The sequence below is a fragment of the Rana temporaria genome, chromosome 12, assembly GCF_905171775.1.
Source record: "Rana temporaria chromosome 12, aRanTem1.1, whole genome shotgun sequence".
NCBI lineage: Eukaryota > Metazoa > Chordata > Amphibia > Anura > Ranidae > Rana > Rana temporaria.
The window spans coordinates 117,084,298-117,228,476 of record NC_053500.1 but is presented as its reverse complement, the minus strand read 5'-3'; the positions used below and the strand labels follow the sequence as shown (position 1 = coordinate 117,228,476).

Genomic DNA, 144,179 nt, shown 5'->3' with positions numbered 1-144,179 from the left:
GTTCAGCATTCATTGCTTGCGCTGGAGGCCTCAGAACTCTCAACTCCCAGTAGGTCACCACTTTATCCTTTGTGAAAGGTTGTTAAAGTTTGACACAGATGTCAACTTATGTGCTTCTAGCTTACAGGAGTTGGCCACATTCAGTTGGACTTGTTATGTATCGTTGATGACTTTTTACTAGTCATCAGGAGTGTGCCCTTTGGAAGACTTCTCAAACAAAACATGCAATGAATGCAGTTTTTCTAATGCTCCTAATGCGTTCTTTGAGATTTCAGTGTGTTGGGCAAGGAACATCAGAGATGCTTGAGCCCTTGAGGATAGGGATTTGTTAAAAGAGCTTGGCAGCAGTGGGATTTGAACCCACGCCTCCAAAGAGACTGGAGCCTAAATCCAGCGCCTTAGACCGCTCGGCCATGCTACACACAAAAAATCAATTGCTTACGATTAAAAGTCGGTGGGACACATTCTACATTCCATGGGTTAATGAGGCCGTGGCATATATAGCACACCTGGAATTCCCCCAGCTGGTCTGAAATGAGAGCCTGGGATGGATGAGCAAGACCCAGCCCCAGCAGATCCAGAGCACGTTGGCCGGTTAGCTCAGTTGGTTTGAGCGTGGTGCTAATAACGATAAGGTCGTGGGTTTGACCCCTGTACGCGCCATTGATGTGCTTGATCTTTATGTTTCTATGGTCTCTGCCAGGAGGAAAACTGTGTCTTTCTGCTGTCCCATGTTCTGCATTCATTGCTTGCGCTGGAGGTCTCAGAACTCTCAACAGGTCACCACTTTATCCTTTGTGAAAGGTTGTTAAAGTTTGACACAGATGTCGACTTATGTGCTTCTAGCTTATAGGAGTTGGCCACATTCAGTTGGACTTGTTTTGTACCGTTGATGACTTTTCACTAGTCACCAGGAGTGTGCCCTTTGGAAGATTTCTCAAACAAAACATGCAATTTTTCTAATGCTCCTAAAGCAGAGAGGTAAGTGTTCTCTGAGATTTCAGTGTGTTGGGCAAGGAACATCAGAGATGGCCTTAGACCGCTCGGCCATGCTACCTGTAAAAAAATATTCGCTATCGATTAAAAAGCGGTGGGAGACATAGGCTACATTCCATGTTCAGCATTCATTGCTTGCGCTGGAGGCCTCAGAACTCTCAACTCCCAGTAGGTCACCAATTTATCCTTTGTGAAAGGTTGTTAAAGTTTGACACAGATGTCAACTTATGTGCTTTTTAGCTTACAGGAAATTGGCCACATTCAGTTGGACTTGTTTTGTACCGTTGATGACTTTTCACTAGTCATCAGGAGTGTGCCCTTTGGATGACTTTTCAGCTGTTCTGAAATTAGAGCCTGGGATTGATGAGCAAGACACAGCCCAAGCGGGCTAATAGCACGTTGGCAGGTTAGCTCAGTTGGTTAGAGCGTGGTGCTAATAACGCCAAGGTCGCGGGTTAGACCCCCGTACGGGCCATCCATGCACTTGATCTTTCAGTTGAGATTGAGCGGTCGTGCGACATGGCTCCCACGAAAATACACCATATGGGGTACTTTTTTCCCCCCACAAATAGAGCTTTCTTTTTGTGGTATTTGATCACCTCTGCGTTGTTTTTTTTTTTGCGCTATAAACAAAAATAGAGCGACAATTTTGAAAATATCTATATTGGTTACCATTTGCTATAATAAATATCCCCAATAAATTTATAAAGAAACAAATTTTTTTCCTCAATTTTGGCCAATACGTGTTCTTCTACATATTTTTGGTAAAAAAAAACGCAATAAGCATTTATCAATTGGTTTGCACAACATTTTTAGCGTTTACAAAATAGGGGATAGTTTTATGGCATTTTTATTAATAATTTATTTTTACTACTAATGGTGGCGATCAGCGATTTTTTTCATGACTGCGACATTATGGCGGACACATCGGACACTTTTGACACATTTTTGGGACCATTGTCATTTTCACAGCAAAAAGTGCTATAAAAATGCACTGATTACTGTAAAATTGACACTGGCAGTGAAGGGGTCAACCAATGGGGGCGCTGTAGAGTTTAAGTGTATCCTGATGTGTGTTTCTTACTGTAGGGGGGGCGGGGCTGGACGTGTGACATCAGTGATCGTCGTTCCCTATATCAGGGAACAGACGATCACTGACACTGCACAGAGAAGTACCGGGAAGGTTTGTTTACACTCACCTCTCCCCGTTCTTCAGCTCCTGTGACCCGATCGCAGGACACCCGCGGTGATCGGGTCTACAGGTTTCGCGGCTGCGGTCACGGAGCTTCGGAAAATGTCGCAAGCGCGCCGGCGGCGGCATGATCGCGACCCACAGCTGGGCTCTTAAAGAGGACGTATATATACATCCATGTGCCCAGCCGTGCCAATCTGTCAACGTATATAGTCGTGTGGCGGTTCTTAAGTGGTTACGTATAAATAGTATACAAATTCAGTGAATAGTACTTTTCATTTCCATATGAATCACACCAAAACTGCTATGAATAAATGATAATCTTTGAAAAAGTTCAGAGGGATGCAGTGCGTCAGGTAGGAGTGGTTGCACTGGTGTCATTATGCTGGGCAGGCCCGTGTCAGCACCTTGGAATCTCCCTAGCCTAACCTAGCCTAATTCAGAAAATATAAATCAATTGAGTGATAAAACAAATGCAGTGCAAACAAAAACATGTGCAAATAAATTGATCCATAAACATACAAGAAAATTCCTTACATAGAAAAAAAAGCACAATGCATAAACAATCCATTAGTAAATGCTTAGTACAAACAGTCCATAAAGAAATGCATGTGTTGCCCAAATCCAGTAATTCTGTGTATATAAACACCACTCCACACCTGAGTGCGCACCCCACTCACAAGCTGCTTACTGACAGGTAAGACCTCAAAGATGGAGGCCTACTGTACTTTTTGGGGAAAATCCCACTGGGGTGGATGGCACAATCAAGGACCCGGGAACGGGGTTTCCACAATAACCAGGGTAGTCCACAGATGTAACTCAAGAAGGGATAGATGCAAAAGAGGGGCATGTAAAACAGATTTGCATCACTGCTGTAGCTTTATCCAATGAGTTTCGTCCATTAGGACGCCATCCAGGGGTAAAACTCTCCTATGTTTTGATAGCGTAAGTTGTATTGATATTTGTTAGTTATGTGTGTGTGTGGATATAGAGTAAGTGCAGCTATCACTATTCAGTTATTTTGATTACTGTTTTTCTGACACTTAGCGCAACCATTTGTATTTTTTGTAATTTTAATTGGTATGTTTGAAAATCTTTACAGAAATGCTGCTCCATTAACCACTTAACCCCCGGACCATATTGCTGGTCAAAGACCAGAGCACTTTTTGCGGTTCGGCACTGCGTCGCTTTAACTAACAATTGCGCGGTCGTGCGACGTGTCTCCCAAACAAAATTAGCGTCCTTTTTTCCCCACAAATAGAGCTTTCTTTTGGTGGTATTTGATCACCTCTGCGGTTTTTAGTTTTTGCGCTATAAACAAAAATAAAGCGTAAATTTTGAAAAAAAAAATATTTTTTACTTTTTGCTATAATAAATATCCCCCAAAAATATATATAAAAAAAACATTTTTTTTCCTCAGTTTAGGCCGATACATATTCTTCTACATATTTTTCGTAAAAAAAAATTGCAATAAGCGTTTATTGATTGGCTTGCGCAAAAGTTATAGCGTTTACAAAATAGGGGGTATTTTTATGGCATTTTTATTAATATTTTTTTTTACTAGTAATGGCGGCGATCAGCAATTTTTTTTCAGTACTGCGACATTATGGCGGACACTTCGGACCCTAGTGGCCTGCGCGAGAGCCGACTTATAGCTACAGGCTCTCGCGCAGGGGAGCCGACCTGCCGCCGTTAAACGATGGCGGCTGGTCGGCAAGCTGTTAATTGTATGGTGGTTATCACTTAGCAAAGCAGTCTTATGCCGCATACACACCATCACTTTATGTGATGAAAAAAAACGACACTTTCTGTGAAGTAAAAAATGACGTTTTTGAAACTTCAATTTTCAAAGACGAAGTTGCCTACACACCATCGTTTTTCTCACAATGTTCTTGCAAAGTGAGGTTACGTTCCACCACGTTTTACCATTGAAGCTTGCTTCATAAGTAGCTTCTGGGCATGCGTGGATGAAAAAACGTCTTAGAAAACGACGTTTTTTGCTACACACGGTCAATTTCTGTGAAGTAAAAAGTGCACTTTTGAAAAACGACACATAAAATTGAAGCATGCTTCAATTTTTTTTGGTAGTTTTTTACAAGACATAAAACGACGTTTTCCCCCACACACAGTCAATTAAAGTGACGTTTTTAAAAACGTCATTTTTTTTCATCACATAAAGTGATGGTGTGTACGCGGCATTAGTGTGATTCACATGGAAATGTATAGGACTATTCACTGGACTTTTTACACTATTAATTGAGAAGACATTAATTCATAATATATGTTTGCTATAATTATATTGATTGATGTATTTTTTTAACTAATGATACATGTTGGAATAAAGTATATTTTATGGAATTATGGATACCTTTTTAAGTCCCACCTTGTATGTTGCAATGTTTCCAACACTTTAATATTTGGGGATAGGGTGTGAATGTGAGTCCCACTTCCTGAGCAAAAAATAAATGATGGTGTACTATTTTTAAAGCAATGACCTTGAATGCAATAATGTGAACCACAGTGATTAAAAAACATTGAATTTATAAGATGCACCCAAATGTATCTGGTTTGAATGCTCAATTGATCAAATATTATATAGCGTATAAAAATATTTTGTATTTTATTTCTGGCCAGCAGATAGCGCTCTCTACTGCTTTTCTCATGTCTTCATCTGTTTATTTACATCCTGCTGTAAAAAACAGATACCTAGCTCATGCAGAAATGTACAATAATCATAGCTCCCAACTGTTCCTGATTTCGGGGAACTGTTCCCCACTTTCTCAGTAAATGATGGTGTATTTTTTTAATGCAATAGCACTAAATGCAATTGTGTGAACCACAGTGTTAAAAAAACATTACATTTACTATGCATGTGTAGCGCCTGGTTACTTTTCAGAACCGGTGCTAGTGTAAATTTAGAGGGGGTCAGAGAGTAAAGTGACTCGGACCAGGTTAATCTGTTCAAATTTGGAGCCTTTGTCTCAGCTTCGGCTGTGCTGTGGGCTCATGTTGTCTTTTCTGGAGTGCTGATGACACCCCAGGCCGACAGGTGGGCAGCAGTGGAGTCAAGGATTTGGATGCTTCCCCCGCAGCAGCCTATCAGGAGGGGTTTTCCTCGCTGTGCATGCTGGGGAGGGGTATTTATGAGGCAGATACCATTTTATTGGGTCTTCTTCCTGTTTGGTGCCCACCTCTAGGGTAACCATACCACGGCACCCCGGCAAAATGGCCTTCCGGGCCCGGGGTGTCGAGCTACGCAGTGTTCCTGGTTTTCTGGGACCACGTTGGCCCGGAGTAACTGAGGCTGGGGCCCAGTGATCGACTGGGTCCCTAATTTGATGAGGTCCTGAGCTGTCCGTTCCTGTGTGAGGAAGCTGTTCGGTGGAGAGTCTGCCTAAGCAGTACCAAGAGAGGCTGGTGTTCCAAGAGGGGCCTTACCATCCACCGTGGACCAGGGAAACCGGGTGCTGAGAGGCTGGACGTTGGTCGCCTATCAGCCGGTAACCAAACCAAAACTACCTGAAGGAGATCCGGGTGTCGAATCTGTTGAGGAGGATTCTGGACCACTATTATCTCCACTGTGTTCAACCATTGGGAGGGTCTGTGGCAGAGACTTACCGTATTTATCGGCGTATACCGCGCACTATTTTGCCCTGAAAATCAGGGCAAAATCGTGGGTGCGCGGTATACGCCAATACCCGCTTTCCCGCCACGAGTTTGAATACTGCGCCGGCATATACCGAGCGCAGTACACTCGTGTATCTTCGGGCAGTCTCGGCGCATCTCGCGCTGACGTCCTGAGCGTACAGGACGTCAGCACGAGAGTTGCCGAGCCTGCCCGACGATACACGAGTGTACTGCGCTCGGTATATGTCGGCGCAGTATTCAAACTCGGCGCGGGAAACGAGTGGGGAGGACGCGAGGACGCCGCAGAAGGACGCCGGACCCGACGAAGAGGACACCCGAAGCCGCAGACGGACGCCGGACCCGACGAAGAGGACACCCGAAGCCGCAGAAGGACGCCGGACCCAACGAAGAGGACACCCGAAGACGCAGACGGACGCCGGACCCGACGAGGCCGCCGATGGACGCCGCGCAAGACACCAAAACTGTAAGTACAAAAAAAAACTTTTTTTCCACAGGATTCGGGGCAACTTTAGGGGTGCGCGGTATACGCGGGAGCGCGTTATACCGCGATAAATACGGTAACCGCATGTTCGATTGACATTCTGGCTGCCAGGCTTGTGAGAGAGGCCTGTCCAGGTGCGCTACATCCACTCCAGCTAGAGTGGTGAGACAGAAGTTGTCGTTGGAAGCAGGGCCGTTTCCCATTTACAGACACCTGGATCTGCCATTCTTCATTTCTACTATCTCTTCACTCTTCACCAAGTTCTACTGTTTTTACCCGGCTGGGTAATAAAAGCACCAGAAAAAACACCTGCTGTGTGGACATTCCATTTAATACACTCTCATCAAGTACCCTAGACGGCAGAGATACAGAGGTAACATGCAGGGGCGTCGTTAGGGCGGGGCTTGGTGGGCTGGAGCCCCGAATGGTACCCCGAAAAGCCCCGAGTCTCGGCCATTTATTTTAACATTATTAGCCCCGAATCGGCGGGTCCCATTAAAAACTGTCAAGTGCAGTCAAGCTCACTGTCCTGTGCCGTGCGAGTGCGACGCATCCATCGACATCACGGTCCCGCCCGACGCCCGCGATCCCAGGATTGGCCAGTGAGATGTCCATCATAGGCGCGCTGTGCTGTTATGATGGACATCACAGTGGACAAATCCGAAGCCGGGACGTGATGACGTGTCACGCATGGCTGGGGGAGACAAAGCGCGCTAAGCTTGACTTCCCTGACGGCACAGCTAACAGTCTGTGTGACCGAGGAGAAGGTGTGGAGAACGGCTAAGCCAGTCGACGGCTAAAGCAGCCAGCCAGCGTGAGTGACTCCAGGGGAGAGCCGGCCCGGGAGGACACCCCACCCGCCCCGGACAACTTAGGAGTCGGACCACGTCTCGGCCATGCGCCGCAGGGCGGTCAGTCATTTTCAGCTGCTAGTCCAACTCCAAGTAAGCCCTAATTACCATCTCTGCGACGAATAGATGTATTTAATGTTCTTAATATGTTTTTTTTTTTTTATGGTTGTCAGTTATACTCCCCAAACAGAATTTAATTTCTAAATCCCAGGTTAAAGCGGGGGTTCACCCAAAAATCCATTTTCTGTCACTAGATCCAGCATACTGCTGACATCTGCAGTATGCTGGATTTTTTTTTTGTACATATCATTTTAGAGGTCTTTCTTCTCCGGCTCCGAGCGGCGTATCCTTCCGGGTATAGGCGTTCCTAAATCAAGCGCAGTTGTTTGACGGGCTTGGATAGCGCGTCACGCTTCCGAAAATAGCCGACGTGACTCTCGGCAATTTACGGCGCCTGCGCAGTCAGCTCTACACAGCAGGTGCCGTAAGCAGCCGAGAGTCACGTCGGCTTTTTCCGGATGGCGTGACACGCTATCCAAGCCCATCAATCAACTGCGCTTGATTTAGGAACGCCTACTCCCCGCAGGATTCCCCGCTCAGAGCCGGAGAAGAAAGACCGCTAAAACGATATGTACAAAAAAAAAAATCCAGCATACTGCAGATGTCAGCAGTATGCTGGATCTAGTGACAGAAAGTTGATTTTTGGGTGAACCTCTGCTTTAAGTCTTGAAGGAATTATGCTGAAGTGTGAGACAAGGGCAGGCCTTGAGGCAGTCAAGTAGAGGTTTGATTTAGGCTCTTGGCCCCCCTCCCCTGGTGGGGTGGAATGAACCCTTTGGCTTGAGGTTACTGTGGGCCCGGGGACAGGACAGGTCAGTGTATGTGGGTCAGGACAGGTCAGTGTATGTGGGTCAGGACAGGTCAGTGTATGTGGGTCAGGACAGGTCAGTGTATGTGGGACAGGACAGGTCAGTGTATGTGGGACAGGACAGGTCAGTGTATGTGGGACAGGTCAGGTCAGTGTATGTGGGACAGGTCAGGTCAGTGTATGTGGGACAGGTCAGTGTATGTGGGACAGGTCAGTGTATGTGGGACAGGTCAGTGTATGTGGGACAGGTCAGTGTATGTGGGACAGGTCAGTGTATGTGGGACAGGTCAGTGTATGTGGGACAGGTCAGGTCAGTGTATGTGGGTCAGGACAGGTCAGTGTATGTGGGTCAGGACAGGTCAGTGTATGTGGGTCAGGACAGGTCAGTGTATGTGGGTCAGGACAGGTCAGTGTATGTGGGTCAGGACAGGTCAGTGTATGTGGGTCAGGACAGGTCAGTGTATGTGGGACAGGACAGGTCAGTGTATGTGGGACAGGACAGGTCAGTGTATGTGGGACAGGTCAGTGTATGTGGGACAGGTCAGGTCAGTGTATGTGGGACAGGTCAGTGTATGTGGGACAGGTCAGTGTATGTGGGACAGGTCAGTGTATGTGGGACAGGTCAGTGTATGTGGGACAGGTCAGTGTATGTGGGACAGGTCAGTGTATGTGGGTCAGGACAGGTCAGTGTATGTGGGACAGGACAGGTCAGTGTATGTGGGACAGGACAGGTCAGTGTATGTGGGACAGGTCAGTGTATGTGGGACAGGTCAGTGTATGTGGGACAGGACAGGTCAGTGTATGTGGGACAGGACAGGTCAGTGTATGTGGGACAGGTCAGTGTATGTGGGACAGGTCAGTGTATGTGGGACAGGACAGGTCAGTGTATGTGGGACAGGACAGGTCAGTGTATGTGGGACAGGTCAGTGTATGTGGGACAGGACAGGTCAGTGTATGTGGGACAGGTCAGTGTATGTGGGACAGGTCAGTGTATGTGGGACAGGTCAGTGTATGTGGGACAGGTCAGTGTATGTGGGACAGGTCAGTGTATATGGGACAGGTCAGTGTATGTGGGACAGGTCAGTGTATGTGGGACAGGACAGGTCAGTGTATGTGGGACAGGACAGGTCAGTGTATGTGGGACAGGTCAGTGTATGTGGGACAGGTCAGGTCAGTGTATGTGGGTCAGGACAGGTCAGTGTATGTGGGTCAGGACAGGTCAGTGTTAGTGTTAGTGTTAGTGTTGGTCAGGACAGGTCAGTGTTAGTGTTAGTGTTGGTCAGGACAGGTCAGTGTATGTGGGTCAGGACAGGTCAGTGTATGTGGGTCAGGACAGGTCAGTGTATGTGGGTCAGGACAGGTCAGTGTATGTGGGTCAGGACAGGTCAGTGTATGTGGGTCAGGACAGGTCAGTGTATGTGGGACAGGACAGGTCAGTGTTAGTGTTAGTGTTAGTGTTGGTCAGGACAGGTCAGTGTTAGTGTTAGTGTTAGTGTTGGTCAGGACAGGTCAGTGTTAGTGTTAGTGTTGGTCAGGACAGGTCAGTGTTAGTGTTAGTGTTGGTCAGGACAGGTCAGTGTTAGTGTTAGTGTTGGTCAGGACAGGTCAGTGTTAGTGTTAGTGTTGGTCAGGACAGGTCAGTGTTAGTGTTGGTCAGGACAGGTCAGTGTATGTTGGTCAGGACAGGTCAGTGTTAGTGTTGGTCAGGACAGGTCAGTGTTAGTGTTGGTCAGGACAGGTCAGTGTTAGTGTTGGTCAGGACAGGTCAGTGTTAGTGTTGGTCAGGACAGGTCAGTGTATGTTGGTCAGGACAGGTCAGTGTTAGTGTTGGTCAGGACAGGTCAGTGTTAGTGTTGGTCAGGACAGGTCAGTGTATGTTGGTCAGGACAGGTCAGTGTATGTTGGTCAGGACAGGTCAGTGTATGTTGGTCAGGACAGGTCAGTGTATGTTGGTCAGGACAGGTCAGTGTATGTTGGTCAGGACAGTGGTGTATGTAGGTCATGTGTCAGAACCAACCCTGAAAGACATGCTAGTGTGCCTTAGAGCTTCCGTACATGCTGATCTCATGGAGTGTGTAACTGACATACATACACACGTCAGTGTGTGTACTGACACACACGCGCGCGCGTAGGTCAGGTGAGTCGCACCGCGCGCCCCCCCCCCCCCCGGGTTCCAGCTTCGGGCTGAAGCCCCCGGTCTTTTTGCTACCTAGCAACGCCCCTGGTAACATGCCACCCAAAACAAACCAGCAGCTCCTTCAGGGGTAGTGCTACACATGCATTTGTGATGCATTTATAAAACGCACCCAAAAGCATCTGGTTTGAACACTCCCTTGGTCAAATATTATATAGTGTATAAAAATATTTAGTATTTTATTTCTGGCCAGCAGGTAGCGCTCTCTACTGCTTGTCTCATGTCTTCATCTGTATATTTACATCCTGTAAAACCTGGAGACCTAGCTCCAGCTGACATGTACACGACATACACTATATTACCAAAAGTATTGTGACGCCGCCTTTACATGAACTTTATTGGCATCCCAGTCTTAGTCCGTAGGGTTCAATATTGAGTTGGCCCACCCTTTGCAGCTATAACAACTTCAACTCTTCTGGGAAGGCTGTCCACAAGGTTTAGGAGTGTGTCTATGGGAATGTTTGACCATTCTTCCAGAAGCGCGATTTTTGAGATCAAATACTGATGTTGGATGAGAAGGCCTGGCTCGCAGTCTCCACTCTAATTCATCCCAAAGGTGTTCTATCGGGTTGATGCCAGGACTCTGTGCAGGCCAGTCAAGTTCTTCCACCACAAACTTGCTCATTCATGTCTATATGGACCTTGCTTTGTGCACTTGTGTGCAGTCATGGTGGAACAGAAAGGGGCCATCACCAAACTGTCCCCACAAAGTTGGAAAACTGAAATTGTCCAAAATGTCTTGCTATGCTGTCCCCTTAAGAGTTCCCTTCACTGGGACAAAGGGGTCAAGTTCTCCTTCAAACCCAGACACATCCATCGGATTGCCAGACAGAGACGCGCAATTCGTCATTCCAGAGAACACAACTCCATTGCTCCAGTGGCGGCGTGCTTTACACCACTGCATCCCACGCTTTGCATTGCACTTGGTAGTGTAAGGCTTGGCTACAGCTGTTCGGCCATGGAAACTTATTTGTTTGCTATATTATATTGATTGATGTATTTTTTTAACTAATGTCACATGTTGGAATAAAGTATCTTTTATGGAATTATTGGCGCCTTTAAAGTCCCACCTTGTATGTTGCCAATGCTTCCAACCATTTAATATTTAGGGATGTGGTGCTGAATGTGAGTCCCACTTTATGAGCAAAAAATAAATGATGGTGTACTATTTTTAAAGCAATCATAGGCCCCAGCCAGCATAGCTGGGCCTACTCCATGGAGATGTGACCTCGGGCCAACGTGGTCCCGCGGTCAGGGCTGGACTGGGACAAAAATTTGGCCCTGGACTTCATCCAGAATGGCCCATTTTGACATGTCTCTCCTATGGCGGCCGGACCACTCCTGCACCCCCCCCCCCCCCCCTGGCCACCCAAGCCCCCTCTCCCCCTTCACTAGCCACTAGCCGTTCTACTTTATTAGAGTAGAACGGTTGGTACTGGTACTCTTATAGGCAGTACCAGTGGGGAAGCTAGACATTATTTCACCCGGGGCAAAGAATCAGTTCGGTGCTCCCCCTTATGGGACAAGTTTAGGCAGAAGTGAGAAACTCCCAGGCCATAGTTGTCGAGTCAGCTGTCTGTCCCCTCCCCCATGTTCCTCTGTCGTCGTCCCTGCTCCTCTGGTCCTCCCCCGTGATTCTCTGTTCCCCCCAGGTGAGCTCTGCTGGGAGGTAGAGACAGAGGAGCGGAGGGGGGTGGCAGTCTGCTGACACTGAAGCAGGCCCACTGAGCCATCGGACCACCGGGAAACTCCCTGTAGTCCCAATGACCGGTCCATCCCTGCCCGAGGTCGAGATCACACACACGTGCCTCGCGCCAGGAGGGCCACGAGGTGAAGGACCCTGAAAAACTGTGTCTGCCCCTTAAGTATCCCTTCCAGGCATGCACAGAGGGGCACCACTCCCACTGGGCTGCTGCCGAGAATGGTCACTTAACTCACTATGGTTCACTTGTGTTCCAACATGGGCCTGAGGTGGTAACGCCACCTACAGGCAACAGGGGAAAATACTATCAAGCACAACCATAGACAGAACATAAGCTAATTTTAATGGAATTCAACAAAGTCTGAGCCCACTATTAGCTCAGACACCCTCTAAATTTAGAATAGCGCCCCAGTCATTGGGAGCAGGGCGCTACACAGGCATTCCCATAAGATGTGTAATAATGTGCTGGTCACCCCACAGTTCCTCCCACATTTGGGAGAAAGGCTCTGTTTTTGAAGCTATTTGTATTTGGAAACATTGGGGAACTGTCGGTAAAGCAGACCTTTCCATGGAGGAGGGTCAACAACATAAATACCCTGCACAGAAAATGGCCAAAAAAAATCAAACAGCTCCACTTCGGTTTGGGTACTTTTATGAAAATATTTGGGAATATTTTGTTGGGGCTCCTTCATACAATGTAATGATTGAGATTTACTGCTCTTTACATAATAGGAAACATCCTTGGAAACCGTGAAAGTATGTTAATTAAAAAAAAGATACAATTGCTGTAACTTAGCAGTTGACAGTTCAGCCCTCTTGACCTTTTTTTTCCTGCTGTGTACCATTTGCGCAAAACAATAGACATGTACGTTATTGCTGTAATAAAAGTTTTGTTTAAGGATGTCAGCGAATCCAACGGCAAACATCATATAGAGAAGAAAAGTACATGTTGGCTTTTTAGAAAAGGCAAAACTGGATGACGTATTGCACACACTGGGGTAGATTCAGATACAATGGAGTATCTTTCTGCGGGGCGTAATGTATCTCAGATACGTTACGCCACCGTAAATTAGGGCGCAAGTTCCGTATTCAGAAAGAACTTGCGCTATGTTACGGCGGTGTAACGTATGTGGTCCGGCGTAAGCCTGCCTAATTCAAATGTGGATGATGTGGGCGTGTTTTACTTAAATGTAGTGTGACCCCACGTATTTGACATTTTTTACGAACGGCGCATGCGCCGTTCGCGAAAGAATCCCAGTGCGCATGCTCGAAATGAACCCGCAAAAAGCCAAGTAAATTACGCACAGCCCCATTCACGGACGACTTACGCAAACGACGTAAAAAAAATTAAATTCGATGCGGGAACGACGTCCATACTTAACATAGGATACGCCTCATATAGCAGGGGTAACTATACGCCGGAAAAAGCCTAACGTAAACGACGTAAAAAAATGCACCGGGCAAACGTATGTTTCTGAATCGGCGTATCCACCTAATTTGCATATTCGACGCGTAAATATACAGAAGCGCCACCTAGCGGCCAGCCTAAAATTGCAAATAAGATACAACGGCGTAAGAGACTTACGCTGGTCGGATCTTAGTCAAATCTATGCGTAACTGATTCTATGAATCAGGCGCATAGATACGACGCCACACACTCAGAGATACGACGGCGTATCTGGAGATATACCGTCGCATCTCCTACATGAATCTACCCCACTCTGAGCAAGCTTTCCTTATATATTGGTCCTGCTTGACCAATGCTGAGCTTATGATGGGGTAGGGAACCTCATGAAAGAAATGAACATCAATTGTCCTATAGAATTTTATCTGGGCTAGAAGTTGCGGGTAGAATTTCGGGCAACCTGACGTAAAAGCTTTGCTCTTACCTTACCAGACCACCTCATTCTTGCATGAATATTGGATTCGTTAGAAGCCCAAAGTTGTCACAGGACAGTAAAACTTTTGAAGGGACCATGGAAGTCCTCTTTTTTTTTTTAAATGTGAGATCCAAAAAGTTGAATTGTCCTGGGATAATTATAGATTTATTATAAATCTGATCTTCATGCAAGGTGTGCTGGTGAGAATCACTTCATGGAATTTTGGGGAAGACCCAACCATCTTGTTGTAGCACCTCCCCCTGAAGGAGCTGCTGGCTTAGATTTTGGGTTTTGCACGTTACCTCTAAGTTTGTTGTCCAGGAAATGAAGTCTGTAGAAATTGCAGGGTCCACACAGGGCTCATGAACCAAATAACCCAAAACTCTAAAGTAAGCCCAATTTTTTTTTGTATAGTGTTAGGTAGATTCAGGTACAATGGCTTATAGTTACGGCGGCGTAGCCTAGCCTGTTTAGGCTACACCGTCGTAGATTAGCTAGGCTAGTAGTGATTTTCACTCTACTTACCTGCTAATATACGGCGGCGTAGCCTAAAACGAGCGGGTGTATCGGCGCCTAATTCAAATTGGTTGGAGGGGGGCGTGTTGTATGATAATGAGGCTTGACCTCACGTTTTTTGACGTTCTTTGCCACTGCGCATGCGCCGGGCGCCTACATTTCCCAGTGCGCATTGCGGCTAAGTAGGCCGTACAGGCCTATTGATTTTAACGTGGACGTAAACGACGTAACTCCCGATTCGCGGACGACTTACGCAAACGACGTAAAAAATTCGAACCTCGCGGCGGGAACGGCGGCCATACTTTAACATTGTTGTTCCACCTCATAGGTGGAATAACTTTAGGCCGGCCGCAATGGAAGCGCCACCTAGCGGCCATCCAAAAAATCTAAGATAGGACGGCGCAAGCGTATGTTTAAGCGTATCTCTGTTTGAGCATACGCTTAAACATACTGCGGCGTAGATTCGGAGTTAGGTTGGCTTATCTACTGATAAGCCGGCCTAACTCTTTCTGAATCTACCTATGTGAGTTGTAACATATGATGTTATGCTGAGTAAATAGATAACTAATATGTCACACTTTAAAATTGCATCTGCCCGTTGAATGGTGACAAATTACGGTGCTTAAAATTCTACATAGGTAATTCTTTAACAATTTGCCGACCTGCTCATGTACATTTACTACGGCAGATCGGCTCTCCTGCGTGTACCTGCACATCGGACTGTGCAAGGAGGATAGCGGGTGCGGGTGCCAGCCTCGATGTTCGCCGGCAACCCGCAATCGCTGTGTACTGAGGCAGAATGAGGAACTGCCTATGTAAACAAGGCGATTCCCCGTTCTGCCTAATAACATGTCAGAGATCTTCTGTTCCCTGGTAGCCTATCCCCCCTACAGTTAGAACACACCCAGGAAACACACTAAACCCCTTGATCGCCCCCCAGTGTTAACCCCTTCCCTGCCAGTGTCATTTTTACATTGATCAGTGCATTCTTATAGCACTGATCAATGTAATAACGTCACTGGGACCCACAAAGCATCATTTGGGGTCAGTTTTGTCGCAGTCCCACTAGAAATCGCAGATTTCCGCCATTACCAGTTAAAACAATAAAAATAAATAAAAGTCCCTAAATCTATCCCGTAAATTGTAGACGCGATAATTTTTGCGCAAACGAATCAAGCCTATTGCCATTTTTTTTCCCATTTTTTTTTTACCAAAAACACGTAGAAGAATATATTGATGAATAAATTCGTTTTTTTATATATTTTTTGGGATATGTATTATAGCAGAAAGAAAAGCAAAAATCTAAATTGTAGCTCTCCGGTGGCCTGCACCACAATCATTTTTTTTAAAGAACAGTGTAAAAAGAAAAAAGAAAAAGTAAAATATAAAAATAAAAATAAATTTAAAGTGCCCCGTCCCACCGAGCTCGCCTGCAGAAGCGAACGCATATGTGAGTAGATCCTGCATATGAAAACGCATGTGAGGTATCGCTGCGATCATTAGAGCGAGAGCAATAATTCTAGCCCTAGACCTCCCCTGTAACTCAAAACATGCAACCTGTAGACATTTTTAAACGTCGCCTATGGAGATTTTTAAGGGTAAAAGTTTGTCTCCATTCCACGAGCAGGCGCAATTTTGAAGCGTGACATGTTTGATATCAATTTACTCGGCGTAACATCATCTTTCACAGTATAAAAAACAATTGGGCTAACTTTACTGTTGTCTTATTTAAAAAAAAAAATTAAAAATTCCCCAAAAATTGCGCTTGTAAAACTGCTGCAAAAATACGGTGTGACAGAAAGTATTGCAATGACCGCCATTTTATTCTCTAGGATGTTTGAAAAAATATATATATAATGTTTGGGGGTTCTATGTAATTTCCTAGCAAAAAAAAATATTTTAACTTGTAAACGAGTCTGAAAAATAGGCCCTTAAAGCGGGGGTTCACCCTTAGAGGGCACTTTTTCCCCTTAGATTCCTGCTCGTTTTCTCTAGGGGAATCGGCTATTTGTTTTAAAATATGTGCAGTACTTACCCGTTTACGAGATGCATCCTCTCCGTCGCTTCCGGGTATGGGCTGCGGGAATGGGCGTTCCTTCTTGATTGACAGTCTTCCGAGAGGCTTCCGACGGTCGCATCCATCGCGTCACGATTTTCCGAAAGAAGCCGAACGTCGGTGCGCAGGCTACTAGTGACGCGATGGGTGCGACCGTCGGAAGCCTCTCGGAAGAATGTCAATCAAGAAGGAACGCCCGCTCCCGAAGACCCATACCCGGAAGCGACGGAAGAAGATGCAGCTCGAAAACGGGTAAGTACTGCTCATATTTTAATACAAATAGCCGATTCCCCTAGACCGAACGAGCAGGAATCTAAGGGGAGAAAAAAAAAATTTAACAAATGGGTGAACTCCCGCTTTAAGTAGTTAAGGAGGCAAATCCTCACGGGGCTGAAGTGGTTAAACGAGGTCCGGTGCTAGAATTATTGATCTTGCGCTGAATTTTGTGACAATACCTCACATGTGTGGTGCGATCACCATTTACATATGAATGTGAGAGTAACGTATGCGTTTGCATTTGCGCGTAAGCATGGTGGATGAACTCTATTGCTATCACAAGGGATGAACAACATGCTTTGTGACAACATAGCCTGTGACAGGTCCTCTTTATGAAGAGATCTGGGGCCTCTAGCTTCCCATGTAACCGATCAGACACAGAACGGTCTGATCGGCTGCTTTCCTGTCTTCTGGCGGTTTCTGTGGTTACAAACAGAGAGAGGAGGGATGTCAGTTCCTCTCTCTCTGCTCAGGGCAGCCATCACTTCCGGCCGAATCGCTCCCAGACACCACAATGGGACTGGAGAGCCTGGGAGAGGGCGTGGTGGGAGGGGAGTGGGACCCCCTTTTGCCACCCACACAAGTGATCGAGAGGCTAATTAGCCACTAGGATTACTTCTGCAATAATGAGGAAACGCTGGCTGAAAATATACATACTGGTATGATGTCTGTAGGCGCAGTTATCATTCCAGCATGCCCACTGAAACCAGAAGATGTCCATGGACATCCTCCGGGCAGGAAGTGGTTAACCACTTGGACTCCGGTAAGTTTTAACCTCTTCATGACCAGGGCATTTTTTGCTATTAAGCACTGTGCTAATTTGACTGTTGATTGCGCGGTCATTTTAACACCTAGCCGACCAGCCGCCATCATTATACGGCAGCAGGTTGTCTCTCCTGTACATTAGTCACATTAAGACCTATAGGGGGCACGCGCCTGTGGCGTGACGCCGGACCGGATGTTTGTGGCTGACGGCCGCGATATTCGCTGGCAACCCACGATCGCTTCAGGGAAAGACAGAACGGGGATCTGTCAATGTAAACAGACAGATTCCCGTTCTGTCAGGGAAGTAGAGAGATCTGCTGTTCCTAGTGATCATCAGGAACAGCGATCTCGCTCTACTCCCAGTCAGTACACTGCCCCCACAGTTAGAAACATCTCCCTAGGACACACAGTTAACCCCTTGATCACCCCCTAGTGTTAACCCCTTCCCTGCCACTGGCATTTATACAGTAATCGGTAGCTATTTTTAGCTCTGATCGCTGTATAAATGTCAATGGTCCCAAAAAAGTGTCTGATCTGTCCGCTGCAATGTTGCTGTCGCAACTAAAAATTGCTGATCATCACCATTACTAGGGGAAAAGAAAATATAATAAAAATGCCATGAATATATCCCCAATTTTGTAGACGCTATAACTTTTGCGCAAACCAATCAATATACACTTAAGGCTTGTACACACGATCGGATATCTGATGGAATCTAATCCGATGGATTTTTCCATCGGATATCCGATGAAGCTGACTTTCATCAATCTTGCCTACACACCATCAGTCAAAAATCCGACCGTGCCAAAACACGGTGACGTAAAACACTACGACGTGCTGAGAAAAATTATGTTCAATGCTTCCGAGCATGCGATGACTTGATTCTGAGAATGCGTGGATTTTTGACCGATGGACTTCCACACGGACGATCAGTTTTTTATCCATAGGAAAAATTTAAAACATGTTCTATTTTTTTTTCACCGATGGAAAACAAACGATGGGGCCCACACACGATCGATTTGTCCGATGAAAACAGTCCATCGGTCTGTTTTCATCGGACAAACCGATCATGTGTACAGGGCTTTATTGTGATTTTTTTTTACCAAAAATATGTAGAAGAATACATATTGGCCTAAAAACTGATGAAGAAATTATAATTTTTTTGTTTTTTGGATATTTATTATAGCAAAAAGTAAAAAACTAAAAACCGCAGAGATGATCAAATGCCACTAAAAGAAAGCTCTATTTGTGGGAAAAAAAGGAAATCTATTTTGTTTGGGTACAACTGCGCAATTGTTAGCTAAAGCGATGCAATACGGTATCACAAAAAATAATCTGGTCAGGAAGTGGGTAAATACTTTCGGGGCTGAAGTGGTTAAATATTTTAATTTTTATCAAAATTGTTCACACAAATAGAGTTTTCTTTTGGTGGTATTTGATCACCACTGGATTTTTTTTTTTTTTTTTTGCGATATAAATAAGAAAAGGTAAAAAAAAACGGATAACCATGAAGAACTGTTATGCCTGGATGCCATTGCATCCCCCCTGTTTCCTGTCATCCTTGGCATCCCCCGCCCCGGCTACAGGCACATAATTCTCTTATCAACTGGGCCACAGCGGAAGTCGAGTTCCTATCTCCCTACTGCTTTCAACACTGCTTACAGGAGTTCTCATGTGTTCCACCATCCTTGCTGTGCTTAGACTCTGAAACGTGCCAATCCGTACCAGTTGTGTATCACAACTTCTTAGATGTGTTCAGCAAAAAGGGGGCAGAGACGCTTCCTCCCCACCGGTCCTATGACTGCCTGATTGAACATCTCCCTGGGGTCGAAGTCCCTTTTGGAAGGATTTTCCCTCTTTCAGAATTGGAGCTTATCACTTTAAAAGACTACATTGACGACAATTGCGGGTATCTTCTTTGTGGAAAAGAAGGATCATTCTCTTCAGCCTTGTATAGACTATTGTGAACTCAATAAAGTTACTGTCAAATAATCGTTACCCTCTTTCCTTGGTGCCCGAACTGTTCCAGAGGCTGGGAGCTGCAACCATATTCATAAAGTTGAATCTCAGAGGAGCTTACAATCTGGTTCATATCAAGGAGGGTGATGACTGGAAGAGGGCCTTTCTCACCCAATTTGGGCATTTTGAATATCCTGTGATGCCTTTTGGTCTGTGCAATGCCCCTGCCACATTCCAGCAATTCATTAATGACATTTTCCCAAACTACCTAGACCTGTCTGTCATAGTGTATGTGGACGATATCCTAATCTTCCCTTGATAATCACCGCAGACATGTCAGGAATGTGCTGGGCAGACTACGACAACAGAGAAGTGCGAGTTCGAACGGCAAAGCATTCAATTTCTGGGATTGATTATATCTACTGAGGGTGTTAAAATGTATCCCCAAAAAGTCACTGCCATTCTGGACTGGCCACCCCCGGTGGACAAGAAAGGCATTCAACGCTTTGTCTGGGTCACATCTGAAGATCATCAGGGGATTTTCAGCCATCATCTCTCCCATTAGGCAACTGACCAGTGGCGGTGCGTCCATAGAGGGCACAGGAGCGCCACCCCCTCTCGCTCCTGCACCACCACTGAAAACAATACATAGATTCATGCATTGCACAGCATTGTCTCTGCTGCCGCCCACTATTCATATGGCCAGCCCCCTGGCGAGCGCCGGCCATCTGAATAATGGCAGGTGGTTGGCTGTGGAAGTGTCTATCAGAGCCAGCGGCTCTGATAGGCTGTCCGATTACAGCCTGAGGGCTGTAATCGGCTTCCAAATAGTTAAGACTGACACGCATCCCAGCCAATTAGGTTCACCGGATTTGGTTACTGGTAACCTGATTGGCTGAAGCGACATCGAGGGCGGGAGAAGACATCGAGGGATTGTGGAAGAGGATGGCTGACCGAGAAAGGTAAGTGCCGGGCAAGGGGGGGGGGCAATCTGGCGGTATTTTGGGGCAATCTGGCATCATTTAAGGGACACAGTGGTGACAATGGCATGGCACAGTGGCTGCGTTTGGCATGGCACAGTGGCTACAATTGATGGACACAGTGGCGAAAATGGCATGGCACAGTGACTGCGCTTGGCATGGCACAGTTGCGAAAATTGATGGGCACAGTGGCCACAATTGATGGCACAGTGGCTGAGTTTGGCATAAATAGTAAAACCAAGGTATAGGGTCTGTTGAAACCACTATCTGTCCCGGAGAGACCCTGGAAGCAGGGCTGTCTTAATGAGAGGGCACACCTGGGCACTGCCAAGGGGCCTCAGCTGCATGGGGGGCCCCTGTTTTTTCCCCAAAGCAACTGGTCCTTGAGCCCACGCTGCCCCAATATTGGGGGCCCCATGATGGCACTGGGAGTGATAGATACACAGGGGAGGCAGTCTGCCTCCTACCTACTTGTCTGGAAGAATATTTAAATTGATTTAATTGTGGAACTTCCTCCATCAGAAGGTTTTACCACCATCTTTGTGGCGGTAGACTGGTTATCTAAGATGGCCCACTTTCTACCAATGAGAGGTACACCATCTGCCCTAGAAACAGCACAATTTTTTGTGAAGGAAATTATAAGACTCCATTAAACCTTGTGTCAGATCGAGGGGTACCCCAAGGTTCTGGAGGGCGTTATGTGAAACCCTAGGAATTGAGCTTTCCTTCTTTTCTGCATATCATCCCCAAACGAACAGGCAAATGGAGACTCTCGAGCGATATTTCTCCTCATTTTTGCAAGATGACTGGGCTTCATTATTCCTTTAGCGGAATTTTCTTATAACAACTCTACTCACTCTGCCACAAAACAATCCCCGTTCTTTGCTAACTACGGATTTAACCCATTATTTCTGTCCAGTACTTTCCCAGAATGTTCAGTACCAGCTGTTTTTGAAACTATGAACGTCTTTGATACCAACAACAAGCTGTTACAAATAACAATTGCTAAGACACAAGAATATAACAAAAAGGTCTTTGATAAAAGTAGACGAGGAGAGCTAATTCTGGAACCTGGTGATCAGGTCCTAAATTCACATGGCCCTTCCCGGTAAAGAGGAAGATCAATTAAGTGGCTTACGAACTCGAACTGCTGGACCCTTTTAGGGTAAGTCCTGCCTTCCATGTAGCTTTGCTAAAGCCTGGGATCCCTAAACCATTTCCTGGATGGAATACGGGAACCAGTATTAGTCAATGGGGCAGAAGAATTCGAAGTCGAAGAAATTCTGGACTGCATGAAGAGGAGAAATCAAGTTCAGTATCTAATAAAATGGAAAGGGTATGGTCCGGAGGAGAATTCATTGGAGCCTGAGGATAATGTTCATGTTGAAAGGCTTGTCCAGGCATTCAAGAGAACACAACTTATAAAATTGGCCCGATTGGGCATCTGGAGTCTGCCCATTAGGAGGGGGCAATGTCAGGAAGGGCACGCCAATAAGCAAGATGGCAGCCATAGAAGATCCCCTGTACTTCATGTCCCACTGAGAAGGGCTGCGCGGGCACGGTTGTCTGCACCGATGCACACGCACATGCGTGCTAATGCAGAACGGAATGCCAAATGTGTGCAGGTGGATAAGTGCGCGCACCCTGTAAAACTTCTTGGCACTAAACAAACTATTTAAATTGACTCATTCCCCAGGATCAGTGCTGTCTGGTCTACAGCGTTCCCTGTGATTCATGCTATCCGTTTGCCTGTACTTGTTCCAGTTGACCTACCCGGCTTGTCCCTGACTATTCCTGTTATCTGCCTGCACCCGACCCCGGCTTGTCTTTGACTACGCTCCTGCCTGCCCCTTCTGCTACCTTGCTGTCAGCCTGTTGCTGAACCTGCCTGCACCTGACTCTGTTCCTGTATCCATGTCTGTTCTGGACTTGTTTACCAGTGTCTCCAGCCAGCCTGCCTGCACCTGTCTGAACTCGTCCATGCTGATATTGTTCCTACTAACTGCTGTATCCACGCTCCAGCCGGTGGCTTCCAAGTATCAGCCTACTCCAGTCACTGTTCCTGGTTATCCTGCTGTGTCTGTGTTACACCCTGGCTCTACCATCAGTTCCGGTCCAGCTCCACTGTTAGCAACTCTGCCAGGGACTCGTGTGACTCTGCACTCCCGCGCCTCCTGTCTTGAGTCAGAGGTGTAAGAGAGCCCACATAAGTGCCTGACCTCACAAATGCACTTCTGGAAGAATGGTCAAACATTCCAATAGACACACTCCTAAACCTTGTGGACAGCCTTCCCAGAAGAGTTGAAGCTGTTATAGCTGCAAAGGGTGGGCCAACTCAATATTGAACCCTACGGACTATGATTGGAATACCCATGGGGGCGATCATCGCAGCGATCTGTGGTACGGTGTGTCAGTCTGACCGATCTCCATAAAGAGCCTCGGACGGATCAGTCGTGTCTAATCACGACTGATCACAATGTAAACAGGAAGAGCCGTTGATCATCTTTTCCTCACTCGTGTCTGACAGACGCGAGTAGAGGAGAGCCGATCAGCAGCTCTCCTGACAAAGGGGGTCTGTGCTGATTGTCTATGAGCGCAGCCCCCCCCCCCGCGGATGCCCATACTGGACCACCAGGGAAGCCGCCAGAACAAGCAGAGAAGGGGGCAACATGTGGATGGCCAGGTATGTACCCCATGGCCATCCACATATGAAAAAAATATGCACAATAGATGCCAATCAGTGGCCACAAATGGGCACTGACTGGCAACATTATGGTCCAAAAAAAACAAGTGATGCCCAGCAATGCCACCCATCAGTGTCATCAGTGCCACCCATCAGTGCCTATCCATGCCCATCAGTGCCCACCTATCAGTGACTGTCAGTGCCCATCAGTGCCACCCATAAGTACCCATCAGTGCCGCCTATAAGTGCCCATCAGTGCCACATACCAGTGCTCATCAATGCCACCTTATCAATGCCACCTCATTGGTGCCCATTGGTGACGCCTTATCAGTGCCCATAAATGCAGCCATATCAGTGCCCATAATTGAAGAAGAAAATGTACTTATCTACAAAAAAATTAACAGAAACAAAGAAAAAAATAAATCTGCCTTTTTTTATTTGTTGTGCAAAAAATTTTAATCGCAGAGGTGATCAAATACCACCAAAAGAAAGCTCTATTTGTGGGAACAAATTTTTTTTGGGGTACATCGTTCCATGACCGCGCAATTGTCATTCAAATTGCGACAGCGCTGAAAGCTGAAAATTGGCTTGGGCAGGAAGGTGCGTAAGTGCCTGGTATTGAAGTGGTTAAAGTTCACGTGCATGTAAAGGTAGGCATCCCAATACTTTTGACAATAAATATATATATATATATGTGTGTGTGTGTGTGTGATTCTGCGAAGCGTGGCCACTTGTAGCAGTAAAACTGCTATAGGGCGGTCAGCAAGCGGTGATCTCGATATTTTGGGCCAGATTCAGAGACATGAGCGGATCTTTGTGCGGGCGTAGCGGATCTTATTTACGCTACGCCACCGCAACTTAGAGAGGCAAGTGCAGTATTCACAAAGCACTTGCGTCCTAAGTTACGGCGGCGTAGCGTAAATTGGCCGGCGTAAGCCCGCCTAATTCAAATGTGGAAGTGGTGGGCGTGTTTTATGGTAATTACTCGTGACCCCACGTAAATGACGCTTCTTACGAACGGCGCATGCGCCATCCGTGGACGTCTCCCAGCGCGCATGCTAAAAATTACGCCGCAAATACTCATTGGTTTCGACGTGAACGTAACTTATGCCCAGCCCCATTCACGGACGACTTACGCAAATGACGTAAAACGTGAAAAAAATTACGCTGTTCCGACGTCCATACCTAACATTGGCTACGCCTCATAGAGCAGGGGTAACTTTACGCCAGAAAAAGCCTTACGTAAACGACGTAAAAAAATGCGCACGTACGTTTCTGATTCGGCGTATCTAGGTCATTTGCATATTGGACGTGGAAAATCTACGGAAGCGCCCCTAGCAGCCAGCGTAAAATTGCACACAATTTTACGCCGGCGTATGCAAGTAACGTCGGCGGAGGAAGCCTATTTTTTCAACGTATCTGGCTGTGATAATCGGCCTTAAGATACGACGGAGCGGATTTGAAATTACGGCGGCGTATCTAGAGATACGCCGCCGTAAGTTGTTTCTGAATCTGGGCCTTTTTGTTTTACTTTTGGATAGTGCGAAAAAGGACTTTAGCCCCTGTGAGGATTTTCTCTGACAGTCTCACTGGGGATGTTTCTCTTCATTCCTCATTCAGGAAACACAACAAGAGAAAGGAAATCACTTCATAATAATGGAAAATTCCTGTCTTAGGCAGTTGTCACTGCAACAGGTGTACTAGAATATATATCTACTAGAACACCCCCTGTTATGGTGACAACCATAAAATGATGACGCCGGGTGTCATTTAACCTGGAAAAGGAGCTACACTGATCCCAGAGCAGTGTGCGGGTGACAGTGACGAGGAGAAGATGAGTATTGCAGGGAAAGTTGCTTTATTTTTATTTTTTTAAACTTGCTTGACAAAATAGTACACATTCACTTAAAATACTGGACTTACCTTATTAGCAAAATTATCACTACCAAACCTTAACATACCGCCGCAGAACAGCACCCAACCAGGGAATGGTCTTTTTATTTTTTATTTATTTATTGGTATGCGTCAATAAAATTAAACACAACATGACAAGACAATATGAATGGGTACAAAATAGGCCATGAAGAACAATCATCAGCCACACAAAATAAGAAAACCATAGAAGAGCGTACAGAAGATTGCACTGCAATACAAATTGGTCACCAGCAACATAAAGAATATTTCCCAATAAAAACTAGGGAATGGTCTTTTATTACTAATACTAGTGCATGGAGGAAAGGGTGTCTTTTATTATGCCCACTGAAGCTGGGGCATTTTATACTCTACAGACCACTAATCCTGTGGCACTTTATACTCTACAGATCACCAATGCTGGGGCACTTTAAACTGCTACAGATCACCAATGCTGGGGCATTTTATACTCTACAGATCACCAATGCTGGGGCACTTTATACTCTACAGAGTACAGACCACTAATCCTGTGGCACTTTATACTGCTACAGATCACCAATGCTGGGGCACTTTATACTCTACAGATCACCAATGCTGGAGAATTTTATACTCTACAGATATCCAATGCTGGGGCATTTTATACTCTACAGGCCACCAATGCTGGGACACTTTATACTCTACAGACCACTAATCCTGGGGCACTTTATACTGCTACAGATCACCAATGCTGGGGCATTTTATACTCTACAGATCACCAATGCTGGGGCATTTTATACTGCTACAGATCACCAATGCTGGGGCATTTTATACTACTACAGATCACCAATGCTGGGGCATTTTATACTCTACAAGCCACCAATGCTGGGGCACTTTATACTCTACAGGCCACCAATGCTGGGAAATGTTATACTCTACAGGCCACAATTGCTGAGGCACTTTATACTCTACAGGCCACCAATGCTGAGGCACTTTATACTCTACAGACCACCGATGCTGGGAAACTTTATACTCTACAGGACAGCAATGCTGGGAGACTTTATACAGTCGCATTTTACCCTTCGACCGCTAGCGGGGGTTAAAAGCCCCCCCACGTTAAAATGTAAAAACACCCCACTGTGCCCCCTGCATCTTTCAATATCTCTTGTCACTACTGTGTACCCCCTCTCCACAACTGCACCTCTGGACCCCTTTACATTACACAACCCCCCCACAGCTCTGGACCCCTTTACATTACACAGCACCCCACAGCTCTGGACCCCTTTACATTACACAGCACCCCACAGCTCTGGATCCCTTTACATTACACAGCACCCTGGACCCCTTTACATTACACAGCACCCTGGGCCCCTTTACATTACACAGCACCCTGGACCCCTTTACATTACACAGCACCCTGGACCCCTTTACATTACACAGCACCCTGCATCACTGGACCCCTTTACATTACACAGCACCCTGCATCACTGGACCCCTTTACATTACACAGCACCCTGCATCACTGGCTCCCTTTACATTACATAGCACCCTGCATCACTGGCCCCCTTTACATTACACAGCACCCCTTTCTCTTGACTGAAACACTACACTATATTGACAGTATATTTATTTCAGGTCTAAAAGAGGAATATTTCGGAATGAGGGACAAATGGATTTGATTCCAGAAGAGGGACAGGCACTCTAAATAAGGGACAACTAGAAATTATGCCGTAGGCTACAACTCTGTGTTGTGTTTGCTCTGCATTTCCAGACTTGCTAAAAAAACATCAGAAAATAGTCTAGTGTTACCTGTGGCAACAGATGTTGGAAAAAACAAAGCACAAGCCTGGCAAACAATATCAAGCATCGCTCCCCTCTCTCTGTCCTCTGGCGCTCGTATCGTATGTCACGGAGCTGGGTCTGTGTGCAAGGTCCCGCCCCCCTAGTTCAGCTCGTGTGATAGGCAGAACACTAGAAGACTATCAGACGAGCCGAACTAGGAGGGCGAGACCTTGCACACAGACCCAGCTCCATGACATACGATACGAGCACCGGAGGACAGAAGGAGGGGAGCACTGCAGTCGCCGCTTAAAGCGGCCCCAGGGCCAGTTCAGGCCTGCTTCTGGCTCTCCCTGGCAATTCCAGGGGGGGCAAACGACCCCCCTTGCCCTATGGAGCAGACGCCCATGTCTACAGACCACCTATGTTGGGGCATTTTATACTCCTACACATGCTGCACTTAAACCTTATTATAATGATTATAAAAAAAAATGTGAAACACAGGACCAAAAGTTGAAAAAAAGTTCATATAGATGATGTTATCAGTCTGCAACCATATGCTAAATCCAGGTGATTCTGATTAGAATACCCATGTGCCTCAGCTCCACTTAAAACACAGCAGGTATGGCCATCATTAGATAATGATTTTTTTTTTTTGTTTTGACAGACAGATGTGGGTTTTATAGAGGGGCAGATAGATGTGGGTCCCCCATAGAAGGACCGACATATGTGGGTCCCATAGAAGGACAGACAAGTGTGGGTCCCCCATAGAAGGACAGACAGATGTGGGTCCCATAGAAGGACAGACAGATGTGGGTCCCATAGAAGGACAGATGTGGGTCCCCCATAGAAGGACAGATGTGGGTCCCATAGAAGGACAGACAGATGTGGGTCCCATAGAAGGACAGACAGATGTGGGTCCCCCATAGAAGAACAGACAGATGTGGGTCCCATAGAAGGACAGACAGATGTGGGTCCCATAGAAGGACAGATGTGGGTCCCATAGAAGGACAGACAGATGTGGGTCCCATAGAAGGACAGATGTGGGTCCCCCATAGAAGGACAGATGTGGGTCCCCCATAGAAGGACAGACAGATGTGGGTCCCATAGAAGGACAGATGTGGGTCCCATAGAAGGACAGACAGATGTGGGTCCCATAGAAGGACAGATGTGGGTCCCATAGAAGGACAGATGTGGGTCCCATAGAAGGACAGACAGATGTGGGTCCCATAGAAGGACAGACAGATGTGGGTCCCCCATAGAAGGACAGACAGATGTGGGTCCCCCATAGAAGGACAGACAGATGTGGGTCCCCCATAGAAGGACAGACAGATGTGGGTCCCCCATAGAAGGACAGACAGATGTGGGTCCCATAGAAGGACAGATGTGGGTCCCATAGAAGGACAGACAGATGTGGGTCCCATAGAAGGACAGAGAAATGTGGGTCCCCCATAGAAGGACAGACAGATGTGGGTCCCATAGAAGAACAGACAGATGTGGGTCCCATAGAAGGACAGACAGATGTGGGTCCCCCATAGAAGGACAGACAGATGTGGGTCCCCCATAGAAGGACAGATGTGGGTCCCATAGAAGGACAGACAGATGTGGGTCCCATAGAAGGACAGATGTGGGTCCCCCATAGAAGGACAGACAGATGTGGGTCCCCCATAGAAGGACAGACAGATGTGGGTCCCCCATAGAATGACAGACAGGTGGGTCCCATAGAAGGACAGACAGGTGGGTCCCATAGAAGGACAGACAGGTGGGTCCCATAGAAGGACAGACAGATGTGGGTCCCATAGAAGGACAGACAGGTGGGTCCCATAGAAGGACAGACAGATGTGGGTCCCCCATAGAAGGACAGACAGGTGTGGGTCCCATAGAAGGACAGACAGGTGGGTCCCATAGAAGGACAGACAGGTGGGTCCCATAGAAGGACAGACAGATGTGGGTCCCCCATAGAAGGACAGACAGATGTGGGTCCCATAGAAGGACAGACAGATGTGGGTCCCCCATAGAAAGACAGACAGGTGGGTCCCATAGAAGGACAGATGTGGGTCCCATAGAAGGACAGATGTGGGTCCCATAGAAGGACAGTCAGGTGGGTCCCATAGAAGGACAGACAGGTGGGTCCCATAGAAGAACACGTGGGCTGTGTGAAGTTCCCGGTTCCTCTCTCTTCTATGACAGATGTGGGTCCCATAGAAGGACAGACAGGTGTGGGTCCCATAGAAGGACAGACAGATGTGGGTCCCATAGAAGGACAGACAGATGTGGGTCCCATAGAAGGACAGATGTGGGTCCCATAGAAGGACAGATGTGGGTCCCATAGAAGGACAGACAGATGTGGGTCCCATAGAAGGACAGATGTGGGTCCCCCATAGAAGGACAGACAGATGTGGGTCCCCCATAGAAGGACAGATGTGGGTCCCCCATAGAAGGACAGACAGATGTGGGTCCCCCATAGAAGGACAGTCAGGCGGGTCCCATAGAAGAACACGTGGGCTGTGTGAAGTTCCCGGTTCCTCTCTCTCTTCTATGACAGATGTGATTGGTTCCATTGGCCGATCCTTTCCTGACCCCCCGGTGACCCCTGTGCGGCTGACCTGTGCCGTAGCGCAGCACCTGCTGAGGAGTATTTGGGGGGATCGGGTGACCCGGGAGGGGGCGGGGGGTGTGTCAGGATTTGGGGATGGGCGTTCCCAGCAAGCCCTCCCCTCCCCACCCGGAGAGGTTTCCCTTCTGTCCCCCTCCTTCTATCACTCCCTCTCCGGGCTCACCGACCATGGCTTCCCCAGCCCGGACTGCCAGGAGCGGCTTGCTGGAGCTCAGGAGTCCCGGGGAGCGCTGGAGCCGGATCCTTCTACTGCTGGGCGAGGAGACCCTCAGCTTCACCCCGGAGCCGGAGAGCGGGGCAGCCGAGGAGAAGGCGGTGAATGGGGGGGAGCCGGCTGGAGGAGTCCCGGACTCTATCGTCAACCTGCGGAGGACTGTCCGGGTGGTGAAGCAGGAGGCTGGAGGTCTGGGGGTCAGCATCAAGGGTAAGGTGGCATGTCCCTGGAAATGTCCCTAGAAATGTCCCTGGAGGTGTCCCTGGAAATGTCCCTGGAAATGTCCCTGGAGGTGTCCCTGGAAATGTCCCTGGAAATGTCCCTAGAAATGTCCCCGGAGGTGTCCCTGGATCTATCCCTAGAAATGTCCCCGGAGGTGTCCCTGGAGGTGTCCCTGCAGGTGTCCCTGGAAATGTCCCTAGAAATGTCCCTGGAAGTGTCCCTGGAAATGTCCCTGGAGGTGTCCCTAGAAATGTCCCTGGAGGTGTCCCTAGAAATGTCCCTGGAGGTGACCCTGGAAATGTCCCTGGAGGTGTCCCTAGAAATGTCCCTGGATCTGTCCCTAGAAATGCCCCCGGAGGTGACCCTGGAAATGTCCCAGGAAATGTCCCTGGATCTGTCCAGGTGAGTGTTTCCAGAGATGTCCCTGGAGATATCCCAGGATCTTTCTCTGGAGGTGTCCCTAGAAATGTCCCTGGAGGTGTCCCTAGAAATCTCCCTGGAGGTGTCCCTAGAAATATCCCTGGAGGTGTCCCTGGATCTGTCCCTAGAAATGCCCACGGAGGTGACCCTGGAAATGTCACAGGAAATGTCCCTGGATCTGTCCAGGTGAGTGTTTCCAGAGATGTCCCTGGAGATATCCCAGGATCTTTCTCTGGAGGTGTCCCTAGAAATGTCCCTGGAGGTGTCCCTAGAAATCTCCCTGGAGGTGTCCCTAGAAATATCCCTGGAGGTGTCCCTGGATCTGTCCCTAGAAATGACCCCCTAGATGTCACTGGAAATGTCCCAGGAATCGTCCCTGGATCTGTCCATGGGAACGTTCCTGGCGATGTCCCTGGAGGTGTCCCTGGAGGTGGCCATGGGAATGATTTCAGAGATGGATCTGGAAATGCTTCTGAAAGGTTTCCCTCGATATGTCCATGTGAATGTTTCCAGAGATGTTCTTGGATATGTCCCTGAAAATGTTTCTGGAAATGTCCCTGGATCTGTCCACGGCAATGTTCCTGGAGGTGTGCATGTGAATGTTCCCAGAGATGTCCCTAAATACATCCCTGGAGATATTCCTGGATCTGTCTATGGGAATGTTCCTTGAGGTGTCTCTGGATCTGCTCATGGGAATGTCCCTGGAGGTGTCCATGGGAATGTCCCTGGAGGTGTCCCTAGATCTGTCCATGGGAATGTCCCTGGAGATGTCCCTGGATCTGTCCATGGGAATGTCCCTGGAGGTGTCCTTAGATCTGTCCATGGGAATGTTCCTGGAGATGTCCCTAGATCTGTCCATGGGAATGTTCCTAAAGATGTCCCTGGATCTGTCCATGGGAATGTTCCTGGAGATGTCCCTGGATATGTCCATGGGAATGTTCCTAAAGATGTCCCTGGATCTGTCCATGGGAATGTTCCTGAAGATGTCCCTGGATCTGTCCATGGGAATATTCCTGGAGATGTCCCTGGATATGTCCATGGGAATGTTCCTAAAGATGTCCCTGGATCTGTCCATGGGAATGTTCCTAAAGATGTCCCTGGATCTGTCCATGGGAATGTTCCTGGAGATGTCCCTGGATATGTCCATGGGAATGTTCCTAAAGATGTCCCTGGATATGTCCATGGGAATGTTCCTAAAGATGTCCCTGGATCTGTCCATGGGAATGTTCCTAAAGATGTCCCTGGATCTGTCCATGGGAATGTTCCTGAAGATGTCCCTGGATCTGTCCATGGGAATGTTCCTGGAGATGTCCCTGGATCTGTCCATGGGAATGTTCCTGGAGATGTCCCTGGATCTGTCCATGGGAATGTTCCTGAAGATGTCCCTGGATCTGTCCATGGGAATGTTCCTGGAGATGTCCCTGGATCTGTCCATGGGAATGTCCCTGGAGGTGTCCCTAGATCTATCCATGGAAATGTCTCTGGAGGTGTCCCTAGATCTGTCCATGGGAATGTCCCTGGAGATGTCCCTGGATCTCGAAACCCGACGCGTTTCGAGTTGGCAATCATTTTTAAGACCGAGTACAAGTACCGATACTTTTTTTTCAAGTACTCGCCGAAACCGATTACTGATACTTTTTTTTTTTTTTTTTCACGACCAAATGTGCCGGCGTTTCGGCACATTTGGCTACCCTTCTCATCTTGCTACGGTAGGACGTTCCGCCGAGAAATTTCACACTGCACATGCGCGATGCCCACCAAGAAATTTCACACTGCACATGTGCAATGCGTTCCAAATGATTTGCGACAATACAGAGCAGTGAAAGCGTCAGATAATGTCACGGAAGTGACGTCACAGACAATACAAACACTGGGCTACGCATTCCAAGACTAATACTTCCCTTGTTACCTAGTGTCTCCAGAACTGCCAGCTGTCCCTGTACAAGCCAAAGCAACCTGTGGTGTTAGGTTCTGCATTGCTGGTACTTGTAGTGCCTATCCAGAGCAACCTGTGCTGATTATCCGGCTATGCTGGGACTTGTAGTGCCTCTAAATATGCCAGCTGTCCTTGGACTGCACTATACAATCCAGGGCAACCAGTGCTGATTATCCTGCCATGCTGGGACTTGTAGTGCATCTAAAGATGCCAGCTGTCCTTGGACTGCCCTATACAATCCAGGGCAACCAGTGCTAATTATCCTGCCATGCTGGGACTTGTAGTGCCTCTAAAGATGCCAGCTGTCCTTGGACTGCCCTATACAATCCAGGGCAACCAGTGCTGATTATCCTGCCATGCTGGGACTTGTAGTGCCTCTAAAGATGCCAGCTGTCCTTGGACTGCCCTATACAATCCAGGGCAACCAGTGCTGATTATCCTGCCATGCTGGGACTTGTAGTGCCTCTAGAGCTGTCAGCTGCCCCAATACAAGGCAGGGCAACCTGTGGTGTAAGGCCCTGCTATGCTGGGACTTGTATTACCCCTAGAGCTCTAAGCTGCCCCATTACAAGCCAGGGCAACCGGCAGTTCTGGAGACACTACAAGTCCCAGCATTGGGTTGTACAGGACAGCTGGCAGTTCTGGAGACACTGGTCTTAGAACGCATAGCCCAGTGTTTGTATCATCAGTAACGTCACTTCCGTGACATTATCTGGCGCTTTCACTGCTCTGTATTGTCGCAAATCGCTTGGAACGCATCGCGCATGCACAGTGCACAATTTCTTGGCGGAACGTCACTTCTGTAGCAAGATACGATGGGTAGCCAAATGTGACTAGACACGGCTCCCTGCCAGCTTACTTTAGGACTCGCTCGACGTTCCGCCCGCCGCTCCGCCCACTGACCCATTCCAGGTATCGTGTGAAGCATCGGGAGCATTTGTGCGAGTACAAGTACTCACGCAAATGCTCGGTATCGGGACAACCCTACTTTGTACTATAGATTTTGGGCCAGATTCAGAGAGATCGGTGCATCTTTAGATAGGCGTAGCGCATCTCATATGCGCTACGACGTCGTAACATTGAGAGGCAAGTACAGTATTCACAAAGCACTTGCTCCCATATGTACGCCGGCGTAACGTAAATGGGCCGGCCTAATTCAAAGTAGCAAGGCAGTGGGCGTGTTGTATTATAATGAAGCGTGACCCCATGTAAATGCATGGCCGAACGAACGGCGCATGTGTGCGCATGCTCAGAATCACGTCGAATTTACTCCCTAAGATACGCCGGCTCCATTCATACGACGTGAACGTAATCTACGCCCAGCCCCATTCACGTACGACTTACGCAAACGACGTAAAATACAACGGCTGTTTCGACGTTTCCGGCGTCCATACCTTAACGTGACTTACCCCTGGTTTATGAGGGGTAAACTTACGCCGGATGTACGCCTTACTTAAACGGCGTAGCTTACTGCGACGGGCGCAAGTACGATCGTGAATAGGCGTATCTAGCTCATTTACATATTTGACGCGTAAATCAACGGAAGCGCCCCTAGCGGCCAGCGTAAATATGCACCCAAGATACGACGGCGAAGGAGACTTACGTCAGTCGTATCTTGCCAAAATTCAGGCGTATCTGCTTTCCTGAATAAGCGCATAGATACGACGGCGCACATTTGGACTTACGACGGCGTATCCGGAGATACGTCGTCGTAAGTCCTTTCTGAATCCGGGCCTCTATGTCTAACTATTTGTCAAAAATATATATATAACTTTCTTAGATCTATGGTTTTGATTTATAGAGAAGCATTGCCCTTTAAAGTCCCACTCAGAGGAACACTCTCCTTTTTGTAATCTGTTCAGTTTAGGGATGTGGGTAATACTTCCTCCTTTTTGGACAACCAGCACCATTTTTAGTAAATTCGGCCTTAAAGGTGCAGCGACACTACCAGGGGGGCCCTTCATCATTCGCCAGGCACGGGCAATGGGAAAATATTAACATTTTTTTTTTTTTTGCAGGGATGTCATTTTGGGGAAGTACATTTTGGGTACAGGGTTACTAAGATGGCAAAATAATGAGTGCGATTATGACTTCCCCAGAGTAGTACAATGTCACTACTAGAGTTGAGCGGACACCTGGATGTTCGGGTTCGGACCCGAACCCGAACTTTAAAAAAAAAGTTCAGGTTCGCAAACCCGAACTCCGAACCCCATTGAAGTTAATGGGACACAGACTTTTAGTAAAAAAAAAAAATGCGCGGAGGTCCCCCCAAATTTAATAACCAGACCCTTTAGGTCTGGTATGGATATTAAGGGGAACCCCACCCCAAATTTAAAAAAAATATCCATACCAGACCTAAAGGGTCTGGTTATTGAATTTAGGGGGACCTCCGCGCATTTTTTTTTCCCGAACTCCAGACCCGGACCCGAACTTTCAGCAATTATTCGGGTTCGGGTTCGGGAAAAACCCAAAGTCCGTACCGAACCCGAACTTTACAGTTCGGGTTCGCTCAACTCTAGTCACTACGGTAACATTATATTGCTCTGGTCACAGTATGTTAAAAAAAATTATCATAAACAAAAAAAACATTTTTTTTTTAAATGGAAAAAAAAACGTATAATTTTTTTTTTGTCCTGTACTTTGATCATCACCACACCAGTTATATGATGGCTCTGTACTGACAGTATTTAAAAGCAAATCGTGAAAATGGTGCTAAATTTCTCAAACAATTATGACTTCAAAAAACTTGGCAGGCCTCCTACTATATACCTTGGACTGTATGCTTTCAAAAAGGGGGTCATTTGGGTGATGTTTGTACCATCCTGGTATTTTTGGGCCTCAAGTACTTTTTTTTGGGCCGTCTCTAAAATTTTATAACAGAAATGAAGGAAAAACTGTTTTATTTCAATATTTTTGTTGTCTTTTCTTTTTTTATTTATTTAGAAAAAATAAAAAAACTCAGTGGTGATTAAATACCACCAAAAGAAAGCTCTATTTGTGTGAACAAAATGATAAAAATGTAGTTTGGGTACAACGTTGCATGGCCGTGCAATTGTCAATCAAAGTGCGACAGAGCTAAAAACACATCCCAGGGAACACACTTAACCCCTTGATCGCCCTCTAGTGTTAACCCCTTTCTCTGCCAGTGCCATTTATACATTGATCAGTGCATATTTTTAGCTCTGATTACTGTAATAATGTGAATGGTCCCAAAAAAGTGTGAAAAATTTCCGATCTGTGCTCCGCAGTGTCGCAGTCCCACTAAAAAAATCGCTGATTACCGCCATTACTAATTTAAAAAAAAAGAAAACGTAGAGGTGATCAAATACCACCAAAATAAAGCTCTATTTGTGGGGGGGGGGGGGCAAAGGACATCAATTTTATTTGTGTACAGCGTCGCACGCCCGCGCAATTGTCAGTTAATATGGTTGTAAACCCTTACAGACCACCTTTCCCTACAGGTAAGCCTATAATAAGGCTTACCTGTAGGTACTGGAAATATCTCCTAAACTGGCACAGAGATACTTACCATATTCGCTTTTGCGCCAAAGTCATCGGAGCATGTGCACTTTATAAATAGTGCCGTTTCTATAGGGCCTGTGCCGTGACCGCCGCGGGAGTGACGTCACGCAACTTCAGCCAATCGCAGAGCCGGAGTCTGGGGCCCTGGAAAGAAGGGTGGTGAAGATTGTTGCTTCCACCAGCGGGGGCATCGCAGGCTTTGCTTGCATATAAGTGGCACATAATGGGCAAGTTTGAGATGCATACTAGCCCATTATGTTTTTACTTTGCAGGGGAATAAAGAGGAAGTAAAACCCATCAGGGTTTACTTCCTCTTTAAAGCGACACAGTGCCATATCGCAAAAAATGGCCTGGTCATTTAGGGGATAAACCCTTCCAGGGCTGAAGTGGTTAAAGGCACGCCAGGGGTTCAGTCGCCCTGCACAACGTTTTTTTTTTGCTTACTTTTGGTGCTATAATCTTTTTGCATTGGAAGCAAACCGATTGCGTTTTTTATTTTTATTTTAATCTCATCGATTGTGCGAAAAATCACCAAGCGTTCCGCCGACATTGTTAAGCCTGGTACACACGATCGGATTTTCCACAGACAAAGCGTAGGACATTTGTCTGAAGGGTGTTGGCCGTGAACTTGTCTTGCATACAAACGGCAAAGAATTGTCCGTAAACAAACACGAAACTAAGTGTTTTTTCAGCTCTTTAGCGCCACCCTTTGGGCAACTCCTGCTAATGTTGTGTTATGGTGAGCATTGCTTCTGAGCATGCGTGTTTGTACTTTGGAGTTTTGTCCGAAGGATTTCTGTACACACGATCGGATAATCCGACAACACAAAATTGTAGTTGGAAAATTTTAAAGCACGCTATCCAACATTTGTTGGTGGAAAATTCGACACCAATTGTCCAAAGGAGCGTACAAACTGTCAGACAACAGCCTGTCATCACACAATTCCCGTCGGAAAATCTGATCGTGTGTACGAGGCTTTAGACATCCTGGGCCAGATTCAGGTAGCTCGGCGCATCTTTGTGCCGGCGTAGCACATCTTATATGCGCTACGCCGACGTAACTCTGAAAGGCAAGAGCAGTATTCACAAAGCACTCGCTCCCAAACTTGCGCCGGCGTAACGTAAATTGGCCGGCGTACGCCTGCCTAATTCAGAGTAGGAAGGTAGTGGGCGTGATCTATTAAAATGAACCGTGACCCCATGCAAATGATGGTCCGAACGAACGGCGCATGCGCCGTACCGTGGACGCATCCCAGTGCGCATGCTCAGAATCACGTGTAAAATACTCCATAAGATACGCCGAATCACTGCCTAGGACGTGACGTAACCTACGCCCAGCCCCATTCACGTACGACTTACGCAAACGACGTAAAATATGACGGCTGTTCCGACGTCCATACCCTAACATGACTTACCCCTGCTTTATGAGGCTTAAAGTGGAGGTTCACCCGAAAAGTTTATTTTTAACATTAGATTGATGCTCATTTTGTGAAGGGGAATCGGATAGTTTTTTTAAAATCGAAGCCGTACTTACCGTTTTAGAGAGCGATCTTCTCCGCCGCTTCCGGGTATGGGCTGCGGGACTGGGCGTTCCTATTTGATTGACAGGCTTCCGACGGTCGCATCTATCGCGTCACAATTTTCCGAAAGTAGCCGAACGGTGCGCAGGCGCCGTATAGAGCCGCACCGACGTTCGGCTTCTTTCGGCTACTCGTGACGCGATGTATGCGACCGTCGGAAGCCTGTCAATCAAATAGGAACGCCCAGTCCCGAAGACCATACCCGGAAGCGGCGGAGAAGATCTATCTCTAAAACGGTAAGTACTGCTTCGTTTTTAAAAAAACTACCCGATTCCCCTTGAAAAAATGAGCATCAATCTAAGGTTAAAAAAAAAAATTCGGGTGAACTCCCGCTTTAACTTTACGCCGGACGTACGCCTTACGTAAACGGCGTAGATTACATCGACAGGCGCAAGTACGTTCGTGAATCGACGTATCTCGGTCATTTACATATTCGATGCGTAAATCAATGGAAGCGCCCCTTGCGGCCAGCGTAAATATGCACCCAAGATATGATGGCGTAGGAGACTTACGTCGGTCGGATCAAGCCAAAATTCTGGCGTATCTTGTTTCCTGAATCAGGCACATAGATACGACGGCGCATCCGTGGACTTACACCGTCGTATCTTCTGATACGCCGCGTAAGTCCTTTCTGAATCCGGGCCCCTGTTCCTGCAAACAAAAAAAAAGTCACCGCCTGTTCCTGATGCCTGTTACTCTCCCGAAATAAATCCCCCTCTTGCTATGTTTAGCGTGCTGTGCATGCGTGTTGTGGGGGTCACATGTTACTTTCATTTTAGGAGCATAGTATAAGTACCTTGTCGCTGACAGATTGGCTGCCTGATTTTTTTTTTTTTTAGGAGTCAGGATATTGTGTCCTGAATGTGAAAATGGCAGGACAGCCTCGTGTTCACAGCGAATGGAAAAAGTGAAAAGAAGTTGTTTTGTAAGCATATTAGATGTGAGCCGGGATCCGGCATTCCTGTGCTGGGAGAGTCACACTCCCTGCGATCTGTTTACTGGGCAGCCCACCAGGGAGGAGGAGGGGAGAGAGAGAGAGAGAGAGGACCTTTCATGCTGCTGGCTCTGGAAGGGGATCTAAAGTTTGATAAATGGCCTCTACTGAAACAATGTTGTCACCTTAAAGAAGATAGAATGTATTTATTACCAGTGTGTGTTTATATTTATTACCAGTGTGTGTTTATATTTATTACGTATGTGTGTTTTATATTTATTACCAGTGTGTGTTTATATTTCTTACCAGTGTGTGTTTTATATTTATTACCAGTGTGTGTTTATATTTCTTACCAGTGTGTGTTATATTTATTACCAGTGTGTGTTATATTTAGAGTTATGATCGCAGTGTTTGCCTGTATTTGTGTTTACAACATTCAAATGTTACATGTTTGCTCCTCTGTATTTTTGTTACAGTAAAAGGGCCAGATCTACAAACGAATTACGCCGGCATATCTATTGATACGCCGCGTAATTTCAAATTTCCCCCGTCGTATCTTTGTTTTGTATCCACAAAACAAGATACGCCTGAAGCTGGGCTAGATACGACTGGTGTATGTCTTAGTACGCCGTCGGATCGTAGGTGCATATTTACGCTGGCCGCTAGGTGGCGTTTCCGTCGAATTCCGCAAATTAGCTAGATACGGCGATCCACGAACGTACATCCGGCCAGCGCATTTTTTTACGTAATTTACGTAAGGCTTTTTTCGGCGTATAGTTACCCCTGCTATATGAGGCGTATCCTATGTTAAGTATGGCCGTCGTTCCCGCGTCGAATTTTGAAAATGTTACGTTGTTTGCGTAAGTCGTTCACGAATAGGGCTTTGCGTAGAATGACGTCACCGTCGTAAGCATTGGCTTGTTCCGGTTTAATTTCGAGCATGCGCACTGGGATACCCCCACGGACGGCGCATGCGCCGCTCAAAAAAAAACGTCATTTACGTCGGGTCAAGACGTATTAACATAAAACACGCCCCCATCTCATCGATTTGAATTGCGCGCCCTTACGCCGACAAAGTTACACTACGCCGCCGTAACTTACGGCGCAAATTCTTTCAGGATAAGGAAAATACGTTGTAAGTTACGGCGGCGTAGTGTATCAGAGATACGCTACGCCGGACGGAACAATGCGCCACGCTACGTGGATCTGGCCCTTTGTGTTTACAACATTCAAATGTTACATGTTTGCTCTTCTGTATTTTTGTTACAGTAAAAGTCTCCTTTTCCACTGATCGGTTTTTCTTCACAAGTTTCAAAAGTCGCACACTGGTGCGACTTTTCCTGCGACTGTGGACATCAGAGTCGCATGACAAGTTTCACCCCATGATTCCCAACGATAACCATTCATATCTGTGCGACTTCAAGTCGCACCGACTTCAAAGTAGTCCCTGTACTACTTTGGTCCGACTTTGATGCGAGTTGAGGTTCCCCATGCTGCGTACACACGATCATTTTTCGTCATGAAAGAAAAAGTAGTTTTTCAGCATGTCCAAAAAACAAAGTTTTTCCAACATCATCATTAAAAAAGACGTTGCCCACACACCATCGTTTTTAAAAAAAATTATGAATAAAGCGCGGTGACGTACAACACGTACGACGGCACTCTAAAGGAGAAGTTCTATTCGCCTTTGGGCTGCTTTAGCTGATTCCGTGTTAGTAAAAGACGATTCACGCTTTTTTGTCTGTTACAGCGTGATGAATGTGCTTACTCCATTATGAATAGTAGTTTTACCAGAACAAGCGCTCCCGTCTCATAACTGCGTCTGAGCATGCGCGGGTTTAAAACGTCGTTTTAGCCCACACACGATCACTTTTTACAACCCGAAAAACGACATCGTTTAAAACGACGTTAAAAAATGCAGCATGTTCGAGATTTTTTTTTTGTCATTTTTCAGAACCTGAAAAACGATGTGTAGCCCACACACGATCATTTTAAATTATGTTTTTTAAAAACAACGTTTTTTAAAAACGACGTTTTTTTCATGCTGAAAAATGATCGTGTGTACGCGGCATCAGACTTCAACATTACACAGGCATTCCCTGAAATTGCGTGAAAATTACGGCTGCAAAATCGCACGACTTTGAAGTGTAAAAGGGGCCTTACCAAAAGTGGAAGAAAAATTCATGACAATGAAATCCTATGGAGCTCCTCACTTCGTCAGTTGCATTTTTAACCACTTCCAGTCCTTTTTCTGACACTTTTTGTTCACCTGTATTTTTTTGCTAAAAAATGACTTGCAAAAGTCTGAACACAAGTCTGTTTACATCTGCCGCTCCATAGAGGTGAATGGAAGGTCCGATTGGGTACATCTGAAAAACAGATAGGCGAACCCTGAAGGTATCGCTGGCTGCTGCTGCCCCCCAGGCGGGTATGGCTTGTGGCTGCTGTTGTCCCCCAGGCGGGTATGGCTTGTGGCTGCTGCTGTCCCCCAGGCGGGTATGGCTGGTGGCTGCTGCTGTCCCTCAGACGGGTATGGCTGGTGGCTGCTGCTGTCCCCCAGGCAGGTATGGCTGGTGGCTGCTGTTGTCCTCCAGGTGGGTATGACTGGTGGCTGTTGCTGTCCCCCAGGTGGGTATGGCTGGTCGCTGCTGCTGTCCCCCAGGTGGGTATTGCTTGTGGCTGCTACTGTCCCCCAGGTGGGTATGGCTTGTGGCTAGAATTGCTGCCCATGATTTGACGTTTGTGGTGATACCTCACATGTGCAGGATCGAAAAGCGTGTTTGCCTTTGCTTGCAAGCACAGGAGGATGGGGGCACTTTTTTATTACACTGTTGCTTTAATTTATTAAATTTTTTTAGCACTTTTATTGCTGTCACAAGGAATGTAAACATCCTTGTGACAGCAATAGGCATGTGACAGGTACTCTTTATGGAGAGATCGGGGTCTATAAGACCTCAAACCCTACCTCTGCACTCATAAGCGTTCAAAACACCAAGATCGTGGTTCTGAATGCTTCCGACTTTAAAAACTAGCGCCGATTGTTTTCAAGTAAACCGGAGGTAATGTCATGTCATCGCTTCCGGTTTACAATATTGAACAGCCGATTAAAGCCAATCCCGGGACAGGAGAGTCTGAGAGAGCCGCGGAAGGTGGTAATAGCAACTGAGCAGCTGGTATAACCACCGACAGTCCAGCGACGTACCGTCTATCACGAACGAGAGGGCGATCGTGATAGGCGGAACACTGAACACAGTGTTTGCTGGGAAATCGAGTGTTCTGCCTGTGTTCAGTGTTCCGCCTATCACAATCGCCTTCTCGTTCGTGATAGACGAGAGGGTGATCATGATAGGCGGAACACTGAACACAGTGTTTACTGGGAAACCGAGTGTTCCGCCTATCACGGAACAGCACAAGGAGGAGCACAAGTTTTTAAAACTGCATGGCTGCCGTCTCAATATGTCACGGACTCGGGGACACAGATCGGATTCTGCAATGGGCACGGTGAGGTCAGGCGGCAATTGACTCTGACACGCTGACTCGAGTATAAGCCGAGGGGGTAATTTTCAGCCCAAAAAAAAGGGCTGAAAAACTCGGCTTATACTCGAGTATATACGGCAGGGCTCGGCAAAATCCGGGCACCAGGTCGCAAATGCAACAAGAAATTGTGACCTGGCGCCCGCCGGTAATTGAGGCCTGTGTCTTCGTGCGTCCCCACCTCCCCGCTGCGGCTTTGCGGCCTTGTGAAGTCCCAAGCTTCCTTCTGTGATTTGGCGCCATGTGGTGGTGGTCGTTGGCATTACAAGTAAAACCAGTTCTAATGTGTAATTTTTCACTGCCATCTCCTTCCCTCTAATTAGAACCCCCAAACATTATATATATTTTTTATTCTAACACCCTAGAGAATAAAATGGCGATCATTGCAATACTTTCTGTCACGTCGTATTTGCGCAGCGGTCTTACAAGCGCACTTTTTTGGGGAAAAAATACACTTTTTTTAATAAAAAAATAAGACAGCAGTAAAGTTAGCCCAATTTTTTTTTATATTGTGAAAGATAGTGTTACGCCAAGTAAATTGATACCCAACATGTCACGCTTCAAAATTGCGTCCGCTCGTGGAATGCCGACAAACTTTTACCCTTTAAAATCTCCATAGGCGACGTTTAAAAAATTCTACAGGTTGCATGTTTTGAGTTAGAGGAGGTCAAGAACTAGAATTATTGCTCTCTCTCTAACGTTTGTGGTGATGCCTCACATGTGTGGTTTGAATACCGTTTACATACTGTATGCGGGAGCTACTCATGTGTGTTTGATTCTGCGTGCAAGCTCGTCGGGACGGGACGTGTTTTCTGGCTCCTAACTTTTTTATAAAAAAAAAGGAGGGTTGTCATCCGGGGGCCTTGGGGACCTCCGGACCCTTAAAAAAAAAAAAAAAAATGTCCCTTTAATAAAAAATAAAATATATATTTTTTAAAAATATATATATATATATACCGTATTTATCGGCGTATACCGCGCAATATTTTGCCCTGAAAATCAGGGCAAAATCGTGGGTGCGCGGTATACACCGATACCCGCTTTCCCACGCCGAGTTTGAATACTGCGCCGGCATATACCGAGCGCAGTACACTCGTGCATCTTTGGGCAGTCTCGGCGCCCCTCGCGCTGACGTCAGCGTGAGAGTTGCCGAGCCTGCCCGACGATACACGAGTGTACTGCGCTCGGTATATGTCGGCGCAGTATTCAAACTCGGCACGGGAAACGAGCGGGGAGGACGCCGCAGAAGGACGCCGGACCCGACGAAGAGGACACCCGAAGCCGCAAACGGACGCCGAACCCGACGAGGCTGCCGATGGACGCCGCGCAAGACACCAAAACTGTAAGTACAAAAAAACTTTTTTTCCACAGAAATTCGGGCAACTTTAGGGGTGCGCGCTATACGCGGGAGCGCGGTATACCCCAATAAATACGGTATATATTTTTATAAAAAAAAAGGGGGTTGCCATCTGGGGCCTGTGGGCCTCCGGGCCCCTGGGAACCTCTGGACCCCTTACAGGTGTACTGCCTGTACCCCCCTGATGGCGGCCCTGTCTGTAGTTCACATACTGATTGTAGGTACTGTATGTGGAGCTTGCTTGGCTGCCATGGGGCATCTAACAGACCGCAAACTTATTTTCTTTTATATATTCTAGTTGTCTCTGCTGATAATGTGCAGAAGACATCCCATTACATACTGTAGTGCCTCCTGAGAAATGAGCAGATTGGCCAACGTAAGCAGTTGAGTGGAAGTGCATGTCAGGTCAACAGAGGATGCATGTGGCGATTGGGATCTTTCTTGTTGTCTCTGCTGATAATATGCAGAAGACATCCCATTATATAGTGCCTCATGAGAAATGGGCAGATTGACAGCAGAAGAGTGGAAGTCTGGCACCGACAACCATGCCTTAAAGTCACTTAAATCCCCTTTCTTCCCCATGCTGATGCTTGGTTTGAACTTCAGCAAGTCGTCTTCACCACATCTAGATCTCTAAATGGAGTTGGTTTCATGTGAGTGGCTGATTAGCAATTTATGATATCAAGCAATTGAACAGGTGTACCTAAAAAAGTGTCCGGTGAGTGTATGCAGTGCCGATCCTGACCTCCCTGGGGCCCTAAGCAAAATGACATCTTACACTAAAGTTGAGAAGCGGGGGTGCTGCCTTCTTACTTCTTCTCCCATGCAGCCAGCAAGTTGAGAAGCGGGGTGAGGGGCCGAATTCTCACCAGACGGGGCCTCTAGTGATTTGGGGGGCCCTCCGCAGCTTTGCGGGGCCCTAAGCGGCTTGCATAGTGAGCCTATAGGGCGGATCGGCCCTGAGTGTATGTGTCCATGCACACAGAGGCATTTAGAGGAGTTTGTAGGCAGAAAAAAAAATGTAGAAGAATAGATATTGGCTTACATTGATGAGGCCCGGTTTACACTGATTCATAGCGAATGTGATGCGTCAAAAAAATTCTAAATTCACATGTCATCTATAAAGTCATTGGGGTAGATTCAGGTAGGGGCGCGCACTGTTACGGCGGCGCAGCGTTTCGTTTTTACGATACGCCTCCGTAAATTACTGGAGCTACGCTTCATTCACGAAGCATTTGCTCCGTAATTTGCGGCGGCGTTTCGTAAAAGGGGCCGGCGTAACCGCGCGTAATTTAAATGATCCCGTAGGAGGCGTGGATCATTTAAATTAGGCGCGTTCCCGCGCCGAACGTACTGCGCATGCTCCGTCGGGAAAATTTCCCGACGTGCATTGCGGTAAATGACGTCGCAAGGACGTCATTGGCTTCGACGTGAACGTAAATGGCGTCCAGCGCCATTCACGAACGAGTTACGCAAACGACGCAAAATTTGAAAATCGCGACGCGGGAACGACGTCCATACTTAACGTTGGCTGCGCCTCCTAATAGCACTGACACCAACAATGTCTTTAGACAGGTATCTGCACCCCCTCCCCCTGAAAGGTGTCAAACGTGAGTTCCACTTTAGGGTGGCCCCTGTCCGGCCCCCCAAAAGTCTGTAGGGCATTAACCACTTCCATACAGGGCACGTATACACCTTCCCGCCCAAGCCAATTTTCAGCTTTCAGCACTGTCGCACTTTGAATGGCAATTGCGCGGTCATACAACACTGTACCCAAACAAAATTGGCGTCCTTTTTTTCCCACAAATAGAGCTTTCTTTTGTTGGTATTTGATCACCACTGCGATTTTTTTTTTTTTTTTGCGCAACAACTAAAAAAAGACTGAAAATTTTGAAAAAAAATACGGTTTTATTTTTTTCTGTAAATTTTTTTGTAAATAAGTATGTTTTCTCTTTCAATTACGGCACTGATATGGCGGCACTGATGGGCACCGATGAGATGGCACTGATGGACATCGATGAGGTAGTACTGTCGGGCACAGATGAGGTGGCACTGATTGGCGGCGCTTGTATGCGGCACTGATGGGCACACATAGGCGGCACTGATGGGTACACATAGGCGGCACTGATGGGCACACATAGGCGGCACTGATGGGCACACATAGGCGGCACTGATGGGCACACATAGGCGGCACTGGGCACTCATAGGCGGCACAGATGGGCACTCATGGGCGGCACTTATGGGTGGCACTGATGGCTACTTATGGGTGGCACAGATGGGCACTGATAGGTGGGCACTGGGCATGGATGGGCACTGTGGGGTGGCACTGATGGACACTGTAGGGTGGCACTGATGGACAATGTGGGGTGGCACTGATGGACACTGGGGCGGCACTGATTAACCTATGTTGCCAGTCAGTGCCCATTTGTGGGCACTGATTGGCATCTTTTTTTTTTCATGCTTTTTTTTTTTTTTTTTTACAGCCTTTTTTTTTTTTTTAGCCTGTTTTTTTGGATCTGGGCTTCCCTGGTGGTCCATGTGGCTATCCGAGGGGGGGTTGTGCTGATAAACAACGGCTCTTCCTGTTTACATCGTGATCAGCCGTGATTCGACACGGCTGATCACATGGTAAAGAGTCTCCGTGAGAGACTCTTTACCGAGATCGGTGTTGCGGGGCGTCAGACTGACACCCCGCAACAACGATCGCCGCGATGCGCGCCCCCGGGGGCGCGCAGCGGCTCAGAATCCTGAGGACGTCATATGACGTCCGGTCAGGATTCTACAACCACTTTGCCGCCGTCAATCTGTCATTGGCGGGCGGCAAGTGGTTAAACTGGCCCTTTGTTTAGTAAGTTTGGAGACCTCTGCTCTAGGGCGTTAGAAAAACAAACAAAAAAACAATGACATATAATGTTTGGGGGTTCTGAGTAATTTTCTAGCAAATAAATGATTTTAACTTGTAAACAACAAGTTTGAAAAATCATCCCAGTCCTTAAGGGGTTAAAGTTTTGGCGTCTGGAGCTCAGCTTTAATAGGTGGGTTATTGAGAAGTCTTTTCTTGTACTTTAGCCCCTGGCCCCTGTTTTGGAAGTTCCTTGTGTCTGTTGGAAGGTGAAGGGGACAAAATGACAAATGGGACATTGCCTGTCACCGTAGACCAGGACAGAAGTATATATTTCCAGGCTGGATCATAGCAGGCGGTTGTAGGACGAGGAGACAACTTCCTATGCTGAGGACAGCGTGTAGCTCGTGCTTTTCAGCCCTCGTGCCAGGAAAGTCAGGCTTCTTGTGATTGGCTCGGGGACATCTCTCCCATTGATATTGGGTGTCATGGTAGGTGTGGCACTGAGGCCACAAAAAAAAAAATTGTCACTCAGCATATTCATCAGCCCCCCACCCCCCCTTAGTCTTCTCATCCTCCCTTTCACGGCTTGGCAGGCTGAATCCTTGCCCCCCTTTGGTGCCCGCCAGTGATTGGAGGATTCTTTTGCCGTGCTCTGGAACTTGCACTGAGTGCTAATTAGTATTTTTCTCTGTTGTTGATACAGATCTGAAATGTTTTGCCAAAAAAAAAAAAAAAATTCTCAACTAAAGTTTCTGTGAACGCCGTTTACAGTGTTTAAAGGGGTTGTAAAGGTAAACCTTTTAATTTTTTTTAACCCTTTCATGACTAAGCCTATTTCTGACATTTGGGGCCAGATTCACAGCTGAAATACGCCGGAGTATCTACTGATACGCCGGCGTATTTTCAAATTTGCCGCGTCGTATCTTTAGTTTGAATCCTCAAACCAAGATACGACGGCTTCTGGCTTCGATCCGACAGGCGTACGGCTTCGTATGCCTTCGGATCGTAGGTGTAATACTTCGGCGCCCGCTGGGTGGAGTTCGCGTTGTTTTCCGCGTCGGGTATGCTAATTAGCTGTTTACGGCGATCCACGAAGGTACGCGCGTTCGTCACATTCTCTTACGTCATCGCTAGTCGGCTTTTCCCGGCGTATAGTTAAAGCTGCTATTTTGTGGCCTATCTTTAGACTTGCCATGTTAAAGTATGGCCGTCGTTCCCGCGTCAAATTGAATTTTTTTCGTAAGTCGTCTGTGAATAGGAAAGGACGTAACGCTCGTCGACGTTCAAAAAATGACGTCGGTGCGACGTCATTTCGCGCAAAGCACGGCGGGAATTTTCAAAACGGAGCATGCGCAGTACGTTCGGCGCAGGAACGCGCCTAATTTAAATGATACACGCCCCATTTGAATTAGGCGGGCTTGCGCCGGACGGATTTACGATACACCGCCGCAAGTTTACAGGCAAGTGCTTTGTGAATCAAGCACTTGCCCATAAAACTTGCATTACGTTACGCCGCCGGAATTCTCTCTGAATCTGGCCCTTGGTGTCTACAAGTTAAAATCTGTGTTTTTTGCTAGAAAATTGGAATCCCCAAACATTATATATATTTTTTTAGCAGAGAATGCACGGTATTTGTGCAAAAAAAAGTAAAGTTAGCCCAATTTTTTTGTATAATGTGAAAGATGAAGTTACGCCGAGTAAATGGATACCAAAGATGTCACGCTTTATAATTGCACGCACTCGTGGAAAGGCGACAAACTACGGTACCTAAAAAAACGAATGCAAAGTGGTTGGAGGGAAGCTTCAGAATGACAAAGACGTCTTTATTACAAATTATGTGAGCCGACTGCAGTTCCTTTTTAAAGGGGATGTTCACCCTAAAAACGACTTTCTAGTATTACAATGGGCCGCCACATTACAATACAATTATGCCTATTATGTTTTTTTTTATGCTGTACATACCTCGGTACAGCTAATTCACCCATGGCTTCCGGGTTGCGAATCCCACGGGAGTGGGCGTTCCTAACTTGCTGGTGATTGACGTGATGACCAAAAACGAGCTCCCCCCCGTTGCGTAAGCTGCGTCACGATTGCTGAAAGGAGCCGAACGGCGGTGCGCAGGCGCAGTATAGCGCCGGCTCGCCGTTCGGCTCATTTCGGCAAACGTGACGCAGCTTATGTGACGGGGGGAGCACGTTTTTGGTCATCATGTCAATCACCAGCAAGTTAGGAACGCCCACTCCCGCGGGATTCGCAACCCGGAAGCCACGGGTGAATTAGCTGTACCGAGGTATGTACAGCATAAAAAAAAACATTATAGGCATAATCGTATTGTAATGTGGCGGCCCATTGTAATACTAGAAAGTCGTTTTTAGGGTGAACCTCCCCTTTAACTTTTTGATGTTTTTGAGTGCAGCTGTTAAATATTTGTGTTTATTAATTTTGGCAGTTTTATTTTTTTATTTTTACATGTTTTTGGGAGAGAGCCTTGCCTAGGCAAGACAGGTGAAAGTGCAGCACAAATAAAATAGTAATTTTCTCCATTGGGAGGGGCCAAGGCAGCACAACATGATGGGGGTGATGGATCTACCACCAGAAAACTGTCGTAATTGCTTTAGTGAATTCCCCAGAGTGCGTCTAAGACGGATCATTTATTTTTAGTCGATGGCGGCGGTATGTATTACAAGCCGGCTCCGGTGACACAGTCCCCCCACCTGCTGAGCCCATAATGATGGTCCCTGTCCCCGCTCTATATTGTATATATCACCTATAGAATAGGGGACCATCGCTCCGCCCCCTGCCCTCAATTCTTACGCCGTGATTGGATACAAAATGATAACATAAAGCAGGTTTAGTGCCATCAATGTATTATTTTTTTGTCAGCTCAGTGTGGTGGATTCATGGCAGCTAGGCGCCCGCGTCGTGTTGTCACACCGCCGCTGCGCCCAAAATAGCACAAGCCAGCATGTCGAATTTAGTTGAAGTCTGTTGCTGTCCTTCCAAGCGGTTCAGTGACATACTTTAAGAGGACAGAAGTCCCTCCCCGGCCCGGAGTGTAGAGCTCGGAGTCCTGGCATGTTTAATACATGATCCTCTCCAGACGCAGCGCTGCCGTAACCCAGAAAAAAGACGCCAACAAGACGGCACTTACAAAGAGCCCCTCCGCCCGTCACATGTCAGCCGGGATGAATAGAACACAGCCTGACCCATATTTGTGCAAAAAAAAATAACTTTCTCAAATCTGGGCTTGTTAATGGAAATGTTAACATGAAGCATAAAGTGTATGTCAGGGGAAAAAAGAATGCAGTATAAAGGTGGCAATACACTATACAATCTCATTGTACAATCTCCCATTTCACACTGGGGCCGCCCGTGCGATAGATAAAGCACCACTCGTTTTAGCGGCGCTTTACTGCTGTTTAATCACTTCCTGCCCGGCCTATAGCAAAATGACAGCCGGGCGGTGGTTCAGTTATCCTGACTGGACGTCATACGGTGTCTCTCAGGATAAAAGCTGGCGCATGCCCGTGGGGGCAGGCAGCGCGGCAATCGTTGGTGCGGTGTGTCAGTCTGACACACCGCATTTTCGATCTTGGTAAAGAGACTCTGGCAGAGGCTCTTTACCACATGTACGATGTAAACAGGAAAAGGCGTTTACCAGCTTTTCCTCACGTCTGACAGACATGAGTAGAGGAGAGCCGTTGGGTTGCTCTCCAGATAGGGGGGGTCTGCCCTGACTGATTATCAGCACAGCCCCCCCGCGGATGTCCATCCAGGAGCACCAGGGATGCTGATCATGGATGGCCACCAGGTATGCCACCCTGGACCACCAGGGATGCCAATCAGTTCCCAGACATGATCCAATCAGTGCCCAGATATGAAAATAGGTGCCCATCAGCAATGCCTGCCAGTGCCATCAGTGATGCCTATCAGTGTCCATCAGTGCCACCCATAAGTACCCACCAGTGCCGCCTATGTGTGCCCATCAGTGCCACCTATGAGTGCTCATCAGTGCCGCCTATCAATGCCCATCAGTTCTGCATATCATTGCCGCCTATCAGTGCCTATCATCAGTGTGACCTCATTGGTGCCACCTTATCAGTGCCCATCAGTGCAGCTTCATCAGTGCCCATCGTTAAAGGAGAAAACCTACCGTATTTATCGGCGTATACCACGCACTTTTTTCCCCTGAATTCACGAGCCGTCTCTCATGTTTACTCGGCTCTAACGTCACACACACAGTCCCGCTTCTGCCACCAGCATTGGACCAGTGTTCTATCAATCACAGGAGCTGGTCCAATGCCGATGGCGGAGAAAGCTTTTTGTCCACTAGCGGGGTGCTTTTAACCCCATAGAAGGGGTTAAAAACGTCTGTGTTGTGGCACTTCTAAATCGCTTTTCTTTATATATATGTAGCACTACCCCCGAAAGAGCTGCTGGTTTGATTTGGGTGGCATGTTACTTCTTGTCTTCTCGCTGTCTATGGTACTGGATGAGAGCTGTAATAAAGTCAATGGCTGCGATTCAGATACATTGTCGTATCTTTGAGCGGGCGTATCGCATTTCTTATGCGCTACGCCGACGTAGCATAGAGAGGCAAGTGCAGTATTCAGAAAGCACTTGCTCCCTAAGTTACGGCGGCGTAGCGTAAATGGGCCGGCGTAAGCCCGCCTAATTCAAATAAGCAAGGCAGTGGGCGTGTTGTATTAAAATGACCCGTGACCCCATGCTAATGAGGGGCCGAACGAACGGCGCATGCGCCGTCCGTGGACGTATCCCAGTGCGCATGCTACGAATCACGTCGGATAGAATGCCTAAGATAACTTACGCACAGCCCTATTCACGTACGACTTACGTAAACGACGTAAAATATGACGCTTGTTCCGACGTCCATACCTTAACATTAGCTGCGCCTCATATAGCAGGGGTAAAGTTACGCCGGACGTAAGCCTTACGTAAACGGCGTAGCTAAATCCGACGGGCGCAAGTACGTTCGTGAATCGGCGTATCTAGGTCATTTGCATATTCGACGCGTAAATCTACGGATGTGCAAACCAATCAATAAACGCTTATTGTGATTTTTTTTTTTTTGTTTACCAAAAATATGTAGAAGAATACGTATCGGCCTAAACTGAGGAAAAAAAATGTTTTTTTATATCTTTTTTGGGGATATTTATTATAGCAAACAGTAAAAAATATAGAATTTTTTTCAAAACTGTTGCTCTATTTTTGTTTATAGCGCAAAAAATTAAAACCGCAGAGGTGATCAAATACCACCAAAAGAAAGCTCTATTTGTGGGAAAAAAGGACGCCAATTTTGTTTGGGAGCCATGTCACATGACTGCGCAATTGTCAGTTAAAGCGACGCAGTGCCGAATCGCAAAAAGGGGCCAGGTCCTTTAGCTGCATAATGGTCCGGGGCTGAAGTGGTTAACATTTTTGACACTTTTTTGTGAAATGGTAGAGGTATAATGTAGCCCATTACCAATTCACATGGGGGGGCGGGATCTGGGGGTCCCCTTGTTAAAAGGGGCTTCCAGATTCTGATAAGTCCCCCACCCGCAGAGCCCCACAACCACCAGGCAAGGGTTATGGGGATGAGGCCCTTGTCCCCATCAACATGGGGATAAGGTGCTTTGCCCCAAAGCATCCTCCCCATGTTGAGGGCATGTGGCCTGGTACAGTTCAGGAGGGGGGTGCTCTCTCGTCCTCCTTTTTCCTGCAGCCTGACAGGTTGCGCACTCAGATAAGGGTCTGGTATGGATTTTGAGGGGGACCCCTACGCCATTTTTTTTATTTTGGCGTGGGGTTCCCCATAATATGTATACAAAACCCAAAGGGCCAAGTTGGGGGCGGGGGGGCGAGCGGCACGCACGCGCCCCTAGTGGCCTGTGCGAGAGCCAACGTTATATTACGTGCTCTCGCGCAGGGGAGCCGACCTGCCGCCGTAAAGCGACGGCGGCTGGTCGGCAACCAGTTAATAACATTCCATTTTGCCAGCATTCGCACAGAATGAATGTACTTGGGGTTTTGCGGGATTACAACTCTGCAAATTTGTATTTATTTTTCTACATACACCTCTTTCGTTTTCAAATGCTTTGTATGCCTTCCCCCGGGAACTTCCTATTTCGTCATATTGCTTTCCTTTCATGCAGAGTAACTTTTCTCCCATAGGATACGTTTTGACATATTATTTATTTAGAATATCTCCGAAATTGTTCTTTTCCGTGCCCGTGTCTTTATTTAACATTCCCAGCCTACGAGACTAAGTGCTTCTCTAAGTAGGTTAAACTTTGCCTTTCCAAGATTCGCCAACTTTGCCTTGAAAGAACGGTGACGTTTTCCTGCCCGTTCGGCGGGCGATTCATCGCAGCGATGGAAAGTACTAACGAGGCGGACATTTTTAGGAGGTCAGGGGCCCCTAAATAGCAATGGCATTCCTAAGGAGTCAATGGGCGTCTCGGATCGGCATGCCTTAGTGAACGTGACTTAAGATCTGCCAGGGTTGGAGGGATCCAGGTATGTGCCGCCGTTCACCGGTAGGAGCGACACGTCTGCTAGGATCGATTCTAAATCTGGCCACATTATCCCTCTTTGTGCCTTTAGCATTTTAAAGATTAATGTCCTTCTTAAATATTAATAGAGGAAAAATGCTTTAAAATCAAATGTATCTAATCTGTCATGAATCTTTCAGAACGACGTTTAGGGGGTTGTCAGGATGCAGGGAAGGATGAGAGCGGAATACTGATCTGATATTAAATAAAAGTAAAAAAAAAAAAAAAGAAGTCTTCGTAAAAATAACCTAACCTCCTACAAGAAATAGGAACAAAGCATATCCCTCTCTAGAGTGTACTTGTCTCAATCCAAAGCATTAAAGGGGTTGTAAAGGTTTGTTTTTTATTTTCTAAATAGGTTCCTTTAAAGTTCACCCGAAATTTTTTTTTTAACCTTAGATTGAGGCTCATTTTGTCAAGGGGAATCGGGTAGTTTTTTTAAAAACGAAGCAGTACTTACCGTTTTAGAGAGCGATCTTCTCCGCCGCTTCCGGGTATGGTCTTCGGGACTGGGCGTTCCTATTTGATTGACAGGCTTCCGACGGTCGCATCCATCGCGTCACGAGTAGCCGAAAGAAGTCGAACGTCGGTGCGGCTCTATACGGCGCCTGCGCACCGACGTTCGGCTACTTTCGGAAAATCGTGACGCGATGTATGCGCCTGTCAGAAGCCTGTCGGAAGCCTGTCAATCAAATAGGAACGCCCAGTTCCGCAGCCCATACCTGGAATCGGCGGAGAAGATCTCTCTCTAAAACGGTAAGTACAGCTTAGATTGTAAAAAAAAACACCCGATTCCCCTTCACAAAATGAGCCTCAATCTAATGTTAAAAAAAAAGGTTTTTGGGTGAACCTTCACTTTAAGCTAGTGCATTGTTGGTTCACTTAACTTTTCCTTAGATTTCCCTTCTAAATGATTTTTTTCTTTGTTTTCTTTGTCTGAATTTATCACTTCCTGCTCCTCCTCAGTAAGCTGTTCTAAATGACTTTCCACCGCTCAGATGATGGTTGAAAGCTTACTGAGGAGAAACAGGAAGTGAGAAATTCAAACAAAGAAAAAAAAACATTTAGAAGGGAAAGGTAAGTGAACCAACAATGCACTAGCTTAACTACTTGCCGACCAGCCGCCATCGTTTTACGGCGGCAGGTCGGCTCCTCTGCGCGAGAGCCCGTAGCTCTATGTCAGCTCTCTCGCAGGCCACTAGTGCCTCGATCGCCGTCGGGCACACGCGATCGCTCGTTACAGAGTGGGGACCAGGAGCTGTGTGTGTAAACACACAGCTCCCGGTCCTGTCAGGGAGAGAAATGCTGATATTCTGTTCATACAATGTATGAACAGCGATCAGTCATTTCCCCTAGTGAGGCCACCCCCCTACAGTTAGAACACACCCAGGGAACACACTTAACCCCTTCCCTGCCCCCTAGTGTTAACCCCTTCACTGCCAGTGACATTTTTATAGTAATCCAATGCATTTTTATAGCACTGATCGCTATAAAAATGCCAATGGTCCCAAAAAAGGGTCCGAAGTGTCCGCCATAATGTCGCAGTACCAAAAAAAAATAAAAAATCGCTGATCGCTGCCATTACTAGTAAAAAAAAAATATTAATAAAAAGGCCATAAAAATACCCCCTATTTTGTAAGCGCTATAACTTTTGCACAAACCAATCAATAAACGCTTATTGCGATTTTTTTTTACGAAAAATATGTAGAAGAATACGTATCGGCCTAAACTGAGGAAAAAAACGTTTTTTTTATATATTTGTGGGGGATATTTTTTATAGCAAAAAGTAAAATATATTCATTTTTTTCAAAATTTTCGCTCTTTTGTTGTTTATAGCGCAAAAACTAAAAACCGCAGAGGTGATCAAATACCACCAAGAGAAAGCTCTATTTGTGGGGAAAAAAGGACGCCAATTTTGTTTGGGAGCCACGTCGCACGACCGCGCAATTGTCAGATAAATCGACTCAGTGCCGAATCTCAAAAAGTGCTCTGGTTTTTGACCAGCAAAAGGGTCCGGGGGTTAAGTGGTTAAAGGAACCTATTTAGAAAATAAAAGACGAACCCTTACAACCCCTTTAATGCTGCGTACACACGATCAGAATTTCCGTCAAGAAAAGTTCGATGTGAGCTTTTGGTCGGAATTTCCGACCGTGTGTAGGGTCCATCGGAATGAAAAAAATTTTGAGAGCTGCTTCTCAATTTTTCCGACAACAAAGTTGGCGGAAACTACGATCGTCTGTAGCCAATGCCGAAGCACAAAAATCCTACTCATGCTCGGAATCAATCTGACGCATGCTCGGAATCATTGAACTTCATTTTTCTCGGCTCGTCGTAGTGTTGTACATCACCGCGTTCTTGACGTTCGGAATTTCTGACAACATTTGTGTGACTGTGTGTATGCAACACAAGTTTGAGCCAACATTCCGTCTGAAAAAAAATCCACGGTTTTCTTGTCGGAAATTCCGATCGTGTGTACATAAGTGTCATTTCTGTCTGCTGCTTCATTCCTCTGCTTTCAGCATGAAACACTTCTGACAAGTTTTTCTGACACCAACAGAAAAAAGGGTGAAAGGGGACAGAGCTCCAGCACACAGCCTGTGATTGGCAGTTTCAGCACTGTTCCTGTGTGCTGTGTGAAAGGGGTATGTCCCTTACGTCCAATCAGCTCTCAGAGCTCCCCTCACTGAGTTCTGCAGAGTGTGAATTCAGCTCTCCGGCTCCTTTTTTCTGGAATATCAGACAAGCTTTAACCACTTAAGATCCCGCCTATTGTATAAAGACGGCCACAAGGTGGCTCTCAATTGCCTGGAGGACGTCTTCAGACGTCCTCAGCTCCTCCGGCCACTGGGAGGCGTGCGAGCGCCCCCGACGCATCACTGAGATGCCGATGCGCGTGCCTGGCGGCCGCGATGTCCGCCAAGCCGATCGGCGGTTAAACAGACAAGGACGTGGATCTGTGTGTGTAAGCACACAGATCCACGTCCTGTCAGGGAGAGAGGAGACTGATGCTGTGTCCCTTGTACATAGGGACACAGATCGGTCACCTCCCCCAGTCAGTCACCTCCCCCCACAGTTAGAAACACCATGCAGGGTACACAATTAACCCCTTCCTCACCCCATTATACAGTAATCGGTGCATATTTATATTACTAATCGCTGTATAAATGTGAATGGTCCCAAAAATGTGTCAAAAGTGTCCGATGTGTCCGCCATAAGGTCGCAGTCCCAATAAAAATCGCAGATCGCCGCCATTACTAGTAAAAAAAATAAATAATAAAAAATAATAATAATTCTGTCCCCTATTTTGTAGGCGCTATAACTTTTGCGCAAACCAGTCGCTTATTGCGATTTTTTTTTTTATACCAAAAATATGTAGAAGAATACGTATCGGCCAAAACTGAGGAAAAAAAATGTTTTTTTTATACATTTTTGGGGGATATTTATTATAGCAAAAAGTAAAAAATATTGTTTTTTTTTTCAAAATTGTCGGTCTTTTTTTTGTTTATAGCGCAAAAAATAAAAAACACAGAGATGATCAAATACCACCAAAATAAAGCTCTGTTTCTGGGGAAAAAAGGACGTCAATTTTGTTTGGGAGCCATGTCGCACGACCGCGCAATTGTCAGTTAAAGCGACGTAGTGCCGGAAGCTGAGGGGGGATATGTGCCCAGTAAGCAAGTGGTTAAAGCGGTGGTAAGGTCACTAATCACAAATCCTGGAATCTCCTCTGTCAAAGGAAGATATACTGTGCAGTATTTTTTTTTTTAATTATTCAATGTAATACCTTATTTTCAGCGCCACTGTGTGGTAACGTGACCTCCCGAAGCTCTCCTTCTCCTATCCACAGGACTACAGTGAGGGGAGGTGCGCTTTAAGAGTGGTGTATTCACCGCTCCTAAAGCGATGCAAAATAACTTCTGAGGTTGCAATGTGGGGCACAGTGAGGCTGCAATGTGGGGCACGGTGAGGCTGCAATGTGGGGCACGGTGAGGCTGCAATGTGGGGCACGGTGAGGTTGCAATGTGGGCCACAGTGAGGCTGCAATGTGGGGCACGGTGAGGCTGCAATGTGGGGCACAGTGAGGTTGCAATGTGGGGCACAGTGAGGCTGTAATGTGGGGCACAGTGAGGCTGCAATGTGGGGCATGGTGAGGCTGCAATATGGGGCACGGTGAGGCTGCAATATGGGGCACAATGAGGCTGCAATGGGGGCACGGTGAGGCTGCAATGTGGGGCACAATGAGGCTGCAATGTTGGGCACAGGTCATCCTGCATTGATGGGCACTGGTGAGCCTGCATTGATGGGCACAGGTGAGGCTGTTCTGAGGGGGAACTCATAAAGTGGTTGTTACTATTTATTTTTGTAACTTAATTCTGCATAAAACATTTAAGTGTAATTTCATGAGATAATTTATGATGGCGTGATTAGGGGCGGGGCAGGGTAAGGGTTGTGTGGGGGACTGGTGGAGACTTACCCTTGAGACCTGGCTAGTAGCTCAGGACTTGAAATTTTAAGCCCTGGTATATGTATAGTTACTTTGGCCCAAGCCGGACCTATGTAGCTGTGTATAGAATATCCATACCTCGAGTAATCTGTAAGCGTTATGTCATGTGTCATGTGTCCAGCGAGGAACTAGAAGTCCCAGCTTGTTCTTCTCTAAATCCCAATTGTCTGCCTGATGGATTTATGGAGTACCGGTATCGTTTTATTTTCCCCATGGAGGATTTGGCGTCTCTTACATGAATCACAAGCAGAACATTTACAGTCCATTTTTGGACACAGTCCGCTGAAGAGCGTGAAGTGGGGTGAAGGAAGGTTCAGCTCCTCTGAAGACCAGCTTGAAGTACGTACACTGAAAGGACTAGAAACCTTGGCTTCTGTTAGAGGATAATTCCACCCTTCAGGCTCCATTCACATTTGTGCGACTTGCAGTGGCGGCTGGTGCTCTATCTTTTTTGGGGGGGCGCAAACGGAAAAAAAAAATTGCAGCCTCACTGTGCCCATCAAATGCAGCCACTGTGCCATCAATTGTCACCACTGTTCCATGCCATCAAACGCAGCCACTGTGCCATCAATTCGCACCACTGTGCCATTCCATCAAATGCAGTCATTATGCCATGCCATCAAACGCAGCCACTGTGCCATGAATTGTCACCACTGTTCCATGCCATCAAACGCAGCCACTGTGCCATCAATTCGCACCACTGTGCCATGCCATTAAACGCAGCCACTGTGCCATGCCATCAAACGCAGCCACTGTGCCATCAATTGTCACCACTGTGCCATGCCATTAAACGCAGCCACTGTGCCGTGCCATCAAACGCAGCCACTGTGCCATCAATTGTCACCACTGTGCCATGCCATCAAACACAGCCACTGTGCCATCAATTGTCGCCACTGTGCTAATTGTCACCACTGTGCCCTTTAATTGTCGCCACTGTGCCCATTGTCACCACTGTGCCCATTGATGTCACTGTGCCCTTTAATTGTCGCCACTGTGCCCATTCATGCCGCTGTGCCAATTGTCCCCATTGACCCCACTGTGCCTATTGTTGCCACTGTGCCCATTGATGTCACTGTGCCCTTCGTTGCCGCTGTGCCCTGTAAAATGCCCCTCCCCCCACCCGGCACTTACCTTTACTGGAGTCAGCCATCCACGTCCTCGACCCTCGATGTCTTCTCCCGCCCTCGATGACGCTTCAGCCAATCAGGTTACTGGTAGCCAGAACCAGCCAATCTGATTGGCTGAGACGCCTGTCAGTCTTATCCAAGGAACGCACCCCCCGTGCGTTCCGAGGATAAGCTTCCGGGGACCCGAGGGCCGCTGGCTCTGATAGGCACTTCCGTACAGCCAACCAGCTGCCGTTATTCAGATGCTCGGCGCTCATGTCCGGCCACCTGAATAGAACAGCGGCAGCGGCGACAATAACATAGATTCGTGCAATGCATGAATCTATGTTATTAGACTCAGTGGCGGTGAGAGCCAGAGGGGGCGGCGCTCCAGTGCCCTCTATGGACGAACCGCCACTGGCGACTTGTCATGTAACTTTGGACATCAAAGTTGCATGACAAGTCGTTCCCCATGTGATAACCATTCATATATGCGCGACTTAAAGTTGCAGCAACTTTATAGTAGTTCATGCACTACTTTGGTCCGACTTTCAATGTTAACCCTCAGAAGTTGCATGAAAGTCATACCTGAAGGTTATACATGCAACAGTTGTCCATTATCACTGGTCAAAGACAAAGTCGTATCTAAGTTGCACAGATCCAAAACTGCATCAAAGTCGGCACAACTTTGGAGTCGTACAAGTGTGAATGGAGCCTAATGCCGCGTACACACCATCAGATTTTCCGATGGACTTGTTTCATCGGAAATTCCGATCGTGTGTGGGCCCCATCTGACTTTTTTCCATCGGAGTAAAATAATAGAACATGTTTTAAATTCTTCCGATGGGAAAAAAATCGGATGGGAAATTCTGATCGTCTGTGTGGAATTCCGTCTGAGAAAAATCCACGCATGCTCAGAATCAAGTCGACGCATGCTCGGAAGCATTGAACTAAATTCAATCAGTGCCGCATATCAAAGTCCATCAGTGTCATGTATCAATGCCCACTAGTGTCGCCTACCAGTGCCACACATGAGTGCCCATCAATGCCGCCTATCAGTGCCGCCTACCAGTGCCTATCCGTACCCATCGTCAGTGCCACCTCATTGGTGCTGCCTCATCAGTGCCGCCTTATCAGTGCCTGTCAGGGAAGTAGAAAACGTACTTATTTACAGAATTTTATAACAGAAAAAAAAAACGAAATATTTTTTCAAAATGTTCTGTCTTTTTTTTTAATTTGTATAGCAAAAAATAAAAACCGCAGTGTTGATCAAATACCACCAAAAAGGGAGCTGCGGTGGCTCAACGCGATTGGCACTGCGCTGACAAGCCATTCACCTCTGCAGCTAGAGGTTTGGATCCCGGTCTCGGCTTCATGTGAATTGAGTTTGGTGGTCTCAGCCCGGCTCCCGGTGGGTGTGCTATGCACACCCACACCTACACACGCACTCTAAATTGGGTTAACACACGCACTTTGACCACGCGGTCTCTAAAAGAGAGGCGAAGGACTAACGGGGCTGGTTGAGTGGGCTAATCCTCTCACTCCCTTATAGGGAGTCCCTCTGCCCCGTTGGGCTTCAAAGCGGAGCAGGTAGGGCGGGCTGTGTGGGAGGACCCCCTCACACACCCGCCATTGCCACCCGGGGCATGGAGAAAGGTGGCAGATTGCCTCTGGGGGAGGCCTGCCTACTCCCAACTCCTGCAGTCCGGCTCCTCTCTCGAGTACACGCACAAAATACACTTTAAAAAAAAAAAAAAAAAAATACCACCAAAAGAAAGCTCTATTAGTGGGAACAAAATGCTAAAAATTCTGTTTGGGTACAGTGTAGCATGACATTTAAACAGCGACAGCGCAGAAAGCTGAGTAAAGGCCCGTACACACGGTCAGACTTTTAGCCAACAAACTTCAAAATGAGCAAGTTTTCAAAATAGTCCGATCGTGTGTACGCTCCATCGGACAAACTTTTTTGGGTTTCATCGGACAAAAAGTTTGGTCTGAAAACGGACAAACTTTACGTCAACAAGAGTCCGATGGTGCCTAGTCCGACCGTGTGTACAGCAAGCAATCGGACTTTTGTACAAAGTACAAACACGCATGCTCAGAAGCAAGGACCAAAAATAGGGTTTTCTTCTGTCTGCAAAATCGGATCTTTGCGGAGGTGGACGATTACGGGTGTCAGCGGATGTTCATCCGCTGACACCCGCAATCACATAGGGACCACTGCATGTCCCTTTTTCATCCGCAAACTGATGGATGAAAAAGCGTACATACGGTCCGCACGTGTGAAAGGGGCCTAAAAGCTGCTTTGCTGGTGATACTGACGGAGTAAAAACAAATGTCTTTACTTTGGATTAGTGTATTTTGGTTATATGAATCAAACATATTTCTATATTTTTTTGTGGGTCAAGTTAGCACAACCCCATTGCGCAACATAGACATATGACGTCCACAGAGGGGATCTCCCATCCTGGGTGGATGTCATATGACGTCCTGGGCTTTGTGGGGGGATATCTGAATGATGCCTGCAGCTAGAGGCATCATTCAGATATCATTCTTTAGTGCCGGCGATCCTGCGCACCATAAGAACGATCATAGCGGCGGTTCCGCTGCTTGATCGTTCTTAAAGGCGGCGGGAGGGGACACCCCCTCCCGCCGCCATCCTGTGCTTCTCCGGGCTCTCCCGTGCCATCCGGTGCCCGGAGAAAGAATCGTCCGGCGCTGGCAGGAAGCATAGAGATGACTGGTGACCAGATGGTCACCAGTCATCTCTATGACCGTCGGAGGACCCAGGCGCGATGTGATGACGTCACGCCCGGGTCCCCTTAAGTAAACAAAGCCGCAATTGCGGCTAGTAAGCAACAGTAATCATGAGATCGGTGAATTTTTTCTCATGTTTTCCAGCCTGGAGGAGAGATGCGGGGTCTTTTTGACCCCGCATCTCTCCATAAAGAGGACCTGTCACACACATTTCCTATTACAAAGGATGTTTACATTCCTTGTAATAGGAATAAAAGTAATACATTTTTTAAAAAAAAAGTGTAACAAAATAAATAAATAAGTAATAAAATAAAATAATAATAAAAAAAATTAAAACGCCCCTGCCCCCGGTAGCTCGCGCGCAGAAGCGAACGCACACGCAAGTCCCGCCGACATATGTAAACGCTGTTTAAACCACATATGTGAGGTATCGCCGCGTGCGTTAGAGTGCCAGCAACAATTATAGCACTAGATCTCCTCTGTAAATCTAAACTGGTAACCTGTAAATATTTTCAGAGCGTTGCCTATGGAGATTTTTAAGTACCAAAGTTTGGCGCCATTCCATGAGTGTGCGCAATGTTAAAGCATGACATGTTGGCTATCTATTTACTCGGCGTAACATCATCTTTCATATTTTACAAAAAAATTGGGCTAACTTTACTGTTTTGTTATTTTTTTTAATTCATAAAACATTTTTTTCCCCCCAAAAAAAGGCGTTTGAAAAATGATTGTGCAAATACCGTGCAAGATAAAACGTTGCAATGACCGTCGTTTTATTCCCTAGGGTGTCTGCTAAAAAAACATATATAATGTTTGGGTGTTCTGCGTAATTTTCTAGCAAAAGAATGATGATTTGTACATGTAGGAGAGAAGTGCCAGAATAGGCCCGGTATTGAGGTGTGTATAAAAGCCCTGTATTGAAGGGGTTAAACTCTCGTCAGTACGTTGAAACGTCACTACGTTCGTGTTTGTTGCTGAAAAAGTCAGAGCGTGTGTATGCTATGGGTGTGACCGGACGACTCCCTTCGGACAAAAATCCAAGGGAAAGTTTGTTTGATGTCCGATCGCGTGTACGAGGTTTTATTGTCATTTAACCACTTAAGCCCCGGACCAATATGCAGCCTAAAGACCCAAGGGGTTTTTACAGTTCGGGACTGCGTCGCTTTAACAGACAATTGCGCGGTCGTGCGACGTGGCTCCCAAACAAAATTGGCGTCCTTTTTTCCCCACAAATAGAGCTTTCTTTTGGTGGTATTTGATCACATCTGCGGTTTTTAGTTTTTGCGCTATAAACAAAAATAGAGCGACAATTTTGAAAAAAAAGCAATATTTTTTACTTTTTGCTGTAATAAATATCCCCCAAAAACATATATAAAAACATTTTTTTTCCTCAGTTTAGGCCGATACGTATTCTTCTACCTATTTTTAGTAAAAAAAATCGCAATAAGCGTTTATCGATTGGTTTGCGCAAAATTTATAGTGTTTACAAAATAGGGGATAGTTTTATTGCATTTTTATTTTTTATTTTTTTTTTACTACTAATGGCGGCGATCAGCAATTTTTTTCGTGACTGCGACATTATGGCGGACACTTCGGACAATTTTGACACATTTTTGGGACCATTGTCATTTTCACAGCAAAAAATGCATTTAAATTGCATTCTTTATTGTGAAAATGACAGTTGCAGTTTGGGAGTTAACCACAGGGGGCGCTGTAGGAGTTAGGGTGCACCTAGTATGTGTTTACAACTGTTTGGGGGTGTGGCTGTAGGAATGACGTCATCGATCGTGTCTTCCCTATAAAGGGAATGACGCGATCGATGCGCCGCCATAGTGAAGGACGGGGAAGCCGTGTTTACACACGGCTCTCCTCGTTCTTCAGCTCCGGGGAGCGATCGCGACGGAGCGGCTATAAACAAATAGCCGCGCCGTGGTCCCGGATCGCTCCCCGAGCGGACCCGACCTCCGCATGTAGCGGGGGGGGGTCCCGATCGGACCCCCCACCCGCTAATAGGCGAGGACGTACCCATACGCCCATGTGCCTGTACGTGCCATATTGTGGACGTATATGTACATGGGCTGGTCCTTAAGTGGTTAAAGTATGATAGCGCTGAAAGCTGAAAATTGTCCTGGACAGGGAGGGAGTAAAAGTGCCCAGCAGGCAAGTGGTTAAACTTTTCAATAGCATGGTGATAAGAGGTAAAAGGAAGAACCAGGGAAAGCTAAACAAGCAAATGAAACTTGCACAGAGTTCTGATTTAATACAGCAAAAGGAAGAGCGAGCTTGTAAAGATGTGGGAGTCGTAAAATGTTTTAAAATAAACCTTAAATATGCGCTCCCTGAACATTCACCGTCCTTTCCATATAAGCAATTGAAATGCCTCAGGATACGAGTCATAGGAAAAGGGGGGTGAGGATAGTTAGTGGATTAATTGGAAGCTGTAGAGCTTCTCAGCCTACGCAAGGGAAGTATTTAAAGTGGTTGTAAAGGTTGAAGGTTTTTTACCTTCATGCAGACTATGCATGAAGGTAAAAACCTTCACAATTCAGCAATGACCCCCCCCCCCCCCCCCTTAAGTTCCCAATAATACTTACCTGAGCCTGATGATCCAGCAACGTGCATGAGAGCGGCTGCTCTCCCGGGTCTCTGCTTCCTCATTTGCTGAGACACAGCCTTTAACCACTTAAGCCCCGGACCTTTAGGCAGCTAAATGCCCAGGCCAGGTTTTGCGATTCGGCACTGCGTCGCTTTAACTCACAATTGCGCGGTCGTGCTACGTGGCTCCTAAACAAAATTGACGTCCTTTTTCCCCCACAAATAGAGCTCTCTTTTGGTGGTATTTGATCACCTCTGCGGTTTTTATTTTTTGCGCTATAAACAAAAATAGAGCGACAATTTTGCTATAATAAATATCCCCCAAAAACATATATACATTTTTTTTTTCCCTCAGTTTAGACGGATACGTATTCTTCTACCTACTTTTGGTAAAAAAAATCGCAATAAGTGTTTATCGATTAGTTTGCAAAATAGGGGATAGTTTTATTGCATTTTTTTTTTTTTTTGCTACTAATGGCGGCGATCAGCGATTTTTTTTTCGTGACTGCGACATTATGGCGGACACTTCGGACAATTTTGACGCATTTTTGTGACCATTGTCATTTTCACAGCAAAAAATGCATTTAAATTGCATTGTTTATTGTGAAAATGACAGTTGCAGTTTGGGAGTTAACCACAGGGGGCGCTGAAGAAGTTATGCTTCACCTAGTGTGTGTTTACAACTGTAGGGGGGTGTGGCTGTAGGTCTGACGTCATCGATCGAGTCTCCCTATAAAAGGGATGACACGATCGATGCAGCCGCCACAGTGAAGCACGGGGAAGCCGTGTTTACATACAGCTCTCCCCGTTCTTCAGCTCCGGGGAGCGATCGCGAGGGGGTGTCTAGAAATGAATAGCCGCGCCCTCATCCCGGATCGCTCCCTGAGGCTTACCGACCGTCGCATGTAACGGGGGGGGGGGGGGTCCCGATTAGACCCGCGGAAAGGCAGCGACGTGCCGGCACGTCGTTCTGCCTGTCCGTGCCATTTTGCCGACGTATATGTACATGCGGCGGTCGTTAAGCGGTTAAGTACCCAATAATACATACCTGAGCCTGATGATCCAGCAATGTGCATGAGAGCGGCTGCTCTCCCGGGTCTCTGCTTCCTCATTGGCTGAGACCGAGCAGAGGAAGCTCACAGCCAGTGAGCCAATAAGGAGAGAGGCGAGCATGTACGAGTGTTCCCATAGCAAGTAGCTTGCTATGGGGGCCCTTGGAAAAGAGGGGGAGCCAGGAGTGCTGGCGGGGGTCCCAATAAGAAGATGCTTGGGGCTGCTCTGTGCAAAACAGAGCAGGTGAGTGTAACGTGTTTTTTATGTTTCAAAATTTTTTTTTTTAACCTTTTAATATCACTTTAGGCTAGGTTCACACCTGTGCGGCCACGTAGGCTGCGGTTTGCGTGGGCACAAGAGTTCTATTAATTTGTATCCGTCATCCGTCTGTATGTTCCATCGGGCAATTGTCGGAATTTCCACGGACAAATGTTGGCTGTGTATGCTCTCAAACTTTCCGACAACAAATATGTTCCGTCGGATCATCCGATCATGTGTACACAAGTCCATCAGACTAAAATCCAAAGTACAAACACGCATGCTCAGAACTAATGCTAAACATCAGACAACAATAGCAGAAGTTGCCCAAAGGGGGGCGGTAAAGAGCTGAAAAACCACATGATTTGGTGAATGTTGGCTGAAAATGTTCTGCCGTGTGTATGCAGAACAAGTTCACGGCCAATGGCCATTCGGACAACATTTTTATTTTTTATGTCACAATGTACAGTATAAGATTTCCTATCATCTGTGCCCAGTCTTGCCACACAGAGTTAATACAGATCTGAGCAATCCTCTTTTATTGTTCAGTGAAATAAAACGGACTTACAGAGAAAAACCTTAGTCCGTTCCGCCCCCTTGCTGTGAGTGACAGGTTATTTACATATTTCATGCACTAGCCTGAGACAGGCATTATTTTTTAATTCTCACCCCCACTCCAAGTCATGTGGTTACTTTTCTGGATTTTGACTGGATGTTAGTGATCATAGCAGAATTTAGTGTAAGGAATACATGAAAAAAATGCATGTTGACAAGGGGAGTGTAGAGGAGGGCGGGGAGTCTACTGACATCAGAACTCCACCCACCGAGCTCCAGACAACAGACCCACCCACAGAATCTGCAGTTTTTCGGGTCTCATAACAGACAGAGGGGAGACATTTGACAGGTAAGGATACATGCAGGAGGCATCTATATCCTTATAGATCAGCACTATGGCAGTAGTTTAGAAAGGATGAGAGTGAGTTTACATCCACTTTAAGCCTCATACACACGGTCTGACTTTTTGACAACAAACTTCTAAATTCCCAGGACTTTAAAAAAAATCCGACCGTGTGTACGCTCCATCGACAAACTTTTTCGATTTTCATCGGACACATGTTCGCTCTGCAAACGGACAAACTTTTCAGCAACAAAAGTCCTATGGTGCAAATTCCTATCGTGTGTACAGAAGTCCATCGGACTTTAGTCCAAAGTACAAACACGAATGCTCAGAACCAATCTTAAAATCAACCAACAATAGCAGAAGTTGATCAAAGGGTGGCGGTAAAGAGCAGAAAAAAGCAGAAAAAAACAGGTGATTTGGTGAAAGTTGGCTGAAAAAGTCCTGCCGTGAGTATGCATACCAAGTTCACGGCCAACGCCCTTTGGACAAAAATCCACGGAAAAGTTTGTTTGAAGTCCGATCGTGTGTATGAGGCTTTAGGTAGATCCGTAAACCCAGGCTATCATTGTCCAGTAGATACTGTTAAGGCTCATACACACAGTCGCACATCCAACAAACTTTCCCTTGGATTTTTGTCTTAATTGATTTGTCCGGTCACACCCATAGCGCACACACGGTCAGACTTTTCTGCAAACTTTTCTAAAAATTACCCAACATCACATGGTTTTTCTGCTCTTTACCGCCACCCTTTGGTTAACTTCTGCTATTGTTGGTTGATTTTAACATTGGTTCTGAGCATGCGTATTTGCGCTTTGTCCAAAAGTTGGTTGGCTTGCTGTACGCACAGTCAGACAAGGCACCATCGGACTTTTGTTGCCGAAAAGTTGGTCCGTTTGCAGACCCAACTTTTCGTCGGATGAAACCCGAAAAAGTTGGTCCGATGGAGCGTACACACGGTCACACAAATTAGAAAAGTTGACGATTTTGAAGTTGGTTGGCAAAAAGTGTGACCGTGTGTGTGGGGCTTTATAGATGTTGAAGGGGGATTATTTGGTCGTCAAATTGTGTTGGCTGCTTGTGGTTGTACTTTTACTATTTGTGGATCAATGAAATACATGGGACTCTCATCGTGGATGTTTAGCATTCCTTTGGTTTTAATATACAACCCTACCCGAGCCTGGTGACATTGGGAAGACCCGTGCTTTGTGGAGAACAAAGGCCACTTTAGGCCCAACTGTGCTCTGTGTTTGGTGGTTTGAATAAACATTTGTGATAGTTGGGCATCTTATATGGCCCAGGAGCTGTACCAGTCATATACCCGTCATGTCCAATCTGTCAGGCGGTCCCAGCGCACACTCAGAACCTGCTGTAGGGATTATCTCTCTCAGCTGGCTTGGGAATTCTTTGGAATCCTCTGAGGACAGTTGAAGTTTGTGGTCAGACAAAGTCATGTCTACTCCAACTTGTTACTCTTGCTTTCTTCACAGCCCTACATAATTCAAAATATGATGACAATGGCGATGGATGTTCCTTGCTAAAAAAAGAGACTATACTTGGATTGCGAGCATAATTCATTCCAGAAGCATGCTTGTAATCCAAAGCACTTGTATATCAAAGCACATTTTCCCATAAGAAATAATGGAAACTCAGATGATTAGTTTCACAAACATTTATTCATAAATCCTTCAGTTTATAGTCCATATAAAAAGATTATAGCAATGTGAAGGTTGTGTAACCATAAAATGTCCATCTACAAATGGAAGCCTCCACAAGGGGATTAGAAGAAAAATCCAGCAGGAGCTTCAGAGTATAAAAGAGAAGAGAGGCGCCTCTAATGCCGCGTACACACGATCATTTTTCAGCATGAAAGAAAACGTTGTTTCTCCAGCATGTCTAAAAAACAACGTTTTCCCAACTTCATCATTAAAACGACTTTGCCCACACACCATCGTTTTAAAAAAATGATATAGCAAAGCGCGGTGACGTACAACACTTTAAAGGGGAAGTTCCATTCGCCTTTGGGCTGCTTTAGCTGATTCCTTGTTAGTAAAAGACGATTTGCGCTTTTCTGTCTGTTACAGCGTGATGAATGTGCTTACTCCATTATGAACGGTAGTTTTACCAGAAGGAGCGCTCCCGTCTCATAACTTGCTTCTGAGCATGCGCGGGTTTTTTTTGTCGTTTTAGCCCACACACGATCATTTTTTACAACCCGAAAAACTACATCGTTTAAAACGACGTTAAAAAATGCAGCATGTTCGAATTTTTTTTTTGTCGTTTTTCAGAACCCGAAAAATTATGTGAAGCCCACACACGATCGTTTTAAATGACGTTTTTGAAAAACGTTTTTTTCATGCTGAAAAATTATCGTGTGTACGCGGCATAAGTGGCACAATATGTTGCCACAGCAACTGAATGCAGGACTCAGCCATGCCCTCCGACGCCCGCATCACTGGATTTGATTGACAGCAACGAGAGCCAATGGCTGCGTTGCTATCAATCTACCTAATCAAGAGCCGAGAACCCTGGGCCAGGGCTCAGGTAAGTAAAACGGGGAAGCTGGGGGGCCGGTGACTGACAGAAGTTTTTTTACCTTAAAGCGGAGGTCTATCCAAATTTTTTTTTTAAAAGCAAATATAAGCCAGCAAATACTGCAGCTGCTGACTTTTAAAAAAATGGACACTTACCTGTCCAGCGCAACCATGATGTCGGCAGACGAGGCTGTTCTTATAGGCGACGGGAGGGGACGTCCCCTCCTCCCGCCGCAATCCGTAGACGTCCCCCCCTCCCACCGCCATATGGTGCTTCTCCGGGCTCTCCCGTGTCATCGGGGGCCCGGAGAACGAATCGGCTGGCCCAGCTCACAACGATAGAGATTTCCGGTGACCAGATGGTCACCAGTCATCTCTATGACCGTTAGAGGCCCGGGCGCGACGTTATGACGTCACGCTCAGGTACCAAACAAAGCCGCAAATCGTGGCTGTCGGCATGAGATCGGTGAATTTTTTTCCACAATCTCATGCTTTCAAGCCTGGAGGAGAGATGTGGGGTCTTATTGACCCCGCATCTCTCCATTAAGAGGACCTGTCACAGAGATTCCTATTACAAGGGATGTTTACATTCCTTGTAATAGGAATAAAAGTGATAAATAAATAATAATAAAAAGGTGTAAAAAACGAATTAAGTAAAAAATAAAATAATTTAAAACACCCCTGTCCCCAGTAGCTCGCGCCCAGAAGCGAACACACACGTAAGTCCCACCCACATATGTAAACGCCGTTCAAACCACACATGTGAGGTATCGCCACGTGCGTTAACAACTCTAGCACTAGGCTTCCTCTGTAACGCTAAACTGGTAACCTGTAAAAAAATTCAAGCGTTGCCTATGGAGATATTTAAGTACCAAAGTTTGGCGCCATTCCATGAGTGTGCGCAATTTTAAAGCGTGACAAGTTAGGTATCTATTTACTGGGCGTAACATCATCTTTTACATTACACAAAAAAATTGCGCTAACTTTACTGTTTTGTTATTTATTAGTGGGTTTGAATCCCACTGCTGCCAATCTCTTTTAACAAATTCCTATCCACAAGGGCTCAAGCATTTTTTTATCTGCCAAAGGGGATTTTCCATTTAAATATCATGTCAAAGCCATAAGCCAAGTTTTGCGGTTGTGGCATAATCCTGTTGACTTATTAGTGGGCAAATTTGACAGGTGGTGCCACCTGTCAAACTTGGCACGTTGAGATAAATTTGCCACAACATGTGTAGGAGTGCCAAAAATTCCAATTGACTAGGGAATAGCTATAATTAAAGTGCATGCCAATACCCACTTATGCTGGAGAAGTGTATCCAAGAGATACTACTGTGCCAAAAAAAGGAAAAAAAAGAAAAATACATGGATATGACACCTACAATGGCTAATTATAAACATATGGAAAATATTAGTTCCAGTGTAAATAACCCAGTGTACCCCTTTCCCTCCCTACTATCCGCCTATATACACCCCCTATCCCCTCTCCCGACCTCCCTACTAGTGGCTTAATGCCTTTTATATATTGTCTGCTGTGGCATAATCTCCGATAAGGACTCTCATATTTACCTACTGGCACATGATCGTTTTTCGGCATGAAAAAAACAACGTTTAAAAAAAATGTAATTTAACCACTTAAGGACCGCCTCCTGCACATATACGTCGGCAGAATGGCACGGCTGGGCACATGTACGTACAGGTACGTCCTGTACTAGTACCCAGCCGTGGGTCGCGCGCTCCCGCGACCCGGTCCGAAGCTCAGTGACCGGGCCCCGCGGACCCGATCGCCGCTGGAGTCCCGCGATCGGTCCCCGGAGCTGAAGAACGGGGAGAGCTGTGTGTAAACACGGCTTCCCCGTTCTTCACTGTGGCGTCTGCATCAATCGTGTCATCCCTGTTATAGGGGGACACAATCGATGACGTCAGACCTACAGCCACACCCCCCTACAGTTGTAAACACACTTCAGGTCTAACATAACCCCATCAGCGCCCCCTTGTGGTTAACTCCCAAACTGCAACTGTCATTTTCACAATAAACAATGCATTTTAAATGCATTTTTTTGCTGTGAAAATGACAATGGTCCCAAAAATGTGTCAAAATTGTCCGAAGTGTCCGCCATAATGTCGCAGTCACGAAAAAAATCGCTGATCGCCGCCTTTAGTAGTAAAAAAAATGATTTTTAATAAAAATGCAGTAAAACTATCCCCTATTTTGTAAAAGCTATAAATGTTGCGCAAACCAACCGATAAATGCTTATTGCGATTTTATTTACCAGAAATAGGTAGAAGAATACGTATCTGCCTAAACTGAGGAAAAACATTTTTTTTTATTTATTTTTGGGGGGATATTTATTATAGCAAAAAGTAAAAAATATTGCATTTTTTTAAAAATTGTCGCTCTATTTTTGTTTATAGCGCAAAAAATAAAACCGCAGAGGTGATCAAATACCACCAAAAGAAAGCTCTATTTGTGGGGAAAAAAGGACGCCAATTTTGTTTGGGAGCCACGTCGCACGACCGCGCAATTGGCAGTTAAAGCGACGCAGTGCCGATTCGCAAAAAGGGGCAAGGTCGTTTAGCTGCATTTTGGTCCGGGTCTTAAGTGGTTAAAACGATCGTGTGTGGGCTTCACATCATTTTTCGGGTTCTGAAAAACGACAAAAAAAAAATTCGAACATGCTGCATTTTTTAACGACGTTTTAAACGATGTCGTTTTTGGGGTTGTAAAAAATGATCATGTGTGGGCTAAAACGGCGTAAAAAAAAACTGCGCATGCTCAGAAGCAAGTTATGAGACGGGAGCGCTCGTTCTGGTAAAACTACCGTTCGTAATGGAGTAAGCACATTCATCACGCTGTAACAGACTGAAAAGTGTGAATCGTCTTTTACTAATACGGAATCAGCTAAAGCAGCCCCAAGGATGGCGTCATTTTTAAATGACTGTGTGTGGGCAATGTCGTTTTAATGATGAAGGTGGAAAAAACTAAGTTTTTTCTAGAGGCTGAAAACATCATTTTTTTACATGCCGAAAATCGATCGTGTGTACGCGGCATAATGCCCCGTACACACGATTGGATTTTCCGCCGAAATTCCACTCAAACTTGGCTTGCCTACACACGGTCACACAAAAGTTCCGTCAAGTACAACACTACGACGAGCCGAGAAAATGAAGTTCAATGCTTCCGAGAATGCGCTGAATTGTTTCCGAGCATGCGTCGGAATTGCTACAGACGTTCGGAATTTCCAATTGGAACTTTTTTCATCTGAAAATTTGAGAACCAGCTCTCAAATTTTTGTTGGCGTAAATTCCGACAGAATAAGTCCGATGGAGCATACACACGGTCGGAATCTCCTATTAAAAGCTCACATCGGACTTTTCTTATCAGAAACTCCGACCATGTGTACGGCGCATTAGGCACATGACATCTAATTAAGCATTTCCTGACCAGGCCATTTTTTGTGATACTGCACTGCGTTTTTTTAACTGACAGTTGCGTGGTCGTGCGACGTTGTACCCACACAAATAGATCTTTCTTTTGGTGGTATTTGATCACCGCTGCGTTTTTTTTCTTTTGCGCTATATACAAAAAAATAGCAACAATTTTGAAAAGAAAAACTATATTTTTTTACTTTCGGCTATAAAACACCTCCAATAAAAAAAGTAAATCAAATTTCTAATTTAGGCCAACATGTATTCTGCAAAATATTTTTGGTAAAAAAATTCCAATAAGGGTATATTGATTAGTTTGCCAAAAGTTATAGCGTCTATAATCTATGGGATACATTTTTTTTTTTTTTTTTATTGTTTTAACTAGTAATGGCGGCGATCAGCAATTTTTAGCGGGACTGAGACATTGTGGTGGACAAATCTGACGCTAAGTAACGCTTTTTGGGGACCAGTGACACCAATACAGTGATCAGTGCTAAAAAAAAATGCACTGTCACTGTACTAATGACACTGGCAGGGAAAGGGGTTAACATCAGGGGCGATCAAAGGGTTAAGTTGGCTCGTAGGGGTTGCTCTCTAACTGTGGGGGGAATGCTGTGACTGGAGGAAAAGAGAGATCCATTTTGTCTCCCGGGACCAGTGCGTTTCCCAGAAGACAGCGGGGGTGACGCGATTGGGCGCGACTCTCGCGGCAGTCTTTTCCCAGAAGTGGGTGCAAATACCTGTATTATATAGGTATCTGCACCCCCCTCCCCCCTGAAAGGTGCCAAATGTGACACCGGAGGGGGGAGGGTTCCGAAAAGCGGAGGTTCCCTTTTTGTGTGGACCTCCGCTTTAAAGCTGTTGTATACCCTCTCTGCCCACTTGCACCTACAGGTAAGCCTACATTAAGGCTTACCTGTAGGTGCTTGCAATATCTCATTAACCTACATGGTTAAGGAGATATTTGCAGAAAAGCAGGCACCGATGTCTACGGCACAGGCGCACTGAGCGCGGCAGCTCTTGAATGGGAGCCTGCCGGAAAGTGCCGGAAATGTGCGCATGCGCGGGGATCGTGCTGTTCCGCGCAAATGCGCGGGAGTGACGTCATCGCCGCTCCGGCTAGTCACAGCGCCGGAGCAGAGATACCCGGAAGTCACTCATGGCGGCGACGGAAGACGTGTCTGACGCGGGGGCTTCGATCTAAGGTAAGCAATTGATAATGAGCTAGTATGCTAGTCATATTAGCCCATTATGCCTTTGCCTTGCAGGTTTTTAATTTATTTTTATTTGGGGTATACAACCGCTTTAAAGGGGCAATAAATACCAGGAGTACATTTTGTGCGGAGTTCAGGGGTGCCCTATGCACAGGGTGATGTTTCAGGGATGTGCTATGCAGAGTTCAGAGTTGCTACATACATAATGCAAAGTTTAGGGGTGCGCTGTGAACATACTGCAGAGTTCAGAGATGTTCTACATACATAATGCAGGGTTCAGGTATGTGCTACGTGCAAAGTTCAGGGGTACACTACGCACCAAGTGCAACGTTTAGGGGTTAGGGTTGCCACCTCATCCCTTTAAACCCGAACACATATTAATTACACAGGTTCTGTGGCTGATTAAGGTGGCAATTAAACTCACTTGGTGCCTTATCTGCATTAAATGTGCCTCAGAACCTGTGTAGTTCATATGTGTTCGGGGTTTAAAGGGATGAGGTGGCAACCCTATTAGGGGTGCGCTACGTACCTAGTGCAGGGTTGAGGAGTGAGCTATGCACAGTGTGCAGGGTCCAACTCTTTCACAGGGTGTCCACATCTCACTTGCACCCCTCCTCAGCTCTCACCTTTGCATCACTCTCCCCTTTCCCGCACTTTTTACACATCTTCCTCCACAGCCCTCAGAAGAAGGCTTCTGTGTTTACAAGTGAGCAGGAAGTGGAGGTCAAGAGCAGATTTACACCATGTTATGGATGAAACAAAGCCCTTGCTGGGAAGGACACATCAAATGGCTTTGCAGGCTTTGTGTTTGACACATTTGATTTAGTGGTTTCCTTTCGGGCATCTGAGGGAGGGGTTTTAGGGGGAAGGGGGTTAGGGGTATTCGAATAGCTTGGGTGAGGTAGTCGGAGGTGGGTGGGTGTTGGATGATATAGGTGGATAGTAGGGAGGGGAGGGAAGGAGGGGAAGGGGTACACCTGGTTATTTACACAGGAACTAATATTTTTTGTTTTCAATCATTTTTATTGAAAAAGAGTTTTACAAGTATAAGGTATAAATCACAATAGAATACAATAACATTGAGGTAATGTCAAGCCGTACATCTCCACAAACCTACAAAGATAAAAAAAATATGAAATCACATGTGGTAAACGAAAATCTAAAATGATCAGAGTCCATGGTTGTGGTAAGCCTAACCAGATAACAAAAATCTTACCACCATAGTACATTTCAAATTAAACGATATTTTTCATATGTTTATAATTATCAAAAAAAAAAAAGCATTTTTCTATTAACCATTGTAGATGTCCTATACAGTATGTGTTTTTCGGTACAAGTGCCTCTGGCTGCAATGGTAGGTTTTAGGTGGTCGGTAAAACCACGGATCAACCACCTGTTTTTACTACCCGTTTGCCTTCCATGTACATGAGTCCCAATAAATAAAATGGTCGCTCTGATGTTCTAAGATATCCAAAGTTAGCACCATAATCTACAATTTATTTGTTGGTGTCTTCGCAGGCGGAAGAGAAAACAAGATGCCTATCCTCATCTCCAAGATTTTCAAGGGATTGGCTGCGGACCTAACAGGTGCTCTTTATGTGGGTGACGCCATCTTGTCCGTTAATGGGGCAGACTTAAGCGAAGCCACCCATGATGATGCCGTGCAAGCTCTGAAGAAGACTGGCAAAGAGGTGGTGCTGGAAGGTAAGGCTCATGTTTTGGTCTTTTGCCCGGACAAGCCAAGGACAAGGCATTCTGACTAATGGGGATTTGTGATAGAGGAGGAGTGATAAGGAGAGGATGAACTCACTGGAATGACATGGAAAGGTGGTGACAACAGTCGGATATAGGACTGAAAGAATTGGTGCTGTAGGCTGTTTTGGTTGTAGCTTCTCTCTCCCCCACCGTTAGGTTAGGCCGGGGCCAGGAATTCTGATGATTCCCTCACAGCTGTTAAGAGGGACTTGCACATTCCTGGGATGCTGGGAGTGGAATGTGGGAGGCTTAGAACATGAACTGACAGTACGGCCTAGAGTAAGGAGAACAAATATTAAATCTGATGCCAATGTCTGTACAAGCTGTAAATATCGTCTGAAGATTATTTTTATTTAAAAAAAAAAAAAAACATATGTAAGGTACAATCAGTTATAGTAACCCATTCACTGAAGTCATAGGCGTTACAGGTGAGTTCTGGCTTTCACGGGATTTACATTTCACTTTTCCTGTCTGACTTATTCTAGGCAACAAGTGAAGTTAGACAGTCAGTTACTCACACGGTCCTACATACCTCAGCTTAGCTAAAATCAGAAAGTACCCTCAGTTTACCTTAACCCCGTGCCACTGCCCATGGGTGTTAGTGCCGGGAGGCGAAGTCAGAATCCCAATGGCTTAGTTCAGACGGGTGTTGACACCTGTTCTGCATGCAGGCCGCGTTTGTTATTGTGCCTGCACCCACCCCAGGCTCCACTAAGGCAACCTGTAGAGGTGGATGCAGAGGTGTTAGTGACGGGAGGCGAAGTCGGCATCCCAATGGCTTAGTTCAGATGGGTGTTGACACCTGTTCTGCGTGCATGCCGCGTTTGTTATTGTGCCTGCACCCACCCCAGGCTCCACTAAGGCAACCTGTAGAGGTGGATGCAGAGACTGGAAAGACCTAGCCAGACATAGCTGCATGTCCCCACAAGCATATCTTCGTCTCCCTCCTATGAGCGACACAGCAAAGTCACTGGTGTGTTATAAGGCAAGATTTTCTTGGAAACTGCAAAATGCGGCATTCACAAAATGCTGGATAGCCAAGTCACCTTTTTTTCCCCCTTTTTTTTTTATCTCTTCTTTTCAGGGTCACAGGCCCGGATTCCAGGTGTGGGCCCTAAATAAGGATCGTTGGACTGTGTGCCCAAAGGTAGCTGAGGTAGTTTCCATCCTATGTGCTTGCAGCAGCAGTGTATGAGGAAGTAGGGTGCTTAAAGTTTATCAGGAGACATGAAGGAGGGTCAAAGGTATTATGAGACATTGGGGGTTGAGGTGGGCCCTGTCAGGTGGGCTGCATGGGGCCTGGAGTAGGAAGGGAGCTCTGCCAGGTAGGCTGTATGGGGCACAGAGTAGGAAGGGAGCTGCCAAATAGGTTAGTAGATTGCCCATAGTAGGGTGGAGCTTTATCAGGTAGGCTGTGTGAGTCCTGAAGTGGGGTGGGAGCTTTGTCATGTAGGCTGTATGGGGCCCGGAGTGACCTCTGTCAGTTAGGTTGCCCAGAGTAGGGTGGAAGCTCTGTCAGGTAGTCTGTATGGGGCCCGGAGTAGGGTGGGAGCTCTGTCAGGTTGGCTGTATGAGGCTGGGTGGGGAGGGAGCTCTGTCAGGTAGGCTGTATAAGGCTCGGAGTGGGGAGGAAACTCTGCCAGGTAGGCAGTATGGGGCCCAGGGTAGGGTGGGGGCTCTGTCAGGTAGACTGTATGGGGCCCAGAGTGGGGAGGGAGCTTTGCCAGATAGGCTGTATGAGGCCAGAATGGAGAGGGAGTTCTGTCAGGTAGGCATTATGGGGTCCAGAGTGTGGTGGGAGCTCTGTCAGGTAGGCTGTATGGGTCCCAGAATGGGGAGGAAGCTCTGTCAGGTAGGCTGTATGGGGCCCAGAGTGGGGTGGGAGCTCTGCCATTTAGACTGTATGGGGCGCAGTGTGTGTGTGTGTGGGGGGGGGGGGGCGGCTTTTTCAGGTAGGCTGTGTGGGGCCCGGAGTGGAGAGGGAGTTCTGTCAGATAGGCTGTATGGGGCCAGGAGTGAGGTGGGAGCTCTGTCAGGTAGGATGTGTGGGACACGGAGGGAGCTCTGTCATGTAGGCTGTATGGGGCCTGGACTGGAGAGGGAGCTCTGTCAGGTAGGATGTATGAGGCCCGAAGTGGGGGGGGGGGGCTCTGTCAGGTTGGCTGTATGGGGCACAGAGTGGGGAGGAGCTATGTCAGGTAGGCTGTATGGGGCCTGGAGGAGGGTGGGAACTGTCAGGTAGGATATGTGGGACATGGAGTGGGGGGAGCTCTTTCAGGTAGGATGTATGGGGCATGGAGTGGGGTAGGAGCTCTGTCAGGTAGGATGTATGGGGCACGGAGTGGGGCGGGAGCTCTGTCAGGTAGGATATAGGGGGCATGGAGTTGGGTGGGAGCTTTGTCAGGTAGGATATAGGGGGCATGGAGTTGGGTGGGAGCTCTGTCAGGTAGGATATAGGGGGCATGGAGTTGGGTGGGAGCTCTGTCAGGTAGGATGTATGGGGTCCAGAGTGGGGGGGGGCTCTGTCAGGTTGGCTCTATGGGGCCTGGACTGGGGTGGGAGCTATGTCATGTAGGCTGTATGAGGTCCGGAGTGGAGCGGGGGTTCTGTCAGGTAGGATGTATGAGGCCTGGAGTGGGGTGGGAGCTCTGTCAGGTAGGATGTATGGGGCACGGAGTGGGATGGGAACTCTGTCTGGTAGGATGTAGGGGGCACGGAGTGGGATGGGAACTCTGTCCGGTAGGATGTAGGGGGCACAGAGTGGGGCGGGAGCTCTGTCAGGTAGGATGTATGGGGCACGGAGTGGGGTGGGAGCTCTGTCAGGTAGGATGTAGGGGGCATGGAGTGGGGTGGGAGCTCTGTCAGGTAGGATGTAGTGGGCACGGAGTGGGGCGGGAGCTCTGTCAGGTAGGATGGAGTGGGGCGGGAGCTCTGTCAGGTAGGATGTATGGGGCACGGAGTGGGGTGGGAGCTCTGTCAGGTAGGATGTAGGGGGCATGGAGTGGTGTGGGAGCTCTGTCAGGTAGGATGTAGTGGGCACGGAGTGGGGCGGGAGCTCTGTCAGGTAGGATGTAGTGGGCACGGAGTGGGGCGGGAGCTCTGTTAGGTTAGCTCTATGGGGCCTGGACTGGGTTGGAGCTCTGTCATGTAGGCTGTGTAGGGTCCGGAGTGGAGCGGGGGCCCTGTCAGGTAGGATTTATGGGGTCCGGAGTGGGGCAGGAGCTCTGTCAGGTAGGCTGTACAAATCACTATACATCTTGTAATGAACATGGGACTTTTGGTATTTTCACATGAGCATGGACCAGGGGATTTTGTGTTCAGGGGGAAAGGTCAGCTTTATGGTGACATGAGTCGTGCACCAGCAACCCTCCCTCATTTATCTCCGAGGTGCAGACAGTGCAGGTAATAGGAGTTCATCGCGCAGTCAGCGCTTACGACAGCCATTACTGCACTTAGTTTTAATCAGGAAATGTCAATTACATCAAATCGATGGGGAAGAGCTGAAGCGTGCTGTTGTGTGCTGGCTATAATACTTCATCCTGACAGTCATATAGGACAGATTTTTTGTTTGATCTGAAGGATTATTCATATTGCTGAGTTCCTTCTCTGCATGTCATTATCAGGAGGGAGCTGTAAGGCTGAAAAAAGTGGTGCGAAAAATGTGAAATATGCAGCAAAAACTAAAATGAGTCTGCAAGATTTTGTAGTTGTTCCTTGCAACTTCTCTCTATTGGAAATAATTGGGTTGATTTACTAAAGGAGCAGTGTGTTCATTTTACAAAGTGAATTAGCTTAGTGGATGAGATGATTGGATGCAGCTGCTGTTCAGTTTTTTCAATCAAAGGATGTCGGGTGGGAGGGAGCCAACAGGGTGACCCGCTAAGCAAATTTCCCAATGAACTAGCCGGAATTCGCTCGGTGTATGGCCTGCTTAACTGCTTCTTGCCCAGGCCATTACAAAAGGACGCCCGATCGGGAGCCTATTGTTTTGGGTGGAAGTGATATGACGTCCTTCGTAAAACGCGGCGAAGCACAGGCCGCAGGGGCTGCGCTTGAGCGCCATCTGTCATCCGCTGTACTGACCCGCTGCCAGTACCATGTGATCACTGTGATCAATCGCAGCAGATCACATGACAAATGTCAACAATAAATGGCTTTGGTTCATGCCATTCATTGTGTACTCTTGTACTGATCTCTATGATTGGTCACAGTAATTACTAGACATGTGCAGACTGGAATATTTCGTTTCGTTTTTTCGTTTTCGTTTGGAAAATAAATTTATTTAGTTACTCCCGAAAATCGTTTTGATTTATTTCGTTTTTGTTGGGGAATAGCTTTCGTCCGAAAATCAAATAATACTTGGTTTCTGTCGAATGGGCAAAAGAATATTCGCCGGAACGTCAAATCTTTTTGGTTTCTGTAGAATGGTCAAACGTATATTCGATGGAACGTCGAATCTTTACGTCGAATCGTACATTTCCGTTTGAATATTCCGCCTACAAGAATTCGAATGTTGTATGACTAGTAATAATGTCGAATCTATTCTCTATAATGTCAAATCTATTTTCTCATAAATCGAAATCTATTCTCTGTAATGTCGAATCTATTATTTCTATAGTGTCTAATCTTTTTTCTACAATGTCGAATCTTTTCTCTTTGATGTCGAATCTTTTCCCTATAATGTCGAATCTCTCTATATCGAATTTTTACCGCAACGAAAACGAAAATAAAGCATTTTTTATGTCGGATCTTTCGGTTTTCGTTTCTTCCACTTTCGTTATCGTTTGTTAAAACGATAACGAAAAAAACAGATTTTCGGACGAAAATGTATTCTAACGAAAACGAATGCACATGTCTAGTAATCACACAGTACAGACAGATACCCGATCACAGCCCATGTGTACAATGTGAATAGCTGTGGCCAATCACAGCTAATCACAACAATACACACTGAATGAATCTGTAAAATTCTGTAAAAATGCTTGTTTATTACAGTGAAATTCACCGCTATAAGTAAATAGTTTGTTAAAAAAAAATCCTGATCACCTTTTCAGAGTTGTTTAGTGTTATTTTGGTAACACTGTATTGCTCTGGTCACAGTATGTAATAAAAAATGTAAAAAATAAATAAGATAAAGAAAGTTGAAGGGCACTAGTGACAGTATGTAAACAATAAAACAATTGTGACAACAAAAATTACAACATTAAAAAACTCACCAAGCCTCTTACTAAATACCTTGGACTGTCTACTTTCCGAAAAGGGGGTCTTTTGGGGGATATTTGTACTGTCCTGACATTTCAGGGCCTCAAGAAATTTGCAGGGAGAAGAAGCAGCCAGAACTATGTTCACAGTACAAAGAGTTCTGTGTCTTTGTAAACACAGAACTCTGTGTGTGATTGGCCACAGCTGATCAGATGACTTCAGCCAAAATAATTGGCTGATATCAGCTGCCAAACTCATGCTGTGTCCAATCACAGCACCGGTCGGCAAGAGGTGGCGCATGCATGCCCCAAACCCGGTAGCAAGCTGGCCAGGTACAGCTACATTTTCCTGTCTGCCTGCGCCACCTGCCCCCAGGTAATAAAAAAACGGAAAACAAATGTAGCCATCACATTTTTATATTGGTAAACTGGGTTCAATACCACTTAAAATAGATGGCTTAGGTAAGTCCTCACCTTGTATATAACAGTTAGTAAATTGCACAGCATTTGCAACATGTGTGGCCAGCTTAACCGCTTCCGGACTGCCCCACGTACGAAATCATGTACCTGTATGTGCTTTCATTCGCCGTGTCTGGGGCGCGCGTACCCCTGACCCACTCCCGCTGTGATTGAACCAATCAGCGGGTCAAGCGGAGCCATTAAACGTTCCCAAGGCAGACAGAATGGTGGTCTGCCTATGTAAACAAGGCAGATCTCCGTTCTGTCAGAGGGGAAGAGGGAGATCTTGTGTTTCTGCTAAGCAGGAACACAGATCTGTCTTCCCCCAGTTAAAGCATCCCCTGCCACAGTTAGCAAGCATTCTCGGAGAACACGTTTAACCCTTCGATCGCCCCTGATGTTAACCCCTTTCCTGCCAGTGTCATTAGTACAGTGACAGTGCATTTTTTTAAGCACTGATCACTGTATTGGTGTCACTGCAGTCCTGCTTAAAATCACTGATCGTCACTATTACTAGTAAAAAAAATCCATAATTATATCCCATTGTTTGTAGACCCTAATAGGCCTAAATTGATGAAGACATTTTTATTTTTTATTATTATTGGGCGTGTTTTATAGCAGAAAGTAAAAAAATATTGTTTTCTTTTCAAAATTGTTAGTTTTTTTGTTTATAGTGCAAAAAATAAAAACCGCAGAGGTGATGAAATCACCAACGAAAGAATGCTCTATTTGTGTGAGAAAAAAAAAGATCAATTTTATTTGGGTACAGCGTCTCACGAGCGCGCAATTGTCAGTTAAAATAACGCAGTGCCGGATTGCGCAAAGATTGTATTGTATGTGGCAAGTTTTGAAAGAGATTGTACAGAGGATGTAGAATCAGATTAAAAGGTGACCAGTTTAAAGGAGATTGTATAGTAATTGTACGGCAGATTGTAATGTGTGTGGCCGGTCTCCCCCTGTCCTAGGGCAGCAGATGCTTAGTGCTGGTGATGATTACAGTACAGTCATCCATTACTCAGAGTCAGATGTGTGTGGGAGATTGGAAGAGCTGACACTTCTGCCCAGTGAACTGTGAATCGCTTACTGACCCGACTGCACTTGGAAGAGTCCAAAGAATTCCACTGCTGCCAGAAGCCAAGATTTAACTCTTTGGTAGATTTGCCTTAAGCCTCGTACACACTATGGGCCAGATTCAGCATTGAATTACGCCGGCGTATCTATAGATACGCCGCGTAAATTCAAATCTGCGCCGGGTATCTTTTTTCTGTATTCAGAAAGCAAGATACGCCGACATTAGCCTAAGATCCGACTGGCGTAAGTCTCTTACACCGTCGTATATTAGGGTGCATATTTACGCTGGCAGCTAGGTGGCGCTTCCGTCGTTTTCGGTGTAGAATATGCAAATGACCTAGATACGCCGATTCACAAATTTACGTACGCCCGGCGCTATTTTTTTACGTCGTTTACATTAGGCTTTTTTGGCGTAAGGTTACTCCTGCCATTAGGAGGCGCACGCAATGTTAAGTATGGCCGCGTTCCCGCGTTGAAATTTGAATTTTTTGGACTTTGTGCACTGGTCCAAATCATTTGGTGGAGGGGGGATTATGGTGTGGGGTTGTTTTTCAGGGGCTGATCTTGGCCCCTTAGTTCCAGTGAAGGGAACTCTTAAGACATCATCATACCAAGACATTTTGAACAATTTCATTCTCCCAACTTTGTGAGAACAGTTTGGGGATGACCCCTTCCTGTTCCAACCTGACTGCACACCAGTGCACAAAGCAAGGTCCATAAAGACATGGATGAGCGAGTTTAGGGTGGAGGAACTTGACTGGCCTGCACAGAGTTCTGACCTCAACCTGATAGAACACCTTAGGGAGACTATGAGTCAGGCCTTCTTGTCCTACATCAGTGCCTGACCTCACAAATACACTTCTGGAAGAATGGTCAAACATTCCCATAGACACACTCCTAAACATTGTGGACAGCCTTCCCAGCCGAGTTGAAGCTGTTATAGCTGCAAAGGGTGAGCCAACTCAATATTGAACCCTACGGACAAAGGGCCAGATCCACAAAGAGCCGCCGTAACTTAAATATTCTGATTTAAGTTACACTGCCGCAAAATTTCTACCTAAGTGCCCGATCCACAAAGCACTTACCTAGAAATTTTCGGCTGTGTAACTTAAATCCGTCCGGCGGATAACTTAAAAAAAAATAACAGCGTCGCTGCAAAGAAGGGTCTACTTTTACAAGGTGTAAACAGTTTACACTTTGTAAAAGCAGCCCTAATTTTACACATGCAACTTAATACTTACGGAGAAAAAACGAAGCGTAAAAGCTTTGTGGATCTCCGTAAGTGCTAATTTGCATACCCGAAGCGGCATTTCGACTCGAAATGCCCCCAGCGGCGGATGCGATACTGCATCCTAAGATCCGGCAGTGTAAGTCCCTTACACATGTCGGATCTTCTGCCTAACTATGGAAAACTGATTCTGTGGATCAGTTCCAAAGATAGAAACAGGGATACGACGGCGTATCCCTTTTGAGGATCTGGCCCTAAGACTGGGATACCATTAAAGTTCACGTGCGTGTAAAGGCAGGTGTCCCAATACTTTTGGTAATATACTGTAGATTGTTGGGTCATTTAGTAGTGGATGTCGATTCTTTTTTTAGAGAATAAGGATATTATTTAGTGTCACGTTAACCACTTAAGGACCCCTTCACGCTGATATACGTCAGCAGAATGGCACATCAACGTATAGGTATGTTGTCCTTTAAGCCCTGCCGCGGGGTCGTTGGCGCGCGCCCGCGTCGCGCTCCCGCGACCCAGTCTGAAGCTCCGTGACCGCGGGACTCGCGGACCCGATCACCTCTGGAGTCCCGCGATCGCTCCCCGGAGCTGAAGAACGGGGAGAGCCGTGTGTAAACACGGCTTCCCCGTTCTTCACTGTGGCTCTGTCATCGATCGTGTCATCCCTTTTATAGGGGGACACAATCGATGACGTCACACCTACAGCCACACCCCCCTACAGTTGTAAACACACTTCAGGGAACACATAACCCCAACAGCGCCCCCCTATTGGTTAACTCCCAAACTGCAACTGTCATTTTCACAATAAACAATGGCCCAGATTCAAGAAGCACTTGCGCGGGAGCAAGTGTGATTTGCGCCGCGCAAGTACTGATTTGCTCCCATGCAAATTTGCGGCTGATTCTGTAAACCAGTTAAGCCTGAAATGCGGCCATTTTCCCGTGCACGCAGCCTCGCTGCTCCGGCGCAATTTTCGCGCAATTTTGCGCGGGGTGTAAGTTGCGCCTTCATGGAATTCCCTCAGCGAATATGCAAATTAGGTACTGCCGATGATTCAGAAACATGCGCGTGTGATGCGCATCTTGCGCTGGAAGCGCCCAAGCTTTTTTCCCCGGGCAAACTTGCTCCTGCTAAAAGCAGGGGCAAGTTAGCAAAAGATGGCCAAATGTCATCTGAAGGAGCGCGCAACTTCAGCAGCACCTAGACAGACGAGCTGAACAAGCAGAGCACCCACATTTTCGGGACCTCACATCTGTGCTCCAACATGCCAGGGGCAGCTATGGTTCTTGATATTCTATTGACTGAGCCGACTCGTAGGAGGGCACGGGAGAGGATTTACAGAGGGCGCTACAACCTTTTTCATATGAGTGATAATGAGGTGTATCGCATGTTTCGCTTCAGCCCTGAAGTCATCCTTGAGTTGGTAACAATCCTGCAGGATGACATCAGCAGCCCGACCCATCGGGGACAGGCAGTGCAGCCACTGGTGAAGGTAGTGGCAACCCTTCATTTTTTGGCAAGTGGCTCATTTCAGCGCACAGGTGGAATGGTGGCGGGGATGTCCCAATCCAGCATGAGCAGGTGTGTGCACCAAGTGATCCCTGCAATACTCAGACGCATGGGCACACAATTTATCAAACCAACCACGGCTGACCTGCGGCAGAAGGCAATCAGTGATTTTTATGCAATAGCCAGATTTCCACGCACTGTGGGTGCAATAGATTGTACCCATGTGGCACTACGCCCCCCCCCGGCTCCTCGAGCATATCTACTGCAACAGGAAGCATTGGCATTCGATAAATGTGCAGATGATTGTGGATGCACATGGCCTCATATGGCATGTCCGTGCCAAACACCCAGGGTCAAGCCATGACAGTTTTATTTACCGACACAGCCCCATCCCAACCGAGTTTGACCAGAACATGTATGGAGACAGCTGGCTGATTGGTGAGTGACATGGGTGTCAGGTATGACTGCCCCCCCCCCCATGATGCACACATCACAAGGGGCACATGCACGACTAACATCCTCCTGTCTTTTCCCTTCCAGGTGACTCTGCATATGCCCTGGGACCTCACATGATGACCCCATTTCGTAACCCTCAAACACCAGGAGAGGAAAGATATAACGAAGCCCATGCACGTACCCGTGCGGTGGTGGAGCGCACATTTGGCATCCTTAAATCTCGATTCAGATGTCTGGATAAATCAGGGGGGACCCTGTTGTATTCACCCAACTTTGTGTGCCAAATCGTCGGGGCATGTAGTATTCTCCACAATTTTGCTAAAAAAAGGGGCATGCACATTGAGCTACGCAATGAACTTACCCCCGAACCACACAACCCCCCCCCCCCCCCCAAGAAACACTACCGGATCTTCTGAGGGAAGAGCAATCCGGAATGGTCTTGTGGAACGTCTCTTTGCACATTAAACACACCCTGATCTTGTCACAAGTATAATGAATGTATGCACACCACTGTAGTCCCTAGCACACACCCGACACATGCACCCCAAATTGGATTAGACCCAACAATACCCCATGGTATTAGGGAGCAGCAACGCCGCGTCAAGGCTCCAATTATGTTGCTGTCCATTCATACACCTTTCACATGGCAGAGGGTGACACCCCTTTTCCAGCAGGAGTGCCACCCCCCCCCATTCACACACCAGTCACACTGTAGTATACACTCCTCACCGTGTGTAGGGACTACAAATAAATATAAAAGCTCATATCCTGAGCATATATCAAAAATAAAATAAACTCATATCCTGAGCATATATCCAAAAAATAAATAAATCATATTCTGTGCATAAAATAAATGTAGAAATTATATTATTTTTTTGTTTTTTTCTTTGGGCCAAGGGTGCCCCGGCTCTGGCTCCTCAATCTCCGTGGTGCGGAGGAGGCATGGGGTGGGGATTGAGGGGGGGGGAGGAGCATCAACCCCTACTTCCAGACTCCGCGCAGGTGGTGGCTGCATGCCCTCCATGGCGTTGGCCAGGCGGGCGAGGATGGTGTTGGTCTGGGCCAACATCCTCATTTGGCGGGTGGTGGTATCCCGCTGATGACGGCGGGTAACTCTCCCCTCCTCCCGCACTGCAGCGGTGTTGGCCTGCACAGCAGCGGTATTGGCCTCCACCGCAGCTGCCATCCTGCTTAATAAAGCTGGTGTGGTCTCCTGAGCCACCAAGCAGGTGACTATGGCCTTGGAGTTGCCACTTATTTCCCCCAGGCTCTGTGAGACATGTTTGTCCCGGTCTGCATGCAGGGTGAGGGCATGCTGCACAGAGGTGGAGGTGGATGCCATGCTGTCCGCCAGACGACGAACCTCTCCCACCATGTCCCCTATATGGCGGGTCTGCAGGGCCTGCTCCTCCAGCAGACCGTCACGGAGGCTGGAGGATATATGCCTCGTTTTTGACAGAGCCTTCCTGGGAGGAGAGGCTCGGGCACGGACAGAGGGAGAAGGGGAGGGGTCCACAATGGAGGGGCTTGCCCTGGAGGGGCTTGCCCTGGAGGGGGATGACGTGCTGGGCGGGGGGGTGGTGGGTTGCCCAGGGATGGTGGTATCCTCCTGGAGGGAGCCAGAGTCCTCCTGGATGAGGAAAAAGGAATCCTCCTCCAAAACTACTTCCTCCTCCATACTTGGCCCCGGTAGGATCTCCTCCTGGACCAGCATAGACAGAATGTCCATGAGGCCTGACTGGACCCCTGGCTCTGGTATGGATGGGCTGGGTCGACCCGCAGCCGAAGACGGCCCAGCTTCATCATCATCATCATCACCACCTGTGGATGACACCAAAAGGAAATATTTTGCTGGTGCAACACACTGCTCACATGTTCACTTCTACCCCCTCCCATGATGCACAGCAGATATGAAACAAAAATAATAGTTCCATCTTCACTTCTACCCACAAATATGTTCACTTCTACCCCCTCCCATGATGCACAGCAGATATGAAACAAAAATAATAGTTCCATCTTCACTTCTACCCACAAATATGTTCACTTCTACCCCCTCCCATGATGCACAGCAGATATGAAACAAAAATAACTTACCAGTCCCCAAGTTCCCGACAGTGGAGTCGTACCCTTCAAGTCCCTCCACCTGCTCCTGCACAAAAGTTTGGGCAATAAGCTCCTCCTCTTGATTTAGCCGGATCTTACATCGCGGCCCACCTCCCGTGCCACCGGTATATTTTCTGATAAGAGCCAGTTTATCCCGGACCCTGCGCCTCATATCGTTCAGTTTTTTTTGGATGTCATCCCAGGAACGATGTTCATTACCCAGGGCATTGATGTCCAGGGCTATGGCTTCATAGATAGCCCTCCTTTGGGCAACGGTGGTGTTTGCCCGCTGGGCACCATATAGAACTTCTTTATGTTGCTGGAGTGCAGCAATTAAGATGTCCATCTCCGCAGCCACAAAGTTTGCCTTCCTTTTTTTTGTTCCTTTGGGAGGTGCCATCTCTTCAAAATGGGCTGAATTTCCTTGCTCAGGGGGGGTTGGAAAAAGCAGGATGAAATTCAGCAAAGAACCTGCGCAAGTCTGCTCCTATTTATTTGCTCAGTGCAAGCAGCTGAGCATGATTTGCCCTGAAAGTATGCTAGGCGCAGTTTGACGCATGCGCAGACGGCAGCGCTCTAACTGCGCATGCGCGCGCCCGGCGCAAACCTCTGCTGAGCCGAAAATTCCTCATTTACATAGGGGCACACCCACTTTGACTTGCGCGGCCTTGCGCCCTCAGCTTTGCCTTAAACAGGAGCAAATTAACTGAACAAACGATTCCTGAATCAGGTGGCAATTTGGCAAAATTGCCCCAGCGCAGAGAAATTCAGCTGAGCAGCTCAGGTGTAAGTAATGGGCAAATCTACCTGAATCTGGGCCAATGCATTTTAAATGCATTTTTTGCTGTGAAAATGACAATGGTCCCAAAAATGTGTCAAAATTGTCCGAAGTGTCCGCCATAATGTCGCAGTCACGAAAAAAATCGCTGATCGCCGCCATTAGTAGTAACAAAAAAAATAATTGATAAAAATGCAATAAAACTATCCCCTATTTTGTAAACGCTATAAATTTTGCGCAAACCAACCGATAAACGCTTATTGCGATTTTTTTTTACCAAAAATAGGTAGAAGAATACGTATCGGCCTAAACTGAGTAAAAAAAAATTTTTTATATGTTTTTGGGGGATATTTATTATAGCAAAAAGTAAAAAAATATTGCATTTTTTTCAAAATTGTCGCTCTATTTTTGTTTATAGTGCAAAAAATAAAAACTGCAGAGGTGATCAAATACCACCAAAAGAAAGCTCTATTTGTGGGAAAAAAAGGACGCCAATTTTGTTTGGGAGCCACGTCGCACGACCGCGCAATTGTCAGTTAAAGCGACGCAGTGCCGAATCGCAAAAAGGGGCAAGGTCCTTTAGCTGCATTTTGGTCCGGGTCTTAAGTGGTTAATGCTCCAAAAATAGGTAAATGGGCCTGCTAATAATTATTGCACACAATGTATGTGTATTTCTTGTACCTGGAGGAACAAATCGGGATATTGTATAACACCAACACCATACTGTATGTGTAGTTTTTGAACAGATAGCCTTAGAAATCAATATACAACCTATCCACAGTGCTCAGGTAAGTCCTGTAGAGAAACAGGTGCAAGTTACTTCTGCATTGCAGGTCTCGATCTTTAGCACTCTGAGTTGTTTTTATGAATTATTTTTATGTTCGGTAAGAAAACTGTTCCATTGCTAATTAAAATAGGCTGAAGAAAAGAAGACGTTGACCTTACAAGTGTGGGATGACTTTCCATATAAAAATAGTTGTGAGATGAGTAAGTTATTGTAACCAGATTGCGTGCGTTCTCCACTTCCAGCTGTTGTTTGATCAGTGTCACACCCACAGAGATTCAAAGGCAAATTATATGAGCCCTTGACATGCACCCGGGGGTACCACCAATCTACCGTGAGCTGGCGGCATAGTTGGTCAGGACCCAAACTATAAGGACCCATTGACATTTAAAGTGAAACATCACTCAAAACATAACATTTCTCCCCCTCGTTATTATCTTTTTTATTTACTTTTTTTCTTTTTTATTCTTTCCTGCCACCATTCTCACTAAGAGGAAAAGCAGGGGGGTGGTGGCAAGGAAATGGTTGCTGAGGCTAAACTTAGAGCAACCCACCCAATTAAAAGAAGGACTGTCTCGGTACTGATGAAAAACGCTTCTCAGCCTTTTGGCTAGGATCAGGTGTAGTATCTGTGTTCTTATCAGTTGTCAGAGGACCGCTGAAGCACCTCCATTGGAAGGGTGGATGCAATCCAATGACGTCATTGCACCTGGAAGGATGGTTTCAGCAGGGACTATGCCGAGCTGCTTGACAGATACTGGGGCTGGCCTATGGTTGCGTCTGAGCCATCTGGAAGGGTGCTGCTGGTGAGGATGGGTGGCTGCACTTGGTCTGGGTCTTTTTGCAGAGTTCTAGTCCGGCCTTCTGGCTGGCTGTTGTAAGTGCTATGCCTGTCGGCGATCCGGTAGGAGGAGCTGGTACTGCCCTGTGATGGGTCGGGGTAGGACCATGCAAATCCGCCGGGTTGACGGAGGGTCTGGAAGGGCTAGTATTGGCGGAGGCTGCTAACTGGAGCGGCAAATCTCCCTAAGAAAACCTTGAAGGGCTCTCTAGCTGGTAGGGGTGAAGGGCTGCACTGGCCGGTCGGGGGTTGGATTTGGAACGAAAAGCCAATGGTGCATGTGCCCCTGGAGTGGCAGTCCAGGGGTATCTGAGAATCACTGTGAGTAAGAATCACTTTGATTTAAAGATACCACGGTCACTGCACCAGAAACACGCTTTTTTTAGCACCTGCCTCCTGGGCCGGGCCTTTTGGCACAATGACCACTTCTTTCACTCTCCTCTCAACTATCCCTTTCCCCCACTTTATTTTATCTATAGCCTATGTTTGTCACGTTTTTGTCTTTTTTTTTGTGCACACTATTTGTTTACTGTGTGATTAGTAGGGTGCGGGTCCTCGGGCCAGCCCTGAACGTCTTGGGAGTGAGTGGACATGGCCTTCTGGCTTAGCTCACCTGCTCTCATGGGGTCTCCCTTCGGGGGAGCCCCACCTAGTACTGGGAGGGTTCTGTTTCGGCAGTCCCTCCAAGGAAGTTGGGTCCGTGTCGGCTTCGGCTGCTCGGACCACTTGAGTACCTCAGTCCCCGTCTGGAGCCTAACGCCCCAGGGGATCAGGGTCAGGTCCTTTGTAATGGAGGACCGATTGACGCAGCACCCGTTGCACGTTTTTTGTGTTTCACTCTTTATGTGTGTGCACATTTTTTTGGCACCGGGTGGAGTTTTTTGGGTGTGTTTTGCACGCCATAGGCTTTTCAATAGAAAAAAATCTGTTCTTATCAGTTGCCAGAGGATGCGCCGAAGCACCTCCTAAATGGGGAGAGTGGATGCAAATCCAATGGTGTCATTGCACCTGGAAGGATGGTTTCGGTAGGGACTATGCCAAGCTGCCCGACAGATACTGGGGGCCGGCCGATGGTTGAGTCTGAGCCATCTGGAAGGGTGCTCCTGGTGAGGATGGGTGGCTGCGCTGGGTCTGGTCTTTTTGCCGAGTCTTAGTCCGGCCTTCTAGCTGGTCGGTGTAAGTGCTGTCCCTGTCAGCGATCTGGTAGGAGGAGCTGGTACTGCCCTGGGATGGTGACGGGATAGGACCATGCAAATCCGCCGGGTTGATGGGGGCCTGGAAGGGCTAGTATTGGTGGAGGCTGCTATCCGAAGGGCAGCTCTCCCTAAGAAAACCTTGAAGGGTTCTCTATCTGGCAGGGGTGGAGGGATGCACTGACCGGTCGGGGGGTTGGATTTGGGACTTAAAAGCCAATGGTGCATGTGCCCCTGGAGTGGCAGTCCAGGGGTGCCGTACAATCACTGTGAGTGAGGGTCAGGCTGATTTATGGTCACTGCACCAGTACACGCTTTTTTTAGCACCTGCCTCCTGGGCTGGGTCTTTTGGCTGGGACCGGAGGAATTTCTTTATTTATGGCCGGAGGGTGTTGCACAATGGCCACTTTCACTCTCCTCTTCACTATCCCTTTCCCCACTTTATTTAATTTATTCCTTTGTTTGTCACGTTTTTGGTATTTTTATGTTTGGTACACTTTTTGCACAGTGTGAGGAGTAGGGTACTGGTCCTCGGGCCTGTCCTGAAAGTCTTGGGAGTGGGTGGACATGGCCTTCTGGCTTAGTTCGCCCTCTCTCATGGGGTCTCCCTTCGGGGGAGCCTCACCGAGTACTTGAGCGGGTCTGTTTCGGCAGACCCTCCAGAGAAAGGGGTCTGTCTGGCTTCGGCTGGACAGACCATAGTGTAAGTACCTTGTTCCCTACCAGGAGCCTAACGCCCCGGGGGATTCAGGGCCAAGTGTACCCGCTGCACATTTTTGTGTCACTCCTTTATGTTGTGCACATTTTTTTTGCACCGGGTGAAGTTTTTTGAGTGTGTTTCACACGCCATGAGCTAAACTGGAGAAACAACATAAACGTTGTTATATTAAAACGTTTATTACAAATAAAATTGTAAAACAGACAATCGTACACATCAGAGATTGGTCCGAGTCTCAACTAGTGTCGCGGTATTGTACCGCTTCTTCAGGAGAGAAGAAGGGGGGAGTTGAATGGGGAGAGAAGTGGAGGGGGGACGGGACAGGGGAGTGGAAGGGAGGGAAGAGGGGGGACGGGATGGGAGTGAGAAAGAAGGGGGGGAAGGGAGGAAGGGGGGGGGGGGAACGGAAGGGAAGGAAGGAGCTTGGATGATGGTACGTTGCTATAATTTATTACTAATTCCTATATGAGGCCATACTCCCATTTTTTCATTCTCACTAAGAGGTAGTCTTATGCCTTGTACACACAATCTGAATTTCTGATGGAAAAAGTCAGACAGAATTTTTTTCATCGGATATTCTGACCGTGTGTGTGCCCCATCAGAGTTTTTCCTTTGGAAATTCCGACAGACTTAGAAAGAGAACATGTTCTCTTTTTTTTTCCGAAGGAAAAAAATTTCTATCGGAAATTCCATTCGTCTGCATGGAACTCCGACAGAGAAAAAAACGGTCGGAATTTGGTGTGACAATGTGTATGCAAGACAGCTTGAACGGAATTCCGTCTGAAAAATCTGTCAGTTTATCCCGATGGAAATTGCGATTGATAAGGGATAAAAGGGATAGGTTTTCACAGGTCATCAAAATACAGATGTATCAAGAAATTCAAGGGGTCTACGTATGAATTGTGTGACACACATCCGCACAATCCAGAAAATTTCCTTACTTTCTTTATTATGTTTTGTGCCTATGTTGTCAGCGCCATCTAGTGGCCACAACACGTTTGTTTCCCAATGGAGGTATCTCTGGGATAAAAAATTGCATTATGGCCACTAGTTGGCGCTGACAATATAGGAACTTCACACATTCGAGAAAATGTGGCAATTTTCATCCAGGTTGAGCGGATGTTTTGTAATAATTGCACAGCAAACATTTTATACATAGATCCCCAAGTGTACTGGGTCAAAGAGAGTGTCATGTATCAGGTGTGACCAGACTGTGTGGATTGCAAAGAGAGAACCAAAACGCATGTAAAGTGAATATAAATGTTTATTAAGATAAGTGATATCTAAATACACATACACGTCCAATACCAAACAGTGACAATAAACCAACAGTGACCCACAAATAACTATATATAGTAGATGGGGAATACCGTAATCATAAACGTAAGCCAGGCCAGGGTCATACACAGCAGATCAGCAGATGGACAAAGGGATGTTCCAGAAACATAAACGTTAGCCAGGCCAAGGTCATAAATAGGGAGTCAGCAGATGAGGACTGGGAACAAACAAGACAAGGAGAGGCTGGATGGATCAGACTGCAGGGCACGGGATGCAAGGTAACAGGTGGAACCGCATGGGGATCAGGACAGGAAGACAGGATCAGGTACACAGGTAACAGGTTCAAGGTTCAGGGTACAGCAACAGGTTCAGAATCCGATAACAGGCTAGCAGATCAGGGCGCAAGGCAAGCACAATACCAAGGCAAGCATGTAAGTGCTTGCCGGGTATTTATATGCACACCTGCAATTAGTCTTAGGTGATACCTGACCGCAGGGGGTGCTGTCTTCTCCACACTGCCGGGATGCACCCACTGGTGGACACCGGTACTACAGCCAAAGGATCTAACAGTGCCACCAGCAGGTGAATCCCTCCACTACAGATCTTGAGTGTTGGAAGACACCCGCCTGTGGACACTGGTACTGCGATCCACGGGACCCACAGCGCCGCTATCAGGTGAACCCTAGTGACAGAGAGCATCAAATGAAAAATCCTTAAGGGTCCAAAGTCTTTATTGTGCAACTGGTTACCACAAGCAGGGCAACAGACAGCTGACGTGTTTTGGGGATCACACAATTCCCCTTCATGATGACTTCTATAGAACTACAAAAATTGGGTATGCTGAGACTGGTAGAAGTGTCTGATGGTTCAGGAAGCGGCATCAGCTGCCAGGTCATTTAAGCATATGTGGAAAATGGCAGGGAGAGGGGGGTACTGTGATTTGTGATACACATATAGTATACTACTTGTGCCCCCTTGAATTCCTGCTATGCTTACCAGCCAATAGAAACAGACAGAAAAAAAACAACCCCACTTACTAGGTGGGGGGGCCCCTATGTGGAGAAAGACCAGGAAATTTCCCTTATATGGTGGAAAAGCAGGAAATTGCACCTATATGGTAAAGACCAAGGAATTCCCCCATATGGTAAAGACCAAGGAATTGCCCCATGTGATGAAGACCAAGGAATTGTACCTATATGGTGGAGGACCAGGGAATCGACCCTGTATGGTGAAAACCAAGGAATTGCACCTACTGCATATGGTGAAGACCAAGGGATTACATCTATGTTGGAGGACCAGATAAGTGCCCTCATATGGTGGAGGACCAGGGAATCGACCCTGTATGGTGAAAACCAAGGAATTGCACCTACTGCATATGGTGAACACCAAGGGATTGCATCAATGTTGGAGGAGCAGGGAAGTGCCCTCATATGGTGGAGGAGCAGGGAAGTGCCCTCATATGGTGGAGGAGCAGGGAAGTGCCCTCATATGGTAGAGGAGCAGGGAAGTGCCCTCATATGGTGGAGGAGCAGGGAATCGCCCCTATATGGTGAAAACCAAGGAATTGCACCTACTGCATATGGTGAACACCAAGGGATTGCATCAATGTTGGAGGAGCAGGGAAGTGCCCTCATATGGTGGAGGAGCAGGGAAGTGCCCTCATATGGTAGAGGAGCAGGGAAGTGCCCTCATATGGTGGAGGAGCAGGGAATCGCCCCTATATGGTGAAAACCAAGAAATTGCACCTACTGCATATGGTGAACACCAAAAGATTGCATCAATGTTGGAGGAGCAGGGAAGTGCCCACATATGGTGGAGGAGCAGGGAAGTGCCCTCATATGGTTGAGGAGCAGGGAAGTGCCCTAATATGGTGGAGGAGCAGGGAAGTGCCCTCATATGGTGGAGAAGCAGGGAAGTGCCCTCATATGGTGGAGGAGCAGGGAAGTGCCCTCATATGGTGGAGGAGCAGGGAAGAGCCCTAATATGGTGGAGGAGCAGGGAAGTGCCCTCATATGGTGGAGGAGCAGGGAAGTGCCCTCATATGGTGGAGGAGCAGGGAATCGCCCCTATATGGTGAAAACCAAGAAATTGCACCTACTGTATATGATGAAGACCAAGGGATTGCCCCTATGGTGGAGGAGCAGGGAAGTGCCCTCATATGGTGGAGGAGCAGGGAATCGCCCCTATATGGTGAAAACCAAGAAATTGCACCTACTGTATATGATGAAGACCAAGGGATTGCACCTATGGTGGAGCACCAGGGAAGTGCCCTCATATGGTGGAGGAGCAGGGAAGTGCCTTCATATGGTGAAGGACCGGGGAATTGTCCCTATATGGTGGAAGACCAGGCAGATTGCCCTTTTTTTCCTTGTTTAATCCAGCCCAGGTCATTATACAGTTCAGAACCATGTGAGAAGAAGCAGGAGACTTGCTCATGGTCACCTTTGAAAGCTGCACGTGAAAAACAGCATTAGACTCAGAATAAGTAGCACAAAAATGTAATGAGATTTGGAGTCCTGGCCTTTAGAAGTACAGACCCAAAAGTAATAGTGGAAATGCAGACAGTTCTTATTTCACAAATTGATAAATAAGGACAACACTTTGTTAGCTGCAATTCTCCCCATATACGAATGATTTTATTTCCATGCTGTTGTGTATTACACAATTATGTACCTTATGTGTAATTGTCCTGTCTGTGCTGTTTTCTCTCCCCAGTAAAGTACATGAAGGAGATATCCCCCTTTTTTAAAGGCCCCATCCCTGGTGGCCCAGGGAGCTGGGATAATATACCACCTGTCCCACAGAAGAGAGGTTCCCCTGCTCTGCCCACTCGGGATATAAAGGATGGAAAGAGTATTCCACTAAAGATGTGTTTTGTGTCCCGCACCTTCTTGCCTGCTGATCCAGAGCCCAGGTAAGGGGTGGAGATGCTCCACATAAGTGGGCAAACTAACATGCTAATACCATAAGCATTTCTAACAAGTATTTTTGTGCTTGCATATGCAATGCCAATAGATCATGCTTAGTGGTGGGGTTCCATTCAACTGGGTCTGTGGTGGGGTTACATTGAAATTAGTCTATGGTGGGGTTACATTCAACTGGGTCTATGTTGGGGTCACATTCAGATGGGTCTATGGTGGGGTCCCATACATTTATATCTGTGGTAGAGTTGCATTAACATAGGTCTAAATTGGACTCACATTCTACTGGGTCTGTGGTGATATCCCATACATCTGGATCGGTGGTGGAGTTGAACTGAAATGGGTCTATGGCAGGGTCCCATTCAACTGGGTTTATGTTGGGTTCACATTCAGCTGGGTTTATGTTGGCATCTCTTTTAGCTGGGTCTATGGTGGGGTCCCATACATCTGGATCTGTGGTGGAGTTGCACTGAAAGGTCTCTGGTGGGGTCACATTCAATTGGATCTATGGTGGGAGTCACAATTACCTGGGTTTATGGTGGGGTCACATTCAGTTGGGTCTATGGTGGGGTCAACCATTTTGGATTTTTTGGATTTCGTCCTTTGCTATTTTTTAAATAAAACTTGCCTAATCAGAGTGCGGCAGTCCAGTATGTGCAGAGCCAGCACCTGTTGGTGTAACAGGGCGGGAGCGATCTACAGGTGTTTGGGGGTTTGGAGCGGTACTTTTTCTACTGGGCTCAACCATCTGGGCCTATAGTTGCCTCAAATTGTGTGCTTAAGAGGTAGCGGCATTGCCTATTAGAAGTTGGCCACCTTCAACTGGACTTCTTCTGTAAAATGTAAGTTTTTTTCATCACTCATACAGGTAGTTTCCTCAGTTCTGAACTTAAATCTCAAGAAGATACTTGCGTGAGCAGTGAAATATTTTTCACATTACAGTTGAATGTGACCTCACCCTAGACCCAGTTGAATGCAACCCCGTCCCCAACATAGGCCTAGCTGAATGTGATCCTGCCATAGAGTCAGTTTAATACGACCCCACCATAGGCCCATTTAAATGTGACCTCACCATAGATCCAGTTGATGATGACCTTCCAGAGACACAGTTACATGTGACCCCACTATAGACCCAATTGAATGTGACCTACCACATCCTAATGTGACTAACTACTACTAGCTATTACTAGCTACTTACTACTAGCTATACCAGGACCTGGTTAAATGAGAACCTTCACAGACAGACATTAGTGTTCACAACACATGCATGCAGGATGCTATGGAGATATTTGGAGGAAAGAAAGAAAGTTACTGCTCCAGGTGGATTGTGTTCGGATGATCAGTGTAGTCTCAGGAGATCAAGGGTGCTGGCAATGCACAAGGCAACAAATGGAAAAAGAAAATATGGACAGCCGCACTCCAAAAATTCTTGATGGTTGTCTTTATTTAAAAAAGGAAAAATGCACTACAAGTCACAGCACACTACACAGGAGTAATGCCACGTACACACGATAATTTTTCGGCATGAAAAAAAACTAAGTTTTTCGGCATGTAGAAAAAACAAAGTTTTTCCAACTTCATCATTAAAACGACGTTGCCCACACACCATCGTTTTTAAAAAATGCTCTAGCAAAGCGTGGTGACGTGCAACACGTACGACGGCACTATAATGGAGAAGTTCCATTTGGATGACGCCACCCTTGGGGCTGTTTTAGCTGATTCCGTGTTAGTAAAAGACGTTTCACGCTTTTCTGTCTGTTACAGCGTGATGAATGTGCTTACACCATTATGAACGGTAGTTTTACCAGAACGAGCGCTCCTGTCTCTTAACTTGCTTCTGAGCATGCGCAGGTTTTTAACGTCGTTTTAGCCCACACACGATCATTTTTTACAACCCGAAATCGACACCGTTTAAAACATCGTTAAAAAATGCAGCATGCTCGAAAAAAAATGTTGTCGTTTTTCAGAAGCCAAAAAATGATGTGAAGCCCACACACGATCATTTTAAATGACATTTTTTTTTTAAAACTACGTTTTTTTCATGCCGAAAAGTGATCGTGTGTACGCGGCATTAAACAGCTGACGCGTTCGTACTATAAATTAGTGCTTAATCATAGCTGACTTGTAGTGCATTTTTCCTTTTTTAAATGAAGACAAACCATCAAGGTTTTTTGGAGTGCGGCTGTCCATATTTTCTTTTTCCATTTGTTGAGATATTTGGAGGCCATGAGCCAAAATAAGTATCTTTTGATATTGCATACATTACAACATCATAAACTGGTCTTTTCCATGATAAGCTCAGAATGCAAAAATAATAGTGTACATTACATTCATACTGCTGGTCCAAATATCTCAAAACAGTTCATGGCTCCATCATTGAGTTGACTTCTCCAGGAAGAAGATTGGAGTCAGATTTGTACGACAAGGAGGATTGGCGTGGAGCTAAAACTGTTCCAAGAAATCTTGAGATGTTTGACATTTTTTTGTTTTCTTTTCTTATAGATATCTTGAGATTTGTTCTGCAGATGGTAGAGATGTTCTTTTCCTTCGAGCAAAGGATGCCGGGACAGCCCAGTCATGGTTCACTGCCATTCACAGTAATGTCAACGCTCTAATACCAAGAGTCCGCGAAGATATTAAACAGATCCTGGGCAAGGAGGTCAAACACATGGGCTGGCTGACTGAACAGGTATGAGATGATGTCCTCCTGACATTATGGCAGCTTCTACAGCCTCCCACTGTCGACTTTTGTAAAGCAATTAAATTCAATCTAAATCCAATCACTACAATGTCATATAAGCTTTAACATGCCAAAGCCCAACTTCAGGCTCTGTGCTATCCCCCCCCCCCCCCCCCCCAAAGCTGATACTCCCTGCCTTTCCCCCACTGGTTGCAACTTATGCTCTTTGTGCCGGATTCAGAAAAGAGATACGACGGCGTATATCCTGATACGCCGTCGTATCTCTGAGTGGGGTCGGTCGTATCTATGCGCCGGATTCAGAGAATCAGTTCCGCATAGATATCCCTAAGATCCGACAGGTGTATGTGTCTTACACCGTCGTATCTTAGGCTGCAATTTCAGGCTGGCCGCTAGGTGGCTCTTCCGTATGTTTACGCAAGGAATATGCTAATTAGGTAGATACAGCGATTCAGAAACGTACGTCCTGCCGGCGCATTTTTTCACGTCGTTTACGTTCGGCTTTTTTCGGCGTATAGTTACCCCTGCTATATGAGGCGTAGCTAATGTTAAGTATGGCCGTTGTTCCCGCGCCGAGTTTTGAAATGTATACGTCGTTTGCGTAAGTCGTTCGCGAATAGGGCTTTACGTCATTTACGTTCACGTCGATTCCAATACATCCTTGCGGCGTACTTTGGCGCAATGCACACTGGGATATTTTACGGACGGCGCATGCGCCGTTCAAAAAAAAATTTAAAACCGCGGGGTCAAGGCAAATTTAACTAAAACACACCCCCAACATCTCCATTTGTATTACGCGGCCTTACGCCGCAAAACATACGTTATGCCGCTGTAAATAAGGGTGCAAATTCTTTCTGAATATAGAACTTGCGCCCAAAGTTACAGAGGCGTAACGTATTGGAGATACGCTACGCCGGCAGAAAGATGCGCGCATCTTTCTGAATCTGGCCCTTTGTGTTTTGGTACAGTAAAACCTTGGTTTGGGAGTAACTTGGTTTAAGAGCGTTCTGCAAGACAAGCAAAATTTTTAATACATTTTGACTTGATATACAAGCGATGTCTTGATATAAGAGTAACGTCATGTCACAACTATAAAAGAGAATAGAGGCGCCTATAAATTTAGCAATATGGTTACATTTAATGAAAGTACAATGTTTAGCAACATACTGCTACACTTAAGCCCTGTACACACGATCGATTTGTCTGATGAAAACAGACCGATGGATCGTTTTCATCGGACAAACCGATCGTGTGTGGGCCCCATCGGTTTGTTTTCCATTGGTGAAAAAAAAAATAGAACATGTTTTAAATTTTTCCTATGGATAAAAAACCGATAGAAAAAAACAATCGTCTGTGTGGAAGTCCATCGGTAAAAAATCCACGCATGCTCAGAATCAAGTCGACGCATGCTCGGAAGCATTAAACTTCATTTTTCTCAGCACGTCGTAGTGTTTTACGTCACCATGTTTGGACACGGTCGGATTTTTGACCGATGGTGTGTAGGCAAGACTGATTAAAGTCAGCTTCATCGGATATCCGACGAAAAAATCCATCGGATTAGATTCCATCAGATATCCGATCGTGTGTATGAGGCATTAGAGACGTCTCTCTTCTCTTTTATACTCTGTAGCTCTTGCTGGATTTTGCTTCTAATCCCCTTTGTGGAGACTTCCATTTGTGGATGGACATTTTATGGTTACACAACCTATCACATTGCTATAATCTTTTTATATGGACTATAAACTGAAGGATTTATGAATAAATGGTTGTGGAACAAATCATTTGAGTTTCAATTATTTCTTATGGGGAAATTTGCTTTGATATACAAGTGCTTTGGACTACAAGCATGCTTCCGAGACGAATTATGCTTGTAGGCCCAGATTTTACTGTACTTGCCTTTTCCAAAGTCTTTGGGGCAGTCTTCTCTAAGCTGGGCAGTCCCCGCTGACAGAGAGTGGCACTAGTACTCTGTGGATAAAGGGAGCCGTTTGATACCCTATCATAGGCTAGTGTGAGCTCAGTCTTCCAGGTTGAGTGATGCTGGGTACTATTCAACCTGGAAGAATGAGGACAACATGTGGGGAAGACACAAAAACACTCACAGCTCTACTGCTATACCAACAATATATGAGCCGAGTGTCGGTGCTCTGGCTTGAAAGTCCACCTCAAGTTTAAATCTAACAGAAAGCCGGCCACTCAATGCTTCTTCTTTATGAGACTTTATTAATGCACAACAGCAATGACAGAATTCCTATCACCCAACGCGTTTCGGCCATAGCCTTCCTCAAAGCATCATGTGGGGAAGGCAGGGCTGGTGAAGCAAAAACAATGGTGTGCACTTTGCATTTTTTTTATCCTACCTAAAAACACTGGGCTAGATTCAGATAGATTAGCGGATCTTTAGATCCGCGTAATCTATCTGATTTACGATCCGCCGGCGGAAATTTGAGAGGCTAGTGCAGTATTCAGAAAGCACTCACCTCGAAACTTGCGCCGGCGGATCGTAACTCCCCTGGCGGAATTCAAATTCCGAGGCTAGGGGGAGTGTAGTATTTAAATCAGGCGCATCCCCGCGCCGATTTAAATGCGCATGCGCCGTCCGTGAATTTTCCCGGTGTGCATTGCTTCCAATGACGACGCTAGGACGTCATTGGTTTCAGCGTGAACGTAAATTACGTCCATCCGTATTCGCGACCAACTTAAGCAAACGACGAAAAAATTCAAAACTCGGCGCGGGAACGACGGCCATACTTAACATTAGATACGCCGCATATAGATGGGGTAAGTTTACGCCGGAAAAAGCCGAACGCAAACTACGTAAAAAAAAAGCGACGGGCGGGCGTTCGTTTCTGAATCGGCGGAAATCGTAATTTGCATATTCGTCGCGTAAAAAAACAAAGCGCCACATAGCGGCCGGCGGGAGATTGCAGCCTAAGATCCGACGGTGTAAGTCACTTACACCTGTCGGATCTAAGGGAAATCTATGCGGAACTGATTCTTATGAATCGATCGCATAGATCCGACCATCGGATCTCAGAGATACGACGGCGTATCAGGAGATACGCCGTCGTATCTCTTTCTGAATCTCCCCCACTGACACTAAATACTAATAAAAAAAAAACACTTTAAAAAAAAATCCTACCCAAAATATACAGACTCTGACCTTTTGAACCTGACCATTGACCTTTAGCTTGACCCTAACACCGACCTTGATATTCCCCTAGATCAGGCCTTGATCTAGCTATTTTTTTTCTTTATTTTTTATATTTTTATAGTTATTTTTTTACACACTTTCATTTGTTTGCATCTGTCTCTCCTTGTCAGGGGAGAAATATGTAACATATCTTTCTCTTAATTCAGAGGAGAAAAACTCATGGGCTGCACAGTGACTGATCACTGTGATAGCCAATCAGAGGTTATAACAGTGATCAGGAACCAGGAGTCCCGGTGAGAGCCCGGTCTCAGTGCTCTGTGCAGCACGGTCTCAGCACAAACACTGTTGGCAGGAAGGAGTTAAAAATCCAAACCCCCCCCCCTCCCCTCCCCACCATCCTGGGGCCTAAGCAGCCTTATGTTCGAAAAACCTTCTGTGTACAGCATCCCCCACCACCACCATTACTCACCTGAGCTCCCTCTTGATCCAACAATGTGCATGAGAGATGAGCTGTCCACAAGGTTTAGGAGTGTGTCTATGAGAATGTTTGACCATTATTTCAGAAGCGCTGTTGGATGAGAAGGCCTGGCTCGCTGTCTCTACTCCAATTCATCCCAAAGGTGTTCTATCAGGTTGAGGTCGGAACTCTGTGCAGGCCAGTCAAGTTTCTCCACCCCAAACTCGCTCATCCATGTCTTTATGGACCTTGCTTTGTGCACTGGTCCAAATCATTTGGTGGAGGGTGATTATGGTGCGGGGTTGTTTTTAAGGGGTTGGGCTTGGCCCCTTAGTTCCAGTAAAGGGAACTCTTAAGGCGTCAGCATACCAAAACATTTTTTACAATTACGTGCTCCCAACTTTGTTTGAACAGTTTGGGGATGGCCCTTTCCTTTTCCAACATGACTGCGCACCAGTGCACAAAGCAAAGTCCATAAAGACATGGATGAGAGAGTTTGGGGTGGAGGAACTTGGCCGTCCTGCACAGAGTCCTGACCTCAACCCAATAGAACACCTTTGGGATGATTAAAACAGAGACTGTGAGCCAGGCCTTCTCATCCACATAAGTGCCCAGCCTTTACAAATGCGCTTTTTGAAGAATGGTCAGATATTTTCATAGATACACTCCTAAACCTTGTGGACAGCCTTCCCAGAAGAGTTGAAGCTGTTATAGCTGGAAAGGATGAGCCAACTCAATATTGAACCCTACAGACTAAGACTGGGATGCCATTAAAGTTCATGTGCATGTAAAGTCAGGCGTCCCAATACTTTTGACAATATAGTGTATGTGACAGCTTTATAATTGTCGGCAGAAACTCAAATGGCACATCGTAACGTTTGAGTCCAAAAGAAGATTTATTCTAAATACAAGGAAACCAACATGTTTCGGGGGCTGTACACTACTTCATCAGGACCAAATGATATTAAAGATAAAAAAACAATAATAATGAACCCAATAAATAACTGTTATATATTAACATAGTCCATATTAATAAATACTTTTTTAAAATAGGTCCAGAATATGATAAAATAAAATTAATGATGACGGAACAGTAATATTTCTACTGATAATAATTGTAGTAGGATTGGAATACATACATTATTAGGTAAAGGCAAATCTCCCCAATGGGACTCAGACGGCTTTCATCCATTTCCTTTATAAAAAAGAAGAAAAAAAAATTACACACTTTCTGTAAGTGCTTTGTTCTATATCTTTGGCTAATAATCAATATTGATTGGATTGTTTCTCCTTTTCCTGGCTTTTAGCTGACGCCAGAGGGACAGCGGAACTTACTGGCCATTCTTACAGAAAAAGATTTCCTATTGTACAACAGCCTCCCGCACACCAGAGAGGGGTTCAGTAAACCAGCCGGATGCCACCCGCTTATTGCCACAAGGTAAGGGGTAAGCTGGGTGATACAAATCTATCTATATTATTATATCTAAAATTACACAGCACTGATAATTAACCACTTAAGACCCGGACCATTATGCAGCTTAAAGACCTGGGCACTTTTTGGGATTCGGCACTGCGTCGCTTTAACTGACAATTGCGCGATCATGCGCCGTGGCTCCTAAACAAAATTGGTGTCCTTTTTTTCCCACAAATAGAGCTTTCTTTTGGTGGTATTTGATCACCTCTGTGGTTTTTATTTTTCGCGCTAAAAACAACAATAGAGCGACAATTTTGAAAAAAATGCAATATTTTTTACTTTCTGCTATAATAAATATTCCCAAAAAATATATAATTTTTTTTCCCTCAGTTTAGGCCGATATGTATTCTTCTACATATTTTTGGTAAAAAAATCTCAATAAGCGTTTATTGATTGGTTTGCGCAAAAGTTATAGGGGCAGATCCACAGAGATCTGCACAGGCGCAGCGTATGGGAGATACACTACGCCGCTGTAACTTACATTTTTAAACTTTGAATCCTCAAAGAATTTGCGCCGTAAGTTACGGCGGCGTAGTCTATCTCTCACAGCGTAAGGGCACCTAATTCAAATCGGCGAGTAGGGGGCGTGTTTTATTTAAATGAAGCGCGTCTCCGCGCCGAATGAACTGCGCATGCGCCGTCCCTAAATTTCCCGCCGTGCATTGCGCAAAATGACGTCGCAAGGACGTAATTTTTTAAACTTAGACGTGACTTACGTCCATCCCGATTCACGGACGACTTACGCAAAAAAAATTAAAAATTCAAATTTTCGACACGGGAACGACGGCCATACTTAACATGGCAAATCTAACTATATGCCGCAAAAAAGCAGCTTTAACTATACGCCGAAAAAAGCCGACTAGAGACGACGTAAGAGAATGCGACGGCCGCGTGTATGTTCGTGGATCGTCGTAAATAGCTAATTTGCATACCCGACGCGGAAAACGACGCGAACGCCACCCAGCGGACGCCGAAGTATTGCATCTACGATCCGAAGGCGTACGAGGCCATACGCCTGTCGGATCTAACCCAGATGCCGTTGTATCTTGGTTTGAGGATTCAAACTAAAGATACGGCGCGGGTAATTTGAAAGTACGCCGGCGTATCAGTAGATACGCCGGCGTACTATGTCTGTGGATCTGCCCCATAGCGTCTACAAAATAGGAAATAGTTTTATGGCATTTTTATTAATATTTTTTTTTGTTACTAGTAATGGCGGCGATCAGCGATTTCTATCGTGACTGCGACATTATGGCGGACACTTCGGACACTTTTGACACTATTTTGGGGCCATTGTCATTTTTACAGCGATCTGTGCTATAAAAATGCACTGATTACTGTGAAAATTACACTGGCAGTGAAGGGGTTAACCTGTGGGGGCGCTGAAGGGGTTAAGTGTTTCCTAGGGAGTGATTCTTACTGTGTGGGGGCGTGGCTTGGCGTGTGACGTCACTGATCGTCGTTCCCTATGACAGGGAACAGACGATCAGTGACACTCACACTAGGAAGAACGGGGAGAGGTTTGTTTACACTTACCTCTCCCCGTTCTTCAGCTCTGTGACCCGATCGCGGGACACCGGCGGCGATCGGGTCTGCGGGTCCAACGTGGGCGCGGGGACAGAGCTCAGGAGCAGGCGGCGCGCGCGACCCACGGCTGGGCTCTTAAAGGCGACGTACCTGTACGTGCTTGTGTCCAGCCGTGCCACTCTGCCGATGTGAAGGGGTCCTTAAGTGGTTAACATTACATAGCAGAGAAAAACTTTAGTTTTGAAGTATTTAGAAAATGCATAAAATTGTACACGACTTATTAAATATTGAAGTTAAATGATGCTATGTGAATGGGGACATGTAACAAATATAAACCAAGTGTTTTCCCAAAGTGGCTGCAAAAGAGGAAATTATACATGTTACAGTGTGCTACTGCAAATAACTGTTCTGCCACCTAGTGGCTGTAAATGGGAAGTGCACCCCCAATGGCAATAATATGAATCACCATTCACAGTTTTAATATGGAACATGTCCTTAGGCGGACTGCAGGATTTAAAATATTGCCTGGATGTGCACACACAAACACTGGTTAGGCACACAGTTAACCCTTCCCAGCCAGTGTCATAAGTACAGTGACAGTGCATATTTTATCACTGATCACTGTATTAGTGTCACTGGTCCCCAAAAAGTGTGAGTGTCAGAATGTCCACCGCAATGTCACAGTTCTGCTATAAGTCGCTGATGCTATAACTTTTGCGCAAACCAATCAATATACGCTTATTGGGATTTTTTTAAACAAAAATATGTAGCAGAATACATATTGCATATTGATTTTTAATGGTTTTTTTTATTGAATATGTTTCATAGCAGAAAGATTTTTTTTCTTCAAAATTATTGGTCTTTTTATGTTTAGCCCAAAAAATAGCAACCGCAGTGGTGATAAAATATCACCAAAAGAAAGCTCTATTTGTGGGGAGAAAGGACATCAGTTTTATTTGGGTACAGTGTTGCACAACTGCGCAATTGTCACTTAACCACTTGATGTCCGCGTTATAGCCGAAAGACTTCAAATGCCAGGAGGGTGTCTATGTACGTCCTCCCATTCGCACGCGGCGCACTCTGTGATCGCTGGGGTATTTGGACTCAGCTGATCACAGAGTGGGGTAAAGGGCCAATTACAGCGGGCCCTTTACCACGTGATCAGCTGTCAGCCAATCACAGCTGATCACAGAAGTAAACAGAAACCGGTTAGCGTGAAGAATAGAATAAAGCTGGTAACCGACTTATGTTAGAGGGACATCAGTCCCCTATGTGCCAACCAGTGTTGCTAATCAGTGCCCTCCACTGCTGCAAATCCGTGCTTACCAGTGCCATCTGATCAGTGCTGCCAATCAGTGCCTCCTGATCAGTGCCGCCTATCAGTGCTGCCTATCAGTGCTGCCTATTAGTGCCACCTATCAGTGCCCATAAGTGCAGCCTATCAGAGCCCATCAATGCTGCCTATCAGTGCCACCTATCAGTGCCACTTATTAGTGCCCATCAGTGCCACCCATCAGTGCAGCCTCATCAGTGCCACCTATCAGTGCTATTCAGTGCAGCCTATCAGTGCCCATCAGTAAAGGAGAAAAATTACCCATTTGCTAAATTTTATAACAAAATATGAAAACTTTTTTTTTTGTTTGTTTAGAAAAATAATTAAACCGCAGCGGTGATTAAATACCACAAAAAGAAAGCTCCATGTGTGTGAAATAAAAGATAAAAATGTCATTTGGGTACAGTGTTTCATGATCACACAATTGTCATTTCAAGTGTGACAGCGCTGAAAGCTGAAAATCGACCTGGGCATGAAGAGGGTGTAAGTGGCACTACCCAGTAAGCAAGTGGTTAAAGTGACGCAGTGCCACATCGCAAAAAAACTGCCTGGTCATGAAGGGGGTAAATCTTCCAGAGGTCAAGTGGTTAATTTTAGTGCACACAATTGTTGGTAACATATAAAAGATTACGTTGCACTGAGTAAATATGTACCACCATGTCAAGACTTAAAGCGGGAGTTCACCCATTTGTTAAATTTTTTTTTTTCTCCCCTTAGATTCCTGCTCGTTCGGTCTAGGGGAATCGGCTATTTGTATTAAAATATGAGCCGTACTTACCCGTTTTCGAGCTGCATCTTCTTCCGTCGCTTCCGGGTATGGGTCTTCGGGAGCGGGCGTTCCTTCTTGATTGACATTCTTCCGAGAGGCTTCCGACGGTCGCATCCATCGCGTCACTCGTAGCCGAAAGAAGCCGAACATCGGTGCGGCTCTATACTGCGCCTGCGCACCGACGTTCGGCTTCTTTCGGAAAATCGTGACGCGATGGATGCGACCGTCGGAAGCCTCTCGGAAGACTGTCAATCAAGAAGGAACGCCCATTCCCGAAGCCCATACCCGGAAGCGACGGAGAGGATGCATCTCGTAAACGGGTAAGTACAGCTCATATTTTAAAACAAATAGCCAATTCCCCTAGAGAAAACGAGCAGGAATCTAAGGGGAAAAAGTGCCCTCTAAGGGTGAACCCCCGCTTTAAGCCCTGTACACACGATCGCATATCTGATGGAATCTAATCCGATGGATTTTTTCGTCGGATATCCGATGAAGCTGACTTTCATCAGTCTTGCCTACACTCCATCAGACTAGATTCTGACCGTGCCAAAACGCGGTGGCGTAAAGCACTACGACGAGCTGAAAACAAATACGTTTAATGCTTCCGAGAATGCGTCGACTTGATTCTGAGCATGCGTGGATTTTTGACCGATGGACTTCCACACAGACGATCAGATTTTTCTATTGTTTTTTTATCCATAGGAAAAATTTAAAACATGTTCTTTTTTTTTACACCAATGGAAAAAAGACCGATGGGGCAAACCGATCGTGTGTACACGGTCTTACAATGGTGTGCACCCGTGAATTTCATCCCCCACATCTTTTTATCTGTGTTTTTAGCTGTTTGCCTGGCATTGGGCTTCAATGATTAAACTCTTTTCTCAGGGGCAAATTTACTAAAATATTTCTGTCGTCCCTCACAGGCTTGTACACTCTGGGCCCCCCAAGAGCTCACCGATCTACGACACTGAGCTGGCCTTCGCTCTTCGCTCTGGCACACAGAAGGGGGTGGAAACTCATTTGTTCAGCGTGGCAACGCCGAGAGAGCTGGCGGAGTGGACACGGGCATTAGTAGACGGATGCCACAATGCAGCGGAGCTTATACAAGAGGTGACAACAGGTGAGAGAAGTGCAGCTCAAAAACATTGCAAGACAACAAAAAAACAGGCATTCAGGAGGTGATAAATTGCTGCTCAACTGCCTCTAAAAAGTGATGAACCATGAATCTCTTTTCAGTGGGATGGCGAGTTCCACCACCAATGTGAAAAAGGCCTAAAGAAAGGATCATTAGGAGTCAGTTCTTAATTTGCTTGCATTCCTGTACTGCCAGACTGGTCATGATTTATGTGTACGGAGAGCCATACACAGCTAGATCGCTCTCTGCCGGCAGATTCCGCCATCCACGCTAAGCAGCGCAGATGGAAGAATCTCCCGCCGGCTATTTTATTCAAGTAACTGCGGGGGACTGCGGCTGGATGAATACCCAAACAGAGACTGAGTGTGGTTGGCCAACCTTCCATTTTATTATCTGATCAATATGTAATATCAATAATCAATTCTAAAAAAATAATCAAATCTGCATACAATCAAATGGTTATAACTTCCCTTCTAATTGATTTGGATTATACATTGTAGATGGGATCAGCTCCGGGAAAGATTTACTCCCCTTCATGACCAGGCCATTTTTTGCGATACGGCACTGTTACTATAACTGAAAATTGCGCGGTCATGTGACGCTGTACCCAAATAAAATGGGAGGAATAATGACCCATCATTGATGTCAGTGGAAGGAATAGTGACCCATCATTGGTGTCAGTGGAAGGAATAGTGTCCCATCATTGGTGTCAGTGGGAGGAATAATGACCCATCATTGGTGTCAGTGGGAGGAATAGTGACCCATCATTGGTGTCAGTGGGAGGAATAGTGACCCATCATTGGTGTCAGTGGGAGGAATAGTGACCCATCATTGGTGTCAGTGGGAGGAATAGTGTCCCATCATTGGTGTCAGTGGGAGGAATAGTGTCCCATCATTGGTGTCAGTGGGAGGAATAGTGACCCATCATTGGTGTCAGTAGGAGGAATAGTGACCCATCATTGGTTTCAGTGGGAGGAATAGTGACCCACCATTGGTGTCAGTGGGAGGAATAATGCCTCACCATCATTGGTGTCAGTGGGAGGAATAGTGACCCATCATTGGTGTCAGTGGGAGGAATAGTGACCCACCATTGGTGTCAGTGGGAGGAATAGTGACCCACCATTGGTGTCAGTGGGAGGAATAGTGACCCACCATTGGTGTCAGTGGGAGGAATAATGCCTCACCATCAATGGTGTCAGTGGGAGGAATAGTGACCCATCAATGGTATCAGTGGGAGAAGTAGTGCCCCATTATTGATGTCACCACTAGGAATTATGCCCCATTATGCCCCATTGTCAATGTCAGTGGAAGGAATAATAAGTTGTATTAGTGGGAGAAAAAGTACCCCAAAGGCCGAATAAAGACGAACAAAGGGCCACAGTTTGGAGACCACTGCTCTACTCTATACTAAACATTTTGGCTCTAGATATACAGTAACATTTGTGTATAGTTTAGCAGATATCATCTATACAATACTATTCTCCTCCTAAACATGAATATCTGTTTTTACCTACCTAGCATGTACATGGGGCGGAAAGGAGTGTGCACTCTCTATACACATCGACAAAGGATTCACACTCTTCACGGAGGAGCCTGGACTCAACAGAATCGTTCACCTTCATAAACCCTTCGAGAAACTCCGGATGTCTTCTGATGATGGTGCCAGGATGTTGTATCTGGACTTTGGCAACCCCGAGGGTGAACTTGTACGTAAAGAAAGTTCTATTTCATACACATTGTTCTTTATAGGTACACTATAATGCTAAAAGTATTGGGACACCTGCCTGTACACACACATGAACTTTAATGGCATCCCAGTCTAAGTCCGTAGCGTTCAATATTGAGTTGACCCACCCTTTGCAGCTATAGCAAATTTAGGAGCATGAAATTGTCCAAAATGTCTTGATATGCTTAATGCCCCGTACACACCATCACTTTATGTGATGAAAAAAAATGACGTTTTTAAAAACGTCACTTTAATTGAAGCATGCTTCAATTTTATGTGTCGTTTTTCAAAACGTCAACTTTTACTTCACAGAAATTGACCGTGTGTTTGAAAACGACGTTTTTTCATCCGCGCATGCCCAGAAGCTACTTATGAAGCAAGCTTCAATGGAAAAACGTGATGAACGTAACCTCGCTTTGCTAGAACATTGAGAAAAACGATGGTGTGTAGGCAACTTCGTCTTTGAAAATTGAAGTTTCAAAAACGTCATTTTTTACTTCACAGAAAATGTTGTTTTTTTTCATCACATAAAGTGATGGTGTGTATGCGGCATTAGAGTTCCCTTCACTGGAACAAAGGGACCCAAGAAAACCCACACCATAATCCCCCCTCCACTAAATGAATTGGAGGGATGGCCCAATATTTTTGGCAATATAGTGTGAATGAGCAAGTTCGGGGTGGTGGACTCCCAACTTTGTGGGAACAGTTTGGGGTTGGCCCTTCCTGTTCCAACATGACTGCGCACCAGTGCACAAAGCAAGGTCCATAAAGACATGGATGAGTGAGTTTGGGGTGGAGGAACTTGACTGGCCTGCACAGACTGCGAGCCAGGCCTTCTCCTCCAACATCAGTGCCTGACCTCACAAATGTGCTTCTGAAAGAATGGTCAAATATTCCCATGGACACAGCCTTCCCAGAAGAGTTGAAGCCTAAGGACTAAGACTGGGATGCCATTAAAGTTCATGTTGTTTGTAAAGACAGGCGTCCCAATACTTTTGAAAATATAGTGTAGCTTTGAATAGTGCATAATGGTCACAAGCAGTTCTTTCTTTGAGTACACATATAGCTTGAATTTAGAGCATTTTCCTGGTGACTTTTCCAGCAATTGCTTTTATTTCAGCAGTTTTTCCGCTCATAAGCTGTACTGTTGTCTGCTGCCCCCCCCCCCCCCCGCCATTCTCAGTGAGGGAACCAGGAAGTAAAGCACTCCGGCTTCACAGCCCGGTTCCCTACAGGCGCATGCGCGAGTCACGCTACACCTGCCGATTGGCTCCCGCTGTGTACTGGGAGCCGAGTGTTCCCAGAACACAACAGAGGGGGGGGGGGGTGATGTCATGCCCGCAGTCTGCCCGAGACTGTGTGGCCTGGAAGTGGGTGCAAATACCTGTCTTTAGATAGGTATCTGCATGCACCCCCCTCCCCCCTGAAAGGTGTCAAATGTGACACCGGAGGGGGGAGGGTTCTGATCAGCGGGAGTTCCACTTTAGGGTGAAGCTCCGCTTTAAAGACGGTCCTGCCACCGCCATCTTCGGTAAGGGAATCAGGCGGGCTAGGAAGGAAGCTGGCAATGCTACAGGGGAGGGGGGGCACACAGGAAGGCCTGGACAGCAGGGGGGTGGGGACACAGATATCAAACCCCCTGCAGTGCAGGCGGAGGAAGAACAAGGAGAAGTCGACAAAGCTGCAGGGGGAGCCACAAGAGATGACAATAAGGCAGTACTGCCTTGCTCCAGCTCAGCAGGTGCCCAGGCACCCCTTTTGGACTGAATGGGCCTGGGCCCCAGTACAGGAGGGCTGGCTGTACTGAATTATCAGCGGCCCTGTTCTGGACTAACCAGGGGGAAGCAGTCAATCCTGCAACTTCTGAAACATAAAAAAAAAAAACGAAAACAATCAACAGCCACATTCCAGTGAGCAAAAGCTAAATTTGCCTAACAACGAGTAGCAGTTCCACTGAGTACAATAGACCAAAACTAATTTACTTAATTCTAACACCTATCTAGGAGGGTTCTACATAAGTACTTTCAACTCTTTAATCTTCTTTTCTTTTTCTTTTTTTTTCTATTCAGCAACTGGATCTTCACTCTTGTCCCAAAACCATCGTCTTCATCATTCACTCGTTCTTGTCAGCCAAGGTGTCTCGCATGGGTCTCTTACCGTAAGGAGGAGTTCCGGGGAAGTCCTACAGAGAACCAAAGTAGTTCCTGCACTAATCCACTCATAAATGAAAAGAGCTTCTTGGGTTGCCTAAGCCATCCTTGGAACAATTGTCGGCACCGGAATCGTTCCTGCCGCAGTTGTCGCTGTGTTATACGATACACTTTAACCCTGTGTTACCTGGTGCCAATACCTTTCACAGCAACGTAGTGCCTTACATGTAGTTTTATGTAACGGTTTTCGATGCACAGATATGAAGAGCGCAGGCACCTCACCGTTCCTGTTTGATCAAGAAGGAGATTTTCGGTGCCTTCAGCTGTTTTCTTCAAATGTTGTAGATAGAGCTGTAAAATACAACACTGGGTCCTAAGCTGTATTCTTATTTCTACATCTGACTTAAAATGTTGTGCATTATAATTATATATATATATTATATATGTATATTCATAAGAAGAAGTCAAATAAGATATATTTAGTTTTTATTAGAGTTGAAAAAAAATTCATTGACAAGATGGTGTCTGTTTTCATTTTTTTCCACTGTGGTCAAGTGAGACGGTGATGACATGTCAGCTCTCCATTGGCTGAAAAATATGTGTGTGCCCTTGTTGGTTACCCTCTTGTTTAAAGGGGATCATGCAACCGATTTGAATTGCATTGTTACAAATGGATCTAGTTATAAAAAATTTGCATTCGCACAGGTGTCATGAATAACCCCCAAAGGTTGCCTAATATGTTGATTTCCAATGATCGTCGGCTCCATCTAGTGGCCATAATGTAGTATTTTTCTGAAATACCTCAATCAGGAAAGTCACGCATTGTGGCCACAAGGTGGAGCTGATGATCATAGGAAATAATGACAATTGCTTGAGACATTTGCACTGCAAATTTTTTATAAATAGATCCCAAAGTGTGCCATGTTGAGGTGCTAGCTTCTGATGGTGACACATGGCTGCTTCATGTGTTTAGATCAAGGATATGCCATAAAGACAGTCTGTTACATTTTAAATGTTTTTTTTTTTTTTTCACAAATCAGTGTGAAGCTTTAAAATTCTTTAATAAACTTTTAAGCCAGAAATGTCTGGATTTGGAGACGGCTCTTTCCATAAATATACCTTGTCTGACGTTAGACTGAATTTGACCTGTAGTGTTAATTCTACATCATAGGATGCGTCTTTTTCAGCGAACACAATGGAAAAATTGGATGAAATTTCCTAAAATTAACATTAGGTCAGGCTATCAGAATTTTACAACATACAGTATATTACCAAAAGTATTGGGACGCCTGCCTTTACATGGAAAAGAACTTTAATGGCACGTGCGTAAATTACTGCACTCAAATGTAAAATTTGCGATTTTTGTTTTACGATTCTGTACTCATTTTTATGCTGCTGTGTGCTTGGTTCCATAGACTACAATGCATCTACACTATGTTACCAAAACTTTTGGGACACCTGCCTATACACAGACATGAACTTTAATGTCACCCAAGTCTTATAGCCAGATTCAGAGAGAGTTAGGCCGGCGTATCAGTAGAAACGCTGACCCTAACTCAGAATCTGTGCCGTCCTAAGTTTAAGTGTATGCTCAAACTGAGATACACTTAAACCTAGCTAAGATACGACGGCCTGCGCCGTCGTATCTTAGGGTGGGTGCAATTTTTCCTTTGGCCGCTAGGTGGCGCTTCCGTTGAGTTCGGCGTAGAATATGTAAATGCCTAGATACGCCGATTCACGAACGTACGTGCGCCCGTCGCAGTAAAGATATGCCGTTTACGTAAGGCATTTTCCGGCGTAAAGTTATTCCATCAAATAGCTGGCCTAGTCAATGTTAAGTATGGCCGTCGTTCCCGCGTCGAAATTTGAAAATTTTACGTCGTTTGCGTAAGTCGTCCGTGAATGGGGCTGGACGTAATTTACGTTCACGTCGAAACCAATACGTCCTTGCAGCGTACTTTGGAGCAATGCACACTGGGATATGTACACGGGCGGCGCATGCGCCGTTCGTAAAAAACGTCAATCACGTCGGGTCACAAGTAATATACATTAAACACGCCCCCCACATCCTCATTTGAATTAGGCGCGCTTACGCCGGCCAATTCAGGCTACGCCGCCGTAACTTAGGAGGCAAGTGCTTTGTGAATACAGCACTTGCCTCTCTAACTTACGGCGGCGTAGTGTAAATGCCATACGCTACGCCGCCTTAAATCCAGATATTAGTCCGTAAAGCCCTGTACACACGATCGGATATCTGATGGAATCTAATCCGATGGATTTTTTCATCGGATATCCGATGAAGCTGACTTTCATCAGTCTTGCATCAGTCAGTGACGTAAAACACTACGATGTGCTGAGAAAAATGAAGTTCAATGCTTCCGAGCATGCGTTGACTTGATTCTGAGCATGCGTAGATTTTTGACCGATGGATTTCTCCACAGACGATCGTTTTTTTTCTATCGGTTTTTTAACCATAAGAAAAATTTAAAACAGGTTCTACTTTTTTTCACCGATGGATAAAAAAAACGTTTTCATCAGATGAACCGATCGTGTGTACAGGGCTTAAGGTTCAATATTGAGTTGGTCCACCCTTTTCAGCTATAACAGCTTCAGCTCTTCTAGGAAGCCTGTCCACAAGGGCTCAGGGCCCGAGAGACAGCTGGTGGTCCTAATCGAGAGATTCCTCTTCCCTTCCTGTCCTGTAAATATAGAACAGGAAGTGAGCAGAAACCCTTTCCAAAGTCAGGGTAAGTCCCTCTTAGAAAGATGTCACCAGAACAAGCGTCCCCATTGGAAGTGTTCACCTCACTCCCTGCTCTGGTGACAACTTAGAATTTTTGTTTTCCCATCACTTTCAGTGCTGGTGACAATGATCATCTGTAGAAAAGGAGAGTGAGTCTTCCCAGTGGGGCACAGAGAGAAATAAAACCTGTCCTGTATAACCCTTCCATATTCTATCCAAAAATGAAAATGTTGGCTTTAGATACACTTTAGAGCAAAACTCTGGCAAGTTTCAATGACACAGATGAATGTAGCTCTGTAACATGTACTCCTTCCTACTTAGCCCCTAGCCCTCAATCTATAAACCAGCCATTCTCAACTGGGATTCTGCCTGAGGTCGTCAGGGGTGCCACGGCTGTCAGATCAGACCAGACTCTTGGTCTACCGAACTGTACAGCGGAGCTCAGTCAGACACTGAAAACAGTGGAAGGGGGAGGCGGTGATATGGAAAGTTTGGCTGTATGCAGAGCACACAGCCAAATCTCCTGTCTCCTGTGCTAATAAGCACGCATTTTGTCTAATGCATCTTACCTAAAAGCCCACTCATCCAAGTAAACAAACATGTCCATACCTTTATGTTTTCAGCTCCTCATCATGACTGCCTGAGCCCTAGCCCACTTGGCCTCTTATTTGTGAATCACAAAAGAAATTACCAACAGGAAGTGATGGCTCCAGCAGCCAATTGCCTCCTTCATGGGAAGTGACATCACAGGATGTGACCTCCACACAGGAAATGACCATATAAGGATTTGACAACACAGGATGTGACAATATAGGAAACCCTTCCATATTCCGATATGGTTAGTTAAATACATACAACAACATGACACTGAAAACAGTGGAAGGGGGAGGCGGCTTCCTGGGTCCTGAGTTCTCCACCTCCCCCTACAGGACAGTGTCCGGCAGTGCAGTGCAGTCTGTGAGACCTGTTTTCTAATTGGCCAAAGCGTCAGGCAATCCTATTGGATGCCTAGTGCTTTGGCGGAAGACACACGGTGAAGGAAGCTGCAGGAGCTGACAGAGCCACAGCGGCCACTGCCCACAGTCCAGGAGAGGATACCACAGCCACACGAGCGGGTAAGTGCAAGGCCGGATCGCCTGCAGGGGGTGGGGGTTGTTGTTTGTTTGCCACCCCCGCCATTCATAATATGAGTCCTGTGACTGGCACTGACAGTTAAAGAGCTCCTCTCCCATTCCACACACCCAGCCAAGGTTAAAAGTTAAAGAAGGGAGGGCCCTGGGGACCCACAGACATATTGCCCCCCTCATTACCATGCACACAAAAGGGGCAGGGTGGAGGTTGAAAGATAAGCAGGGAGAACTTCATAGAACACCTCTGGCTGTCTCTACATGCTATGGTTTACAGTAAAACCTTGGATTGCGAGCATAATTCGTTCCAGAAACATCCTTGCAATCCAAAGTACTTGTATATCAAAGCAAATTTCCCCATAAGAAATAATCGAAACTCAGATGATTCGTTCCACAACCATTTATTCATAAATCCTTCAGTTTATAGTCCATATAAAAAGATTATAGCAATGTGTTAGGTTGTTTTACCATAAAATTTCCATCCACAAATGGAAGCCTCCACAAGGGGATTAGAAGCAAAATCCAGCAGAAGCTACAGAGTATAAAAGAGAAGAGAGGCGCCTCTAAGTGTAGCAATATGTTGCTAAATGTTGTACAGTGGAACCTCAGACTGCGAGTAACGTGGATAACGAGCGTTTCGCAATACGAGCATTGTATTTTAAACAAAAAAACGAATTTGGTTTGTGAGTGTTGTCTCGCAACACGAGCAGGATTCAGGCCAAAGCGGTGTGCAGTACCGTGTTTGGCCTGAGGTGGGGGGACGCCGACTGCAGCTGAGTGGCACCAATCACAGCCGATTGGTGCCATTTGAAAATTGCACGGAAGGGCCAGAGGACAGGTTGGCTGACCTCGGCAAACCACGGAGTCTTTCCAAAGTCAGCCGAGGTGTCCTCAGGCCTTTCCGGCTGTTTCCGAGGCTCTCCGGCGTCCCCCCACCTCTGGCCGCATGCGGTATTGCATGCCATTGAAGTCAATGCGGAACAAATTATTTTCGTTTCCATTGACTTCAATAGGGAAACTCGCTTTGATATGTGAGTACTTTGGATTACAAGCATTCTCTTGGAACGGATTATGCTCGTAATCCGAGGTTCCACTATACCTTAATTAAATGTAACCATATTGCTACACTTAGAGGCACCTCTCTTCTCTTTTATACTCAGTTGTGACATGACGCTACTTGTATATTTAGTAAAAATTTATTAAAAATGTTTGCTTGTCTTGCAAAACGCTCTCAAACCAAGTTACTCTCAAACCAAGGTTTTACTGTACATCCAAATCACAGCACGGGTCTAGTCACGGAAAAAGTACGGTATCTAAACTAAAGATATTTGAGTTGATGTTTTTATTGTGCAAAGGGCAGGCGATATACATTTTATACCAGAAATCAATATTTTATAATGTTACCATTAACAAAAGCTGCACTTAGCACCTTCGTTCAAGGGAAATCGTAATTCCCATGAGTGTGCATTTTGAGTTATTGCAGTAGTGTTTTCTTTAAACTAATTTGTATGAGTCAAACTTGCTGTTCCACATCTTTATTTAACCACCTCACCACCAGCACGTTTCATTCCCCAGCTATTTTTTCAGTTTTTAGCGTTGTGATACTTTGACTGACAATTACTCTGTTGTGTAATACTGTACCTGTTTTCCTTATTTTCAGTTAAGAAACATATCAAATAAATAATCTTTCTTCATGAATGTAGACCAGAATGTATTCTGCCACATTTCTTTGGTTAAGAAATAAATAAATAAATCAGTTTATAATATTTAGAGTGTATGAAAGATATACAGGCCCGGATTCAGAAACAGTTTACGTCGCCGTAATTTAAAAACTGTGGCCCAGATTCTCAAAGGCGTTACGACGGCGCAACACCATTTGCGCCGTCGTAAGTCCTAATCTGGCCCCGGGTATCTATGCGACTGATTCTTAGAATCAGTTACGCATAGATACCCATTAGATCTGACAGGCGTAAGGTTCTTACGCTGTCAGATCTTAAATGCATTTTTTTTCCGTCGCTAGGTGTCGCCGACGTCGTTTTCCCCGTCGCTTATGTAAATTAGCAAATTACGACGATTCCCGAACGTACGCACGCTCGACGCAGAGAATTTACGACGTTTCCGTAGCCTTTGCGATGCGTAACGTTGCCCCTGGGGTCTATGAGGCGCAGCCAATGTTAAGTATTGCCGTCGTTCCCGCGTCAAAATTTTCAAAATCTACGTCGTTTGCGTAAAACGTCTGTGAATGGAGCTGGACACCATTTACGTTAACGTCTAAGCAAATGACGTCGGTGCGACGTCATTTAGCGCAATGCACGTCGGGTAATTTACCCGACGGCGCATGCGCAGTACGCTCGGCGCGGGAACGCGCCTAATTTAAATGGTGCCCGCCCCATTTGAATTGGGCGGGCTTGCGCGGAGCGCTTTTACGATACACCGCCGCAAGTTTACAGGTAAGTGTTCTGAGAATCAGGCACTAACGCTGTAAAACTGCGGCGGTGTAACATACGTTACGCTGCCCAGGAGCAACGTAATTGTATGAGAATCTGGGCCTGTGCCGTCGCATCCTTACGCCGATTCTCAAAGGCAGATACGCTTAAAAAATAGGCTTCCTCCGCCAACGTAATTAGCATACGCCGGCGTATAATTGTGTGCAATGTTACGCTGGCCGCTAGGGGCGCTTCCGTAGATTTCCGCGTATAATATGCAAATGACCTAGATACGCCGATTCAGAAAGCAAATTTCTGCTATATGAGACGTACGCAATGTTAAGTATGGACGTTGGGCCAGCGTTGAATTTTCCGTCAATTACGTTGTTTGCGTAAGTGAATAGGGCTGTGCGTAATTTATGTTCACGTCGAAAGCATTGACTATTGCTGCGTAATTTGGAGCATGCGCACTGGGATACGTTCACGGACGGCGGAAACGTCAATTACGTGGGGTCACACATAATTTAGATAAAACACGCCCACATTTTCAACATTTGAATTAGGCAGGCTTATGCCAGCCCTTATACGCTACGCCGCCGTAACTTTGGCAGCAGAATCTTTCTGAATACCATACGTGGCTCACAAAGTTACAGCGGCGTAGCGTATAGGAGATACGCTACGCCCGCATAAAGATACACATTTGTATCTGAATCTGGGCCACAGTCTGCAAACCAGGGTAAAAAAATGCTGTAAATTCAGAGTGCTTTCAGAAAAAGAAGTGTTAATAGTTTAATTTTATCAACTAAGAAAATGGAAAGTAAATGGACAGAAGAAAAATCCAAAGCAATATTTGGTCTGTATGTAGGCATAGGTGGAAGTCCAAGTGACAGTCAGTCCTCAGCTCGTGTGGAGAGTCCCTGCAGCTCTAGATACTTGCTGTGCTTCGCCGCATGTGAGGGTGCCGGTTCACTGTTCAAACGATCGTTTTCGGGTATCACTGCGGCTGCCAGGTGGAGGGCTGGAACGCAAGCGGCAGGTCTGTGCTGGGACACGGCATGAGGCGGAGTGACGTCAGGACCAGGATGCAACGCGTTTCAGTGCTTGCGCCGTGAGGTTTTGAAAGGCGCACCTTTCTCACGCTAAATATTTTGGCTGTGTACAGCCTTTTTATATACCTTGGTGGTGTTGCCACCTAGTGGGACTAGATGTAAATGCACTCACCATGATAAGGGAGCATTACTCTAGTGATGGCAAGTCTTTTAAGTGAAAAAGTAGATTGTAAACAAATGTTCTGAGCTAAACAGGGGACATATTGTAAGTTATACATGAAGAATTCCCGTAATATCGTTATATGATTAAAAGATAATAAATAACATTAAGTCTAAAATAAGGTAAAAACTGGATATACAAAAATGCATTTTAAAATTTCAATCAAAAAATAAATGGGAAATAGAAATAAAAATAAATATAAAAACAGAGATAAAGATAGGGTGGGGGGATTAACAGAAGGCTGCAATTAGCAACAAATGTTCTGGGGTGGTGTAAAAGTTTAATATGGGGATTTTTACTATTACAAATGAGTATATATATATATATATATATATATATATATATATATATATATATATATATATAAATGAGGGGTAATACGCACATAATTACGCGACATAATGGAATATATCAGATGGTGTAGGGGGAGGGAGTAAAGGAGATAGAGGAATGGGAGAGGAAGATGGAGAAAGTAGGGGGAAGGGGAGAAAGGGGAAGAAAAAAGGGGAAGGAAGAGGGATAAAGGGAGGAAAAGGGGAGGGGGGGCACCTGGGGGGGGGGATTGGGAAATATACTTACTGGATGAAAGATGACTGAACTCGGACCGATATTCAGAGTGTCTGAAGACACATGAAAACATCATTTGAGTTGGAGGGGCAAAAATGTGTAAAGTTAATAATAGGTAGAGAAAGGGAGAGTTATTGATTGGTAATCACTACAATATCGTGGATATTTCCCATTCCTCATTGATGCCTCTAGGTTTGAGTGTATCTAAAGGATAGATCCAATATGTCTCTCTTTCGCAGAGTTTGTGAAATCTTTCTGCTTCAGAGAATGTATTGGAAATCTGTTCAACAACCCAAACGCTTAGACCATCAGTGGATTTTTGATGGCACTCAGCGAAATGATGGGGCACACTATGCTTATCCCTGCCAACCTCTATTTTCCTCATGTGTTCCCCAAATCTTTGGCGGAAAGGTCGTATGGTGCGACCCACATATAGAAGTTGACAGGGGCAAGTCAATGCCTAGACAACAAACTTGGAGCCACAATTGAAAGAATCACCCAGTGTGTATGTTTTACCTTTGGTAATAAATTGTTTTTGGCCATGGTTAAAAAAAGCACATGTTTTACATGAGTTATTTTTTACATTGAAACATGCCCTTTAGGGGGATCATAGGGACATGCTGAAATGGGGAAACTAGCAATGGTTTTAATTTACTAGGTGCCATTTTATTTTTCAAGTTTGTAGCTCTTCTATAGGTGGTTCTCGGAATATTGGGAAGAATAGATTTGAGGTGGGGATCCTCTAATAATAGGGGCCAGTGTTTCCTTAGAATTAGTTAAATTTTCTTGGAATCAGTGTGGAAATTTGTAATAAAACGGGTGGATTGGTCAAATGAATTTATGTGAGGGTTAACAGAGACTTCTGGTTCCAAGTAATGGTCATATGCTTGATTGACCAAAGAAGCGGGATAATCCTTATTGTGTAATTTCTTTTTGAGGATAGCACTCTGTTCTATATAATCAGTTTTTTTGGTGCAATTTTGCCTCAAACGGCAGAATTGACCTCTAGGAATATTGTTGATCCACTTGTTGTAATGGCAGCTATTATAATGTAGCAGAGAATTGCCTGCAGTGGGTTTGAAGTGATTTTTAGCTTCAATGTTCCCATCTAGGTGGTATAACTCTAGGTCAAGAAAGGTAGGACTCTCAAGATCCCAGACATGGGTAAAAGACAGGTCATAAACATTGCCATTGCAGTGGCTGACAAAGTCATCGATGACATCATCACCACCATCCCAGATGATGATGATGTCATCGATGTATCTACCATAATACACAAGGAAGTTGGGAAAGCATCTTATAACACCGATATTAGTGTGGTCAGATGCTTTAGAGACTAAGAAGAGATCTAGAGTCTAATAGACCCCCCAAAAAAAGTACCTGTCACCACATATTGCTATCATAGGGGATATTTACATTCCCTGTGATAACGCGCAAGTGTCAAATTTGTGTCGTATGTAAACAACAATTTCACTATGCATTTAAAGGCTTTTAAAAATGTATATAGTTTGTCGCCGCTGCACGGTTGTGCGTAATTTTAAAGCATGTCGTGTTTGGTATCTATGTACTAGGCATAAGATCATCTTTCATATTTCACCAAACATTTGGGAAATATAGTGTGTTTTTGTGCATTAACCACTTCCATGCAGGGCATTTTCACCCCCTTCCTGCCCAGACCAATTTTTAGTTTTCAGAGCTGTCACACTTTGAATGACAATTGCGTGGTCGTGCGACGTGGCTCCCAAACAAAATTGACACCCTTTTTTCCCCACAAATAGAGCTTTCTTTTGGTGGTATTTGATCACCTCGGTTTTTATTTTTTGCGCTATAAACAAAAGAAGAGCGACAATTTTGAAAAAAAACACAGTGGGCTAGATTCAGATAGAATGGTCTATCTATGTGCCAGCGTAACGCATCTCAGATACGTTACGCCACCGTAAATTTGGGTGCAAGTTCCGTATTCAGAAAGAACTTGCGCCCTTAGTTACGGCGGCGTAACGTATGTCGTCCGGCGTAAGCACGCCTAATTCAAATGTGTTTGATGTGGGCGTGTTTTATTTAAATTTTCTGTGACCCCGCGTATTTGACGTATTTCACGAACGGCGCATGCGCCGTCCGTGGAATATCCCAGTGTTTATTGCTCCAAAGTACGCCGCAGGGACGTATTGGTTTTGACGTGAACGTAAATGATATCCAGCCCTATTCAGGAACGACTAATGCAAACAACGTAAAATTTTCAAAACTCGGCGCGGGAACGACGTCCATACTTAACATTAGCTACGCCTCATATAGCAGGGGTAACTTTACGCCGAAAAAACCTAACGTAAACGACGTAAAACAATGCGCCGGCCGGACGTACGTTTCTGAATCGGCGTAAATACCTAATTAGCATATTCCTCGCGGAACTATACGGAAGTGCCACCTAGCAGATCAGTTTGCGCAAAAGTTCTAGTGTCTACAAAATAGGGAATAGAATTATGCCATTTTTATTTATTTGTATTTTTTAGTAAAGGCGGCGATCTGCGGTTTCTATTGTGACCGTGACATTGCGGCGGACATATCGGACACTTTCGACACATTTTTGGGACCCTTCACATATACCCATGGCGTGTCTGAGCAATATATAATTTCAGTGACAACTTTGTGTAAACATTTTTTTTATTTTGTTATTTTTCAATTACTTATATTACTTTATTAAATGGGCTCAACATGCCTCTCAGCAAATTCCTTGGGGTATCTTAGCTGTCGTATCTTAGCTGTCTGGCTCCGCAGGCCGCTAGGGACGTGAACGCCGATTTACGCCTAGAATGCGTAAATCAGCGAGATATGCCTATTCACGAACGTACGCTTGCCCGTCTCAGTAAAGATACGCCGTTTACGTAAGTCGTTTTCAGGCGTAAAGTTAGTCCAACAAAAAGCTGGCCTAGCCAATGTTAAGTATGAACGTCGTTCCCGCGTCGAATTTTCAAAATTTTACGTTGTTTGCGTAAGTCGTCCGTGAATGGGGCTGGACGTAATTTACGTTCACGTCGAAACCAATAAGTCCTTGCGGCGTACTTTGGAGCAATGCACACTGGGATATGTCCACGGACGGCGCATGCGCCGTTTATTAAAAACGTCAATCACGTCGGGGCATGGTTTATTTACATAAAACACGCCCACCTCTTCACAATTTGAATTAGGCGCGCTTACGCCGGCCCATTTACGCTACGCCTCCGTAACTTAGGAGGCAAGTGCTTTGTGAATACAGCACTTGCCTCTCTGACTTACGGCGGTGTAGCGTAAATACGATACGCTACGCCGGCTAAAACATACGCCGCCCTACGTGAATCCAGCTAATTGATTTTTTTTTTTATCCAATTGGCCTAAATGTATGACTATTTTTTTATAACAAAAAGTAGAAAATATCATTTTTTTTTCAAAATGTTTAAAAATCTCAGGAGGTAATCAAACACCACCAAAAGAAAGCTCCATTTTGGGTACAGCATTGCATGACTGCGCAATTCCAAGTTAAAGCAGCGCAGTGCTAAATTGTAAAAACGTGCTCTGGTCATTAAGGGGGCAAATCCTTACGGTTCTTAAGTGGTTAAACACATATTAATGAGAGTTTTCACATCAGACTAATATCTCACATCCTATTTTAATAGTTTTAATGACTTTTCAACCTAAAAGGGTGCTTGGAGTGGTACACATAAATACAGAAGCTAAGTAAACTGATTGGAGTTCTTTTTTTACAAAAAATGCCAAAGTGAATAAAATCACACGTTACAACACAATGCTTACAAAAAAAATTAACGTTCACAAACTTGCGAAAATTATACATAAAATTATATTCATTGTCAAGCCTTTAATATTTGTTTGCTATACAATTTATGCAGTTGCAATTTTTTTCTTTAATCAAGGTAGTTCTCCTAATTTTTCTACCTATTAAACCCCCCCCCCCCCCTCTGTTAAAATGCCATTCCACAACTAGTAAAAAGGTGAGTCTGCTATGATACATACCTTTACTATCAATTTGTATACCCTGTAGTTGAAGTCCTCCTCAACTCCTATTGAGGAGATTGAACAATGAACAAATTACTTAGACCTTCTCAAGTAAGCCATCAGGTACAGTTTGTCTCGATGAGCCATCGATAATAACCTAAGCGTAAGGCCTCGTACAGACGCCCGGATCTATCCATTGGGATTGATCCGCGGATCAGTTCCAGCAGATAGATCCGGTCGTCTGTACGTCTGAGCGGACATTTCCCAGCGGATAAAAATTTTGTAGCATGCTACAAAATCTATCCGCTGGGATCCAGTCCAGCGGACTGATCAGGTCGTCTGTACAGACTCACCGGATCAGTCCGTCCGCTCCCCTCCCTCGCATGCGTCGTAATGATTCGACGCATGCGTGGAAGTATTTACCTTCCAGCGTCGCGCACGTCGCCGCGTCATCGTCGCGGCGACGGCGCGACACGTCACCGCGGATGTATTCCGCGCGGATTTCGATCTGATGGTGAGTACAGCCATCAGATCCAAATCCGCCAGAGGATGTATCCGCTGGAAACGGTCCGGCGGACCGTTTCCAGCAAATATCCTCTCGTGTGTACGGGGCCTAAGTTGGCAGGCCAGCAGACTGTGCTCCCCACAAATGCATTACAATAATCAATTTTGGCTAGAGATAGGCACTCTACTTCCATCCTTACTTTACAATGCTAGCAGACAGTAGTGAACTACTATTAAGGTACACTAATGGGTGCATCCACTACCCTGTGCCAGGTGCCCCCTGGTCTATAGGGCTTTTTTTAGCATACTAAAGTCAGCCTTAGATACTGTGAGCACAACTCAATGATGTGGTGGTCTGGTCAGGGTCGTCTTAATAGCATTATGGGCCCGTGGGCAAAGTAATTCACTGAGGCTCCGATCCCCACCGGCAGTCCTGTCCTATTTAACACATGTGATTGGAGCAATACTCCTCCCACCCACACAAGCAGCAGCAGTGGGAACATGCTCCACCTTGGGCGTTCTTCCTTAACTCCTGCAAAGCGCATGAAGAGCACCAAAAACTGTGGGTGGAAAGTTGCAGGGGAAGATGTCATTCCGATTGTAGATTTAGTCTAGTGATTGGCTGCTGCTGTCCCTGCAGCACAGATTCCAGGACGCTGCCTGGGACACGGCAATCCCGGGACAGCTTTGTAAAAAACGTGTCTGACCCAGCAAATCCGGAACAGTTGGCAAGTATGATGTAATGCAAGATTATCACGGTGTCACCATGCACCTGGGGGCCCCTTGGCAGTTCCCAGGGGTGCCCATGCTACAGTGAAGGATGCACCTAGCAAAAGTCCTTGCTTAATCATATGACACTACCCATCACAGTCAAGAATATGCAGTGGCCAAAGTATAAACCCAGCCCCGAGCAATAGCTAGGTGACACCTGGATGGATCACTTTTGCTGATTCTGTTTTTATCACTGAGAAGCTCCATAGCAGATGACCAACTAGATAAAATCTGGCATTACAAGGTCACCTTTGATTGATAATGAAAGGTGTGCTAGTGTGCTAATAGATTAATATTGCCCTCTTTTTTTATATACCCCATGCACTTTTAATTTCACTCTAGATCTTAGTACATGTGCAAACACAAACAACTTTTACAAAGTTAGAGTTTCATCTCATACAGTGTAGTTGTAGGTTCTATTGCCAGTGCTTCCTGTTTTCTATAGACCTTCTTACATTTCCCACTGGTGTTTTATTAATGGTCCAACACTCCTTCTCTGCTTAAACAAGGAGTTCCTTATCATGTTATTAAATGTTTTTCTTACTATTTGAGTTTGCCAAACATGTCTCAATTTGGTTTTGCAGTGCACAAAAAATGCTCATGTCTTGTTTTTCGCTTGACAAAAAACACTGAATCACGTCACAAGCTTGTCTGATCTCCTGAACATTGACGCACTGCCTTTTGTCTTCGGTTTTGATGGGAAATGTGGAGTCTCCTTTTCTATCAATAACCTTTGGATGTGGCTTTAAACTTGTTAGTTTGGGCTTACCACCACTGGTTGAAAAGGCAACTTGTGCTTTTTGGTTTGGAGACAGTAGACCAGTACATGTGGATTCATATTCAAGGTTTTCATGCTCATCATCATTCTCCTCTTTAATAGTGATTGTCCTGTAAGATACCTGACCTGTAGTTAATACGGCAGAATTGACAACATTACTGTTGCTCTCTTGTGAAATTGGGAAAGATATAACCTTATGAGGTCTTGCCTCTGGTGGATCATTTTTGTTTGAACAAAGAGTTTGGATAACTTCTTGCTTCTGAAAACTGGATTTTATAGTATGGGGTGTTACCCTTAACCATGCCTTGTTCATGGTATAACTAGCCTCTACAAGGGTAATCTCACTCATTTTTTGAAGTAGGGATATCTCAGGTCTCACACCAATGTTTGTGTCTTCTTTCAGTCTCTCAAGAAGAAACTGTCTGTAGAACATATTGAACTCATTTACCAACTCTTCTCCAAAATGATGGCCTGATAAAGGATTTTCCTTCGGGAAAATGCAAAGTGAGATGTTTTGGAGTTTCACTTTTGGTCCAGCATTGTGGGTAGTAAATGCCAGTAAAATTTTTCTTTCCTGTTTAGCAAGTTTGGCATCCCAGTTTAGAAGCCACTCAATAAGCAGTTTATCAGTCAAATAACCATTTTCACTGGCCTTCAGGGATACAGGAGAAAGATAGTGCGTTCCCAAGGATCTTGGTGAAAGATTGTGAGTAACTAACAATTTAAGCTTTTCTGTTCCATCTGTGTTGCAACAGAACCAGATGCAGAGGGACTCCTTTGGCTTTAAGGTCTTCCCTGGTCTTGACATGAGTCTGAATTGAAAAGAAGACCCTACAGCACAAAAAATATCTTCCAAATGGTAATCTTTGGAAATTCGAGCAAGAAGCACAGGCTTGCTTAAAGAATTGCCTTGGGCACATTGGCCATAGTGTTCCAACTGCATGTGAACATCTCGTTCTCTTTGAACATGTCTTACTGATGTTAAATGGCAACTGGAATATCTTTTATCCACTACACTGTTTGACTCCATTTTGATAATTGATGTAGGTTTTGGTAGGATTTTAACATATCTACTTTCAATAATCCCACCACCATGTCTTTTGTCGCCTAGTAGAAGATCTCCTCTGTAGAACAGTCGATATCTCTCTTTCCATCGCCACAACCATCCATTGGAAGGCTTGAACTGTGGGCAACCAATCTGCTTGGCAATGACCTCTGCCTGCCTCATAAGAATAGGTCCAGAAATGGGTAGCTTATTGGCCTTGGCAAACAAAAGCCATTCTAGCAGAGCTTCGTCTACTTTGGCATGCTTAAAAGGTCGGTTTCGTTTTCTGCTTGGATTCTCATTCTGGTTCCAACGCTCCAATATCTCGTCTCTCTTCTTCATTACTCTACTAATGGTAGACTGTGATAGACCCATATTTCTAGCCACTGATGATTGAGAGGCTTTGGGCTGCTGTAGAAGTTCCAGGATTTTCACTTTTTCTGCCAGAGTAGAGTCCCGTCTCTTTTTGCATGTTGGCAAATGATTACGGGTGTCCTTCACTAGAATAAAAATAGTATTAAAAAAATACGTAATAAGTCAAACATTAAAACTTTACATCTTAGCTAACAAAGAAGACACATCCTACCTAGTGAGCCAGTGTTATAATCATCCTGGGGTTCAACTTTGCAGCTGGCTCCCTTGCTCTCTAAACATCTGTAGTTGTCTGTATCCTGCTCTTCTGAATTTTCCTGACTACTGCATACTATGGGCTAGATTCAGGTAGGGGGACGTAAGTTTATGCGGACGTAGCGTATGTTATTTACGCTACGCCGCCGCAATTTAGAGAGGCAAGTGCTGTATTCACAAAGCACTTGCCTCCTAAGTTACGGCGGCGTATCGTAAATGGGCCCGGCGTGCCTAATTCAAATGAGGATGAGGGGGGCGTGTTTTATGTAAATGTCTAGTGACCCGGCGTGATTGACGTTTTTTATGAACATCGCATGCGCCGTCCGTGGACATATACCAGTGTGCATTGCTCCAAAGTACGCCGTTTCGAAGTGAACGTAAATTACGTCAAGCCCGATTCCCGTACGACTTACGCAAATGACGTAAAAAGATAGGCCTGTTCCGAGGCCCATACCTTGCATGGGCTGCGCCACCTAGGGAGCAGCTTTATCTTTACGTCGGCGTATCTCTAGTATAAACGGCGTAACTAATTGCGGCGAGCGCACGTACGTTCGTGAATCGGTGTATCTAGTCATTTGCATATTCTACACCGATCTCAACGGAAGCGCCACCTAGCGGCCAGCGTAAATATGCAACCTAAGATACGACGGCGTAGAAGACTTACGCCGCTCATATCTTAGCCTAATTTAAGCGTATCTGGTTTCCAGAATACGCTTAAATTTACAGCGGCGTAGATTCAGAGTTACGAAGGCGTATCTACTGATACCCCGGCGTAACTGTGCCTGAATCTAGCCCATTGTGTATAGTGGTCCAAGCAGAACCACCTCTCTAACCCCACTGCAGCTTTATGCATGCATTGGAATTCAGGATAAGCAAATCTGCCTGGGTTCAGTTTGCGAACACTTTTGCAAATCTAAAAAGCACAATAAACCCAGGGTGAGAGGACCCAACAGGGAGCACTTATGAATTCCAACAGCATGTAACGGAGCAGGTATCAGTCGAACTGACAGCATCTGCCTGGAGGGGCAGAATGCTGCCTGGCAATCTCGTACCCAAACGGGAAGATGTCCAAGAGATTGCAAACCCTAAGCTTTTCCTTCTTGTCTGAAACCTTTCCCTGCTGTTAATACTGTCCCTAACAGACATTAACCTGTCCCTACACTACCCACACACGAATGCACACCAAGACCTGGGGAGTCCGAACCTAAAAAGACTCTGCTCACACAAGAGAGCTGATATTGGATCAGATGCTTTGGAGGCCAGAGGAGATATAGACCCCAGATCTCTCCATAAAGAGGACCTGTCATGACCCATGCTATCACAAGACATGTTGTTCATCACTTGTGATAGCAATAAAGTTGATCAATATTAAAGAACAACATTTAAAGCGCTCTGTCACCCTGTGGTCACACGCAAATGCAAACGCACGTGCATAAATAAACGGTTTTTGCACCACACATGTGAGGTATCATTGCAAACGTCAGAGTGAGAGCAATGATTTTAGTGCCAGACCTCCTGTGTAGCTCTAAATTGGTAACCTGTACAGGCTTTGAAAGCATCAGAGATTTCCACGTACCGTAGTTTGGCGCTGTTACAAGGGCGTACGCAATTTTAAAGAGTGACATGTTAGGTATCTATTTACTCTGCAATGCATGATTTTTCATATTTTACCAAACAATTGGGCATTATATTGTATCAGTACAAACAACTGCCCACTGCCCCCAACTATAACTGGCCTTCGCAGCAAGGAGCCCTTGGAAGGGTGACGCATGTCAAACAAAACCAAAGAAAATTCCCAGCTCACCAGCCAGCCTGCTACCAACCAAATTATCCTGTCTAACAATTTGTGTTAAATACAGGGGTTTAGTTAGCACACATTTGCAAATGCATGTGTAAGCTGCAAAGCCACTCCACTGCACCCCAGTATTATCTGCAGTCCTAACTCTGTACATTTATAAGAGCCTCCATAGTAGAACGACATGCATTCTAATGGATAGATAGAGGGCAGGTGAGCCTGGAGGGATCCCACCCCTCCTTACAAGCACAGTGGCACACTGGACACCCAGCACATAGCACAATGGCAGCAAAGGTGTCCAGTGCAGGCAGTGGCCAGTTGTTTGCACTGATGTAATATTCATGAGGGGATGCACTGCCCACCTGGGTGTCCAGTGTGCCCCTGTACCTTTAAGGAGGGGTGAGCTCCCTCCTGGCTTACCTGCCCTCTATTTATTAACAAAGGCGTTGCTAGGGGGGTGCGGTCCGCACCGGGTGACACCCGCTAGAGGGGTGACACCATCCCGTTTTTTATTTTATTTATTTATTTTTTAGCTGACATGCCCAGCCTGCCCTGTGCAATCCCAGCCTGCCCTGTACCACCCCAGCCTGCTCTGTGCCACCCCAGCCTGCCCTGTACCACCCAGCCTGCCCTGTACCACCCAAGCCTGCCCTGTACCACCCCAAACAGCCCTATACCACCCCAGCCTGCCCTGTACCCCCCCAAACAGCCCTGTACCACCCCAGCCTGCCCTGTACCACCCAGCCTGCACTGTGCCACCACAGCCTGCCCTGTACCACCCCAGCCTGCCCTGTACCACCCCAAACTTTCCCATGCCACCCCAACTTGCCCTGTGCCACCCTAACTTGCCCTGCACCACCCCAATCTGCCCTATGCCACCATAACTTGCCCTATACCCCCCCAACCTGCCCAATGCCACCCTAACTTGCCCTGTACCACCCCAACCTTTCCCATGCCATCCCAACTTGCCCTATGCCACCCTAACTTGCACTATACCACCCCAACCTGCCCTGTACCACTCTAACTTGCCCTATACCACCCCAACCTGCCCTATGCAACCCTAACTTGCCCTATACCACCCCAAACTACCCTATATCACCCCAACATGCCCTATACCACCTTAACCTGTCCTATACCACCTTAACCTGTCCTATACCACCCCACTACACCAACCTGCCACTATACAACTCTATACTACCCTAACCTGCCACTATACTGCCCTATACTATAATTTACAGGGTCTGGTTTGGGGTGTGCCCCGTGCGCTGCCTGCTTGGTGCTGGGCAGCCTAGACAGAGGGGGGGTGACACCATGTTTTACCGCACCGGGTGACACCAACACTAGTGACGCCACTGTCTATTAAACTTCATGTTCTTCTACTATGGAGGCTCCCTCAAATTTACAAAGTTAGGACTGCAGATAATGCTGGGGTACCACCATGGAGTGGCTCCGCAGCTGTGTTAACTAAATTGTTAGACAGGAGAATTTGGCTGGTATCAGGCTGGCTGGTGGGTGAGCTGGGAATTTTCGTTGGTTTTGTTGGGCTGAATATTGTGTTTTTGTGCATTACAATTCATCAAAGTGTATTTTTTCCCCCAAAAATTGTTTTAAAACAAAATATCATAAAAACATGCAAAACCCATCTCTGGGGCTTCTGCTTAAAAAAATATATAATGTTTGGGAGTTCTAAGTAGTTTTCTAGCTTAAAGCGGAGGTCCCACGGCCATTTGTTTTTTCTTCCATTCAATTATTTTCCCCATTGCAGATGAATACTGTTTTGGTTTTCAAAATCATCCGCTGTCCGTTTTATTTAGAAAGAATAACTTATATAATTGGCATAGGGCAGTTTCTATTTTGCTTGTGGGCATGTGAAACCCACAGGCACTCATTTCCTGGATGCATTCGCCGCTCGATCCCGCGCATTCTCAGTGTTGACGGCGCGCCAATACAACAGGCAGCATCGTCGAGAGTTCCCACCCCGTTGTGATGGCAATGAATACAATAGCTACGCCCTCGTCACATGACCGGCGTCACGCGTCATCTTCCCGTTTCCATATCATGCACGATTTCGCTGGGTGGCGTTCCACACGGACTCTTGGGAAGTATTACACTTAGCACCCATGAGACAGTGCGGCGCCGGGGAATGCAGGATACACGTCAACACCCGTGGGAGCGATAGATCGGAAGCAACACTTAAGACATAAATATTAAGGTATTTAAACAGAAAAAAAGTTATTGGAGTGACATTGCAATATATATGCAATTTACTGAATGCGATAAGATACAGTTGTAAATTTGGGTGGAACTCCACTTTAAAAAGGAGAGGAATGTCAGAGATGCATTTTAATACATTTAATGCTATTAAAGGGGTTGTAAAGGTAAAAATGTTTTTCCTAAATAGCTTCCTTTACCTTAGTGCAGTCCTCCTTCACTTACCTCATCCTTCCATTTTGCTTTTAAATGTCCTTATTTCTTCTGAGAAATCCTCACTTCCTGTTCTTCTGTCTGTAACTACACACAGTAATGCAAGTCTTTCTCCCTGGTGTGGAGTGTCGTACTCGGCCCCTCCCTTGGACTACAGAGAGTCAGGACGCTCCCTCAGTTGCAGATAGAGACAGGAGCTGTGTGTTAGTGGGCATCCTGACTCTCCTGTAGTCCAAGGGAGGGGGCGAGCACGACACTCCACACCAGGGAGAAAGCCTTGCATTACTGTGTGGAGTTACAGACAGAAGAACAGGAAGTGAGAAAAAATAAGAACATTTAAAAGCAAAATCAAAGGATGAGGTAAGTGAAGGAGGACTGCTATTAGGGGGTTCAGGAAATAATTTTCCCTAATACAGCAAAGTAGAGCCACCACACTTTTTCCTTCTCTGAATTAGTTGAAGATAATTTTGTTGGATTTGATGGATGTATTTATTTATTCCCCATAACTATGGGCCAGATTCACAGAATAGATACGACGGCGTATCTCCTGATACACCGTCGTATCTCTTGTCGTATCTATGCTGCTGATTCATAGAATCAGTTCCGCATAGATAGCCCTTAGATCCGACAGGTGTAATTGACTTACACCGTCGGATCTTAGGATGCAGTACCTCGGCCGCCGCTGGGGGGAGTTTGCGTCGTAAACCAGCGTCGGGTATGCAAATTAGCAGTTACAGCGATCCACAAAGGTTTTCGCGTTCGTTACGTCGGCGCAAGTCTTTTTTTCCCGTCGCAAAGTTAAGTGTGCTATTAACATGGTGTAAAATTACTCCACCATGTTAATGTATGGCCGTCGTTCCCGCGTCGATTTTGAATTTTTTTTTTCTCCAGCGTAAGTACGTTACATACGTCGCGATTCACAAACACGTTGCGCCACCGTAATTTCGCGCAAAGCACGTCGGGAAAATTGCGAACGGAGCATGCGCAGAACATCCGGCGCGGGAGCGCGCCTAATTTAAATGGTACACGCCCCATTTGAATTGGGCGGGCTTGCGCCGGACGTGTTTACGATACACTGCCGCAAGTTTGCAGGTAAGTGCTTTGTGGATCAGGCACTTACACTGAAAACTTGCGGCGGTGTAATGTAAACGGGTTACATTGCGCCGCCGCAATTGTACCTGAATCTGGCCCTATGTGACTATAGAGTTCTCCATTACTTGCTAAAAGCTGAGTTTAAATTGGCTGATGTAACTGACAGCATAGCCTCTCTCTTTGTACTCTGTCATTGAGTAGCCCCTAAAGCGACCATAAAATATGAAACGTTTTAGCACAATTGCCATTCTCCACTTACTGGCACATATTTTCATCATTTATCCATTTTGGGGAAGACAGACGCACAATTGCTTACACCTACCCGTCTGATCTGAAGACATGTCTCCGCGTCTTAATCACCTCCCTGTTGCAGCAAGAAATCCCTTTTAAAGGCTTCCAAGGTCCACTTACAGAGCGGCTGGATTTGTAGCAAGGAGTTGAATGAACCTTCCCAAACAAGCATGTATGCGGAAGAGATTCCTGTGCAAGTGTTTATGGGAGAATTAAAAGATGGCATGACTTTTCTGGTGGCTTTGTACGGCTGCTGATGAATTTAAGAGAAAGATGGAAACCCCCTTAAATTACCCCCAACTCCTCCTCCAGCCTCATGTCGCTGCGCCTTACAGACTGGAAACCTGATTATATATATTTATATCCAGGGGAACATTTTTTATTTAAAAGCACTCGGTAATTTCAGCACTGACTGCTGCATTCAACATCTGAAAGATCTTCGCTGAGCTAAATAACATGTTGGTATTGTGTGTCAGTTAGTGCGCAGAAACAGGCAGGGGAGAAACTACAGATCATGGGGCCTGTGCAAAACAGCTTCAAACTGTACAGCTTTAGGCCTCATATACGGTGCCTTGAAATGTATTCATACTAGGGCGGTTACTGATCAAAATTTTTGCGTTCGATTAATCGTTTTTTTTTTTAAATCGATTAATCGACTAATTTCGATTAATTATAACGCACATACAGGTCCAATTACTTTTAGCTGATCTTCTCGCAGGCTGATTTCTAGTGCAGCTACCAACCACTGGAAAAATGGATAGCAGGATACAAAAAACACACAAAGGCAGCGCTCGATGGGAATAGCATTAAAACTTTTATAGTCTTCAAGTAGGTAACCAAATAAATATTGCACTGGAGATAAAATCGATGTAGCTACATAAACTGTAAAAATGGTGCGAGTAATACCAAAACGGTACCAAAAGCAGTCATAAAAACATGTAGCCAAGTATGATACTGGTATAAAAATGTGTACAACGATATCACTGCTGAATCCAGATGAGGAGGTGTTAACATCAGTCCGTCGGCATGTAGATGTCCTGTGAAGGAACTATCACAACTCCCAGTGGATGGTTGTAGAATCCCAGGTTAATAGAGGGAAGTGATAGAGGGAAGTGTAACAGCCCTTGCGTGTGGCAGATAGTAAGGTCCCGCCGGCATGCAGATATGAAGGCACAGCAGAGGAGCCCTTCAGATGGACACGGCAAGCCCCGCCGGTGTCTGTGACGTTACTGGACCTCCGATGGAACTCCCTGAAGGCCCAGAAGCCGGCGGAGAGGTGAGTACCAAACAAAAGAATTTTAATCGATCAAAAAGATTTTGATCGATCAAAAAAATTAAAGATTAATCGATTAATTAAAAGTTAATTTGCACAGCCCTAATTCATACCCCTTGAAATTGTCCACATTTTGTCATGCTACAACCAAAAATGTACATGTATTTTATTGTCACATAAGTGGAAGGAAAATGATAAATGGTTTTCATTTTTTTTTACAAATAAATATCTGAAAAGTGTGGCGTGCATTTGTATTCAGCCCCCTTTACTCTACATAGTTACATAGTTGGTAAGGCTGAAAAAAGACAACAGTTCAACCTGTGTATGTGCAGGGCCGGCGCTAGCGCAAGGCAACATGGGAACTTGCCTTACGGCGCCAGGGTGGAAAATTGACAGTGTCACTGTGTCAGTGTCTCTCTCGTCTCTGTGAGTCCCAGGATTACACACAGCAGGCATCTCCCGCTGTGTGTATTGGAGCTTAGTGTGTTAACTTTGGCCGCGCTGTGAGAAAAGTCCCGCCCTCCTCCTAGATCAGCTTGTGTGATAGGCAGAACAATGCGTCTATCACACAAGCTGATCTAGGAGGAGGGTGGGACTTTTCTAACAGCGCGGCCAAAGTTTTCACACTAAGCGCCGATACACACAGCGGGAGATGCCTGCTGTGTGTGAAGTGTAGAGGAGGAGGAAGGGAGGGGAGCGCTGCAGCCACACTTGCAGTGAGTGTGATAAATTCTCTCTCATGTCATGCTGCCCCGGCGGCCCCTCCTCTCTTCTCATCCATCCTCATTTGCTTGTGACATCATCTGGGATGGACGAGAAGAGAGGAGAGGCCGCCGGGGCAGCGTGACATGAGAGAGAACTTATCACAGATGCTTCCTGCATACTGGCTGCCAGGTAAATGCTGTGCCCCAATGTGCTCCAATATGCCCCAAGTCTGCTGTGCCTCAATGTCGTGTGCCCTGATGTGCTGTGCCCTGATGTACTGTGACCTGTGCCCTGATGTTCTGTGCCCTTTAACCTGATGTGGCCTGGTGTGCTGTACCCTGATGTGCACTGTACCCTGATGTGTTGTGCCCTGTGCATGCGTGCGTGCGCGCCGGGGGAGGGGGGGGGGGCGTCAAAATGCACCTTTGTCTGAGTTGGCAAAAATCCTTGCACTGGCCCTGTGTATGTGTATCAGTGTCTATAATGTTTTCCCATATCCCTGTATGTTGTGTCCTTTAAAGGGTCACTAAAGGAAAAAATGTTTTTGCTGAAATGACTGTTTACAGGGTATAGAGACATAAACGTTAACTGATTCCTTTTAAAAATGATTAAAAATAGATTAAATTCAATCATATAATGTGCCTCTAGTTTCACTTTCGGTTTTAAACTGGTTTCATGTTTCTGTGAAGTAAAGAGACCCACAGAACAAAAACAAACAAATCCAGGGCAGTGTTTTGTTTTTAAAATGAATCTGATTGGTTCTGTTAAGTTTTAGACACACAGTAATGACAGCTTAGACCACCGTGAAAAGCTCCCAGTACCATGGTTATAAGGAAAAAGACAACCAGGAAGTGTGGAGATCACAGCAGAATTACAGCAACTTCAAAGCAAAAATGAACAATAAGGACATGAAACCAGTACTGCAGTAAGGTAAAGGAAGCTATTTAGCTAAAAAAAAAAAAATTCCTTTTAGTGACCCTTTAAGATGTACATCTAAGGCCGGGTACACACGGACAAACATGTATGGTGAAAGCGGTCCGTCGGACCGTTTTCACCATACATGTCTGCCAGAGGGCTTCTGTACGATGGTTGTACACACCATCGTACAGAAGTCCGCGCGTAAACAATACGCGGGGCGTGTCCGCGGTGTCGCCGCGTCGATGACGCGGTGTCGCCGCGACAATGACGCGGCGACGTGGGCGGCCCGCCTTTAAAATGCTTCCACGCATGCGTCGAAGTCATTCGACGCATGCGAGGGACGGCGGGCGCCTGGACATGTACGGTAGGTCTGTACTGACGACCGTACATGTCCGAGCGGGCAGAATTCCAGCGGGCTGTTTTAAAACAAGTCCAGGAATATTTGTCTGCTGGGAAAAGGCCCGGCGGGCAAATGTTTGCTGGAATTCGGCCCGCTCGCGCCCACACACGACCAAACATGTCTGCTGAAACTGGCCTGCGGGCCAGTTTCAGCAGACATGTTTGGTCGTGAGTATGGGGCCTAAGAGTCTCTTAAAAATATCCATACTCCCTGCAGCCACCACCAATTGCGGGAGAGTGTTCCACATCCTTATAGCCTTGACAGTGAGGAACCCCCTACGCAGTTTATGGTTTTTATTGCTTCTCCTCCAGTCTCATTGTGTGCCCTCATGTCCTTTTACACTCTCTGGGACTGAATAGTTTATTTTGTGTTTGTAGTCGTTCCTTATAATTGAGGTCCTCCAGTCCCCTTATTAGTTTTGTTGCCTTTCTTTGGACTCTCTCCAGCTCAAGCACATGCCTTCGGAGGACTGCTGACCAGAACTGGATGGAAACCTCTAGATGTGGCCTAACCAGAGTTTTATAAGGTGGCAGAATTATAGTTTTATCCCTGGAGTATATTCTTTTTTTTATGCATGCTAACATTCTGGCTGCTTTGGCAGCTGCAGCTTGACACTGCATGCTGTTGCTCAATCTGTTATCTATTAGCACCCCTAGATCCTTCTCCATCCTTTATTCTCCCAGAGGTTCTCCACCTAGTGAATATTTAGCATTTATTTTTTTTGCCCCTAAATGCATTACTTTACATTTCTCCACTAGGGTTGAGTTTGGTGTTCGACTCGAACGTATGTTCGACTCGAACATCGTCTGTTCATACGTTCGACGAATTTCGAAACAAAACGGGTCGTTCGCGCCAAATTCGAGTGACGCGCGTCGGCCCATAATTCACTGCGGCGGTGCGCGCTGATGATTTGCCAAGCATGCACCATGACCCTGCATGCTTGGCCAATCACAAGGCGCTTTGGCCAATTATGGCTCAGGGGGTTTAGTACACATCCTACACTATATAAGGCCGCCTGTAAGGCGGCCGCGTGTAGTGTTGTTCCAGCTTTGTTAAAGAAAAGAACAGTCAGACAGTTAGAGAGAGAGAGATAGATAGAGACACAGTGGGGTAGATTCACATACCTTTTGCGGCGGCGTATCTCCAGATACGCCGCCGTAATTTGAATTCCGCGCCTGCGTAGCGTTACGCCGATTCACAAAGGCAGTTACGCTGAAAAAATAGGCTTCCTCCACCGACGTAACTTGATTGCGGCGGCGTAGAATTGTGTGCAATATAACTTTGGCCGCTAGGGGGCGCTTCCGTTGTTGTCGGCGTAGAATATGCTAATTTCCTAGATACGCCGATTCACAAGCGTACGTGCGCCCGGCGTTCGTTTTTTAACGCCGTTTGCGTTAAGGCTTTTTCGGTGTAAGGCTGCTCCTGCTATTAGGAGGCGCAGCCAATGTTAAGTATGGATGTCGTTCCCGCTTCGAAATTTGAATTATTTACGTTGTTTGCATAAGTCGTTCGCGAATAGAGCTGGACGTAATTTACGTTCACGTCGAAACCAATACATCGTTACGCCATACTTGGAAGCAATGCACACTGGGATATGTACACGGACGGCGCATGCGCAGTTCGTAAATCACGTCAATCACGTCAGGTCATCACATATTACCATAAAACACGCCCCCCTTCCCCATTTGAATTACGCGCGCTTACGCCGGCCCCATTTACGCTACACCGCCGCGACTTACGGAGCAAGTGCTTTGTGAATACTGCACTTGCTCCTGTAAGTTGCGGAGGCGTAGCGTAAATACACTACGCTGCGCCGCCGTAACTTATATCGTAGCTACCTGTATCTACCCCAGTGTCATTTCTACTAGATAAATAGATAGATAGATAGATAGATAGATAGATAGATAGATAGATAGATAGATAGATAGATAGATAGATAGAGCAGGAAGGCTAGTCAGTTTAGTTAAATTTACAGTGTGTAGAGGATATATATACATCCTAGCGTTGTACATATATTTATACACTGTATAGCTTAGCTAGATCAGCTATTCCTATTGTTAGGCAGTAGATTGTGCTAGATGCAGTGCTCTAACATGTTGTATTGCCTGCATAGTGTTTAGTTTACACCTAAACATAGTACTCAGTGTTAGTGGACGTGTGCTATTTAATTGCCCATAAACGCATTAGCTGTTACTGCACGTGGGCTATTTAATAGTGTAAAAAGGGATATTGCGTGAGTGAGAACGTTGTTCGCAGTCGGTAGAAAACGTTGTGTTTACACACGGCTCTCCCCGTTCTTCAGCTCCGGGGACCGATCGCGGGACTCTAGCGGCGATTGGGTCCGCGTGTCCCGTGGCCGTGGTCACGGAGCTCCAGACTGGTTCGCGGGAGCGCGCAGCCATTCTGCCGACGTATATTAGCGTTAGGCGGTACTTAAGTGGTTAATGAGCGAGCTGTTCCCTCTGCCCAGTCAATATTGGAGTAAATGTAGTCCCCCATTATGATTAAATTTCCCTGTCTCCCTGACAATTCTAACTGAGATAGTAGTTCCAGCTCCTCCTCCTCTTCATGTTGGGTGGCCTATAACATACCACCACTATTAATTTCCTACTTACTTCTTCTCTTTGAAGTTCTACATAATGTCACTCCTCTCTACCACCATCATTTTTTAAATATAGACACACACCTCCCCTCTTATACCTTCCCTGTCCTTTCGATACAAGGAATAACCCTGTATATTGGCCAGCCAATCGTGTGAGCTGTCCAACTAAGTTTCAGTTATTACCATAAAGTCTAAGTCCTCCTCATGTAATAGCAGCTCCAGATCCACTATTTTGTTAGTTAGGCTTAGGGATGAGCCGAACACCCCCCGGTTCGCGGCAGAACATGTGACCTGTGTCCTGATCCGTCCTGCACCCCTCTGCCTTGTTCCATGCCCTTGTACCCAGTCGTGTCCCCTTCCTTGCATCCCTGTTGCCTTTGAAATTGTATATAGATAGCAGTTAGGTTCATTAGTTTTTTTTTGTTCTTGTTTGCTGGAGTGGTTTATGTTTTCACTAGTTGCTGTGTATGTTTATTGGTGTGTGTTCACTTTAAATAAATATCACTTTAATGATAAATACTTTGTTTGGTCTCAGGTGGGGAATAGGCAACACATGTCCTCACCGCCTATCAAATGCCCTCTAAAAAGTGATCCACCACAGATCACTCTTTAGATGACGACTCAAATATAGATAAGCCCTAAAGATAGCCATACATGGATTGAAATTTGGCTGGTTCAGTAGAAACTGGCAGAATTTTGATCCATGCATGAGCATTGAGCAGGCTGATTATACTGAAGTCAATATACTGATCCACTTCTGTACAACCAGCCTGTTGTTTTTTTCATGAGTGATCAGTGCCACTGGCTATAGCCAGCAACGTATCAGTGGCCCGGATTCAGAGAGCAATTGTGCCTGCGTAACCATAGTTACGCAGCGCAATTGCTTACTTGCGCCGGCGTTACGAATGCTCCTGATTCAGGAACATCGTAACGCCGACTGCAGCCTAAAATCTGCGTGGCATAAGGCTCTTATGCCACGCATATCTTAGGCTGCATTATTGCGATGGCCGCTAGGGGGCGCTCCCATTGTGCTCAGTGTATAGTATGCAAATTGCATACTAACACCGATTCACAATGTTGCGCGAGCCCTGCGTACGCAAGTTACGTCGTTTCCGTACGGCGTGTTTAGCGTAAGGCTGCCCCTTCTAATAGTAGGGGCAGCCAATGCTAAAGTATACCCGTCGTTCCCGCGTCGCGAAATTTGAATTTCACGTCGTTTGCGTAAGTGATTCGTGAATGGCGCTGGACGCCATTCACGTTCACTTGGAAGCAAATGACGTCCTTGCGACGTCATTTGCCGCAATGCACGTCGGGAACGTTTCCCGACGGAGCATGCGCTCTACGCTCGGCGCGGGAGCGCGCCTAATTTAAATGATTCCCGCCCCCTACGGGATCATTTACATTAGGCGCCCTTACGCAGGGCAAGTTTACACAGCGCACACGCAATTTACGGAGCTACTGCTCCGTGAATCGCGGGTAGCGCAGGAAATTTGCGGGGGCGCAGGGCAAAAACGCTGCCCTGCTCCTCCGTAAAAAAGGGGCAATTCTACCTGAATCTGGGCCAGTGTGTTTTGTTGGCGGGGAAATCTTCCCACTGTCAGAACATTAGTTCAACAGCAGTAGCGATTCTTAACAATTCCTTTACAGCACATGCACCAGTGTCGTCACCGGCTGCTTGCTCTATGGAATATTTCCTAAACGTTGCACGTTTAGAAGATATTTATTCTACCTACAGGTAAGCTTCATTATAAGCTTACTTGTTTATAAAAGTAGCTGAAAATACTTTAATAACACTTTATCTGTGTATAGGCAGATAGATGAATGCCTATTTCTGGTTATCCACTAGAGGGCAGTGTGGCTTTATCAAATGCAAAATGAATAGTTATAGTTTCAGATGAAAAAGGTAGAACTTTACTAAAAAATATTTTGATGTTAGATTAGTATTAAAGTAGATTTCCCATCTAAACAAACACTTTACTATGATTAACTGTAATCTGTAAAGGTAGAGCTATTTAATACAGAGGAGTCCAAATTCTAAGAAAAATCTGAATTCCCACATATCATCTCAGAATAATATCTGATAAAAAAAATCTGACATATCAGACATGCAGAATTATATCTAAGATAATATTTTAGAATTCTGATGTAATATCTTTGGGTGTTCAAAATCTGGCATACAGTATTGATGCTGATCTATTAACCGCTTGCCAACAGACTCGCGATGATATATGACGGCAGAATGGCACGGCTGCGCAAATGGGCATACCAGTATGTCCCTCTGTCATCGCAGGTTAGACGGCGCACGCGTGCGGCAGGAGCATGCCCGCGGGTCCCGCTGACTCTATGTCCGCCGGTGGCCCGCGATCGGGGGCGTGGAGAGGCAGAACAGGGAGACAAAGGCATTTCCCTATTCTGCCTAGCAACATGACAGGGGTCTACTGTTTCCAGTGATCGGGAGCAATGATCTCTGTCATGTTCTAGTGAGCCCATCCCCCCTACAGTTAGAACACACAAAGGGAACACACTTAACCCCTTGATCGCCCCCTAGTGTTTAACCCCTTCCCTGCCAGTGACATTTGCACAGATCACAGTTTTTTTTATATAGCACTGATCGCTGTATAAATGTTAATGGTCCCAAAATAGTGTCCGATCTATCCACCGCAGATAATACAATATAATAGAAATGCCATAAATCTATCCCCTATTTTGTAGACGCTATAACTTTTGCGCAAACCAATCAATATAGGCTTATTATTAGTAGAAAAATACATATCGGCCTAAACTGAGGAAGACATTTTTTTTATATATATATATATATATATATTTTTTTTGGGGGGGGGGGGGATATTTATTATAGCAAAAAGTAAAAAATATAGTTTTTTTTGTTTATAGCGCAAAAAATAGAAACTGCAAGGGGGTGATTAAATACCACCAAAAGAAAGCTCTATTTGTGGGGGAAAAAAGGACGTCAATTTTGTTTAGGCGCCACGTCGCACGACCGTGCAGTTGTCAGTTAAAGCGACGCAGTGCCGTATCGCAAAAAATGCTCTGGTCATTAAGGGGGTAAATCCTTCCGGGGCTAAAGTGGTTTAAATTGTATTTACATCTTTGCCTTGCTGCCTTGCTTTGCCATTTGTTTTAAATGGCACACCAACAAGCTTTGCAGTACACTGCTACATATTTCAAGGCATCATATTGCAGTGGCAGAACTACCAGGGTCGCAAAGATAGAGCTAGCCACCGTGGAGCGGGGCCCCAAGAAGGCAGGAAGGGGGTCTGCTGCACTACATATGAAAGAGTCCTGCTGCAGGACCGTAACAAAGGGCCCCATGGGCCTTGGGATCAGTGGGGAGGGACCTGGGCGCAGAGGGAAGGGCCCCCGGGACTGAAGCAAAGGGCCTGGGGATCAATAGGTTAGGGGGGCCCTTCATGGTTTCTTGTACAGGGGCCCTGAAAGTTCTAGTTACGCCTCTAAGTATCGGGTCAGGCATCGGGAGCATTTGCGCGAGCACAAGTACTCGCGCAAATGCTCGGTATCGGTCCCGATACCGATACTAGTATCGGGACAACCCTAATAAATAACATTTGCGTTTGATGATCGGTGATGATCATCGTAACAGCAAATATTTTAACAGTTATGACTCATTATTTACTATTGTGATGCTGTGATTGGATTCCAAGCATGACTATTGTATACTACGTGTCATGTGATCACACAGCAATCATGTGGGATCTGGGCTGCTCATAGCGGCCTTATACTGAGCAGGTGGAGTATTAAAACATGGGCCACCAGAAAGGTAAGTAGACATTACAACATCTTCATTTTTTCAGTGGGCTTTGTTTACTTTGGACCCTGTGGTCACATGGTCACTTAATGGATTGAATGCTCAGATTCTTGCTTAAAACCCAATTGTGGAGGTTCACGTTAGGATCCCTGCAGCCAGTAGTGTATTTAGGTTTTGTGCTGCCCTAGGCCTGACTAAACTCGTGCACCCCCTTATTTAAATATGACCCACCCCTTCCTGTCAAGACTACACCCCTTTCTGTTTAAAACACCCCTGAAATTTTCGAGTGGGGACACTAGTTCTTAGGCCCTGGGGGGATTGGATCCCCTTAACTTGCATAGATTTCCTCTCACTTCCTGTTTTGCTATGGGGCAGGAAGTGAAGGAAAATCTCTGCAATGGGACAGGGATGGTAGAAAATAAACTGACAGGGACTTTAACCCTCCCTTACTCTATCCAAAATGAAAGAAAAAAGTGTTGCCTATAGTTCAACTTTAAGCACGAGTTTCTGATAACTTTATGGAGAGGACAAAGAAGATATAATCATGCCAATGGTGCAGCAGAAAACATATAACACAGTGAGGAAGGTTTGTGGTCCAGGATGATGCGACAGTCAAAATTAGAAGCAGCTTGCATTACACTAACAGTGTAGGGCAGGCCGGTGGGGACTCTTTCTGTGCTGCCACCCTGCAAAGTAATGCCCTAGGCATGGGCCTTGTTGGCCTAGGCCAGGATACAGCGTTGCCTGCAGCCTATACACACCCTCAAAACACACCCATGGAAAATTTGCTAAAAAACAGAGAGAACATACAAGTCCAGACAAATATCGTCCTCAATAGAACCCCATCAATGGTAGGAAGGCCTAACCCTTTAGATATCTATGATGCCACATCTTGTCTTATCTACTCCACAGGTATCTGAAATGCCTGATTGCGCTTCGTGTCCACATGCAGTGCCTGTTTATAGTAAATCAATACATGGTCTCTTCTGAGTGCAGATGACCATTTATCTCTCTATCACAGACATGTCAGTGCAAGGAAAAATATCATTATCTCTATTCCCGTTCAATTTCCGATTCATATATGCTTTATTAATTATGGCTTTGTTTAATATTTAATGACATTCAATACATCAGTCAGAGAGTGTCCATTAAACCTTGGTGTAGCCGAATGCAGAGATATGCAGGAGCACTGAGAGTCTGACATTTCTCTTGTTTGCTAGCGGAAAACTTGTACATTTATCAACTGGTTTTAAGAAATCGTCCCTGGAAATGTGTGTCCTTAAAAATGTCCCTGGTTGTCACAATTGGTTGATTGTACTTCAAAACCCTTCTTTATCTACCAATTAGTGGTGTTTCCCGACCAGGTTGCCATTTGGGTTTCCCCAGGGTGCCATGAGAATGAGACCCAGTTTGCCCTAGATTAGAGATGCATGAGAGAAGTGATTGGGGGTAGGGGACTTTTATATGATGGAGGGACACTGTTGTGATGGGGGAACACAGATGTGATGGGAAGACTCTGATAAGTGGAATA

The 144,179-nt window shown here is 46.0% G+C and overlaps 2 protein-coding genes, 2 non-coding genes and 1 pseudogene across 4 annotated transcripts; 3 read left to right on the top strand and 2 right to left on the bottom strand.

Annotated features, from left to right (window-relative positions):
* Positions 1–339: 339 nt before the first annotated feature.
* TRNAL-UAG lies at positions 340–421 on the bottom strand. The gene has a single exon. It is a non-coding gene; the product is annotated as a tRNA-Leu (tRNA).
* A 976-nt stretch (positions 422–1,397) lies between these two features.
* On the top strand, positions 1,398–1,471 carry TRNAI-AAU. The gene has a single exon. It is a non-coding gene; the product is annotated as a tRNA-Ile (tRNA).
* A 27,973-nt stretch (positions 1,472–29,444) lies between these two features.
* LOC120918643 (alpha-1-syntrophin-like) lies at positions 29,445–112,619 on the top strand. Its single transcript, XM_040330332.1, has 8 exons — positions 29,445–29,754; positions 74,315–74,500; positions 94,895–95,093; positions 97,603–97,789; positions 102,717–102,847; positions 107,436–107,632; positions 109,166–109,353; positions 111,443–112,619. Exons 1-8 carry the CDS (start codon positions 29,499–29,501, stop codon positions 111,533–111,535), a joined length of 1,437 nt encoding a protein of 478 aa, XP_040186266.1. The 5' UTR covers positions 29,445–29,498; the 3' UTR covers positions 111,536–112,619.
* LOC120919674 lies at positions 88,740–88,845 on the top strand (annotated as a pseudogene).
* Positions 112,620–125,394: 12,775 nt separating the features above from the next.
* On the bottom strand, positions 125,395–133,232 carry LOC120918638 (tigger transposable element-derived protein 4-like). Its single transcript, XM_040330329.1, has 2 exons — positions 132,998–133,232; positions 125,395–127,237 (listed from the first exon to the last, which is right to left on the bottom strand). The coding sequence occupies exons 1-2, from the start codon at positions 133,014–133,016 to the stop codon at positions 125,442–125,444; spliced, it is 1,815 nt and encodes a 604-aa protein (XP_040186263.1). The 5' UTR covers positions 133,017–133,232; the 3' UTR covers positions 125,395–125,441.
* Positions 133,233–144,179: the final 10,947 nt, after the last annotated feature.

Bases quoted from the DNA above. Each gene is read 5' to 3' on its own strand.
- LOC120918643 (XM_040330332.1), top strand. From the start codon at position 29,499: ATGGCTTCCCCAGCCCGGACTGCCAGGAGCGGCTTGCTGGAGCTCAGG. The intron at 29,755-74,314 runs GTAAGGTGGCAT...GTGTCTTCGCAG, and splicing joins TCTGGGGGTCAGCATCAAGG to GCGGAAGAGAAAACAAGATG. The intron at 97,790-102,716 runs GTATGAGATGAT...CCTGGCTTTTAG, and splicing joins TGGGCTGGCTGACTGAACAG to CTGACGCCAGAGGGACAGCG.